Here is a 144,179-nt window from a genome sequence, read left to right as displayed (position 1 = left end):
ACCCATGTCTACCACCACCCCCACCCCCCCGCAGTCAGGGGCACCTTCCAACAGGCCCCCACCCATGTCTACCACCACCCCCCCAGCAGTCAGGGGCACCTTCCAGCAGGCCCCCACCCATGTCTACCACCACCCCCACCCCCCCAGCAGTCAGGGGCACCTTCCAGCAGGCCCCCACCCATGTCTACCACCACCCCCACCCCCTCAGCAGTCAGGGGCACCTGCCAGAAGGCCCCCACCCATGTCTACCACCACCCCCACCCCCCCGCAGTCAGGGGCACCTGCCAGAAGGCCCCCACCCATGTCTACCACCACCCCCACCCCCCCAGCAGTCAGGGGCACCTTCCAGCAGGCCCCCACACATGTCTACCACCACCCCCACCCCCCCAGCAGTCAGGGGCACCTTCCAGCAGGCCCCCACCCATGTCTACCACCACCCCCACCCCCCCAGCAGTCAGGGGCACCTTCCAGCAGGCCCCCACCCATGTCTACCACCACCCCCACCCCCCCCCACAGTCAGGGGCACCTTCCAGCAGGCCCCCACCCATGTCTACCACCACCCCCACCCCCCCAGCAGTCAGGGGCACCTTCCAGCAGGCCCCCACCCATGTCTACCACCACCCCACCCCCCCCAGCAGTCAGGGGCACCTTCCAGCAGGCCCCCACCCATGTCTACCACCACCCCACCCCCCCAGCAGTCAGGGGCACCTGCCAGAAGGCCACCACCCATGTCTACCACCACCCCCACCCCCCCGCAGTCAGGGGCACCTGCCAGAAGGCCCCCACCCATGTCTACCACCCCCCCACCCCCCCAGCAGTCAGGGGCACCTTCCAGCAGGCCCCCACCCATGTCTACCACCACCCCCACCCCCCCAGCAGTCAGGGGCACCTTCCAGCAGGCCCCCACCCATGTCTACCACCACCCCCACCCCCCCAGCAGTCAGGGGCACCTTCCAGCAGGCCCCCACCCATGTCTACCACCACCCCCACCCCCCCCGCAGTCAGGGGCACCTGCCAGAAGGCCCCCACCCATGTCTACCACCACCACCCCCCCCCCGCAGTCAGGGGCACCTACCAGAAGGCCCCCACCCATGTACCATCCATGCCCACCTTCACCTGGGTCACAACCCCACACACAAGAATTCCCAAACAACTATCCCATCCACCCACATATCAAACACAATGACATGTGACACACCCAATGTAAATCATATGAATGAACACATGTCTGTCACACACAGATGTTGCAAGTGAATGTCCAAACACCCCACATGTCATGCATGAAAGCAATGAGATGATACAACACATTGAAGGATCAAATGAAAATGTATTAAAAATAAACAAGGATGGTAAAAATAAAAAATAACAATAAACATGCAATGCAAACTAAATAATAAAAAAGTACAACCAAAAAAATCAGGAACACTAATTAACAAAAATAAAGTAAAATAGGGGTCCAAAATCAAAGTCCAAAATTAAATCCAAGTACAAATTAAAGAAGAAACACATTGCCTCATGTGAAAAATTAAAACAAATATTAACATCCCTCAAACTATCAACATGATGATCCGGGTCCATGAGCCCTAATAAATGAAACCTAACTATTTACACTAAGTAAGAAAATGTCTATATACAAAAATGTGGTGCATTGTCCTTTGGCAACCAAATAATAACATTAAAACAAAGGAAACCTAACTACAACTAAACTACAGAACTATATACAAAGGCGGCGGGCAAGTCCTGCGGCTCACTGATTGTTGTTCCGGGCCAGGGCATCATCGAACTCCCGCTCGATGTCCCGGAGGCGGCCCCGTTCCACAGCCCCGAGGGTCCGCAGGGACGCCGATGTACCCACCTCCAACTCCCTGCGGATGGCCTCGAGGCACTCGGCCCGCCTCAGGGCCCTCCGCATGGAGTTCTCCGCCCTGACCATAGCGAGCCGCGCCTCTTCCGCCCGCCGCCGCTCCGCATCTATGGCATGGCCCAACCGCTGCCACACGGAAGCCACTTGACGTCCAGGGTCCTCCTGCCCTCCGGCTGATGCCTGCCCCTCTGATGGTGATGGCCCCGAGCCATCAAGGCTCCCACCTTCTTCCTCCTGCTGCTGACGTACTGGTGCCGGTGCCCTGACACCTGCTGCCTGCACATCCTCCATTGTTTGGGGTGCTGTTGTTGTGGTGGTCACCCCTGCTGGACTCACGACTCCCGACTGGGGCAGGGATGTGTCCTCCACCAGCCTGGCCCCATCGTCAGAGGCAGCTCCACAGGGCACCCAGGTGACAGGTGGGTAGGAAGATGGCACGGAGGACGACTGGCGCATAGGGGGTTCAGGTGAGGAGGGGGTCGGAACAAGGCCCAGTGTATGGAGGAACACAGCCTGGTCTCCCTGAGAATGGGTCCGGACGTGGGCAACCCTGCTGGTGCAAGATGATGCAGACACAGGACCGGGGACAGGATTACACACAGGCACCTCCGCGGCGGCCTGTGCTGCCTCCTGTCCCTGCCCCTGTGCTGCACCACTAGCACCAGTGGAATGCCCACCTCCAGACCCCATCTCAGTCCCTTGCACGGCCTCCTCCTCCACCAAACCCACCACCAACCTGGATGACTCCCTGCCATCTTCCGCCGCGGAACCCTGTGGGGTCTCAGCTGCCCCTTCTGCTGCCGAGGAGTCCAACTTCCTCCTGCGCCTCCTGGACCTCCCCTCGGCAGCTGCGACCTGGGACACAGCACCGGACTCCTCACTCCCCGATGAGATGACAACAGGGGAGGGGAGCCGGGCCTTGCGTCTCCGGCTGGCGGTGGCATCCCTGCTGCTGTGCTCCACAGCACCTTCTCCGCCCTCCACATCAGATGATGCTGCAGGCAGGGAGAGACAGGAGACAGGCATCAGGACACTGTACAATTGACTCACACACATAACAGTTGTACAAGAGTGGCATTGTCATGCTCCAGACCTGGCATCACAATCCCCAACACACTTGTCTCCTCAACGCACACACATGAGTCATTCAACAGCCATATTGCTACAGCCCGCTACATACATTCACATACAGCAGCATGAGCAGACAAAGGTGAGCCACACATCACATGATACACATGGACTCAAATACACATGCACACATGCAAAGCACACATCCAAGCATGTGTACCACTCCGCAAACTGTCAGTCATGAGATGAACATCCATGTCACATTTGCAATTCACTCTCCAACATGACAGTGTCACCTGCATCCATGTTGCAACACTGTTGCACCCTTCACAACTACACACACGCACACGCTGCAGACTAATGCACCTGGAATCAACATCCATGTGTCACACCACAAGCATGCCAACTCACATCCACAGTCAAACACATGTGCCCACACACAAGCATTTGCACTGCAAGCACACACACACACACATGCACCATCCTTGTCTCACACATCACAGGCACACATGTGCTTGTCTCACAGCCCTGCACACACACATTTATACATGGCCACACAAAGACATGTGCAACATGCACACTCCTGGCACACCACCACACACACAGCTTACAATCAGTATGCATGTACACTCACCGCTCGACTCCAGACGGGTCTGCCTCCCAAGGACCTGGACATGGAGCGCTGGGGATATGCGTTCCAGGACCCGAAGTTCATCTTGCGACAAGTGGCCCCGCCGCCCCTTGGCATCCACTGCCTTCACGAGGCGCCGGGCCTTGTTCAGGGTCCTGGACCTGTAGTCACAGCAACTGCACCCCTGGCTGATGTGCAGGCAGCAAACAGCAGGGCACGTGGGCAGCAGGCAGTCAGGCAGCAGCAGATGGCAGGTGGGAGCGTGCTCGGGGCTCTGGGGGGCAGGATTCCGGCCTTCGGGGCAGGAGCGTGGTCTTCCGTGTGTGAACGCGTGGCCAGCTTGATACGGAGTGAATTGGCACGTGAAAATCATGCACGTCTGCGTGGAATCCGAGGAAAGGCCGCGTAAGCACGTCAGCACGCGTACGCGATTTCATTGGTCCAAAGAGCCAGGCGCGTAAGCGCGTATATAACGCACGGCCGTTTGCCAACCCGCGTGATTGGTCCAAAGGGCCAGGCGCGTAAGCGCGCCTATGACGCACGGGTGTTTCCCAACCCACGTGAAAAAAATACACGTGCCGCGCGAGCGCGTCAGCACACGTACCCGATTTCATTGGTCCAAAGGGCCAGGCGCGTAAGCGCGCCTATGACGCACGGGTGTTTCCCAACCCACGTGAAAAAAATGCACGTGCCGCGCGAGCGCGTCAGCACGCGTACCCGATTTCATTGGTCCAAAAGGGCCAGGCGCGTAAGCGCGCCTATGACGCACGGGTGTTTCCCAACCCACGTGAAAAAAATACACGTGCCGCGCGAGCGCGTCAGCACGCGTACCCGATTTCATTGGTCCAAAGGGCCAGGCGCGTAAGCGCGCCTATGACGCACGGGTGTTTCCCAACCCACATGAAAAAAATACACGTGCCGCGCGAGCGCGTCAGCACGCGTACCCGATTTCATTGGTCCAAAGGCACACAGCGAGTAATCGCATATTCAACAGCGCGCGTGAAAAACGCCCGGTTACCATTTACATCTGAATACAATTACAATATTAATAACGTACATTTAACCTGGTAAACCTCGAGCATGTAGTCACACACGCTCGGCCATGACACGTGCAAAATTACAACAGGCAATACGGAAAGACGTACGCCTGCAGGAAGCAGGCGTACGTGACCCGGCACGTCTAAATATTCACGTGAAAACATCCTACAAGCTCAGTGCAAAGATGAACATACCGTTCCTAGCAGCAGTGGCTGTGGGTTACCAAAGGAGGAGGAGGAGGAGAGTCAGGGCCAGAATTCTCTCACCCAGAACCAGCCTATTCGGGATGCCTGATGACCAGGTGTATGGGAGGTACAGGTTTCCAGCACACATCATACTGGACCTGGTCAGTGAGTGGGAGGATGACCTCACATCACCCACCCTGTGCTCCCAAGCACTCAGCCCCCTGCAGAAGGTCCTGAATGTACTGCACTTCTTGGGCACTGGATCTTTTCAGCGGACAAGTGCCATAGTGGGTGGTGTGTCACAGGCCACGCAGTCACGCTGTCTACACCAGGTCTTGAACATCATCACTGCACGGCCATCAGTCCGCAGGCACATATATCTCCCCAGGACTCCTGCAGAAAGGCGGGCGTGCATCCAGGAATTCTATGGTGTGGCTCAATTCCCCAAAGTGCTTGGTGCAATTGACTGCACCCATGTGGCTCTACGTCCCCCCAGGGCAACAGAGCACATCTATAGAAACCGCAAGCACTGGCATTCCATCAACATGCAAGTTGTATGCAATGCCAAGGGAATCATCACATCAGTATATGCCAACTATCCCGGGTCCACCCACGACAGCTTCATCTACAGAATGTCTACCCTAAGCCGGGACCTAGAGGCTGGCCGGCATGGAGATACATGGCTGCTTGGTGAGCATGAATGCCACTGCACATGCATGCATGTCAGATACAGGGTCATGTCACAACACCACTAATGATACCCATCACCACCTCCGCAGGGGACAGTGCCTACCCTATCAGCCCCCACATGATGACCCCAATCCGGAACCCCACCACGCCACCCGAGGTAAGGTACAACACAGCCCACATTGCAACACGGGGCATAGTGGAGCGCACATTCGGAGTGCTGAAGTCACGCTTTCGCTCCCTTGACCGTTCTGGCGGGCAGCTGTTATATGCTCCCCCACTAGTGTGCAGGATCATAGTGGCAGCATGTGTCCTGCACAACGTTGCAACACGCCGGGGCCTGCCCGTGGACATGGTGGTGCCCCCACATCCACAACCACATGCACGCCCGCTGCGCATGGGAGGGGAAAGGGCACGGGGGGAGGCAGCCCGTACGCAACTGGTGGCCAACTTCTTCACCTAGGAATCACAGTGCTGGCTAGTGCACACTGCTCTGGCACATACCATCTGACGATCAATGATGACAATACCTGACAATGTCACAAAATTTCTTGACAATAAACTGTCAGAAACACATCAACCTGAGATTGTTAACATGGAAGTGTCACTATGTGTGCACCCCTACCTACACATACACCAGCAATGCATAACTATGAAAAGACACAACTCCATTCATCAAATATGCATTGGCACAGGCGAATTGCTACATGACAACATTGCCATGTCACCCAATCCCTTCACAGTCCCGCCACAGAGGACACCATGTCATGGTATGTGAGAGCAAACAAACTGACCCTCACAACATGACACCGGTGTCACAAATTGCAGTGCCCCAAATGGAACATAGCCGCACTTGAACAGCTAACCATGATGGAGGCACTACTACACACCTGTGTAAGAGTCATTTCAATCAAATTACACACCAACCCACCCTGAAGCCCACCAAAACAAGACACAATGCATGTAATCAATGGTAGTCTCAATACCTGATTGTGCTGGTATGTCCTCATCGTCCAGATGTACAGTGATGGCGCCACGCAAAAGTGTCACTGCACATCTACCGACATGTAGTCTGACTCCAGAGAGTATGCCCGTGTGAAGAACTGTGTGAAATACCTGCAAAACATGAGTAACATATGTAAGTTGAGGCACATATCAAACCATCATGCATAGTTAGGTGCAACAACAATGTACACTATGAATGTCTACACAGTATTGACTATGGACTGCCCAACAGCTCATGGGAGTCCAATGTCACCGTGTAATTTGCTGTCACTTGGGCACACCCTTTGCAAGCCCATGGAAACGGAAGCAGGAGGGGTGTGGATGCCAGGTACCCAAGCATCGAAACCAAACTCAGGACAAGCCTGCATGTGCCCAGCCACAATACAGTGTATGCCCAGGTACCCACACAAGGCAACACACTTGAAAAAGAAAAATATGATAAGAAAAAATGGCCATGAAAGGGCCGGCGGGGAGGGGGGGGCCACCTATGAGGTTCGAGGACAGGATGCACGCCACAATCCACCTGTGTGGATCATGGGAAGTAAAAACACCCCATAGGCTCGTGGCCCACACGGCTACTCTGTTGTGGGAGATGAGTCGCTATCGCTCTGGCCAGACCCTGCAGCTGACTCAGGAGGTGGGGGAGCTGCCTCAGAAGATGGTGTGACAATGGGAGGCAGCCCACGCAAAGCCCGAGTTTGCTCCTCCATGGCTGCAAGCAGGCGGGTCTGGAAGGTCTGGTTCTGGATTATAATCATGCGGAGGTCCCCATGCAGTAACTTCCGGGATGACCTGACCTCCGCACGAGTTGCCTGCATCTCGGCCGAGAGCGTCCGTGTCAGACGCTCCAGCTGCTCCTCTGTCCTTCTATGGGATGAAGCCTCAAGCTCTGACAGGGTCGACCTGAGGTGATGGAATTCTTCCCTCAGGCCTTCCCTGTGGCGCTGGGACTCCATGGAAAGTGATTCCCGCAGAGTCGCCAGTCCTGCCCGCCTGTCCATGTTGGACGCCAACATGTCCTCCCTGTGTGCCTGGCAGATGGACTCTGTAGCCTGCTCCAGTCGCTCCATCAGCCTTTCTGGGGGGACAATGGAAGTGGCCACCCTATCCATGGCCTGTGCAATCATCTCGGATGATGCTGCCTGTTGGGTGGCCATACCGTAGATGGATTGCTCCCAAGCGGTATTGCCAGGTGGCATACGGCCACCACGTTGGCGGGCACCACACCTGCCTGGGGCAAGGCGGACTGCGCCTTGCTGTGCCGGCAAAGCCTCAGGCTGCAGGACTGCATTCCCTCTCTGATCTGCAGCCCCAGGAACAGGATCAGAGATTGTGTGGTGTGGCCCTGCATCCGTAACCACCGGAGGCTGAGCTGCCGACACTGACATCCCCATTGAGGGCAATAACCCGGCTGCAGGTGGGTCGGACAGAGGAGATTCTCTCCCAAGAACACTCACCTGCGACTGCACATAGGTGTCATCCTCCGAGTCTACACCTGAATACTGCTCGGGGGAGGAACCCCCAGAGACACCCCTCGACAGCACGACCTGCAGCACTTGTGGGTTTTCACCCACAAACACACCACGTCCCTCACTTGTGGAAGGTCGGCCCGGGTTGCCCTCCTGGGACGGCTCCACCACCACATCCCCAGCATCAACAAGTGCGTCGTCCCCTGCAAAGACATGAAAGAGAGAAATGGAAACAGGCATTAGCACCATGGCATACAACAAGGGCTGATGAACAACAGAGCCAGTAGTTCAATGACACATGTCCCACATGACTGGGAAACCTCCTATGCATTCACCATCACTGGGTCTGGAGGGGAGGCTCAGGGCACACAATGATGACACAGAGAATGGAGAGCAACGCCTGCTCCCCATGCTGCCTAGCACTGGCATCACACATTGGCCGGTGATTGCCATGTCAAATGCACATGCCATCACACACATGGCATGTGACATAGCCACCAAGTGAAGAGGGAGAGGAGGGCAACTAATTTGGATTTTGGCCACTCTGGTCCTGACATTGCTTCATCACATCAAGAAGTTAACATGTTGGACATGGTTCTGCTAGTCCCAATTGGCCACGATGCACAGTGCCTTGTCAACGTTAACAAAATGCAGTAAACAATGAGATTCCACCTCCCCATCACCTGTAATGGATTCATATAGCATTCGTGAAGCACCTGTACAGAAATGTATGAAGGTACAGCGGAGCACGGAGGGGTGGTGGGGCAGAAGGGGATGCCATTCAACAATCCTACTGGTGCTGGTGTCATTCATGTAACGCAAGTGCAGAGGTGGGTGGCACAATGAAGTGCAAGGGGAAGTTGCGGCTGAAAGTGCTGTACAAGGTAAGTAGGACTTAACGTCGAGGGCAGATGGTGGTAGGCGCAGACAAGTGCTGGGGGGGTGGCCTATAGGGGTACAGAGACAGTCATGCAGTGCTGTGGGCTCGGAGGGGACAGGGGAGGTACACACTGCATCTGGCTCGGCAAGGTCCTTGCAGATTTCAATGTGTCCTGCAGAGTTGTCAGATGCCGCAGATATGTGCCCTTGGATTGGGGCTCTCATCTTGGTGAGAAGGGTGAGACGCTATTGCCTTTGGAGCAGGCGGCAGGCCAGTTTGCCAGAGGATGAGCATGATGCAGGCCATTTCCTCTCTGCCACCCGGCACCTGTGTTTTGGGTTCACAAGATCCGAGTCATGCCAGGAGTCAGCATTGGCATGGGGCTTCAGGCGGATTGTCATGACCGTGGCAAAGACATCCAGTGTACCTGACATAGAGTGGAGCATGGAGTGGGCCCTGTCAGGATGGGAGTGAGCCTAAGGGGGAGCTGGATGGGGGGGAGATTTTGGCAGCATAAGCCTCGACTGACACACACTTCATGGGTTGGAATACCAAGAAGGTGTGTGACAGTGGTGAGGGTGGCTTTGCCTGTGGGGTGGTGAGGGTGAGGTGGGAGGAGAGGAGAAAGTGATCACTCCAGGAGAGAGGAGTGCAGAGAGGGATGGAGAGGGGAAGGTCAGATGAGATCAGAGCATCAAGAGTGTGCCCTGCAGAATGAGTAGGGACAGACGGGAGTTTAGAGGGTGATAGGGAGTTGCTGAGGTCACGGAAAAGTCACGTGGGGGGGACAACAAGCATGCAGGTGGATGCGTACATCACCAAGGAAGAGGATTTCAGTGTCTGGGGACATGAGTGAGGAGGAGAGGTGAGGCCACTCAGAAAGGAAGTAGTACATTGGACAAGTTTTCCGATACACAGTACGCACAGTTTGTGAATGTCGAGGTGAGATGGAGAGAGACGTCACACAAGCCATTCCAGAGGGGAGTAGGTCTACGTAGGAGTGACAGTGGCAGGAATACCCTCAGGGAAGGCAAGGGCACACCCCCCCCTGCACAGTAGTGCCGGGCCAAGGAGAGGATCTCCTGAACGTCAGGTAGGAGTGTGTCAAAGATGCAGACAGAGCTGGCCGTCAGACATGTTTCCATGAGACCAAGGATGTCAAGGTGCATTACCTCATGTAAGTGACATATATTGGAGGAATGCCTGATGCAGCGGCAGAGTAAGGAGTGTAAATGTGGAGGAGGTTGACAGCCTTGTAGGACTTACGGGGAGTGCTAAAGATCAGAGGTGCAGCATGTGTAGGAGTTGGAGTGGGAGGCGGAGAAGGATCATGGGAGGGTGCAGGGAGGCAGTGCAGGATAGATGAGGAGAGAGGAGGGGGGACAGCAGGAGAGGAAAGGAAGTTGATGAGATGTGGGTAGCATTTGTCAAGGAGAATAAGGTTGGCCTGAGGGCCTTGGACTGAGATGCTCCCATTACCATACACATCAATTGTGGCCTCTGAGGATTGGAAGGAGGCCAAGAGTACACCCCAACGGGTCACACCATTGATGGTGGAAGAGGAGCAAGGAGAGAGGACTGGGACCATGTGAAGGGTCCATGGGACAGGCAAAGGCATGTATGAGCAGATGTCAGTGAGAGTTAACCTTGAGTAGGCTCAGATGTACTTGTCAGCAATAGGGTCGGTCGCATTGGAGGGCAGGGTGCCCTCATTTGACTGTTTGCAAGCAGGTGTCGTGAGTAGGGCACGATGGTCTGAACAGTAGAAGTCATGGAAGATAGACCATGAAGAGCAGCATGGAGTGTGAGGGAATGGGGCTTGAAACCAGACGGAACAAGAGCACACAGGTAGGAGGTGGGTGTCAAGGCAAATTCCAGAGTATGACAGCATGTTGAGTGCCATGTATATACAGAGGACGCATTAGCATGTGGTATCATTGCATGTCAGGCATGTGACGATGGAACTTGAATGGCTGGGGGAAAGTGTAGGAATGGTATGTAAGACATAAGATGAATAGACAGGGGAGAATGAGCAACAATGTCGTGACAAAATGACAATTCAAGGGGAACTTCCATGGTGTAGGGCCATATGTGCACTGTTGGCAGTAGGGATAGTGGTGTGGGCACATGGTGTTGCACTGAACATACTGGATGAGGCACATGGGTGACACTATCAACTCTGCCACACACCCCCTTGACAGGCACCCAACATGAAGGCTTCGCACACACACCATGCACATGGATATAACACACATGCATGTGCACTCACCGGATGATGCCTCGTAATCAGGGAGATCTCCCACACCTTGGAGTTGTCCCTCGGTGACGTAGGATCCAGCTACGGACTCGTGTGGTGTGAGTTCTATTTCCTGTGCTGGGGACCCACCTCCAGTCACCAAGGTTGCGGCATGACTTGAGGCCAGCTTATCCTTTGCCCTGCGCTTAAGGTCATTCCAGCGCTTCTGGCAATCACTAGCTGTGCGCCTCACTACTCCAAGGGCACTTATTTTGTCAGCAATGGTCTGCCAGTGTGCCTGGCGTCTGGCATGTGTGGTCTTGGACCCTGCAACGATGACCATTTCCCTATCATGGTCTGACACATACTGAACAAGTGCATTCAGTTCGGCGTCTGTGAAGCTGGGCTTCCTTGATGGCCCGGACTGTGCAGCCGTGCCTGGGGCATCAGCCTGTGCCGGACGTGCACTCTTCCTCTTCCGCTTGGAAGGGGGTGGGGATCCAGAGTGTCCTACGCCGCTGTGGACACTGGGGGCAGGAGCCGTGGTGGACTCAGTACTGGGTGTGTGGGATTGCACACTCAGCATGGGAGTAGGTGCAGGCATTGGGGGTAGAGGGATAGGGTCAGGCCTGATCTGAGGTGCATGAACTAGGACCGACACAGTCTTGGCAGGGTGTATGAGAGGTGGGGTGGATGGAGCCACACCCTGCCCATGGGGGGCAGCAGATGACCTATCTGGCATAGATGCGCGTGTCCTGATGACACCAATGTGCACCGGTGCACGTGCAGTGGACCTGCTGACCTGGATGTCAGCGATGGAGTCACCCTCGGACAGGTCTGGTGCCACAATGGGCTGGTCCAACAAGGGCTGATCAGGGTTGGTATCAGCCACATGACCCTCAACCTGGGGGGGGGGGGAGGGCATGGGTGTCCCTGACTGGTCCTCCAGACTGGGGGGGACAGGGGCACCCTGCAAGTCACAACCACGTCCCCTAGTGGATCCTCCACGGCCACCACGTGTGGCTCGGCCACCTTTGCCACCCTTACGGCTTGCACGCCTCCCAACCATGGCACTGATGTTATTGTGCGTATGGGAGTGGGTGTGCACAATTGTCCTGGGCAATTGGGTGTCAAAGGGGTTGGGTACCAGATGGTATTCGTACCCTAGTGCAGTGGCAAGGCTATATGACACCCCTGGGGAAAGATGACGGGTCACGCAACGCACAGGCACCCCAAAGAAGTTAAGGAACGTGCACGATACCCCTCCTAGACCACTTGTGCGTATAAAAAACCCTGCACTATGCTGTGGCATCCAGTAACACAAGAATGAACGTATGCGTGTCACACGCAGCCTAGATTGACCTCTGAAGAGGTACGTGACACACGGGGCAAGCACAGATGATAGATGCGTGCGCAACTCACCGTCTGCCAGGGAGAAATGCGTCAAAAAGACGCGCGTGTGCGCGTTGGCAACACCCCCGCCAAAAGAAGAATGGGACGCTGTCTGAGGAGACAGGACAACAGTAGAAGGGAACGCTGTGTGAGGAAACAGGCCCAGGAAAAAGAGCAAAAGAGAAAAAGCTGTCAGAGGTAACAGGGAGTACGACCTTTGAACGCCGTGAAGTAAATCGCGTGTCAACTGACAAGAAGTACAGAATACACCAACTCGCTCTCCACGAAAAGCACGTACAAGGAAATGGCGTTCTACATGTACCTTTTATGCAAGCCCACAGGTCCTGCGTCACTTCCGCGTGTAGGCGCTGAAGGGCCAGCCTCCAATCACACGCATTGACACTGGCTTGTGTTTCTTTCACGCGGGTTGGGAAATGGCCGTGCGTTATAGACGCGCTTACGCGCCTGGCCCTTTGGACCAATCACGCGGGTTGGGAAACACCCGTGCGTCATAGGCGCACTTACGCGCCTGGCCCTTTGGACCAATGAAATCGGGTACGCGTGCTGACGCGCTCGTGCGGCACGTGTATTTTTTTCACGTGGGTTGGGAAACACCCGTGCGTCATAGGCGCGCTTACGCGCCTGGCCCTTTGGACCAATGAAATCGTGTACGCGTGCTGACGTGCTTACGCGCTGAGGGCCTTTCCTCGGATTCCACGCAGACGTGCATGATTTTCACGTGCCAATTCACTCCGTATCAAGCTGGCCACGCGTTCACACACGGAAGACCACGCTCCTGCCCAGAAGGCCGAGTTACTGCCCCCCAGTGCCCCGAGCAGCCTCCCACATGCCATCTGCTGCTGCCTGCCTGCCTGCCTGCTGCCACCGTGCCCTGCCATTTGGTGCCTGCACATCAGCCATCTGCAGGCGTACAGTTGCTGTGTCCACCCCTGCTGGAACTGAAGACTCCCGACTGGAAGAACACCACTCCACAGCCCAGCCCCAGGACCAAGTTGCCCACCCACTCCTGCCTCTGGGGTTGCCATGTCGGGCACTGAAACATCTGGCACCACTGGCAACCCCCAGCCAGAGAGGCAGAGGGGCCCCAGCTTCAGTGTCACCGAGGTTGGGGTCCTTGTGGAGCGAGTCCTGGGGCAGTATGATGCCCTCTTCGGAAGTAGCCGCGCCAACTATGAAGGACGGACTCGGATCTGGGACGACATCGTGACTGCCATCAACGCGGAGGGGGTGGCAGTCTGCGACAACCCACATGTCAGGAAGCGTTGGGAGGACTGCAGGTCCAGGACCCTCTCAAAGGCCCGGCGCCTCGTGGAGGGGGGCCGGGGCCACATGAGTTCGATCCAAATGAGGGTCCTGGCACGCATACACCCAGCGCTCCACTCCCAGGTCCTTGAGAGGGAGACCCGTCTGGAGTTGAGCGGTAAGTGTGCAGGCATTGCTGTGTGAGACAGTGCATGTTGCAGTGTGCTGGTTGTGTGATGCTGCATGTGTGGAATGGGCCTTGTAGGCATGTATGTGTGCAGTGTTGTCATGGCGATGCATGTGCGACCAGTAATTTGTGGATCACATGGTTGTTGTATGTGTTGCTATGCAACCTGAGGAGGCCTATGCAGATTGGACACATGTGAGCATGCAAGTGTATGTTCGTAGACATGGGTGTGGGTGAGGGATGGATGCTGATGCCAGGTACATGTATGGTGTCGAGGTCGGTGTGCTTGACCTGCATGTCTGTGACTTTTGAATGGCATGGATGCATGACACATGTCTGTGACACTGTACAGATTCACTGATGCTGCCTAATCATCCTTGTATCCACTGTGTTTGTGATGTACGAGGCCACATGGATGTGACAGAGGTGAAGTGTGTGCGTGTGATTTGCATGACCAATGATGCATGTGAGTTCCATGACATCGTACTTTAGAAGAGTGCAGTGGACATGTATGTTGATGTGCATGCCATGGACCATGGGTGTTGCGTGTGTGTATTGCCTGACCCATGTGTTGTGGAGGGACATGATAGAAGTGTACTTTACCATTGCCAGTCATCTGATATTGCTTCCTGTGTAGGGGACCATTGTACAGTGCCCTGATGCTTGTGTTCTATGTCTCCCTCTATGCAGCGGCTAGTGATGGAGAGGGCGGAGACGGCGCTGTGGAGGTAGACGGCGGGGATGCCCCCACGGCTGCGGCGGAAGGGGTGGGTGAGCCCCCACAGGGGCCAGCTACAGCGGAAGAGGGCAAGGAGCCATCCAGGTTGGTGGTTTCTACAGAGGAGGAGGCGGCCGAGACTGAGGCACACCTGAGGCCTGGTGGGGGCATCCCTGCTGGTGCAAGTGGTGCAGTCCAGGGCCAGGGGCAGGAGGCAGCACAGGTCGCCGTGGAGGTGCCTGTGCATGTCGCTGTCCCTGACCCTGTGAGTGCACCACCATGCACCAGCATGGATGCCCCGTCCCAGGCCCGTCCGCAGGTGGAGGGGGTGTCTATGTCATCTGACTCCCCTCCACCTGCGGACGAGGGGACCCGTGGGCGCATGGAAAAGGTCCTGATTGGGGTCGCGTTGCGCACGGGGGTCATTCGTGATGACGTGCGTGCTTCCCGGGAGGAGCACGCACATCATCACGAAGAGCACCGTGCCGACGTGGCCCAGTTGGGATCTGCCATTGGCGCGGGTTTTCTGCAGGTGATGGCCAATGTGTCGGCCATCTCCTCCTCTGTGGAAAGTATGCGCCGGTCGTTCTCCTTGCCGTCTTCCGGCCCAGTTGACACCAGGGCCCCCTGTGGACCTGCCCCGACCAATGCAGCCGGCTCAGTGGGGATCCCATCCCTGCCACAGTCGGGAGTCGGTGGTCCAGCTGGTGTGGACACCATGGCAACTGGACCCCTGCAGGTGGAGGATGTGCCGGCATCATCAGGCAGGGCACGTGCACGACGGCGTCGGTGGATACCATCAGCCTGGATGCCGTCGTGCTAGCAGAGGCAGTGGCTGCAGAGGCAGCGGCAGCGACGTGGGAGGCGTCATGGCTCGGGGCCATCAACATCGGAGGGGCAGCCATCGGCTGGAGGGCAGGAGGACCCTGGACAGAATGTGTCTTCCGTGTGGCAGCGGTTAGGCCACGCAATAGATGCGGAGAGGCGGCGGGCAGAAGAGGGGCGGCTCGCTATGGTCAGGGCGGTGGACTCCATGCAGAGGGCCCTGAGGCATGCCGAGTGCCTCGAGGAGATCCGCAGGGGCTTGGAGGTGGACACTGCGTCAGCCCTGCGGGCCCTCGGGGCCATTGAGGATGAACGCCTCGGGGAGATAGAAAGGGAGTTCGATGATGCCCTGGCCCATAACATCTCTCAGTGAGCCGCAGGACTGGCCCGCCGCCTTTGTATATAGTTATGTAGATAGTAGGTTTCCTTTATTTTTATTTATTATTTGGGTTGATTGGACAATGGCCCACGTTTTTTGTATATAGTTAGCATTAGTTAGGTTTTGGGTAGGTTTCATTTTATGGTTTTTAGGGATATTGGACCCGGACAATCATCTTTGTACATAGTTTGTGGATATTTTCGATGTTATTATTTGGACCATGGGGCAATGTGTTTGTTTTTGATTTCCATTTTGATTGACTTTGCACCCGTTCTTTTGGATTTCACCTTTCATTAGATTTTTTTTGTTTTTTACCTGTTACTTTGTGTATTCATTTAGGTGTTTCTTTTTTTTCCTTCTTACATTTTAATACATTGTTCTTTTGATTCTATTGTGTGGACTTCTCTCATTGGTTTGTTGACTGTCACAATCTGGGTTTTCACAGTCATGTGTTGCCATTGTGTGAGTCTGACAGACTTGGACTCATGCGCATACTGCTCATTGGTTATGTATCATGTAATGGGTATTTGATTTTTGAATGGATGTGTACCTTGGATGTGTGTATGGACTGGGGTGACATGGGGTGGGATGTGGTTGCCCATGGGATCCTGGGATCTGTATTGTGATTTCCTATTGGCAGGGGAACATCTGTGTGGGCCTGGTGGAGGGTGCCCCATGACTGCTGGGGGGTGGGGTTGGTGGGAGACATGACTGGGACATAAGTGGGGGCCTGCTGGCAGGTGCCCCACAGTGCTGGGGGGTGGGGGTGGTGGGAGGCATGAGTGGGACATGGGTGGGGGCCTGGTGGAGGGTGCCCCATGACTGCTGGGGGGTGGGGTTGGTGGGAGACATGAGTGGGACATAAGTGGGGGCCTGCTGGCAGGTGCCCCACAGTGCTGGGGGGTGGGTGTGGTGGGAGGCATGAGTGGGACATAAGTGGGGGCCTGCTGGCATGTGCCCCACAGTGCTGGGGGGTGGGTGTGGTGGGAGGCATGAGTGGGGCATAAGTGGGGGCCTGCTGGCAGGTGCCCCACAGTGCTGGGGGGTGGGTGTGGTGGGAGGCATGAGTGGGACATAAGTGGGGGCCTGCTGGCAGGTGCCCCACAGTGCTGGGGGGTGGGTGTGGTGGGAGGCATGAGTGGGACAGAAGTGGGGGCCTGCTGGCAGGTGCCCCACAGTGCTGGGGGGTGGGGGTGGTGGGAGGCATGAGTGGGACATAAGTGGGGGCCTGCTGGCAGGTGCCCCACAGTGCTGGGGGGTGGGTGTGGTGGGAGACATGAGTGGGACATAAGTGGGGGCCTGCTGGCAGGTGCCCCACAGTGCTGGGGGGTGGGGGTGGTGGGAGGCATGAGTGGGACATGGGTGGGGGCCTGGTGGAGGGTGCCCCATGACTGCTGGGGGGTGGGGTTGGTGGGAGACATGAGTGGGACATAAGTGGGGGCCTGCTGGCAGGTGCCCCACAGTGCTGGGGGGTGGGTGTGGTGGGAGGCATGAGTGGGACATAAGTGGGGGCCTGCTGGCAGGTGCCCCACAGTGCTGGGGGGTGGGGGTGGTGGGAGGCATGAGTGGGACATGGGTGGGGGCCTGGTGGAGGGTGCCCCATGACTGCTGGGGGGTGGGGGTGGTGGGAGACATGGGTGGGGGCCTGGTGGAGGGTGCCCCATGACTGCTGGGGGGTGGGAGTCATGAGCAGGTGTGCAGGGTAATCCCCTGTGGTGTGGACTGCATGCAGGGGACGTGGAGGCTGTACAGGGAAGACCTGTGAAGACCCAACGATCGGAGTAGCGTGTTCAACTATCCACGCCCCCCTGAAATGGACGTAGCCTGGGATTTCGCGTGTGAAACGTTCCTGCGCACCCCTGAAATGGAAGTAGCCTGGGATTTCGCGTGTGAAACTTCCCCGCGCACCCCTGTAATGGACGTACCCTGGCTTTTCGCGTGTGGGACTTCCCGCGCACCCCTGCAATTCCCGTAGCCTAGCTTTTCGCGTGTGAAACTTCACGCGCACCCCTGTAATGGACATACCCTGGCTTTTCGCGTGTGGGACTTCCCGCGCACCCCTGGAATTCCCGTAGCCTAGCTTTTCGCGTGTGAAACTTCCCGCGCACCCCTGAAATGGAAGTAGCCTGGGATTTCGCGTGTGAAACGTTCCCGCGCACCCCTGAAATGGAAGTAGCCTGGGATTTCGCGTGTGAAACTTCCCCGCACACCCCTGTAATGGACGTACCCTGGCTTTTCGCGTGTGGGACTTCCCGCGCACCCCTGGAATTCCCGTAGCCTAGCTTTTCGCGTGTGAAACTTCCCGCGAACCCCTGTAATGGACGTACCCTGGCTTTTCGCGTGTGGGACTTCCCGCGCACCCCTGGAATTCCCGTAGCCTAGCTTTTCGCGTGTGAAACTTCCCGCGCACCCCTGTAATGGACGTACCCTGGCTTTTCGCGTGTGAAACTTCCCGCGCACCCCTGAAATGGACGTAGCCTGGGATTTGACGTGTGAAACTTCCCGCGCACCCTTGAAAATCGCATGGGCCGCTTGCCGTGATGGTCCAGGGTTAGCGCAGCCCCTTGCGCTGGTTTGTGATTTTTATGAGATTTCCCAGCGCAAGGGGCGTTTCTGGGGGCGTAACTGGCGCTGCAGCGAGTCGCTGCGCCACTGTGCGTCACGGCTGCCTGGGGAAGCTAAAATCCATGAATACGCTGTGCGCCGGATTCGGTTTTGGCGCACGCGGCTGGCGCAGACTATCGCACGCGCACGCTGTGCGCCAGCCGCGTGCGCTACTTGTGCGCTGAATTCTATGAATTACCCTGTAAGTGTCCTGGTCCAGTGTGTGACGCCCAATTGGAATCCTTAACAACTTTGTTGTGACCATTTTTATATTAAGTAATCACAGCTGCGTAAAGTGCTACCTTTCCATCAGGTGTGACTCAAGGAAGTCCAAATTGTATGTAGCACTACATACATCTTCCTTTTATTAAGTTCAGTGGTAAATCAACTTCTGCTTTATATTCCATATCACCTAGACCTCCATTAACTGGAGCTATCTCATGCTGGAAAACCTTTTTATAGGTGGCTCAGGGATGCAAGCCATACATACGCTGTACCAAGAGTTTGCTGGAGGTTTCGGACAGTATTGTTTGAGCCACAGCAAACCTAAAGGAACAAAATGTTTACATATGTGCCTTAACTTTACTGATGTCAAGGCAATATATAAGGTTTCCATTTCTGTTAGACACTCACGCATAAGAGAGGGTGACAAAGCAACAGACTTCTGGTTCAAATGTGCGTTTGCAACCCACACGCTATAGAACTATCTTGTCCCACATGTACACCATTTGAAAATGCACAGCACTTCTTATGGCACTGCCTTTGTAACGTTAGAGTCGTGTTGGAGTCTGTAAGCGCCAAATTCTCTTATGCAAGTGTGGTTTTTCATAATAATTAGGCAGCCTTATATTGCACTTTCATACTTCAATTCACATGTCAATGCATAACATTGTTATGTTATTTCAAAGAAATATAGTGTGATTGGTTCTTGGTGAAAAGATTGGTGAATATTATGTCCATGTCTCTCTCACACCTTTTGATTAACAGATTTCCTGGCAGTGTGACTCATCTTCTGCTACTGTGACAACCTTACCTTCCAAAAGGGCCTCTGATAAACAGTCAATGAAATCTATCTGGCTTGCATATTCTGCCATATTCAGTAGTGTTTTAGGATGTATTTCTGCGTTTTGCCAGACATTATGTACATTTCTTGCCTAGCATTCTTTGTGCTATACTATGTCATATGCGTGAGCATCTTTTGGCTTGATGCTTCCACTCATCTTCATTTTCACTAGGCTATTTTCACTGAACTGAACAGAATCATGCCTCACCTGAGCTGCATCTTCAGTGCAAGCAGTGTGCACTGCATAGACGGACCAAGATTCAGTTCCATCACAAAAGAAGTAGGCACTATTTTTTAAATTCCGTACCAGTACTTTGCGATCTTGAACAGCGAAGCCACTTCCTTCTCACTGGGCTCGCATCAGCATCATGAGCTGACCTTTGTTTTTGTATTTTGTATCGGGCCAGTATTCTGTCAGGATTACCTTCCGGGGCCAGATTACAGAAACTTTGCACCGGTGCAAGGGCAAAGTTGCACGGTATTAGCACTAGGGCAAAGTGTGCCCTATTTTTCAAAACACTAGGACATATTAGAAAACTATTGCACCATGACAACTGCACCTTAGCATTGTATAAGCACCTGGGAAAAAAATTGCTCTAGTGCAAGAAAGATACATTTTGGATGTGTTTTTTCACCAGGGCAAAGTTTGCCCTAGTGCTAATACCATTCCGTATTAGCAATAGGGCAAACTTTGCCCTGTTGCAATAATGTCGGGAAAATCTATCTTTTTTGCACAAGAGTAATTTTTGCCCTGATGCCTACACCATGCCAAATTGCACTTGTCATGGTGCAATAGTTTTCTAATATGTCCCAGTGTTTTAAAAAATAGGGCAAACCTTTCCCTAGTGCTAAAACCGTGCAACTTTGCACTTGCACCAGTGCAAAGTTTCTGTAATCTGGCCCCAGGTGTGCAATTCTTACAAGATGACAGATACCACCTTGCATTTCACGTGTTGCTCTTTCCTCCACTTATATCTTTAAAGTTTTCAGCAAAGTGTCTTATGATCACCGTCTTTCAAATTTAACATTTTAAGTTAAAACCTCTTTTTTGGCACTGCCACAATAAACAGTAATGAAAGTCTATAGCCGTCCAGCGTTTGCATTTTGATAATGTTTGATTTAACTTCATTACACTTTCTATAACTTGAACCTGAAAACGATAATACAAATGAATCATTGAAAGAATGAAGAACTGAACGTGCAACATACGTGCTGCAATTGTACATCTGTACTTTAAATATGGATATCTTTGTTGTAACAGTGACTTCAGAATAAATTTTAGGCACACATTTTTTTAGGATTGAAAATATCATTTCATTTCATTTCAGCCTTATTTTGGCCAACCTGCCATAACAGCACATAAAAATACATTATTAAACAAGGCAATATACAAGATTTAAAAATAATATCCATTTTCATAGATAACAATAATTCCCATAAAACCAATCTTGAAACAGCCATTCCCACATTTCAAAACTTTAAAACAAACAAGCATTCCAATTAGACAATAGAGAAAAAGTGCAGTGGGCATGGTTGAATACCTAAGCCATGCTAAGAATTAAATCCCATACAAGAGGGTATACATCCAATAAAAAAAATGACACACATGAAAGTGTGAAAAATGTCCCACTCCCAACAATCTCCATTTAAGACAGGCATTCATCATAACCTCACTAAGCAGCGATCGTTATTAGTGCCATTCTCCGTCTCCATGCTCTATTTATATAATTGCACATGGAATGCAGCGCTAGATTGTCACCCAAATTGTGGCACAATGACATTGCCTGATCTGTTGTGTTAATTAACTTTGCCAAAAATAGAGGCTTTAAATAAATTGTTCTAATGTGCAAGTATCTTCGACAAATTAGCATGAAATGAATTATGCTTTCTGATAGAGTTCTGCATAATGGGCATTCTTCCCCACCACCATTTCTCTCTTTATTTATTTATTTATTTATTTATTTATTTATTTATTTATTTATGCATTGAACATTTGTATGGCGCGTATTCACAAGTGTTTCCAGGCACCACAAAAAAGAGGTGGGAGCAGAGGAAAAAACAACAATAACGGTCAAACTAGACCTTGTGACATTCTGCAAGTGCAGTGACAAAAGTACAATGGGAGGGTTAAAGGTCAGGGTGGAAGGGCTGGGTTGAGGGAAGGGTTGAGAGGGGATGGGGAAGTGCAGGAGGTGGGGGCTCAATGGCCTGAGCAAGTACTAAGGGGATCCACAGAGGGCAAGTGCCAGAGGAAACAAGGGGAAAGTTCAAAGTTAGTGCGATGGATGGGGTGGACCAGATTCAAGCTAGTCCGGGAAGGTCGCCTGAGGGCAGGTGCTGGTTAGTGGTGCTGTGGTAGACTGGTTGAGGAAGGCCTGGCCTGTGGAAGGCTCATAAGGGACCAGGCATAATTCGCAGTGGCAGGGGGACATTAGCACAGGAGGGGGAGAGGGAAGGAGGAGGAGGAGAAAAGGAAAGTCTTCAGAAGTTTCCGGAACTTAAGGAGATCTGGCTCAAATCTGAGGGAGGCAGGAAGGCCATTCCAGAGGGAGGCTCGAGCCGAAGGAAGAGATCTACCTTCCACTCTCTGCTTGGAGAAACGTCTAATCTGCAGAGAGTTGGACTTAGAAGACAGAGCAACTCTAGCAGGGAGGTATTTAGGGAGAGAAAGGCTAGAAAGATGTGGTTCCTGGGTTTGAGGCCAAGAATAAATCTCACAGCCATAATCTGGATTAGTTGAAGAGGGTAGAGGGAAGAAGGAGGCAGATTGAGGAAGATGCTGTTGCAGGAGTTCAGCCTAGAGAGTTGCAGTGCTCTGAAGACATTGAGCTTCTGGCGAAAGGTGAGGAAAGGATGAATGCCTCTGATGAGGTGGAGCTGAAAGTTGGACTTCTTGGCAAGGTCTGTAATGTGCAGAGAGAAGGAGAGAGAGGAGTCGAAGATGACCCAAAGGTTTTTTGCCTCACAAGCGAGTGAAGGGAGGGTATACAAGGGGGTGGGGGCAGAGAGTGGGAGGGAAAACGGGAGCAGGCATCCCAATGAGAAGGATCTTTGTCTTACTGGCATTAAGGATGAAATTGTTAGCAAAGGACCACACCTGAATAGCAGTCTCGCAGTCAGGTATGAGAGAGGCAGAAGAAGAGGAAAAGGATGGAAGCTTAAAGGAGAGCTGTGTGTCATCAGCATAACACTCAAAGTCAGGAGAGAAGGTGGAGATCAAGTGGGCCAGAGGGGCAAGGTAGATATTAAATAGCCATGGCGATTGGATAGAGCCCAGAGGGATGCTGAAGGTAGAGGTATAGAGTAGATCTCTAGTCATGATTTGATATACAATGTTCTTAGCCTTCTGGTATGTACACCATCTAGATATTCCTCATAATCAGTAGTTTGTTTGCTGTCCCAGTATGCTTTTAGCCTGGGTTTCTGATTAACCAAACTCGCAAATTCTGATTCTTCTTTTGCTTTGAAGGCTATTTTCATCACAAGCTTAGATAATGTGCACAACAGCTCGGGCAGGGTGCAACATACACCAAGCCCAATGAAAATATCTTTCAAATGAGACTTTAGAAATTATAATCAGCATATAAATAACAGTGATGTTGAAGATTTTATGTACTTCATGGTGGTCATCTTGATGGCATCATTAATACTACATGTCAATCACCATAGAGTGATTTAGTTTTTATTCACACGTTCAGCTCATTTAGCCTTTCGTAACAGCATAAATAAATACAGTAACAGTGATTAAAAAAAGACTGTAAGAAGCAATACACTACCACAATACACTAAAAACAAGTACACTGAGTAAAGACACCACACCATTCTTAAAACTATTAAATAAGAACATAATGGACACCCTCCCCATAAAGTCCTTAGTAAAATATTAAATTACATCAAAATAGGTTAGACACTCTTAGAACTAAAACGAAACCCAAAGATCACTCTTGGCAAGTGGGGAAAGTGAGGGAAGGCCACCGTAAAACTGAGTTAAACATCCTCGCTCACATCCCCCAAAATGCCTATATCTCAGAGACTAAGAACTCAGGGGCTACCAGGCTTCTTTGCCCTATGACACCAAGGCCCATGAAAAAAACGTGTAGTTGATTTGGTAATGTTGGTATCAAAGACCCCCAAATTAAAGGACATAGCAGCATTAGGGTTATCCTGGATGCGTTGTGCCCTGAATAGATAAGAGGCGGGACATATGAGAAGAAAATGAGGCAGGTCTTCCCTCTCTGCCATACGCATTTTACAATTTCAACTTGACTGACTCTGCAATTTGTTAGTGATAGAGGATAGAGGTAGAATATAATGGAATATCAGTTTGAGCAAGGCTGAAGAGGTTTCTGATATGTGGATTGGCAAACGTCGACAAATATGGGGGATGCCCCCCTGCCCCAAATATGTCAGCCCAACCTATGTGGACCAAGCTTGCCAACTCCTCCTCCCTCACACTCCTTCACCTTACAACTTGTCTTCTTTAAAACTTTGCAATAGGGGCCCAAACTGACTGTCAGATGATGATCAGGATCCAGATTATATCTAAAACCCAATTCGGTGAGGTCCTCCGACAATTTTTCCCCATAAGAGGAGATGGAGGATTGAGGAAAAGTGGTTGTGCCAAGCCAAACTGCTATCTTAACAGCATATCTAGCTGCACTATCCATTACCCTTCTCTCATGTTTCATAAAATCAACATCTGCATTCAAAAAAGCCCATTGAAAGCTTTTTTGTAAACGCTAAAGTTTCTTCTAAAAATAACATTCACAGATACCTACTTTACTAACAGACTTGTCAAGACCCCATCACTCTGCATCTAAGCAACAGTGCCTCTGAACTTCCCAAAGTAGTCAGTCCTTTAGTCTCTGTTTCAGCAGGAAAAAGGATCCCTGTTTGCTCACCAGGTTTATGACTGCTCGGCCTGTGATATTTGTTTTCTAGAAAGATTTGGAGAGAATAATACACCCAAGCATGAGAAGCTGTCCACCTTAACTATGGTTTCCCCATCTAACTTGAAGCTGGTCTTTCATCTGCCCCTAATCAAATGGTTGAGGACCATTAACTTTGGACTTTGACTTGTTCAGGACTAGATAGTTAGGGAGCCATAAGATGAGAAAACGTGTAATTGAGCTCTAAGGGAATGAGGTGTCCTAGCAAAAAGAACTGAGTCATCCATGTATAGGAGCATAGAAACAGGCATCCCTTCGATAATAGAGATGTCTCTTGCAGCTTCTTGAACACATTTGGGTATATCATTTATGTATAGGCAGAAGAGATCTGGGGTGCGCAGGCAGCCTTGTTGCCACCTCCACCATAGAGTGACACCATGGAAATGATTAATCTACAGCTAGTTTCTGATGACACACAACCAGTCTCACCTTTTCCCAATAAAAATGCCATGGAGAATGTTTTTTTCAAACATATGTTTCTGTATTATATGTTTTGAAGGTAGTTTCAAGAGGGTGTGTTTAGAAATGGATTGTAACTGCTCTGAAATGGCTCACAGATTAGTCCTGGCTTAGACTTGCTTTGTATACCTTGTTTTTGTAGATAAGCTATTGTGAACACACCTATATATTATCAATGTAAATGTTACAGGGTCAATCAATAACCTTGATCACTTACCCTGTTGGACATCTTAAAAGCCATATTTAATCCTCACCCCAAGATCCAGAAATAGTGGAGCAAAGCTATGAACGAGGGCGTTGATGACACTCGCGAACATCGTTTAAGAAATTATAAGCTCATTAAAACTCCAGACAATATTATAGTGTCTTCCACTAACTTAAACAGTTACACTGATTGAAAGTGTGTCATAGAATCGGAATGCATCTTTTCTCGGGCTCTAGTGATTGATCAGAATAAACGTTTGATTTAAAAACAGTGTGTTTTATAACATATTCTAGACTGTGAAAGATAGCTCTGTGCAGTGGTGGCATGTATATTTTTGAGCTGTAGAGACATTCAAGTATGTTCCTAATATGTGGCAGAGACTAAGCGCAGTGAGGGAGTCTGGATCAAACAAGGAGAATGGGGTGATCTCACCACGAGAACATTAGCACATGAAAAAACCCAATTGATGCAAGTCACCAACAGTGCACAGGACCATTTTCCAATTCATTTTCCTGATGCCTTTGTCCACAACATATGCCAGTATATAAAACGTTTTGGCATGCCAGTTGTGCCCATATACTTCCACACTGCACCAATGTGTGCCAGTATTACAATATGAGGACTCAAGACTGTTTAAAATGCTATGCCACAGACAGAAAATGAATTTGAGACTGGCTATACCAAGATAGGCTAGTGTACCACATAATCACACTTATGTTTAATTTTATCATGGAAGCAAAGTACAGAAATGCCTTGACATACAAAGAATATATGGCTAGACTGGGGCCACAAATGTAAGCCAGTCTAGCCACGCAATAACACTCATCATATCTGTTTTGCCCTTGATGCCATGTAAAAAGTAACACATACCATGCAACAGTAAGAAAGTAAACGCACACTAACTCCATAGGCCAAGCAAGCCACATGATAACACTTATCATGTTTGCTTTATCCTCGATGCCAAGTCAGACATGTCGTGCCAGATTAAGAAAGTAAATGCATACTGGCACTACTAATGTAGTTCAGTCTAGCCACATGATAACAGGTATGTTTGCATTACCCTTGATGCCAATTAAAGCATTAAGAAATGTTATGCAGACTTACACTATGCTCCTTACATACATGCATTAATAAAAGCAAACACACCAGCATATATACCCACATACATACAGGCATACAGTCCATGCATGCATACATACATACACATTACATTAGAAAATACATACGTAGCATACCTGCATGCACCTTCCACATGGGCCGCGCCATCTTGGAGTACCGAATGGCCCTCGCCTGAAGACACACTGCCTGATCACGACCTCGGCGGTAACCCCTAAATCCGGCAGTAGCGCTATTACCGCCGGATTTAAGGGTCCGCCGAATCAGGGCTTCAGCAGATTTCGCCCCAGCTCTTGGCTGGGGGGAAATCCGCTGAAAATTTGCGCTATTACCGCCGGCGGGAAATCCGCCGTCGGAAAGAGCGCAAATTTTCCCCATTGAGCCCAACGGGGAATGGGGCATTCCCGAATGGCTCAATGGGGAATGGGGACTTCCAAGTACGCCCAACTCGTGTTCCCGCGCTATTAGCGCCGGGGGCTATGGCGGTCGCGCTAATAGCCCCCGCGCTAATAGCGTTAGCGTTACCGCCGAGGCCGTGATCAGGCCCACTGACTGACAAGAGAGGAATCCTCTTCTGCCAGTCAGTTTGTTCACATTGCGCATCGCCATATCTCTGCAATGTAAACAAACTGACTGAAAAAAACAGTTTTTCCTGTTAGTCACTGTGCCTACATAGATAATAATGAGAGGTGGCAGGGTTCGGCTTCCAAAGAGCTCCGCATACAAAAACGAAAAAATAAACTGCATAGCGGGGCGCGCAGCCTGCTCAGATGCAGGGAGCCCAGTTCGCTGTGCAAATAACGTAAATGTGGTTGTCCTGCCTGCCACTCAGGTGAGGGCACAGCTCCCTCCACCAGTTAAAGTGGCGGGCCGCCACTGGCTGAGCGAGCATGCCAGGACGAGCTAATGTATGATGCTGTAGTTTGATTTTCGTTTGGCTCAGTAGATTGTGCAAGTTTGTAATGTGTGGTCTGGGTTTATAGTATGTGACAATGAAGCAATATGTAATAGGTAATTAACTAAATCATATTTCGTGGATCAAAACCATGTTCTGCCATCATCCCTTTTTTCTACGGTCACTTTCATGACAGCCAACACTTGCTTCACCATTTAAAAGCAGCAGATTCAGAAAACACTGAATATTTTTTCAAGCTCATTGTTTACTTTTTGAGACATTTGTTTTCCTCCATGTCCCATTTGCACGTCCTGGTATTTGTCCTAGTCACTGGCCACCAGCTGTCAGACAGGAAACCTTAAATATGTATCGTTGTATTTTTACCCCAGCCCTTCCTCCTTTGCAGGTGGTTTTAAGGATTGCCATTAATCAGAGTCCTCTCAATCGTTCCTGTCTTCCCTGACTGTGGAAATTGCTGGACAGTTTATCTAAATTTATGTTAAAGTAAGATAACCCTCTACCCAGAGGTCGGCCTCAAGCTAAGGAATAACACAGTGTATTCCGGATTGTCTGCATTGGTAAAAGGCAATTTTTTGTTACAGTGTGGTCCTTTTCTCAGGAACGAGGTTTCTGCCCTTCATGAACCATGGTTCCCAATGTATGTGTGATTTTAAATATTGTCCTATATGTAAGTTAGGGCGCAGTGGCATGCTCCAACGTTCACAAGACTCCCAAACTCTCCCATCATCCTTGCTATGAAAGGATTGCATTGTGTGTGTGAAGACACACAGAGAGACCCAAGCTTGGTGGTCCAAGGTCTTCTCCATTGGCACGTTTATTTCACTGAAAAACAATGGGCGTCAGAAGCTGGGCTCCAACAGCAGCATCCCCCCACACTCCCCCCTTCCCTCCAAAGACTGGTTTCGTGTCAAATAAATGACCACTGGGGAACAGCACCATAGCCTACTAACCTTATTAGAGCATTGCTTTACTTACTTCCAAAACGGATGATCGGCATGACCGCAAGTAGGCGGGAAGGAAGTCACCAGCCCCACAGTTCTTGTGCTTCCTATCCCTATCTGTCACATAAATGGGCATAAGAAACCCACAGGCACTTCTGGCTCCCAGCACAGGTGTCCACGCAGGAATTATTGACTTGGATCCTGAAGAAAGCAACGGCTGCAAAAGCCTTTAATTCGATGCGCCCTGGTGTCTGAAGAAAACACTTTTTTAAACAACATTTACGTTTTTGTTTTATTAGCAGGAATTTGAGAAAGCAGCAAATGTACTTTTTAGATCGTGTGGAGTTTTGAACGGGTATTTTTGGTGTGTTCTGTTGTTTGACCGACATGCTATTGTCTAACATGTTCTCCAAGTCTTTAGCTGAATTTGTTGGGAGAGTAGTGGGGCCCAGGGTGGGTTTTAATTTGAAAGAAATCTCCAGGTAGGGGTAACTGCGTTTAGTATGATTTTTTTTTTTTATTTGCCTTGATACACAGCTTGTTAGGTATCAGCCATTTCTGGTTTGAGGAAAGCTAGTCTGCATGTTTTAGTTTTTCCACTTTTCGCGTTTAGTATAAAAACACCAGCTGTAAATCATCATTTAGAGTTGAGCGGCGTCCCTGTAGATTATTTCTGCCACAGGATGCATGCATGTAAAAATCCAGGGGGAGATTGTAGCGCCTCTGCATTCAAGTACTGTAGTGGGTTTCATACACTGCCATATTTGTACCTTTGAATGCCTATTGCTCAATAAAAATGCAGGGTTTTGACTTCTACCAACCTTCTTTCCTTGTCCCATTTATTGACTTCACATATGTGACACTTCTTAGACTTCTTCTTATACTTCTTCTGTCATTGTCCCTAGTTCATGCTTTTACCTCCCCTGCATCATCTGGGCTTACTTCTACATACTCTCACCCATTGTTAAGGACACTGGTCACCTGCTCTGTAAATTAATGTTAAAATGTTTTAATTTATTTATTTAATGTGTTACAGTTTATAAATAAACTTTTCACATCATTTATTTATTTTGTTTTGCTGTGATATATTTTTATGAACAAATAAAACTTTACACATTAAGCAAAATACAATCGACTAAAATTCGCTAAAATTAACCTTTCATAGATAGATAAATATAATTAATATTAGCATAAAACAATGAAATAAGATAACAAGATAGATAATGAAAAGCAGAAAAGCAGAAGAGAATGAGTACTCAATACTAATCATAATCATATTTGCATTTCATTTCTAATCACATTGACATTGACATTTCATTGTAATTACTCATACACATTGTTTTGCTCATGAACCTTCACATGTTTACTTTGTTTACAGTCCTTATATAGGTTCGGGCAAGTGACAATTCCAAATTCATAGCTTTATCTGCATCATTCCAAACTCTAAAGAGGGCCATTTGTAATCTCGGGTTAAGGGTATTGATAAACTGGTGCCAAGATTCTATGTCCAAAGTGTGATCCATACTGTGTACATAGTTACCATAGTTTCTTACATGGTTGGTAGTCAAAATTGGACAGCCCGTAAGTATGTGTCTCGCTGTTTCTGGCTCAGCGCGGTTTTTACACAACCTACAATATCTGTCTAACTTAGGTATTAACCTCTGCAGCCCCAGGGCCTCTAGAGGAGGTAAATGGTTAATACGTAGTAAAAGTAGGAATCGCCGGAGGACCTCAGACGGACATAAATTAATATATTTTAGACCTTTTTTAAAAGTGAACAGAACCTCTGACACAAACCCATAACATTTTAAGCTTTCTAGATGTGAGAAATTGTTCTGCCAGTCCCACAGATTTAATCGTTTGTGCATATGGTATTTCATGTACTCGTAATCGTTGCCCCAGGGCAGTCGGTGACCAATTTATTGTCTCAAACAACCTGTCCATGTCTGCTGCCAACTTAGATTGTGTCCTATTACCCATGTCCTCCTTAAGGGATTGTAGTAATGCATGTGTGGGGCTGTTCCGGATTTTGATGTACAATTCAGCCCTTTTCCCCAATACAATCGCTTTTAGAGAAGAGATCCCCAGTACCAGCCTGAGGACAGCCATGGTTATGTATTGTGGGAGGCCCAATAGCTTCCTCCAAAATTTCCCTTTGATGATCTGTAGCCACACAAGATTCATAGTGATCAGCGACTCCAGGCCATACATTATCATGGGCACAAGGCACTGTACATATAGGTGACGTGCTCCCTATATGCACATGTTTTATACACATTTTTGTGCTATAAATGCATTGTTTTCCCCGTTGCTTTCATTACATAGATACATAAACTCCTATTCCTATGGCTTGGAATTATTCTGGTGTCAACCTCCTGAAGTTATTTCAACTTAAAGCATTTATATTTTGTATGTGTATTAATTTAGAGAACAAGGATGCCAATGTTGATCAGAGAAGAGTTACAATAACACATTTATAGACTTTATTTTATGTTATCAAATATTTATACTGTGCCCATCACAACTGTAATGGTCTTACAGCGTCTGCCCTTGTCTGTGAATCATCGCATTGTAACCCCGCTAGGATGTCATAAGACCTTGGTCTGTGGATATAAAAGAAAAAACGGTGGGCGGGAGGTGGTGATAGGAAGGGAGGTTAACAAGTAGGCAAACTACTTTGTGGTAGAAAACACAAACACATGAGGTGATGACTAGAGATCATGCTTGTCTTCGCTGGGGTGCATGTTTTGTAACTGTGAATAGTTCTCGGTATGAATGAACGTTTCAGGAATGTGCAGATCATTTTACAATGAAAACTGATGGCAATACCTAGATCAGACGATACCTGGTGAAAGTGGTCCCTAGTAATGTGGAGGCTTTCAACAACTTAGTTTGTAAGGAACACTCCCTGTAACCAGGGAGAGAACTGGGATTGCAGAACCATCTGACAGAAGTGTCTGTGCCAAGAGCTGGATGCGTGGGAAAAAGCAAAGAGAAGAATTATGGAGGGGAAGAATGAGAAACAATTAACCAATAAGAGTAGGTTTCTTAGCTCTGAGCTAGGTATTCACCACAATGTTAGGGTGACCAATCTCTATACGTAAGGATTATGTCTTGATAATGTTGGAATGCAGAGATTTTTTGGTTCCTGAGCAATTGCAAAGTCCGACCTTTGGTGAAGGTATGGTAAAATGGGAATTGTTGCAGCAGTTCATAATTGACATGCTGTTGAATTCCCAGATGGGGTAATCTCCCCTCCATACTTTCTGCAGTAACATGACCCATTATTCCCATTTTAAGTTACTATTTTTAAGTGAAGAAATACACAACTGTGGGCTGCTTGGTGGATGTCCTGTTCTTTGAGGAAGTCAGGCTATGTAAACGTTTACTCCCATCTTTTCCAAACGTCTGAAGGTAAGCTAATGACAGGATTCAGTGGCAAAATCCCAAGGTGTGGGTGCAGATCCTTTTGATGTTGAAGTCTTTAGTGCAGAAACGACAAGCAAGAGGGATTATATTAATACATTGCAAGAAGTGCTCTTTTGCCAGCCATTCCTCCATCTTTGAAGGTTGCTTGCCGCTAGTCTAGCACCCAAATATGCTTGCCTTAAGCACAATGCACTGCTAAGGTATGAGAGTTGTCTGCCCTACTGCAAATGTGTACAGACCACAGTCGAGATGGAGGGATGGATTCCAAAAAAAGCAATTTCTCTTTGTATCTATCCTCCTTTTTGTGGGAATGATGAAGCAGAAAACTCCAAGATCTTTAATACATTTGGCTGTATTGGAATTCCTGTCATGTGAACCGAACAGAACAGCTGCCAACAAAAAAACGCAAAGTAAATCCGCTCCCACCCCTCCAGAAGGAGTGAATAGATTTATAGGTACTGAAATATTTTTGATTATAACCCAGTAAGTGAGGATGCACAGCATATTTCTAAAAATATATTCCAATAGCATTTTGGATAGGGATGAACTAGAACATATGCAGGTAAGTACACAGTAAAAACATTTCAAAATATGGATACAAGCACTGAAAACTCCAGAACATAACCTAAAACACCAACACACAAACCTTTGTAGGCATTTTCCTGGGCAAACACAGGGGATGTGGCTTCCAGAGGAACCCTAGACAGCCTGTCCCTAAAATTACTCCCAAGTAAGCTCATACATTCCTTTATGAGTTCCAGCCCAGAGCTCGCATGAATGCAGTGTACCTATATAGTCATTCCCAGTCTACATTCAATCCTACTAGAGGACAGCAAAGCACGGTTTCCATCCCATTCTAGTTAACTACACCAGACGCTTCATTTACGAAGTCACCAGGAACAAATCCTCATGTAGCCACTGTATTAAAATACAATGCCACCAATTAGAACCATTACACTGTAAGAGTCACCCAGGGAGGGTAAGAGGCACTACTGAGGCCAACAGAGGAGGGCACATCTCAGTTCTGAATGGCCTAACTTACAGGGATCCCAATAGCCATGGACACAAGGAACAAGGTGAGTCAGAGGAGAACCCCCAACAGAATATCTAGATGAAGAAATAAAGTCTGAGATGTTTTGGTGACAAGCCTGGAAAGTGGAGCTCTTTCAGCTGTCCCTTGGACAGTTGCAGTAGAATGCTCTGAAGGAGTGGGTCAAGAGGCTCAACTGAGGTCATAAATGCAGGAAGCGGAGTGAAATGATGGCTCAGGCTGGCAATCAGAGACCCAGCAATGGTAACGCTGTCCAGGGATCATTAGTCACAGTTCAGAAGAGCTATTGCAGGACATGCCACTGGAGGTCTCCACCCCAGAAGGATGGTACTAATAGATGCTGCTTCACATGAATCATCAAGTACAGCATCCGTCAGAGGGAAAAGCTAGTGAAATTAAAAAGAAATTCCATTCTCAGTTTCAGAGGACACGCAGCAAAGGTGAGTCCTGAGAGTGGATCTAGATCACTTGGCCTAAGTCGCGTCCATCTGTCAGTCACTGCTAAAGTGTTGGTGCTTTCTTGTTTTGCTGCCCTTTTTCCCTACTTAAGCAGCCCTCCAGCCTCTTCCCCTTTGCAGTTGGTGAGCAGGTTCAAGTGGATCTAGGTCGCATGGCCTAAGCCCCACCCACTTTCTTAGCCCTGCCTCTTCTTTTCTACTCTTCACTCTTAGGTCAAGGTTGTCTCTCGCCCGGGCTTCCGAAGCGAAGAGCAGATGAAGAGAAGGACAATAACTGTTTGGGTCTGTTTGTACTAGGAGGACCCAGGAACCAAACCCCTGCTCAGATAACAGGTAAGCATGCACTGACATGAGTTTTCTCCCTCCGTCCCCACAGGCCATCCCCACCACCACAGGCAATGCCAACATCATCCCCCTCCTCTAAGGCATGGACTCGGCAGTACAACAACCTCACTCACATCACCCTCAAGCCCATCAGCACCCCCTCACAGTCCACAACACAGAAGGTGATGCTCAGCAATGTCCGCTCAGCTATCACTCATGCAGCAGACATCACTGACCTCATCACTACACATGACCTTGACACCATATTCATCACCGAGAACTGGCTGACACCCACCTCCACCCACATCCTAGATGTCCTAATCCCCAATGGCTACAGCATCCAACACAGAGACTGGCCAAACAAGACAGGTGGAGGCCTTGCAGTCATCCACAAGACCCTGTGGCCCTGCACCAGGCTTGATGTCAACATTGGCAACTTTAAAGTCCTCTCCTGCCACTTACTACTCTCCCCAACAGAAACAGTCACCTTACATCTCATCTACAGACCAGCCAAACCCAGCACCGCTTTCATCAGAGACTTAACTGACCCGGTCCCCACCATGTCCCTCATGCACACCAACATCCTCATAGGCGACTTCAACCTCCTGGGCAACAAGGTCATCAAACCAATGAAGGAAGCTTTCTTCAGCCGTCTCGACACCCTCAGCCTCACACAGCACACGAAAGACCCAACACACGAGAAAGGTAACATACTCAACCTAATCATCCCTGCACTGTCTTTCCTCCACTACAGGTCTTCTCTCCCGCTTGACTGGTCTGACCACCTGGCTGTGCCTTTCAATATGCTGCACACCACCTCACACCAGCACTCCTAGCAGAAACACATTGGATCTCCAATGAGGCAACCTAGAGGGGTGCACACTAGCTCCCCCTATATGATACCTCTCCAAGTTTGTGGGGCCAGATACACTAACCAGGAAGCCATATTGCAGTGGAGTGATATTAGCATTGCTGAAAGAAGGACAATAAAGAATTGTTCCTACCCTTAAAGTCCATGACAGAGGGGGAAACCAAGGGTGAAGAAACCTGAGAATCAATGAAAAGAGGCTCAATAGGCCTAGGGAAAGAGGGTTATTTTTAATTATATTGATGCTCTGTATGTCAACCTAAATCTTTGTCCATATAACATAGAAACTTTGAAACCTGCAGACCAACACTATAATCATTGTCTGGTAGCACTGAGTGGCGTAATTACATATATTTAAGGTATAATTCCTTCACTCAAGCAGAAACATGGAGATTGCTTAGTTGCCTTAGAGGTTTATATAATGTGAAATCACTAAGGTCCTGAAATTGAACTTTCAATTGAAGGTTCTTGTTAACCAGAGGCAGATATCTCTTCTCAGAGTTCTATGGGTACATTCTGTCATGTTGTTAAACGATCTGCAAGTTAAGCTGGAGGAGGTGTGTTCCCCCTTTTGATCTCACTTGGAGGCTGTTCCCCCACTGATGACCTCATATGCAGGCTGTTCCCTCACTGGTAAGTAGGCTCAGACTTCCAGCAAAATAGTTGATAGCCATTACTGTGGCTGCCATTATGGTCATTCCCTGTTCACCACATAAGGGATAATCCACGTTTGGCAGTTACTGAAGCTAAATGAAGTGCTCTTTAGAGGGCATTCATCTATTACAATTCCCTAATACTCTCAGATTCTTGCCCGGAAGAGAGATCTCATTCATATTAAGCTGTACGTGACTTCAAGGGAAAGCTGTACAAAGTCATCCAGGAGAATGCATCCATATCTTTTCTCAATTGTCTCAATGGAGAATGTTTTTGAGAGTTCATCAAGTTCTCTCATTGTTGGAATAGTGTAATTACCTACTCGGGAGATGCCTTTGGCATCATGGGATTAATCTTGTGTTTAATGTTTTTTTCTGTCAGGGTAGAGGTTTCTTCTGATGACATAACTGACAGTGTGTTATGCTATGAAGGTATCCACTGCTTATCTTTTATCAACCCCCTCTCCAACATCCAGGTCCAATAGACTGGTGAGTGTTTCTTATTTGAGTGATTTATTTTAAGATTATACCGTCCCCAACTTTAGGGTTAGGTTTTGAGCTCACATTAATAGCAGCTGAACAGATTTTGTGATTATGCTTTTTTTGTGCTGTGTGCAAACTATGTGGGTTTGCCCTTTTAATTGTAAACCCGTTGGCCCTTTAAGCTAGGTAACACTATATGGGATGGATGTGGATGCAAAATTTACTCTTACATTAATAATAAGATTTACTCAGGAAGTTGACAAAACTTAGCTGTTTTATTTGCAATTGTCTAAAACAGGGAGTACAACGGACACCAACGGACGTTCACTCAATTCTCTCAACGTTTTACATGAAAAAACACACATTTATAGTAAAAACTCCTCCTCATTGATGTCACATTGTGTGTCAAAATAAGAAAACCTAAGTTGGATTGTGGTTGGTCAACGGGGAACATCTATCTTTATTTTTTCTATGGGGGATAGGATTGGGATTGGGTCTTTCTAGTAAGGTGGATAACTTTGCCCACCCCTAGTGCAAGTCATCTTCATTGTCATAAAATACATTGGCTTGATACACTGGTACCCTTCTGGAATATTCCACTCGCTACCAGCACGCAATCTTTTACCCCAGGAGCTTGTGGGTGGACTTGACATGCCTTCCCACCCAATTAGCCCATCATCAATCATCACTCCTGCTGTCTGCCATTCGAATTGTCTTTGAACTGGGTCTTGCAAAGTATCACTGCGCCTTAGAATAGAAGAGAGTGTTAGCACGTTCTTATCTTCAGTCTCAATGTAGTTTGCCCAAAGTCTATTTTCATCTGCGCCATGTGACAGGAGACCGTGTTGTAGCTCCTTTTTTTTTCTCGTATTTAATACTATTAAAAGAAAAAAAACTTGTCACTCATAGTGTTTTTCCATTGCATCTCTATAGGTGCTTGCCTCAGTTCTCACATTCATTGTATCTTCTCGAATAGATAACTAGTTTCTTGGCTGCTCCATCCCTTGACACTGGGCCAGACAATCCTCCTTGAATCTTCCTTCATCGTCAGCTATCTTTCTCTACTGCGGCACACTTTCAGCCCTTTTTTCTCACAGTGTCCTAGTTTGCTAAAATGCAACGTGGAACATCCTGATTCTATATACATATGTATAATGGAGGAGCTGCCTGCCATCTATTCACTACATATAGCCAGCCTTCATGGTTACTTAGTCTACTTGCGTTTCAGCATCTCTACAATAATTAAGTGATTTGCATTTTTCTTCAGTGCTCTTTGCAATTGCACTCTTCATTCCACACATGAAATGTTACTCAATTCTTTACGTCATCATTAGATTCTATAATGCTTATATACTTTCTTCTTTGGCATCTTTTCTGGGTGTGCCACCTATACGTCATGTGACGTTACCAGTCTCTTGTCTTTACCACTTTACACTTCTTCAGGAACCTCCTTTCTACGCGGTTAAATCATATAGAGCTTTCTCAATGGATACCTTGGTTTGAGAATTCTTCGCGGGACAGGTAACATTATTGGCGTTGGGCATGTCGCAACTTCCTGATTCCAACACATAGGCAAATTAGCGGCGGGACGTCTGGGAGATGCATTTGGCTCCTCCGCTACACACCCCCGTCTGTTTGATTCATAGACCACTCTCCCATCAGTCTTCAAATTTAAACATCCTCGTCTGAAAAGGTACTTCTTTGGAGTCCATATCTTCATTACTCCTTTCAGAGGTCCTGCTGATTTTACATGGTCATCAACACTCCAGGTCATGTGACTACATTGTCCGTTCAGGCTACAGTAGATCCATCTTCCCACATACTTCTTGTGGTTTCTTAGGTGCTAGAATACACACTTCTATATATTTTCTGATTTCTTCCTCTGTCAAGTCTTTGGGTCCAAACCCAGACTCAACATCAATCATGATCTTCATTCCTACTGCTTTCTTTGCTGTCTTCTTGCACTGTGTGATTATTATTCTGATCACACAGAATCCGAACATGATCATCACCAATCGTTCTCCAAGAATCTTGAAAATATTCGCCACCCATTGTGGATCCCATCGATGTCCATGGGCTGCAAGTGCGCTATACAAATGTGAATAAATAAATAAATAAATAAGATCGATGGAAACTGCCGTCATTTGCAAAATCTTCTGTTTCATCTTCCATCTTTATGTGCAAGTTAATTAGCAATGTTATGGCCTCTGTCAAGGTACCATTTTTGTCATTGTGAGAAGGTATGAATGTGCAACATGATTCTCTGATTTTGTCACAAACACCTCCATCAATAGGTGTAATCATGTTAAGGAAATATCTATTCTGTAGAGTCATTAGACTTATGTCCCTCAATTTTTCCTTGATATTGTTGAATCCCTTTATGGTAGTATTAATCGCTTGCAGAAGTTCCCATCTGGTAATTTGTAACCATTAGGCATTCGCCATCGTCTGGATCCCTGTCATGAAGATAGTCGTGAATACTCAGCAGTCTGACTGAACAACCTGTGTTCATACAATTGAATCAAAGGCTTCAATGACCTTGGCTGAAAAGTAGTTCTCCCTTTTTATTCGATTAAGAAATCCAACTCTCCTCTTCCTCATGTGGGCATCAGCTTTCAGAAACTCTCAAATATTTAAGTCACTCTCCCGAATCACCAATTCTGGAACTTGAATGAGTACTATGGAACACAGCCCTGCCCAGTCTTTGGGCAACTTCATATACGCTCTAGATCCACAGGCCCATTAGTAGTCCATTATCACTACTATTCCATCTTTCATGCCTGGGACATCAAAATCCAGCTGTACTGCTGATTCATTCCAACCTTTCTTGTGCTATGGTTTCTGAAGCACAAGGATGCATTTGCTAGAGGTACTATCTGTAACAGGCCTCCTTTATAAATGACCAAAGTTCGCAACTTTGGAATCTTCAACCAATGATGCTTGAATTCATTCTCTGCGTGCACACAATCTAGCCTTCCGCCCATCTTTCTGGGGTCAGCATTGTCCCCTTGATTTGCAGCTGACCTCTCTCCTTGCATCTTTGTATTTCTTCAGGGTCCTTTCCTTGAAATTGAGCTTTTTGTTAACTTCCCATTTGATTCCTGCTCCATTCATTCCAGGCTGTTCATATCTTATCACGTGATCTCTGGTATGGGGTCTCTCTCTTGCCTTTAAATCTTTCACATAGATATCTTCTTCCAGGGCTGTCTTCTCGGTCACTCATACCAAGGATACTGTTCGACCCTGCAACTGGCCTCTTGTATGGCAGAGTGCAAGGTGCGTCAGGGTGTGAGCTTCTGGACTGCTACTTCTATATGAAAATCTTGGAATTCCCCAGGGCATATGGTATGAGAGCACACACATAGCAACTCTCTTTGGACCTTCTCTCTCCCACCTTTTTCATGCGCTGATACCGCATGTTATTACCCAAGTGCACTGTACTGTCTAGATAATTGTTTAACTCATAATCTTCTTCCCTTGTACTTCTCCTGTGTCTCCCTCTCATATGGAGGTTGCATGCATAATGCTCATGAATTATATCAATAAGGGTTCTTCCTATGGGGGAATCATAGGAACACTTGTCATAGAAATGGGTGGCCTCACAAGCGCCACTGGTGTAGGGATAATCACAAAAGGTCTTGGCCTTTCAGTGACAGACAATCCTTTGAGAGTCACCAGAGTTGGAAGAATTAAAGGGACTCCTACTTTGCTTGGACCAATGCAGTAAACAGTATGGCTCAACAAAATTGGGAAAACAATGATACATGCTTAGCACGCATGTGTTGTGCACCAATACATCAATCCTCACCATCAACGATTTTCCACACATCGTTGAGTTTGCTCACTTGCCAAAACTGTACCATTCTCACCATTCCTCATTGTGCCTGTGTACTGCTTTAAGGAAGGAAAAAACATTTTTAATCAGACAATTCTGTTAAATGGTCAGGTAACTTCAGGATCTGTTCAACTATTGCCACAAGTAGCATCCTGATCGCAGGGCCATTTTTAGGATCATGCAAGAAAGTGCAGATATTAGTACTGCACCCAGCGAGAGCAGGATAAGCTCTAAGTATAACAATGAAAAAAGCCAGAAGTAGCCTATGAGCATCGCCATCTGTTAAGACTATTGATTTATCTGAAAAGAAACTCAGTGAGGAACAAGTCTGGAAATTCCTCACGTTTCCAGCCGTCAAATTCGAACTCCAGGCTTGGTATGTTTAGTATGTTAATACTTTCTAAAGTCCAATTCAAAAGAATACTGTGACTCAAGAACTGGGCTTGCACTCCTGCTATAATATCTATAAAGAGTGTCTGGGGTGAGCCACAGTCCAAATTCACACTTGCATTTATTTAATCAGCAACCTTAGCATTCTTCTTCCTCGTCATCGATTGGCCTGCACATGCTGAACATCTTCTTCTTGTCTTGCTACCAAATTGATAGTTGAGGGTGCATCAATCTCACCAGCGTTTTGCTTTACGTCACTCAAGTGGAACCAGACACATCTCTCTTGGACTTTTACTGCTGAGGGAGAAATGTTTTCTACTACGTAGGGAGCACTAAAGCGTGGCTTGTGTCACATCCGGGTGAAGTTACGCACTAGGACTGGGTCTCCAATAAAATGTCTAGGTACTGAAATTAGTTCTTGAATTCGGGTTGCTGAATGGTCTTCATCTGTGTCCTGAGACCGACCCCCCCCTTGTGTTTCAGTTGATCTGAAATAACAGAGATTCTAGGGGTCATACATGTTAAATAAGCATGTAACACATTTCCTAACATTTCTGCCATCTTATGGGCATCACTTCTGCTCCTTGATGGATGAGACAAAGGCGTTCTTATTCACCTCCCTGTCACTAGATCATGGGATTTGAGGTGGTGGTCCAGCCCAAGCTTATTCATTAATGCATATAATGCAAGGGGAAGGCAGTACAGCCATCCCATCTTGAGTGTCAATTTCAATTTCGAAATTTGCCCTTTAAGGAGACCGTTGAGTCTCTGACATTTCCTGTTCGCTTGCGGGTGACAAGCAGAAGAAAACGTGTGTTTTATACTTAGTAATAGAATAATATGTTCAAATACTTCATTAACAAAATGGGGCCCATTGTTGGATGTCAACACCTCGCACACTCCCTATCTGGGAAAGACTTCTCGGACTAAAAACTTCACTGTGCAAGTGGCATCAGGGTGTGTACAAGGACCTGCTTCAATCCATCTGGAAAAGGGACACAACACCACTATCATATACCTGTTACCGCTGCATACTTGCAGCATATCAGCATAATGAATATGCAAATGCTGAAATGGACTGTTCGGCCGAGGAATCACTCTTCCAATCGTTCGCAGTGTATGCTCAGCAGTAAACTTTTGACATACAATGCAATTTACTACATGAAATGTGACGTGTTCTAAAAGGTTCGGTACGAAACAGTCCTCTGCAATAGCTGCTGCAAGGCTTTCCCTAGTTACATGCGCAGGGTAGTGTAGCTGTTCAAGTGCTACCTTTAACAATGCTACTGGCATCATCGGCTTTCCGGTGCTGTCCTGTTGCCATAATGCTTCAGTGGGGATAGAGAACACACCCTTTGTTTCCACAATTCCTGCTCTCCCTGTGTTGCACTGCCTAGAACCTCCATCAACTGTGTTCTTGATAAATGATTAAACACTTCATTTACGGTCATAATCATGACTACTTTTTCCTTTACAGCTGTAGTATCAAAACCTGGAATATCTGGTGAATATGCAACCCTTTTGGCCTCTTTGTCTGCTGCTTCGTTCCTGCAAGAGATAAAGTCAGTTTGCTTAGTGTGTGATGTGAATTTAACTATTGCAATGGCTACTGGGAGTTGTAATGCCTTAATAAGCCTGTCCAATAATGATGCGTGTTGCACTCAAGTGCCATCCGCTCATAGGTAACCCCTCCTTTTCTAACATGATAGCCCTGCATATATAGTTGACATCACATAGGCAGAGTCACTGTTCACTGTTACTTCCTAAGCACCACTAATTCTGCTGCTTGTGCTGAAAACTGAGATGGTAGTCTTGCACTAGCTACCACCTCAAATTCACCATTTGCTCTATATCTTTCCACAGCTGAACCTGTATGACTTTCCTCACTAGTTTGATTGATTTTCGAAGAACCATCAATAAAAAGAATCCCCTCCAGCTAATGCATTTTCCTTTCGGCGCAGGATGTCATCATAGAATTCCTCATAGTTAGCACAATCATGCACATATTCACCCTCTACTATAGGCACAGCTACAAATGTGGCAGGGTTCACTATTTTACACCTGACTGTTTTGATTGCTGGATTCAATATAACCACCTCATATACAGAAGCACTCTGAGATTTTAATGTACCCTTAGGTTTTTCCAAAATGGCAAACAAAGCATGCTCGACAAACAATGTCACAGAACACCCCATCATAATACTGGTAGACTCCTCAATTGTGAATGCGGTTGTTGCAAGCGACTGTTTGCAAGGAAAGTGCCCTTTCATAAATGGATCCAGAATCCCACTATAATATGCCAGAGGTTTATACCCTAACGTAGTCTTCTGTGTAAGGACTGCTGTCATGACTGTCCCACTCATGTGTGAAAATAAAAATAACTCCTTGTCATAATTGGGAATTGCTAAAACTGGAGCTGTACAATTGCCTTCTTCATTTCTTCCATTCCTCCCTTCATTTCCTCAGTCCATTTTATTTTTTTCCTTATTCACTTGGGCTTTCTTCAGAGCCTGGAAAAGGGGTCTGATGTATGAACTTAAATCAAAAGCCCACACTCTAACATAGTTGCATAATCCCAAAAACTGTTGCATGTGTTTTACAGTGTGCGGTTTTGCTGTTTTCATAATCACCTCAGCTCTTTCAGGTGTGACTGTTTTTCCCTCATGTGAGATCAACTGGCCTGTATACAACACTTCTTCTTGACAATATTGCAACTTATCTTTGTCAACTTATATCCCTTGGCTGCTAGGATAATCATTAACCAAATCGAATCGTATCTACACTCATCTTCTGCTGTGCTACAAACCATGATATCATCTATGTACTGTATCACAACACTTTTCAAATCAATATTGCCTAAGTTCATCTGGCGGACCCTATTAAAGATTGATGGAGACTCACAGTATCCTTCGGGCAAACAAGTGCTTTTCAGTCTAGTTTGGTGAAACACAAATGATGTAAGGTCTTGGGAGTCCTTATGCAACAGGATTGAGTGAAACACATTTTTGAAGTCAACCACCATCAAATATTGTGCTTCTGCTGGGATACTACACAATATTGTTGCCGGATTAGGAACTAAAGGAAACTATGCTTCTACAATCAGGTTAATCGGTCTCATATCTTGAATAAATCTCAACGACACTTCCTTCAATTTATTTTTTGGATACACCACAGTATTACATGGTGATTCTGACATCTCTAAGATACCTGAAATAGTCTTAAAAATACTCTCATCCACCTCTCGAGACATGGGGCACTGTCTTACTCATGGTAGAATTGCTCCTGGCTTCAGCTTAATCTTAACCTCCCCTAACCCCTTCAATAGGCTTATGTCACAAGGGGCCTGTAGTCCATAAAGAGATTAGTACTTTTCTAAGTCTTTATCAAAAAACGTTGGACCCTGCTGAATTATCACCATTCACTCTCTTTTTTCTATTGTGATCCAATATGTAATGCTCATCTTGAATATTACTTCAGCATCTGATGGTTCATATCTGAACATATCTTCGTCAGTGACATTAGTCAGTCTATACCCATCCCCAATGGCAATCTCTGTTCTCCATGGCCTGCCCTCGTCATTGGTTCCTTCAAGCATGGCCATCTCCCCTCGCACTATGGCTGCATTTAACTTTAGGGGAATAATCTGTCCCCCCTCTTTGTCCATAGGTATCTGTGGCCTGAACAAAAATTCATCAGGTATTCTCATTATCTTTCACACTAATCCGGGTTGCCATGTCAGCAGAATGCGTACCCCATAAAGAAAAACTTCTGACTCTAGCGGCATTGCTTGCAGAGCCATTTGCATGGTAAATACCAATATAAATTGGGCCACATTCATATAGTGTATCCCTGGAATAGAACACACGGTGCCTTCATTAGTAAAAGAAATCATCATATTAAGCTTTGTCATTGAATCTCATCCTAGAATGTTAACTGGTGTCTGCCTTGAATGAAATAATGGAACAGACATGTCACACTCTCTTATGGGGACTGATAATTCTTCAGTAAAAGGAACTTGACTCATAGTTTCAGAGAAGCCTTGCACATTCATGGCATTTCCCGACATATGGTATTTTCCCTCTTGTATACATAAAGGAGTAGCCCCAGTGTCTACTAAAAAAGAAAAAGATTTGCCTCCTATTGTCACATCAACCCTTGGTTCCTCTTGGGGGTCTGGTGTCACTGATAGTACTGAGCACATCAAGTCGTCATGTGAGCTGGCCTATTGTGGGTACATGTATATTCCTGTACCTGTGAATGGACTTCCTCCCACCACAGTGACACCCCCGACTCTGGATGTCAGCAACTGTCCTGTGTTTGCATTGTGCTGTAGCTGCATGGGTGCCCTTATGGTGGATTCAATGGTGCTTGTTGTGGCTGCAATGCCTGTTGCATTTGAGGTACTTGTGCTAGATACACTGTCTGATCTTGTGCAAACCCATCCCTAGCTTGTGAGCTATATGCTGAAGGATAAGCTGTCTCCCTCTTGAGAATTGCTGATTCTGTACATACCCTTGGCTTCCACATGTGCGCGCAAAGTGCCCTTTCATCCCACTTGTCCAACATGCAGGAGGAGCTCTTCTGATTTGTCCCCCTTGATTATATCCTCCTTGCACATTCTCCATATCATTCTGCATATTCTGAAAACTGCCTTGATTGTTCTGAAAACCAACCCTTCCTCTATAGATCATTCCTCTGCCTCGTGGCATAAGCCCATTTCCACCTTCATCCATTTGGTGCTAATTATTCACCTGTGATAAACCCACTGCTTGTTGCATTCCCAATCCTTCTCCGCTTCTCAACACTGCCCCTTCTATGACATATTTTGACAATTTCTTCTGATCTAACTTGGCTTCCTCAAGTTTTCTAGCATCTTCCTTCTTCAAATTTTTCTCTTGCAACAATCTACAGAGGTGCACTATGGTAAACTGTTTTCTGTCCATGGCTTCACTTCCATCCCCACTAGTTTCTTGAGCTTTCTTTGTACCTGTTCTGGCAATCCTTGACATAAAATGTGGTAGAATACTCCCACTGTCTTCCCCCATGGTTCTCGCATTTCAAGAGTTCACTGTTCCTGAATACTTTGAATGTAAACAAGCAAATGTTCATCTTCTCTCATCTGACGTGCCATAATTGCGCCCTTATCTGATGTATCAGGATACTGTACCCTAAGTGCTCTCCAGACATCTGCTTTACAGTTATTAAATGGTGCTCCATTGTGCACTGTGTTCTGTGCTGTGACACTTGCGTATCCTGCTCCCGTCCAAATGTCATCAGCCCTTTCCCCAAGAATGATTGGTAGGAGAGCCCCAATGCCCTCTATTGCTAATGTTATTAACTCCTGTAAGTTTCTCTTGCTCATAAATCTATTTTCATGCACCCAACGTTAAATTGAGAAGTTCAGACCTTAAATTATCCTTATCCATTTGTGGCCAAGGAATATACTGTGTTCTGGCCCCTCCTTTCTCCAATAAAGGGAACTGCGTGAACCAAAATCCACAATCGGCTATCATTGTCTGCCTATCCATAGCAGGGACAATGGTTTCTGATTGCCTTCAACCTGGCAATGACCTCAGCCTGCTCACATATGATGATGACTCTCTCTTATCGCTATGCGATTGTCATTTAGGTCGCTGTGGATATGCTATGGGATCTGGCATCCTATCTTTAGGTTGCTCTAGATAAGACCATCTTACTTCCTTGTCTGTCTGCAGAAATCCCTCAGGGCCGCATGCACATCCTCCCTCTTCCCCACGTAAGGTTTCTCTCTCTTCGTCTGACATATCTAGCCCCCAACTAGTGTGGCTTTCATCCCCTTCACCCTTATCTAAAGTCGTCAGCCTGTCTAAGGACAAGGCTCTGTGCTTGAGACTAAACAGGTCTCTTTCTTCACTTCACTATTGGAAGACCAGAGACTGTTCTCACTTCCCCCGGTCTTGATAGGCTTTGTCGCTCCTAACCTCAATACTTTCTATGTCAAAATTCTCCTCTAGGGCTACCCTAGATGGCCGTGATGTTGCTCCCTGTGACGTGAGGAACTCCTCTATATTGTCCCATGATATTACTGGACTCTGTTCCATCAATTCTTTCTGAATGCAATCAATATTGCGCTCCCACTGTCTCCTTTTCACTCCACTTCTTCATCTAATTCTCTTTGCCTTCTCTCTTCCCATCTAACTCTTTCCTCTTCATGTCTTTTCTCTTCTCTTCTTTTGTTTGCTCTACGCTTCTCTTCTTCCACTTGTCCCTGTGTTCTTTTATCCATCAATTTATGTTCTTCCTCCTTTTCTCTCTTCCTTTCTTGGCTATCTTCTTCTTCGATTGTTCTCTGCCTGTTGTCATACTTCCTTTGCTCCTCCTCCCTTTCATCTTTCTTTTGCTGTTCTTCCTGATACATCTGTTCTCGTCTCTGCCTACTCTTTCTCTTATGCTCATCCTCTTTCAGTCACTTTTCTCGTTCTTTACCTTTTCTGTCCTGCTCGTCTTGATCTTCCCTTTGCCTAACTTCCTCAATACTTTTCCCATCAAGCTTGAGCAACATCCGTCCTCCCATCCATTTATTCTGTCTGAGTATTACCTCGTCAGCTTTATCGTTTTCTCCTTTCCATCTCTTAATCTCTCGTTCTGTGTATGTGGTTATATTTGATTTGATTGTTTGCTTTTCGGGAACCCACCCCCAAGTTGTGACATTCCAAATAGGGAATTGAAAGAAAGATTCATACTTTGGGATTTTAAATTGCATTGCATGATGAGAAAACCTGGGGAAGGGATTCATTTCCCCAGGAGTAAATTATGATGACAAGAGTAGTGAGTAAACCTATTTGGCTGCAGGAACTTGGTTATTCTTTTGTTTGAAATGTTTACTTTGGCAAAGAGAAACTTGGGCAAGGGAGACACTGTGAACACTGTCCTTTGGAGATTTCTGTTGAATTTACATCTTTTGTTGAACGTGAACATTTGTGCACTTTTTCAAACCAAAGACTATATACGTAGCACTGTATTGTTATTTTTAAGTGTAAGAGCGCTGGGATTGGATTTCAGACAAGGGGCATTAGTGCTTTGGAAATCTTGACAACAGACAGAACCTTAGTTTTTGGTTGCGGTTGGGAAATACCTCCTAGATGAGAGAAAGTGAGGCCTTTCCCAAACTCTACTAATATTTCAAACATGAGTCCCCTGTGTCTACGCCTCATTCCTGCTCTTCACATATGGTGTCACAAGTGGGATCAGGCTCAGTTGAAAAAAACTGGTGTACCCTCAGATTAGAAAAACATAGTCATTGAGCTTCTGATCCATCAGTAGCTACAGAAAAGTCTATTGGATTCAACCTATGTAGTAGCAGGGGAGATTTGGTGCAACCTGGAGACAGAATGTTAATACCCACTGACCTGGTTCTAGTACCTCAACCAGGCAGGTACATCAGGTTGGCCTCTAAGTCTGGTCTTGCTTGGTGACATGCTCTAGACGCTCTAGTTACTGATTATAGAGATGATGTGAAAACAAAACAATGGGAAGTAGATAAAATAGCTCAGAGATGTTGCAGAGAGCTTTGTTTCCCAAAACAGAGGACATTAGAAAGGTTGATAAAACTGCAAGAGGAGTAAAAGGCTTTGGGAATGCAGATGAAGTTTCCCCAATAACATCTGAGGCAGTACATCCAAAGCCTCTTGATGAGGAAGCTGAGATTATTCCTCATTTAGCATTTGCTCAGCGGAATGACGCCCCTTGCTAGCAAAAGCTTTTTTATGTGTTGTATATGATGAAGAGGGAACACAACGAAAGGGGGAACATTCTTCTTTCTCAGGTATTTGCTACTGTATTGAGGTGATCTTAGCCCCGATGAAACGCCTATGTTTCAGATTGTGTTGCCTAAAAGTCATAAGAGGATGGTGCTGAAAATTGCCCACTCCCACTTAACAGGTAGTCACTGAGGGGCAGCTATGTGTGATGAATCCGACAATGTCATCACTCTTTTCACAGAGGTAGCCTCTCCCATCTGGCCAGTGAATTGCAGCCACTACCTGATCCTGACCCTGGGGTCGGCTATGTGAGGGAAGACCACGTGGTGGAGATAAACCCTAAGGGTCATGACATGGCATTGTCAGGTGAGAGCATTTACCCCCTCTTTCCCTTTTGGGGAAGGCCCCTCCATATCTCAAGCCCATATGGTTTACTGTGATTGTTCTCTTCAAACCTCCACCAAATCTACTAATGACATTTTTTAATACTCCATGAGTAAGCTACCAATAACTGCCTATCAATCGTATATGCATAGAATTACTGTGAGGAGGAGACTGAATTAAGTAATGCATATCAATGAGTCCAAGATTCATATCATGCACTTTGGTGTTTGGAAACCTGTGATAGGTGCCGGGTGTGAGAAACCTGAGGGTCTCTCACATCTACTCCCCTGGGATCCTCTTTTCAGGTGGCTAGGGAAGGGATATCATTTTTGGATGCTGACCTTAGGGGTGGACAATTGAGGGAGGACTACCTGAATAGAGGGTCATTGGGAAGTGGCAAGAGGGTACCTGATGGCGAGACATATGGTATCCCTCCTTTCCTGACCCCCCCTCCTTTAGCCTTTATGGGCTATTGACAGTTTTATTCCATTGACTCTTACAAAAAACACTTTATTACTAAGAAGAAGAAGAGGCAACTAGGACTAATGCAGATTACCCACTGCAAACCCACTTTGGTACTGTGAGGAAGAAGAGAGGATCAGAGGCCTCTAGCTATCAGAGTCAGGCAGGTCACTGTAGGTGCAGGCAAAGTCAGGCAATTGAGGGTGATGCAAATCACCTGCAGCCCATTGATAATCAAGGAGTGCATACAAGGTGGGAGCAGAAGAAAAGGAAGAAGCATGGGCAGGCCTGTGAGCATCAGGAGCCTCATAAGGAGAGTCAGTTGTGGTGGTTTAGGAGGAGCCAAGACGCCGGCAATGGACCCGGAGGACTCGTGGGACCCAGAGGTGCTGCGTGCTTCATTTTCCCTGAGTCCGGGAACCTCTCAGGTGTAGATTGGTAGTAGAAGCTGCTAGTAAATGCAGAGCGCCTAGGACGACATCTGCATGCGCATGCCAGAGATGGAGGTGCTGGCAAAAGCAAGAGCGAGAACGAGGGAGAGAGAAGCCATGCAGTGAGCAAATGAGACTCGCTTCTGTGAGCATCCCCACTTCCCGAGAGAGAGAGAGAGAGAGAGACCAAGGAGGAAGCCGCTAGAGTAGTGGTCTTCAAACCTTTTTGGCCTGGGCTCACCTGAGCATAATTTGAGCCAGGCTGGGCCCCCGCAAAAATGCCAAATGGACAGTATGTATTGCGTGCCGACACAGCACCATACTCCCAGTATAGTCCCTGGGCTCCCCCACCTGCTCCCATCACACACAGTCGCTGGGCTCCCACATCCCACTCCTACCCAGTCGATGGGCTCTCCCCACCCTATCACACACCATGGGCTCTCCCCACCCTGCTCCCACCACTATCCCATAGCATAGTTCCACCCATCCTGCTCCCACCACATTCCCTGGGCTCCCCCATCCCGTTCCCAACACAGTCTGAGGGCCAGTGACCGGTTGTGAATTTTTTAAGTGGAGGTGCATAACTACTTCCCCCAAAAATTCCATTGTGCCCGAGCACAGCGAGGGAGCCCGAACCAATGAAGTGGGGTTTGGCGGGGGGGTCCCCCCACGATTTCTTTTAAAAATAATGGGTTAAAATGTTGCATTGTAGAGCATACTCGAAACAAAAAAAAAGGGTAAATAGCCAAACAGTTTGCAATTTGTGATGGGGGGCCAAGGGGGCACGAATTACATGTTTTACTGGACATCTATGATAAATGTCCAGTAAAAAGATACCATCCCTGTCCCCTGGGTCCCACTGGGCCTAACACAATCAACATGATTATGTGTGTATGCAAGACGCTGGGGTGCAAAGGAGGAAAGCTTGGTATTTTTGACTGGACATCTATGATAGAAATCCAGTAAAGAAATACCATCCCTGCCCTCTGGCTGCACAGCGCCTAAGAAGGAGAGCTGATTTTGGCAGTTGCGCAGGGGGATTGTGCAACAAAGATATTTAGGCATTTTTAAAATGCCTTTGTTGTACAACCATCCTCCTCCCCTCTATCCACCACTTGCCAAAATCAACTCAATGGAGCAAAACAAACTAACACACACACACACATTCATACAGCAATCACTCTATCATTCACTCGAGCATCCATCACCATACACTCACTCATAACACAGGTACGCACGCATCCATACACATGTTTACATAAAAAAAATGAACATTAACGTACCTTCTCCATTGGCCTGTGTGCAGGTGCTGAAACGCCCTGCTCCAGGCTGTTCTGTCTATATGAGCAAGGAGGTGCAAGAGTTTCCCCTTGCACATACAGACATGCAGTGCCAGCATTGCATAGCATTTCCAATGAGCTATGCAATGCTGGCGAAGCAAAAAGCCCCAGCCTTGTATGGCTCAGTGAGCATGTGGGGATGGGGAACTGAACTGACCTCTCAAAGGGAAATAGTGTTTCCTTTTGACAGTTTAGCCAGCTCAGGAGCACTCCCTCAGCTGGAAAAAGCAGCTGAGGGAGTGTTCATTGTTTCACTCTCCATTATGGATGAGCCACCAGGCTCCGGCTGGCCTAAAGGGCAATAAGACAATGCATGTAACAAAAAATGCAAAATGCTAGTGTGGGCCAGTCAAAATGGTCCACCTTTCGGCCAATGTGGCTCTATGCAGTTAGTAATTTTGACCATTGTTGCTGAATAGATACTCTTTAAATATAACAATTTACTTACATTGGGTGCTATTCAAACAGTCTGTGACTAAAGGAATGAATATCCATTTACAACTGCGGGCCACTTTTTCATTGGTGCCTGAGACAGTTTCATGCTTAAGCCCAACCATGTGAGCCATCCCTGCCCATTTGTTCCAATCTTAAAAAAAATATATATTTTTTTTACATTTCATACTGGGCTCTCAGAGCCCCCCAGGGATGCAAGCGCAGCCCTCTGAGGGGGAGCACCCCACGGTTGGAATTCTGCTGCGCTAGAGTGACAAGAATCCGCTGCAAGGTAATGGGAGGGTCGGAAAAACACTTCAACGGTTCAGAAGCTGCTGACAAACTCCAGTGAGTAACTGTAATGCAACACCTAAAAAGCACATATCGAATGCCAAAGTGAATGGAAACAATCTATTGAACGCACTAACAATGAACGAACATTTATTGAATAACGAACTAAATAGAAGCAATACATTGAAGGTAATACACAACTTTTGGATAACTTTGGAAAGAAGGGCTGACATAGCCCACCCAATTGAATTTGAAGCCTGTTATTTTCTTGCCAAATGAACACCTCAAGAAACATTTGAACTTGTAAACCATTGAACATCAGCTGGGGGAAAGCCATGGTTGCATGACCTTTGATGGTTGGACCGTGTGGTCTGTCAACTGTGCCAAGACCATTGGGTTTATATGTGTCAACTTTATTAACATCAAGATTCAAGCTACAATTAATGCAATTGGCTTCTGGTTGTGTGACCTGTGATTGGTGGACCATGCCGGTCTGACAAATGCACCTAGACCAGCCCCAAAAGGGGGTGACAAGTGGTGAGAGGTGTGAAGTTTTGGTGATACTAACCAAAGAAGGGGTAAACAGACCCTAGGTTTTTTCTGAGAACTTGTGAAGCCACTATTGTGAGAGTGACTCTTGGTGAAGGTAACCCTGAGATGTAAAGTCTGGAGAATCTTCATTTTGGGGAAAGGGGTCCTGAGACAACAGCGTTTCATAAACCTTTCTATTGCATTTGAACTTGGGGATGGGAGACCCCTAAATCTTCGTGCTGATGTGAACTGTGATATTTATGGGTCTACAAAAAGGTAACTTCAGAGTTGGTGCAGTCCTGGTTGAAAAGAGGCCCGATTGGAACTGTGTTAAACTTTAATTGGAGAACTTTGATTTCATGGAAATCCGAATTGACATTCTTTAAACATTTTGGTTTTGGGTCACTGATTTTGGTTGAGAGCATTTCCCCACTAGTTTTGTTATAGTTGTGAGGACAGCATAGTTTCTGATAGAGACAGAGTTTTACTTTGGACTTCCTGACATAGACTTTCCTCAGTTCAATTAGACAGGAAAATCCTGCCTTAACATAGGGTTAGTTAGGCATTACACCATCCTAAATCTTAATACATTTGTTGAAACTACAGATACGTTGTCTGTGTCATCTATCTTGGTACCATGTCTGTCAGACACAGTACATTTAAAAATCCCAACCAGCATGGAGAGTAGAGATTCTGCCTGGGAAAGCTTCAACCTCTCGGTGCAGACCGAGGGATAACCAAGCCACAAAGCAGAGCATGGAGCCAGCCGACTCAGGCGGACAGTGAAGGAAGGAAGACTGCAGATGCTGGTTCACTGCCTCAGAGCCATGACAGGAAGAGGTGGGAAGTCTCCCTAATGACCACAGGTGCTGAGCACCAGTACTAAAGCCATGCGAACATGGAGAATGGCTCTACAGCAAGGCAGGAGCCACTAGGGAGATAGGAGCAGCTGAGCAGGAGCCAAAGAGCCTGTGAAAGGAAACCGGGACCCTGGAACACTGCAACCCATTTACAGCTGAAGAATGCCAAAAAAGATGGTGAGTCCAGAGAAGGTAAAATGAGACACTGATGTGCACCAGAAATGTTATCAAGGAAAGACAAAAGCAAGTGAAGTGAATGAAAGGGAATTTGACACCCAGTGTCTTTAAAAAAATGAAAATAAAATGTGAGAAATATACAACAATGTCAATGCAAGGCAAAGTCAAGTTTGCAAGTGTGAAGGGTGAATCACATGAGAAAAACCCTGGCAGGAGAGTATACCAGGCGAAGTCATGTTTGCAAGTGTGTAAGGTGAATCACATGAGGAAAGCCCGGGCTAGGGGGTATACCCCAGCCATATAGCAAAGTTAAATAGTGTCAATTATTTTAAATGCTCACATGCTTCATTCCGATCCAAGGCAATCAATCTAGACTTTATATTAGACCTAACCATATTCCCATCTGAAGCTATTTCATTGAGGTACAGTTCACATTCTTCATAGAAGACAGGCAGTAGGACATTTGATTTAGCGCACGTTGCTTCCCTCAACCTGGTAAAAAGATCAGCTGTGTCTTTATTCTGAAACTTAAAATCCAAGCACATTTTAAACCATTAATATTAAAACCACCATGATTTTAGACCCAATTCGAGTCTAATGGCTTCTATAGCAATATACAGAGAGAGATTGAAAACCTTCCTCCACAACATCCCTTCTTTTCAACTTTAGCCATTTTTCAGTGATTTCAGAAGCAATTCACTGCTATACAAAATCACCAGTGTTACCTTGGCTTTAAAAAACGGAATAATTGGAAGTCATGAATACAAACATAGGGCCTTATTATGAATATGGAGGCACCCATGCCCTCAATAAGGGCATGGCTGCCTCCATAACGGGTTCCAGCTCCGGGTTCCTTCAATGGGGAATTACCGGGCCATTCCAACATTGGAGGACCCGGTAATTCCTCATTGAAAACACCCATCCCCATTCCCATTTGAGCCCCCATATGGAGCTGGGCTCTGCAGAAGTGGCTATGGATAGGCTGCCATATGCATCAGGACTCAAGCTTCGACATGCAGAAGTTGGACAGTGCTCGGACCAGTCAGAAGCAAGTTCTGCAGAGGTAGTACTGGGGGAAGAGCAGCCCCTGTGAGAGATCTGGGGGCCTGCATTCCCCCATCCACTCACAACAGACAGATTGGCACATGCACAGGCAGCATAATCCAGCCGCATGCAAAGCTTCACCACACCCTGTGCAATCGGGAAGGCATGCACTCAGATATTAGTTTCAAAGGAAGTAGCTTCTCAGGGTAGAGACACTAGGATGGCCCAGATGCTAAATTCAAACCTGCATTTTAACCGTCAGGATCTCTGGCATGGAAAACCCATCCAGCCACTTACATGTAGCACATTTTATCTGCATTCATGCTTACCGCTCCACTCTGAATTCCCCTCACTACGGCTGTCCCTCCAGGACCACGCACGGAATGCTCTCTGATCTATGAAGTCTCCTGATTCATGAGGGATTTTTAGTTAGAAAGTAAAGATCTTGTGGTTCAATGAAGATGACGCCACTCAGAAAATGTGCCTCATTAATAGGCAGTAAATCCCCTGGTTCTTGACGAAGTGAAGCAGGAAATTGTCTATAGCCAGCAGATAAATCTCTTCAGCGGCTTTGTGACAGTCAGCCTGGATCCTGGTTAACTCCTGTGCATGTCAGCCATGGCCAGAGTGCAGCGCATTGGATGATGTCACTCACTAACACAGGTTTCACCAGGTGCCAATGGAGATGGGAGGAATGTGTTGTTAATTTCTGTGATGAACTGTGCGGAAGTGACATGACAGGCACTGAGAAGACAAGGTTATTGGAAGTATGGTTGTAACTTCGGCTTTGAGTAAGGATACTAGTAAGTATTCAGCTGAAGCTGAATAGCTGGTTTTCAGCTGAAATCCGGCTGAATACTTACTCGAAGCTGAACTTTGGTACACCCCTAAGAACAATACATATAATTTGTTTAATCTCTGAGGAAGAAACAGATTGGTGCACAGTCTTCCATTATGTTCCACAATCAATAAGTACAAAAGGCAATGGGCCTCATTACACGGTAGGCGGTAACCATGGCGTTATTAGCGCCATGGTTGCCGCCGGTATTTTACCGTGTCCGCCTTGGTGGATGGCGGAATTACCGCCCTACTCCAAGGTGAGCTGGGGCGGTATTTCCCCATTCACCAGGGCCCTTCCCTATTCCAATTTTTGCTCCCATAGGGCATAATGGGAATGGGGAAGGTGCTAATTACGGTACTGCAAATTGCGGTACCGTAATTAGCACCAAGGTCCCTTTGCGGCACCCTACTTTAACGGCGGGTAAAACCAGCCGTTAAAGTCGGGTCCCGCAAAGGGAACTCGTAGTAAGGCGGTAAGGGTTAACGGTCACCGGTAGCACTACCGGTGACCGTTAACCCTTACTGCCTTCCGTGTAATGAGGCCCAATGTCCTTTCTTTCTTGGCTGTTGGAAATAGTAATTTTGTATCTCTCCCATTTAGACATTCATTACACACAGACAGTTCTTCTATAATGCCCTTCGAAATTACAAAAATATATTGTTGATTTTTCTTCAACGTATATGTACACTGGATCTGAAATGATTGTTGTTGTACATACACAGATCTACAAATGCGCCATATTCAAATTAGCAAGACTGATGGCAGTTTCTCTAATCTGCAACTATAATATACTGTTAAGTAGAAAATATTTATTTTTCAGAGCAATGATTATACATTTTATGAGGATCACAATGGGCACTTTTTAGTTTTCAGAATTAGATAAATTAGTTCTTCTCTGTGATCTCTATGGTTTTATAGTATTGTTGCAGCAATAACACACTAAAGAATAATAGCATTGTTATTATGACAGTATAATATTGTTTCTTTAATTTGAACATAAGGGTAATGTGGCTAGCAACGATGGTAATATAGGTAGCCTTTTTAGCATTTCATATTGTGCACAAATTTGCCATGGTAATGTGAAAGCTTCTTCATGAAGTTAACCATTGTAATCAGGATTTGGGTCACAGGTTCATAATCAAAGCAGTAATGTAATAAAGGGGGTTCATTATGTATGCAATAATCAGAATCCTCTCATAATGCCCTTGCGTAAAAGGTTCACCATTTAATTTTCAGTTATATGTAATTTTCTCTTGCAGATGTACGTCATTCCTCTCAGTTGACTTCGGTGACTAATATTTCAGCAGTAAATACAATATGTTCTAATTCTTCTTTTGAGATGCACTCTCTTTGCCAGGGGCCAAAATGCTACCAGGCACAACATGTGAGAACCAATGTGTATTTTTAGTAGGCAACCAATTCCCTTATTTAATTTAGGGAACAATCCCAATTACGATCAAGTTCATATGTATATTCCAACATAAATTCTAATCAAAGCCCCACTTCCACTTTCCAGCAGCTAACTACCTTTCCACAGATGTTGCTTGGGACCTTCTCTCCTTCCCAAATTTTCATCTCCTGGCTTCCTTATGGTACTTAACCTGAATGTCTTTTACGACCTTGATAGGAGATATGCCACCTTCTCCCACAGGCAAAGATCCTGGTTGTTTGGGTCTCCCTAAGGGTGGTTTGATAAGTGTCTTATGATCTTGAACCTGGCAGCACACGGATTCAATCAATTCCCTGAGCATGGGGTACCTACTGCCTAGTTTTAGATCATCTGGAAAGTTCAAGATTATGAAGACTTTGGTGTTTCAAATCATATTTCCAACTTAGATTGTAACCCTAATTGTGTTGTACGTCACCCAACTCCGATGGATACAACATGGGCCTTGGTGTTTCCAAGCCAAGAGGTGTGTGGTGATACATGTTCTGGGTTTTTGACTCCTGGTACCTGGGAAGCAGGCATAGATCTTCAATGGGCTCCCTCTTCCCACAGAATAGTCAGAGCATTTCCACTGCCCTGCCTTCACTGTTCCCCAGGGGATCCTCTTCTTCGGGCCATTGCTGTAAGAGAACTGCTCTAAGTTGTTGTATGTCCTTCGGGGAGGGCACTTCCTCCTCAGAGAGAGACATCAACATGTGGCAGGGGGAATGGTCAGGTCTCTATCTGTGTGTTTCCCATGAAGTGGTATTTCTCTGAGGGTGTTGTGTCCATCACCAATTGCCTGTCCAAAAATGAGAGGCTTATATCCAACTAAAGCCACCTTTGCAATGGTGCATCTGATTGCAAACACAGTAGCCCCTACAATACCAAGGCACCAGTGACACATCAAACCTTTTGGGCAGAGGGAGTGACCTTGAATGGAATAAATAGTGGGACATGACATAAGCATTTTAAGTGAAATAGGTAATGGGCGCAAATCTATGACAAAAGGCGTACTGGAAAGCAGGAATACAATGGTATGCCATTCTAGTTGCAAGATCACATTTGGGTATAATCCAAGAGCAAACTTAAAATGAGGAGACAAAACACTTTCAGACACAGCATAAGATAATGAGAAAGATCAAGATCAGAAATAGAGCAGAAGATAAAAATGGGGAGAGGCTAATTTCCAGAACGCACTTGGACACTTCACAGCAGTAAGATAACACTGGCCGAACATATATTCGGTGGGGTGCAGTCCTGGAAGTCAAAACATCCTGAGGCAACACTAAAGTTAAATTGCTGCAGAGAAAAAGAGGGGAGTAAGATCAAAATGAGACACTGCCTAAAATCTAAATAGTAATATGATATGGCATAAGGTCATGAAGAGATTTGCTACAGGGTACACCCATTTGCCATCTGCAGATATCCATGATGAAAACACAAAGGGCATTGAGTCGTGTCAGGTAATAACTGATTGGATCAAGAATATCCTTGATCAGAAAAGCTGAGGGGATGAGAATACCTGGACATATGCCCATGTAGATTAAAAACAAGTTATCCAAAGTGGATTAGTCCCGTAATTACAGATGCTGCCAAAACAAGGGAAGCATTTAGGGAAAGAGTAAAAACATCCGAATGAATAGATAGTGCTGGCATCAAATATTAACACAATACAATAAAGAGAGGATTTGGAATGACTTGGTTGTGATGGATCATCAAGTGGAAGCAAGGATAACAGAAAAGGGGAAATGTCTGACATAAGATACTGTCTAGGGAATAAGGTAGATTGCAGGAGGTGTTTAGGGAGTGAAGAACTATCACAAATATACTACTACTGCAGCCAATTAGTTGATAGCACATTCTAAAACTAAGACTATATTTAATCAATCATGTTGTCATGATTTACATTATACTCTGCATGCCAGAGCCTAACCTCAACCCAAAGGTTGTAGGAGGTTTTATCTTATTGGGGCAAATTCGGGATTTGGCAGTATTTTCTTACTGTGATATTTTGGTGGTAAACTGGCAGTAAACTGGCCTTACATTTAGAGATAATTTACTATTACCTCATTTTGGTGATAATATAGTGTTAGCTTGTGTTGGTGGTAATTTTATTGGTATCATACTTTGTGGTATTTTCAGGATTACCTTATTTTTGTGGTATAGTGGTGAGCATGGCTTGTTGTACTACAGCCCCATCATAAAACAAATCTTTCCTCTCTATTAGAATATCTCTTGGTCGCCTGTAGAGAACCCCCCAGACCTATCACACCCTTAGAGAACCCAGTGAGTTTATTCAGAATGCCACCTATTGTATCTGGCTGGTATTACTGGCTTATTTACATCCAGTAATCTATGTATCTCATCTGACACTGCCTTCTTTTCAGCATGCAAAGAAGGACTCACTCACAGCACCTACACACACCTTCCTACCTTGCAGGTATTTATTCAATTTTCCTTGCTTGCTATTTTAGCTACAGTGGTAAATTAGCAAATGCTTTACCGCTCTGGAATAAACTTCAAACCCTTGTGCTTCCCCTGTATAGAAATGATTCACAGACACATGAATGACACCAAAATCCCAGCGTTTGTTTTTTTTTTAACTCTGTATTATATAGTAATTATAAACAGAAATACATCTTACCACATGATATCACAGCATCGCCTACAAAATATAAAAGAGAACAGAAAACAACAGGCACATTGCAAAAAACCGAATTTGGTGTTCGGCACTTTTAAACATGGAGAAATATGAACATGCAGTATTTTTTTCTAACTCCCTGCACTGCCAAAAATTATGTCATCTCCCATTCATTCTTTTTCCTCACTTGACACTAACTCACCCAGGCCAGTGAAGTCTGAAACTCTCGTTGTCAGGATTGTATCTGCACGACCTTGCCACTTTCCAGACCCAGTGCTAAGAACTCCTTCGCATGTTTGGGAGTTCCCGGTTGTTTAAGTTTGTAGCCAGCGCTCACACCCACATGGAGTCCGGCAGCATTTCTTTTGAAACACTGTACCTCTGTCCCAGCTCGATCTGAATTCTTCCCCCTGGTTATTCCTTAAGAAAACTCCTCCTGCCTATCAGCCCTAGGTCAGCGCTCTATTGACGTGGCCCATCCACCTCCAATTTCTACCAATCAGAATAAAAGAATGTGTCCTGTAGCATTCCTAGTTTTTTAAGACAATGAAGATTTCAGCCCTGCAAAGCAACTGTTTCGATTTGGCTTCCTGCCAGTGACTCTCCAGGGCTCTTCATTGAAAATAAAGTGGATTTTAAACCGTGCATGTAAAAACATAGAATGCATTTCATTGTGCACTAAAACTGCATAATAATGTTAGAGGGGTTGAGGTTAATATATTAGTAAGACCGTTAGTATAATGGTTAATTAATTATGTATTTGTACTGCAGTTCGCTAACATGAAAACATCCAATTTGTAAAATGTGCACCTCTTCATTTTAAAATGACAGCACACTGTGCTAAATTATTTCATTAAATGCTCTGAAAAATTGCCTGCTGGCTGTTACTGAAAACGTTTTGCACCTATTTTGAAATGGCTACATTTAGATATTGGATGCTATCCATGAGATCCCCAAATATATCCTTACAGGTGATGTACATGCCCACCTGGGGCTTTGTCAGGTTTTGCAGCAGAGCAAAGTGCAGTACCTGATGCAAGGCTCTGGAGGGATTTGGATCTCTGCACATTTGCAAGAGAAACCACTGTCACTAAGCATCCAACAGGATCAATATTGGAAAGTAATATTGTCATGGTTTTCGAACTCTAGAATTTCTAGGAACCTATTGTATTAGACGTTTTGTTTATGATGAACATTCAACGTTCTCTTCATAGTTTTATCAATAAACCAACAAATATTTGCACTTTGTTTATACTCAAACAGAAACACATAAAGAGTGGTCTCACTCTCTTCTCATTCTCTTGTTTATTATTTGTGTATATGCATTCTCTTGAAGAGACACTATATGAGCAACAATAGTATAGTCTAACAATATGCAGTTCCTAATATTAGCAATAAAGTAGTTGAGCAGATACTGTGCATCTTCACTTCTGTTCATTTCTTAAAACGTGAAACTAGCTACAACCAATCAGCAAGGTGGAGAGGAGCGCCTGCTTCCTTTTTTAAAATATTCGCAAGGAACTTGGGGTTGGTCACCCTGAGATACCTGGGGGCAACCAGACGTGGACTCCCTGCTCACTGTGCTCAGAGAGGCACAGCTTCACCTCACTGATGAGGCACAACAAGGCTGAAACACGTGTATGGGGTTGCTGTTGGTACTCTTGTTCAGATAGGAATTGCCATAGCATTTCGCTGCTGTACTGCCCATGTGGGCGGGACAAAGACTGATATGAAAATTGATATTTCCTATCTGTGAAAGGTACAGTGAGCAAAAAGTGTGTGCTGCAAACTCTCATCTCAGAACAGGTTATCATGCCATGTTCTTTCTGGAGAGGAGCGGCTGCTACCTTTTTTGAAACTATCAGAAAGGTGTGCGTGTGGCTTTTGTGGCACTGTAAAACTTAAAATCATACTCACTGGGGAGTCAGGGGACAGGTGAGGTTGTAAAGACCAAGGGCCTCATTACGAGGAAGGCAGTAGAGGGTTAACGGCACTGATAGAGCTGCTGGCCCCGTTAACCCTCTACCGCCTCATTACGAGGTCTGCTCGTGGGACCCGCTAAGGACGCCTGGTAAAACCAGGCATCCTTAGCGGCACACGCGAGCAGACCAGGATGCTAACAATGGGCCTGTCATTAACGGGCCCGTTGTTAGCATCCTCCCCATTCCCATTGAGCCCTATGGGGGCTTAGGTGGGAATGGGGATGTACCGGGTACGGGTTCCTTGAATGGTGAAATACAGGGCCCTCCAAGATCGGAATGGCCTGGTATTTCCCCATTCAAGGAACCCGGATCCGGCACCCGGTATGGGGTAGCCATTTCGCTAAAGACAGCATGGCTACCTCCATACTTGTAATGAGGCCCCAAGCCTTTAATAACTCATTAGGTGGAAAGCATTACAGCACTCCCAAATGGCCATGGCTTCTTTTGGAGAAAAATCTAAAAGCAATTTAGTGCCATGCATACTAAATTAGAGGTAAAGCATTTTCAATCCCTTGCAAGGATTCCTCTCATCCTTAACGTTTGCTTTGATCAATCAACTTGGCCAAAGAAGTATGAAGGAGGCATGGGCTATCTTAACGTGTGTAACCATAAAATATATGTTGCAAAAATGGCATATTTCAACCACCAGGATATTGAAAAAAATCAAACAAGTAGGATTTGGGAAAATTGGCAAAGTGACAAGCTGTAGCCCTATGAGCAGCTTATGGTTTTAGGGTGAAGGCATCTGAAAGCTGTTTGCTTCATGATTCCAAACCAATTCTAATATGTAATTTTGTTGTACTCCAAATTAATGAAATAAGCATTACAAATCACAATTTGGAAAATAGGGAAAGCCCAATTGTAGGCTCATAGACTAGAACTAAAGCTATGGTCTCCCCTTTAAATGAGCAGCTTACTGCTTACCAAGGCACTAAATTCCTTTGGAACAGCTGGGTCTTCCAGGTCCTTTGGAACAGCTGGGTTTTCCAGGTTTTGTTCTCATCTGGATGTGGAGTGATGTGGCTTCCAGCTGCTTCTGTGAAGTGGTCCCCTTGCTGTCTTGTACCGCTGGTTTGCTAAGGATTAGGATCTCCCTTTCCAGCTAATCTGGTCCACCTCTTTGTACTTTGTACTAGCTTTTCTCAAAGAGTGTGCAGTTTGGTTTCATTTCTTGCCATGTATATCACCAAGTACATATTTAAGCATATTCAGATTAGGACATTTACACCCCTAATTATAATTGGGGCCTATTAGCATCTGTGTTTTATGAATGACATTGAATGAGTGAGCATGTACTCTTTGCATGATGTCACATTTCAGTATGGTGGATTTCTCAGATATAGTCTAACAGTTGTCGTTCCAAATATTTGTTTTTACACCAACCATTGTATTATTTTTTTTTAAAAAACATGGTATGTACATAGCAAAGTACACTAATGTAAATACGTTTCTACAAGTGTGTAGTGAAGCCTTTCAAAATGCATTTGCCATGTGTTTAAAATATTGCATGTTTGTGTTGTCATAATAAAGCAATACAATAACAGATAAGTGCAAGTTTGGCAGAGCACGAAGCAGTGCTGTGACAAAATGGTTTATATGAAATTACAAGCTAACAATTATTAATTTTTGTAGTTCTTCAAGGTATGTGTTTTGCTGAGGAATAGATGTATTTTAAATGTACTTGTTTTTTTATAAATGCATTTCATATTGTGATTTGGTTACATTGTAGAAACCTTACATAAATACACTACTCAACAGATAAAATAATAAAGCAATAAAAAAAGTCAGTGTCTTGATATATAAAGTGTTGCATGATATAGACATTAAAACATGCAGTTAAAAAACAAAAGTGTCTATTAATTCATTCAATGATCATCATCACAAATATCAAACAACCTCATAGCACATCTCAATTGGTAATGCTCAACAAGTCCTTACTTAAAAGAACAAGATCACCTATGCAGATCCAGACCTGGCCAAGTAATCCAAAAGGGCTACTGAACAAGCAATAGGAACAGTACTCATTAGGATTGTTCATAATCTTTCCAGAATACTTGAGTAGGATGAGGTAAAAAAATAATTAAAATAGTTAATACTTTGAGGTAATATTGTCGGGCACATTACAGCTAAATGATATAATGACTCAAAGTCAGTTTAACAAACATGACAAGTAAAATCCAGAAGACCTATTTGCGGTCCCACCACCTCCAAGGTTGGAAGGAAATTCAGTCTAAATCACTGTAGCTTATTCCTAAATGCTCAAGAAGGGGACTTTACAATATATGACTGAGGAAAGGTAGGCAGAGTGATGAAGGCCATACTGGAAACATAGTTTTTAAATAGTGTACATTATTTGAAATGCTCAGACGCTTCATTTTGATCCAAGACAATTAGTCTGGAATTTACATTAGAAAGAACTATATCCCCATCTCAAGCTATTTCATTTAAGCGCTGTTCACATTCTTTAGAGAAGACAACCTCAACCTGGTAAAAAGATCAGCTTTGTCTATATTTTGAAACTTACAAAGTATAAACCAATTATAATAAAAAAACAACATGATTTTAGACCCAATTCGATTCTAATCTCTTCTATAGGAATATGAGGAGGGAGGTCCAAAACCTTGCCTCACAAAATCCCTTCCTTGACCTTTAGCCATTTTTGGTGGATTGTGGAAGCAATATATAGCTGTACAAAACGGCCGGTGCTACCTTGGCTTTAAAAAAACAGAATAAATTGAAGTAAGGAATACAAAATAGCCTCCTTTGGATCACTATCATCTGTGAACAAAATGCTTCCATCTTCATCTCAAGTCTGTTTTCACTAAACACAGATTAATTTATGGTGCAAACAAATAAACCAAATAAATAATTAAAGTTGGCTGTGGTTTATTATTTCCAATAATTGTCCATGTAAGATTCTTAAACTTTAAGGGGGAACTAAAAGCTAAAGCACTTGGTTTACTTGGATTAATAATCATACTGTTTGCACCCAGTTACTGGGATGTTAGGTCTAACCTATGCTGCAATCCCATTGGTGTAACATCCATAAGGAGAAGGTCCTAACCATAGGCTAGCCATCCAACGTCTAAAGTACCAAGTCTAGGAGGGAAAATAGAAGCATGTGCATACACACACGCAAGATCTGTAATGTACGCATAGGGGCTAATTCATAGAATTCTGCGCACAAGTGGCGCACGCGGATGGCACACAGTGTGTGCGTGCGACTTTCTGCGCCAGCCGCGTGCGCTAAAATCCATTTCCGCGCACAGCGTATTCATGGATTTTAACATCCAAAACCAGCCGTGGTGCAAAGTGGTGCAGCGACCCTGCAGCAGCGCCAGTTATGCCCCCAAACCCTCCCCGTGCGGCATGTACAGCGCACAAATCCTGTACATGGCGCACAGGCTCACAACCACGAAAACGCCTGTAAAACTCCCTGCGCACCCTTCCGAATACACGTACCCCGCTGCGTGGGTAGTCTCAAATGCGATTAGGCCTGTTCAAGCGGGGTATGTGGATAACTGGGGTGCGCAGGATGTTTCACACGCAATTGGCCCTGTGCGTGTGCTACGTGGATTACTGGGGTGTGCGGGAAGTTTCACACGGGATTGGCCCTGTGCGAGTGGGGTACGTGGATTACTGGGGTGCGTGGGAAGCTTTACACATGATTGGCCCTGTGTGTGTGGGGTATGTGAATTTGTGGGGTGCGTGGGAAGTTTCTCAAGCGGCAGGCTCTGTGCGTGCGGGTTACGTGGATTACTGGGGTGCGCAGGAAGTTTCACACGCGATTGGGCCTGTGTGAGCGGGGTATGTGGATTACTGGGGTGCGTGGGAAGTTTCACACACGATTGGCCCTGTGCGTGCAGGGTACGTGGATTTGGGGGGTGCGCGCGAAGTATCACACGCGGCAGGCCCTCTGCGTGCAGGCTACGTGGATAACTGGGGTGTGCAGGAAGTTTCACACGCGATTGGCCCTGTGCGTGCGGGCTACGTGGAATACTGGGGTGCGCACAAAGTTTCACATGCGATTGACCCTGTGCGAGTTGGGTATGTGGATTACTGGGGTGCGCAGGAAGTTTCTCATGTGATTGGCCCTGTGCGTGCAGGGTACGTGGATTTGGGGGTGCGCGGAAAGTTCACACACAGCAGGCCCTGTGCGTGCGGGCTATGTGGATAACAGGGGTGCGCAGGAAGTTTCACATGCGATTGGCCCTGTGCGTGCAGGGTACGTGGATTACTGGGGTGCACGCGAAGTTACACACGCGATTGGCCCTGAGCGAGTGGGGTACGTGGATTACTGGGTTGCGCGGGAAGTTTCACACTTGATTGGCCCTGTGCGTGCAGGGTACGTGGATTTGGGGGGGGGCGCGGGAAGTTTCACACGCGCTTGGGCCTGTGCGAGCGGGGTACATGGATAACACGGTACGGGGAAGTTCCACACATGCTTTCGCTGTCAGAGCGGGGTACGTGTATCCAGGTGGGTGCGCGGGGAGTCCCACACGTCAATTGGCAGTGTGGGTTCTCACAGGGGTGCCCTCTACCCCCTCCACGGACCCTGCAGGCAACCCACACCACAGGGAACTACACAGCACCCCTGGTCATGACCCGCAGGCAGTCCATCCACCATGGGCATGCCCCCAGCCAGGCCACATGTCACCGTGCACTAGTGATCACCAACTCATGTCCCCCAGTACCCCCACCTCCCAGCAGTGAGGGTCACCTGCCAGCAGGCCCCCACTCATGTCCCACTCATGTCCCCCTGCACCCCCACCGCCCAGCAGTGAGGGGCACCTGCCAGCAGGCCCCCACTCATGTACCACTCATGTCTCCCTGCACCCCCACCCCCCAGCAGTGAGTGTCACCTGCCAGCAGGCCCCCACCCATGTCCCACTCATGTCCCCCTGCACCCCCACCCCCCAGCAGTGAGGGGCACCTGCCAGCAGGCCCCGACTCATGTCCCACTCATGTCCCCCTGCACCCCCACCCCCAGGCAGTGAGGGTCACCTGCCAGCAGGCCCCCACTCATGTCCACCTGCACCCCCACCCCAGCAGTGAGGGGCACCTGCCAGCAGGCCCCCACTCATGTCCCCCTGCACCCCCACCCCCCAGCAGTGAGGGTCACCTGCCAGCAGGCCCCCATTCATGTCCCACTCATGTCCCCCTGCACCCCCATCCCCCAGCAGTGAAGGTCACCTGCCAGCAGGCACCCACTCATGTCTCCCTGCACCCCCACCCCCCAGCAGTGAGGGTCACCTGCCAGCAGGCCCCCACTCATGTCCCACTCATGTCCCCTAGCACCACTACCCCCCAGCAGTGAGGGTCACCTGCCAGCAGGCCCCCACTCATGTCCCCCTGCACCCCCACCCCCCAGCAGTGAGGGTCACCTGCCAGCAGGCCCCCACACATGTCCCACTGCACCCCCACCCCCCAGCAGTGAGGATCACCTGGCAGAAGGCCCCCACTCATGTCCCCCTGGACCCCCACCCCCCAGATGTGAGGGGCACCTGCCAGCAGGCCCCCACTCATGTCCCACTCATGTCCCCCTGTACCCCCACCCCCCAGCAGTGAAGGTCGCCTGCCAGCAGGCCCCCACGCATGTCCCACTCATGTCCCCCTGCACCCCCACCCCCCAGAAGTGAGGGTCACCTGCCAGTAGGCCCCCACTCATGTCCCCCTGCACCCCCACCCCCAGCAGTGAGGGTCACCTGCCAGCAGGCCCCCACTCATGTCCCCCTGCACCCCCACCCCCCAGCAGTGAGGGTCACCTGCCAGCAGGCCCCCACTCAAGTCCCACTCATGTCCCCCTGCACCCCCATGCCCCAGCATTGAGGGTCACCTGCCAACAGGCCCCCACTCATGTCCCACTCATGTCCCCCAAAACCCCCACCCCCCAGCAGTGAGGGGCACCTGCCAGCAGGCCCCCACTCATGTCCCCCTGCACCCCCACCCCCCAGCAGAGGGTCACCTTCCAGCAGGCTCCCAATCATGTCCCCCTGCACCCCCACCCCCCAACAGTGAGGGGCACCTGCCAGCAGGCGCACACTCATGTCCCACTCATATCCCCCTACCCACTCACTCAGCCAGCATTGACATGCCCATCTCATGACACAAACCAAAAGTCCACTATGTACATCAACACATGTCCGTCACACACACACACACAGGTTGCTATTGATTGAGGTCACCCACATGTCGACATGCATGAAACCAATGAGCGAATCCCACACATTGAAGTAAAAGATCAAAATGTATTAACAAAGAAAACCAATTGAATGTACTTAAAGCATAAAATAATGGCAAACATGAAATGTCCAAATAAAAAAACCCAAGTAATCCAAAAGAAAAATGGCCAAAACTCTCTTTCCACCAAACCAAATCCGAATGAAACGCAAAAAGGTAAATCCATGGATCCATGGTGAAATGAAATTAAAATGTCCAAATAAATCCAACGTCCAACTATGTACAATCCAATTTTCAAGGGTCCATGAGCCCAACAAAATAAATGAAACCTATCTAATAACTTACCTAACAAAAAAACTATATACAAAAGTTTGGGGCATAGTCCAAAAGCCCCAAAATAAAAAAAAGGAAACCTAACACTATAAACTATTTACAATGGCGACGGGCAAGTCCTGCGGCTCACTCAGCGATGTTTTCTGCCAGGGCATCATCGAACTCCATGTCTATTTGCTGGAGGCGGGCCTCTGTCCTGGCCCCGAGGTCTCGCAGGGAGGCACTCATGGCCTGTTCCAACTCCCTGAGAGTCGCCTCGAGGCACTCTGACCGCCTCAATGCCCGACGCATGGAGAACTCCACCCTGACCATGGTGAGCCGCGCCTCTTCCGCCCGCCGCCGCTTTACACCTATACGCTGGCCCAACCGCAGCCACACGGAAGACACACCCATTCCAGGGTCCTCCTGTCCTCTGGTCGATGCCTGCCCCCCTGATGTCAATGGCCCTGAGCCATCATTGCTCCCACCTAGAGCCTGCTCCTGCTGCTGCTGTCCATGTGCCCTCTCAGATGATGCCTGCACATCCTCCATCAGCTGGTCTCCAGTTGTGGTGTCCACCCCTGCTGGACCGCCGACTCCCAACTGTGGCAGGGATGGAATCTCCACCAAGCTGGCTGTGTTGGTCAGGCCAGGTCCACAGGGGGCCCTGGTGGAATCTGGGCCGCAAGACGGCAGGGAGAACGACTGGCGCATAGTCTCCACAGTGGAGGAGAGGTCCGCCAGAGTGCACGTCACATGTAGGAACCCACCAACCAGGGCCCCTCCCAACAGTGCCACGTCGCAACACTGCTGTTTGTGATGGCGTGCATTCTCCGCCCAGGAAGAACGCACGTCATCACGAATGTCACGTGTGCGCAACGCGACACCAATCAGGACGGAGCCCATATGTTCATGGGACCCCTCGTCTGCAGGTAGTGGAGAGGCAGATGACATGGTACTCTCCCCTACCTGTGGACGGGCCTGGGATGGGGCATCCCTGCTGGTGCATGGTGGTGCAGTCACAGGGTCAAGGACAGCAACATGCACAGACCCCTCCGCGGTGACCTGTGCTGCCTCCTGACCCTGGCCCTGGACTGCACCACTTGCACCAGTGGTACTACCCCCACCAGGCCCCATGTGCGGCTCAGTAGCGGGCTCCTCCTCCTCTGTGGAGACCACCAACCTGGATGTCTCCACACCATCTTCCGCCATTGCAAGCCCCTGTGGGGGCTCACCTGGCCCTTCCACCACAGCCGTAGTGGCAGATGCGGCACCAGCCCCCTCGCTCCCGGATGCTGGCAAGTCCTGGGAGGGTGTCTGGGCCTTGCGTCGCCACCCGGTGGAGGCATCCCTGCCACTTGGCTCCAAAGCGCCGTCTCCGCCCTCTTCTTCACTTGCTGCTGCGTAGAGGGAGACATAGAACACAAGCATCAGGGTACAGTACAATATTCCCCTAGACAGGAAGCAATAACACATGAGTGGCAGTGTCAAACGTCACTTCCATCCTGTCCCTCCACAACACATGGGTGAATGCACGCAACACACATGCAGAAACAGGCACAGCGCCTGCAATCAACATCAGCATCCATGTACAAAGGCCTCTATTAACCAAAATGTTGCCTTCAAACTCACATGCATCATGGCTCACACTGATCCCATGCACACACATCACCGGAGGGTCATGCATCATGGCTTGTACACCACAGACACAGTGGATAGACACAGTGCATACAACGGTGACCGCACTGCATGAGTGAATGTACACATCATCACGGACATGTGTCATGCATCCATGGTGTTTCAAAGTCACACACACACATCTCAGAAACACACACATGTGCACCATACATGTACATGACAGCAGCACCCATCCCTCACACCCCCTCCATGTCCAAGAACAGAGACTAGCATGCTTTCACGTGTGCATTTGGCATACAGCTCCCCATGTTGCATTGTAACAATGCACCAACCATGTGGTTCACACATTACTGGTCTCACATGCATGACCATGATGTCCCTGCACACACACATCCATACATGGCCTATGTCACACATACAGGCAAGTATCAGACTACCAGTACATTGCAACATGCCCTGTCTCACACACCAATGCTTGGCCACTTACCGCTCAACTCCGGACGGGTCTTCCTCCGAAGGATCTGGGTGTGAAGCGATGGGCATACACGTTCCAGGACCCTTATCTGGATGTCACTCATGCAGACCCGTCCCCCCTCCACGAAGCGCCGGGCCTTTTAGAGGGTCCTGGACCTGAAGTCCTCCCAGCGCTTCTTGACGTGCTTGATGTCGCGGGTTGCCACCCCCTCCGTGTTGATGACAACCACTACATCGTCCCAGATCCTCTCCCGTCCTTCCTTGTTGGCGCGTGATGTTCCGCAGAGGGCATCAAAATAACCCAGGACATGCTCCACCAGGACACCAACTTCCTTCACACTGACCCTGGTGGCCCTCTGCCTCTCTGGCTGGGGGTGGACCCCCGAGGCAGGCGTGGGTGGGTAACTGGGTCCTGGGGCTGAGCTGTGGAGCGAAGGTATCCCAGTCAGGAGTCTTCTGTTCCAGCAGGGGTGGACACAGCAACTGGAACCCTGGCTGACCTGCAGGCACCAAATAGCAGGGCACGTGGGCAGCAGGCAGTCAGGCAGCAGCAGATGGCAGGTGGGAGCATGCTAGGGGCTCTGGGGGGCAGTAATTCGGCCTTCTGGGCAGGAGCGTGGTCTTCCGTGTGTTGTTGCGTGGCCAGCTTGATACGGAGTGATTTGGCACGTGAAAATCTTGCACGTCTGCATGTAATTCGAGGAAAGGCCCTTAGCGTGTAAGCGCGTCTGTGACGTTACGTGCGTGGGCGTTTCCCTCGTGACGTGGGCATGGTGGTTCATGAAAAAACTGCACGTCCGTGTGTGAATGCGTGTAATCTGAGGAAAGGGCCTACACGTCTGTGATGTGACACGCAAGGGCGTTTCCCTCAACACGGGTGCATGTTCATCGTACATGTGCAAAAACTGCATGTCCGAGTGTCAGCTCGTGTAATTGGAGCAAAGGGCCTTAGCGCGTACACGCGTAAGTGAAGTTGTACATGTGGGCTGATTTAAAAGGTACGTGTAGGACGCCATTTCCTTGTACGTGCTTTTCGTGGAGAGCAAGTGGGTGAATTCTGTACTTCTTGTCGGTTCACACGCAATTACTTCACAGCGTTTCAAGTTCGTACTCCCTGCTACCTCTGACAGCATTCAATTTTTTAGTTGGGCCTGTTTCCTCAAGCAGCGTTCACTTCTTCTTTTGTCCTGTCTCCTCAGACAGCGTACAATTCTTCTTTCGCCGGGGGTGTTGCCAACGCGAACACGCGTGTCTTTTTCACGTTCTTTTTCCAGGCAGACGGTGAGTCGTGCACGTCTTTACCAACTGTGCTTGCCCCGTGTGTCGCGTACCCCTTCAGAAGTCATTGTAGGCTGCGTGCATTATGCGTACGCTTAATTTTGTGTTTCTGGGTGCCACAGCGTAGTGTGGGTTCATTTTTCCACGCACATGGTCTACGAGGGGTTACGTGCACGTTATTTTTGTTTTCGGGGTGCCTGTGCATTGCGTGAGCTGTCATCTTCCCCCAAGGGTCACAGACAGCCTTGCTAGAGCACTTGGGTATGAATTCCATCTAGTACCCTACCCCTTTCACCCCCAATTGCCCAGGACAATCGTTTACTGCTACTCCCATACGCACAAGAACATCAGTGCCATGGTTGGGAGGCGACCAAGCAGTAAGGGAGGCAAACGTGGCCGACTTCCAAAAGGTGGCCGTGGTGGGCGCGGTAGGGGACGTGGCCAGGATTTGCAGGGTGCCCCTAGACCCCCATGTGTGGAGGAGCAATCAGGGACACCCATGCCCCCCCATGGTTGTGGGAAATGTAGCTGACACCATTCCAGCTCAGCCCTTGTTGGACCAGCCCATTGTGGCACTTGAACCGGCACAGGATGACTCCCAGGCTGACTTCCAGGTCAGCAAGTCTAAGCCACGTGTGGCGGTGCAAGTTGGTGTCACCAGGCCACGTGGATCTGGGGCAGCTATGTCATCTGCTGCCCCAAGTAGGCAGGGTGGGGAGGCTGCAGGGGCAGCTGCAGCTCGATCCACCCCAGCTCTGAGTCTCCCAGCCGGGACAGTGTCGGTCCCGGTCCATCATACCGACGTTTCCCCTGCCAACATCACCTTGCAGCCAACGCCTGCACCAAGACCTATGGTCATTGTGCATTCGCACACTCCTAGTACCCAGTCCACCATCGCTTCTGCCCCTACTGACCAGAGCGGCGTAAGCCACTCAGGATCCGCACCACCTTTGAAAAAGAGGAAGAAGGGTGCTCTGGCACTACAGGTTGAGACCCCAGACACGGCTACACACTCCGGCACGTCAAGGAAGCCTAGCATTAATGACGCCGAACTTCAAGCACTTGTGGGCTTTGTGTCGGCACATAGCCACAAAATGGTGGTGGCTGCAGAGTTCAAGACCACACCTGGTCAACGTAAGGCACACTGGCAGACCATCGCGGACATCATTAGTGCCCTTGGATTTGTGAGGCACACAGCTGATGATTGCTACAAGCGGTGGAATTACCTGAAACGCAGAGCAAAGAACAAGCTGGCCTCAAATCATGCTTGTACTCTGGTGACTGGCGGTGGGCCTCCACAAGAGGACAACCAACTCACTGAACATGAGTCTTTTGCTGGAACCTTCATCTCAGAGGAACATATCCAAGGCGTGGGAAACCTACCAGATTACGACGCATTGTCCGGTGAGTGCCCATGCATGTGTGTGTAATCCATGTGTATGTTGTGTGGGTGACGGGTTCTGGTTGAGTGCCAGGTGAGGGTGTGTGCACCTGAGTGGTATGGGTCACCCATGTGCTTCCTCCAAAACATTCACTGGCCTTGGATTTGGGTATGACAGTATCCCTTCTGCCCACAGTAGCCATTTAGCGCCACATTACTGCAGTTGCCCTTGAACTGTCATCTTGCAACAACATTGTTCAGAATTTTTCAGTGTTCATTCAGGATGATTGTTTCAATTCTCCCACTTTTGCAACACATTTTTCAGCCCTATTGTCACATATCTGGCATGCTTCTGTCATTCATTACACCCCACATTCACCCACATTTGTTACCTTATTATGTGAATGATTAGACTATTCAGGCTGATTGAGTATTGGCCTGCTCACATTGATTTTTGGTGCCTGTTTGTATGTGGTAAATGATAGTTGTTTCCTGTCAAGTTTAAGTGACCAACCATTGATGTGTACATCTGCCTGCAATCACCGTATTCTTGTACAATGGATGTGTTGCAGTGAGTGGCACATGCGTATTTTATCACACTATGTAGCATTTTTCATCTCATCATGTCCATCTCACATGGATGGGTGACAGTACTCATTCACTGACATATGGCTGTACTTGTGGAATGTACCATGGCTATGCTACATGATGACATGTGTCATGTATGTGTATTGGACATGCCGCTCACAGGCTAATGTGTGATGCCAATGTTTGCGCGCACTTTTATGCTGCGCGGGTCCACGTACGCCTGCTTCCTGCTGGCATACGTGTTTCCGGATTAGCGCGTCTTTTTTGACGCACGTGTTAGCACTGTTCGATTCCATGAATACGTGTTGTAGGCACGCGTGTGGGCGTTCCGCGCATTTGCCTCCTGTACGTCCCCCGTGACGGCCACATTTTCACACATTGTTCCCCATTCCGCGTTTTGCACCCCGTGTTACGCCTACTTTTGTTGTGTGCGCTGCGCACGCTGTTTGAAGACATGTGCCCCAGCGTGCGCCACACAGGATTTTAGCACACATCCATGGATTTACACGTGCACAGACTTCCATGAATCACTGTGCGCGGGTTTCGCTGCGATTTCCGCAGAATTTTTCAGCGCACATTAATTCCATGAATCGGCCTGTAATTACATTAGTCCCAAATACACATCCCTGGTAAAGGCCCATCACTACCGAAACATTTCTAGAAAGTAACCCCTCAGAATTCTATCTTTCAGGTTATTGTTAGTATGTACAACACTTTTAGATTCTAAGTCGGTACCCTCACATGTCACTTTGAATTAACAATCATCAATGGAGTCACTGTTACTCTCCTCCTTAATAATACTCACAGGCTCTAAAGCATCCCCCGTCTCATCCTTTGACTCAAACTCCTATATTGCACGGGAGCGGTCTACCCTTCTGGCTAGCCTACAGCCACAAACTTTATTCATACTATGAACCTACCTGCTGACGCTGCCTTTCTGTGTTCCTTATTGTGTGCTTTCAGATCGAATTTCGATAGCCACCGAGCCAAACGCCTATGTCGTTCTATATCCGGTACGAGCGTTATGCTGGGCATCATTATGTAATATCTCAACATATCACAGTCAAAACCAGCTGCGCTCTCCTACATGCTCCCAATTATGAGCTTACAAACTCAAATGGGGTCTCCCCTCAGCAATTTATTTAGGTCATACAGTTTTAATAATGTTAGTGATTCACATCTGCGCGCAATATTGTAGCACAGCACAGGCCCTGTATTGCATTTATATCTAGCTGTTTTTGCATTGTGTGCTTTACTGTGAGCGTTCTGCTCCATATGTGCCCATCATTGCACTATATACTCAGTACCTACACTGGTAACACTGTGTGATTTATATCTGCATATAATATTGTAGTATAACATAGGCCTTGGCTTACATGAATATCTATTTATGACCGTATACTATGTCCTCCACTGTGAGCTTACTATTTTTTATGTGGCCTTCATTGTGTTTTATACCTAGGATGTACACCCTTTACAATGTGACACGTACACCTGCATGTAATATTGTAGCTTAGCATAGGCACTGGACTGCTTTCAAATCTCGCTCTGCCTATACACTGCCTGCCCTACTGTGAGCTGTCTGCGCCACATGTGTCTCTCATTGTGCTATATACTTAGGACTCACACTGGTAACAATGTGTTAACCTCATTTGAATGTAAAGTTGTAGCTTATTATAGGCCTTGGAATGCATTCAAATCTAGCTATAGTCGTGCACTGGATGCTTTACTGCAAGCTCTCGAAAAATACCTTTCTCTGCGGTTTATAACCAGAACTTACACATTTACTATATGCTCCCTCTATCTATGTATCATTTCTGAGTAAGCACAGGCCTAGGCTTACACTCAAAACTAGGAGTGACTCTGTGTGTGTGAACAGACTTACCACAATGTACAGCACAGATCTCCCTATAACTCCTACACTGCATCCTCGTGAGTCGCAGATCACAATAGGCAGAAGGAAAAATCCCTCCCCTAGCCCACACAGATTGCAAATATCACACACACTCCCCAACCCAGATAATATTCCACCAACCTACTTCCTACCAAAGATACAGCCCTTGACATATTTGCACACCCTTGATGAGAACATTCCCAACCACCAAGAGTCTAGGTATAAATCTCACACCCCTCCCTGCTCAACCCCTTTCCCTACAAACCAAAGAAACAAACGCCTAGCTTCCTACATGCACTCCTCCACTAAAAACGTCTCCTCCCCTACCCTGTCCCTTGCCCAAAGAAACAAATCACTTTCCCATGGAAAGCAGATATGCTCCTCCACTGATCATCAATGCGCACCCAAGTGCAGTAGCACATCCAGGAATGTTGAAACCCCCTCGAACCATCCCTCACACTACAAAGAGAAGCCTAAAAAACGGAACTCCTTGAAAACTAATACTGAGGACACTGCCTATACAGACACCATTACATACATTAAGGTAGCCCTCATCAATGCCAGATCCCTCCCTGCACACCCTTTAGCTATCATAGACCTCATCAAGACCAATGACCTAGACAGCCTCGCAATTACTGAAACCTGGTTGCACTCAGCAGCTGTCCCAGCCCTCCTAATGGCTATCCCTGAAGGGTATACCATCTTCAGGAAAGATAGAATTACCTCCAAATGGGGTGGAGTGGCACTTATCGCTAAAAATAACATCAGTCTAAGAGAATATCCACTGACCACATATTGCCATCAGGAGAAATGATCTCACTTAAAATGTCACTCTCTGCCACCTGCAGCATCACCCTCCACCTTGACTACAGACCACAAGGCCCACTGTTTTCATTCGAAGACGATATTCCCTCCATCCTTGCAACCAATACAAAACCCTCGTCCAAAATAGTCATTCTGGGAGACTTCAATTTAGGACTGAATGACCCAGCAGACACCCAAGCATGCCTTCTTGCCAACACGAAAGAAGCTCAAGCCTTCACTCATTGCATCTCCCTCCCAACACAAGACAAAGGACGCATACTGGATTGGCTAGCTGACATCAGCTGTGTCACTAATAGGCTAGCCAATACCCCTTGCGCATGGTCTGACCACAATGTCATTCTAATCTCTATCGCTGTAATAACCAAGCCTGATAGACCGACCTAACTTACCTTGGCAATGCTATCAAGAAGCCAGCAGAACATCAACTCAGACAACATGCTCCCCCTACTACTACCAATAACTAGCCATCCACTTACCAATTCTGACCATACCTCCATTTTGACCTACTACAACCAAACGGTCCTAGCCACCATCAACAAAGTTGCTCCCATGGGCATCTGGAAAATGAAACCTATAGCTCATGCTAACTCTTGGTTCTCTGCAAACCTCAAAACCTTGCACTCTGCGAAAAGAACAGCCCTGTGCATTTGGAAAAAACATCCTCAAATGCAAACAAGGCACACTTAAACACCTTAGCCATCGAATACAAAGAAGCAACCATCAAAGCCAAGGGTAACTCATACAACCAGAGAATTGAAAATGCTCAATCGAGCACCAGGAAACTCTTCTCCATACTTTGGTAGATGGAATCTCCTGCCCCAATACCTGATTACTGTATCAAGGATCAGCCTTGTTGCTCAAACGTCCAAAATGCCCTCTCTGACATAATCACCCTCCTCCAAAACAAAGTCAAAGATAAGAAAGCTAAACTCACCTGAGACACCCTACTAGCCAACTCTCCCACTGTACAAAAGAGGTAGCAAGTGTTCCTCTCGCGAAAGAACACTGCATGATAACCTGTTCAGTGATTTTTAACCACTTTGAGACTTCGCAGCCATCGGCTTTTTTCTCACTGTACCTTTCACAGATGGGAAATATTCATTTGCATATCATTCTTTGTCCCGCCCACATGGGCAGTCCAGCACCGAAATGCTATGACAATTCCCTTCTGAACAAGAGTACCAATAGCAAACCCATACACGTGTTTCAGCCTTGTTAGGCCTCATCAGTGAGTTGAAGCTGTGCCTCTCTGAGCACAGTGAGCAGGGAGTCCACGTCTGGTTGCCCCCAGGTAACTTAGGGGGACCATCCCCAAGTACTTTCCAAAAATACAAAAAACTCTCCCACTGTGTCACAGCCTATCACCCACAAATTTGAATTCACACCTGTGTCCACCGTGGAATCATTCCTCTCCAACCGTACAGTGAGAGTCTTCTCCTCCTTGGCTGCAGTAGAACCAGCCCGGTCTCCTGTGGAGTGCCCCAAGGCTCATGTGTCTTGCCAACTTTGTATAACGTGTTTACCAATCACTGGAATTTAGGACACTGACTCCAACCTGTTAGACAAAATGTACCTCACCATCCAAGCTTGGATGGTTCAAAATGAGCTATGTCTCAACAATGAAAAAACTGAACTACTCATCATCGGTAGCCAATCTAAACTGAAGAATTTACCCCAACCGTACTAATCGTTCAATATTGACAGCAACATCATAACTGTAGCCAAGGAGGTAAAAACCTTAGGTGTCTACATTGACTCGTCACTCACCCTAACAGGGCAGGTCAACGCTATAGTCTCCTCCGGAGCCTACACTTACAAACTGATCAGAGTCAGCAGACCCTTCTTATCCACAGACAACTGCATCACCTTGGCCAGAGCCTTATCCTATCAATGGTCGATTACTGCAACTGCCTTTTCGCTAGTTCTTATGTCCAAAACATTAGCGAACTACAAAACAATGCTATTAGAGCAGCACTTCACATCCCCAAACATGAACACATATCCTCAGCCAGACAAACCAGCCATTGGCTTCCAGTACGAGATTGGCGCAAATTCAAAACCCTCTCACTTACACACAAATGCCTCTTCAAGAGCACCCCGGCTTACCTGAAAGTCAAGTTTCGAAATCCCAGTCCAATAGACCTACCCGCTCTACCTACATTGGCCTTGTCACTATCCCCAGGTTCAGACGACAAAAAACATGCAGCTCCAATTTCCCTGTGTTTGCGGTCAAACTGTTGAACTCCATGCCCCTAGCCTTGAGCACAGACCCATCACTATGGTCCTTCCATAAAGGCCTCAAAACTTGGCTTTTCACCCATGATCTCATCTACCTTAAGGCTGGTGGTATCACAGTTGCTACTTATGTAATCCTGTGTGTATCATTTGTACCCCACTCGATTCTGATGTTACCTGTAGCTAATGTAACTAATTACTGATTCATATGATCTGTAACTAATGTAGGACTAATGCTGTAATTTGTAATCTACTACCTATTTGACCTTTCTATTCAATGACTGTAACTTGCTGCTACAAACACCTAATTTAGCCGAATTCTTAAGCAAAGAGCTCCTAGATGCCACTGGGTTATGTGCTCTATATAAATGTCAAAATAAATAAATACATAAATAAATAAACACGTTGTATCATTATCCTGCAATTGAAAATGTGTAATAATTGTTTGAAAGTTATAACTTGTGCTTGAAGTAAAAGCTGCTCAAGCAATATTCATGCCCCATACATGTGTTACTTTGCTTTTATTAATAACTATAGAAATCACAGGTATATTTCTGCATGTGCTGACAATGTGGTCCACAGGTTGCACAAGTGGTCTGTGGTTGCACCTCTGTCAGGGTTGGCAGGCATTGCGTAATGAGTGGTAGAGTCATCCATGGACATAAAGTGGTCAGTGGATGTTCCGCCTGTCTGTGGAGATGTTCAACATCATTGGACCATAAACCATGGGGATGATCCACAAAAAGAATGTATGAAGGTCCTTGGGGGACATGCAGAAGTTCATGATACTCGTGTCCAAAGTCCCAAATACATACAAAAATGCAAAATAAAATGAAAGCAAACATAAAGAATTGGTTGCATAACATAAAATGTTTTATTATAGGGGTGTTATTGATAACATGTCTTTGGATAATACATGTAAATTCAGCAAATATGAGTTTGGCAAAGGGACATTATGCTTGCAGCACAAATCAACAAAACTTCAAAATGTGCAAGGTGCGGTTCCAAAAAAATTCAAGATGCTGCACTGCTCATGACACCAACCAATACCCTAACGATGACATCAGTAATGGTGGCATAAATGACATCACAATACATATAGTTTGTATTATCCCTGAGGAAGAAACTGATTGGTGTACAGTCTTCCATTATATTCGATAATCAATAAGTAGAAACAGGCAATCTCCTTTCTTTCTTGACTGTTGGAAGATAGTAATTTGGTATCTCTCATATTTAGTCATTCATTAAACACAGACAGTTCGTCTATAACGCCTCTCGAAATTACCAAAAATATTGTTGATTTATCTTCACGAGATATGTATACTGGGCGTGAAATGATAGATGTACATCCAGAAATTCTGATGGCAGTTTCTCTAATCTTCAGCTATAATACACTGTTATGTAGAAAACAATTATTTTTCATAAACAATGATAATACATTTCATGAGAATCACAGTGGGCACTTCATGTGGAATGGGTCTACTATTTAGTATTGTATCAATAAACGTGGTGCCTGCACATTGTGAGATGCTGGCATGCAGCATTTTCATGTGCAGAATGACCATTCATTCCATGTGTCAGGTTCCATGCCTACTGGGAGGTTGATGGCACCCTGTAACAACAAACTAATGAACATATAGATGCGCTGAAATATTGACCCAAATACCGATACAATGGGTCAACGTACTGGGTTAATTGAATCTGTCTTCAGTCCAGTAGGACCTCGTATGCTGGGCGCTTCCAGCTTCAAAGACAAGCACTTTGCATGAGTGCCTCCTCAGGGGCTTCTGACGTAGTTGTCAGAATCAGATAAATTAGTTCTGCTCTGTGATCTCTATGGTTTGATGGTATTGTTGCAGTATTAATGCACAAAAAAATAATAACATTCTTTTTGCGACAGTATAATATTTTTCCTATCATTTGAACATAAGATTAATGTGACTAGCAATGATTGTAATATAGATAGCCTTTTTCGCATTTCATATTGTGCAAGCATTTACTATTGTAAAGTGAAAGCTTCTTCACGAAGTTAACCATTGTAATGAGGGTTTGGGTCACAGGGACATAATCAAAGCAGTAATGTAATAAACGGGTTTCATTAAGTATGCACTAATCAGAATCCTCTCATAATGCCCTGGCATAAAAGCTTCAACATTTAATGTTCAGTTATATGTAATTAACTCTTTCAGATGTACGTCATTCCTCTCAGTTGCCTTTGGTGCACCTAAGTAACCCATGATCTAGTTGCTGTTCTAGTTTATTGTTTTTTTTATTTAAGACATATGGGTTCTCCAAAGTAAGCACAGGAACAGATATGTATTTGTAATGAATCCACGCCACATTTTAATCAGATCTAAAAAGGTAAAATTACTTTTTATATTTTATGATCGCATAACATGTTTGTGAATCAAACAATCATTGACAGCATATGTCCAGCTACTCATATCATTTGGCAGGTCAATAAACAGTACTGATCATTCCATAAAATTTCAAATGTAAAATAAATGCAATCAATGTGATAAATATAAACGTATAGAAACATCACTGAAAACACAATATGAAACAGTTAAAAAGTTAAAATTCCAACAGTTGTAAAACTCACAAATTCAGCAACTAGATATTTAAAACGTGTTGGTCTCTTAGGAAGTGCATTTCATATGAAGAGCATTAAAGGCCACTTTGAAAATGTATCAAAAGCATGTGAAGGGGACACAAGTCCAAATAAGCAATGTGTAATGACTGCGTTCTAGAGCAAAGACAATTACACGTGTTTGCATTCATTCAGTTTAGGCAAATAAGAGATAATGGGCCTCATTACGAGTCAGGCGTTAAGGGGTTAACGGCACCGTAAACGGCGCCGACCCTTAACGCCTGATTCTGAGGTCCCTTTGCGCCATGGTGAGTTTAACGCCTGCTTTTTGCAGGCGTTAAAATCCATGGCGCTAAGGGACCATGGTGCTAATTACACCACCGTAATTTACGGTGGCGTAATTAGCGCCTTCCCCACTCCCATTGTGCCCTATGAGGCAAAAATGGGAATGGGGAAGGGTAAAATGGGAAATGGGGATTTACCGCCCCACTCACCTTGGAATGGGGCGGTAAATCCGCCATCCACCATGGTGTAAACATAGTTTACACCATGGTGGTAAGTGTACGACCCAGGCGGTAATTTACCGCCTGGGTCGTAATGAGGCCCAATGTAACAACTATTCATCTGCAATGAAGGGGCATTACCTGAGTCGGTAATACCCCCGCTGCAAGGGTCACATTGCTTTTAGTAGCCCGGCCCGCAAGATTTGCGTGACCGGGGCACTAAAAGCATTTTTTTATGTCCCATGATAAAAAAAAGAAAAACGACCAAGAAAATGGGTGCTGGGAAAGGGAAAACGGAGTCTGTTTTCCCTTTCCGTGGCGGCCATCGGGAGCGGACGCGCTGGTAAGAGAAGTGTTTCCAGGGCGTCTGCTCTGAAAAAAAAGGAGAAGAAGTTAAATGGGGTTGGGAGGGCGGAAGGGAGGGGGAAAAAAAAAGAAAAAAAAAGTACCTGCGTCCCCGGTGGGGGACGATGGAAGCCTCCAGCCGAGTCTCTATACGGCTGGAGGCTGCCATCGTGCCCCACCGGGGACAAAGGAGCAAGAAGGTAAGTGTGTGGGGAGGGCAGGGAGGAGGGAGGAAAGGGGAGGGAAAACAAAAAAAAACTTACCTGAGTCCCCGGCGGGGTGCAAAGGCAGCCTCTCAGCCGTGGGGAGACTCGGAGTGGGGATGGCCCTGCTTTGAGCTTCCTCATTGGTTGAGGGGCTGCCACACCCCCCACCATGGACAAGGAGGCTGGAATCCCAGCCGAGAATCGAGGGATTCTCTGCCGGGTAACGACCTGGCGAGTGCCAATCAGAATGCGTGTCGCATTCTGCTTGACTCTCACCAGGTACTAAGTCTCAATATGAGCAGTTTGCTCAACTCATGGATTGGTAAACATATTGCGCAAGGCTGGAAAAAGGTGGTAAATACTATAATGTGCATCCCTCTCTCGTCCCGTGTGGGCTTTACACCTTTAGCCCAGCATCCTTAAATCCCATGTTCCCCCACTAGCGATCAGAAAAAACATACTATCGAATATGAGTGGGACTCCCTGTAGAAACAATTGATTAATATGCTTAATGCTTAAAATTGCTGCTAAATTCCATATTCCGATCTCATTTCTGCAGCAATATATGAAAATTATGGATGCAATTATATAGAACTATGATTTATTAATATATAAAGCCATTGCTCAGAATGCAGAAAGAATGCAACATATGTTATCATCTTTTAGTGCCTCCTTGTTGTATAAGAATCTCTTAGAGGTGCCTACCATAGAACATGTATGGAAATGTCAGGTCGCATGGCAGCGGGAATGTACTTTACCACATCACTAACTATACTGGCCGCTTGTGTGGAAGAACATCCCCAAAGTCACCATGTCAGCCAGCCTTCTTCAGACTTTATACTTCTTTCATCATAGAGCTTGTCTTACTTCGCTTTCTCTATTTAAATGTAGAATAGTTCAAAATGTTCATTTTTGCAGCCGTCTTCTGTGGACACCATTACACATATGATCTTTGAATGCAAATATTTCACATTATTTTGAAAAAACATTTGGGAAACCTTTAAGCTTATTTTTAACATAGAACAAGACTTTTGTTTTAGATTCCTTTTCTTAGGTAGTGCTATGATAGAACATGTAACAAACAAGAATGGATGTTATTTGTTTTATCTTCTTATTGTAGTAGCCGTAACATCTAACTAGAAGAATTTGAATCGCCTTTATTATAAAATATGGTGGAACTCCATTTGCAACATCCATAGGATGGTAAAATGCAATGCGTCCTCTCCCTTCTTACTACTAAACCACGAGTTGAAATAGTGACTATCCCTAAGAGTTTTAGATACAGTAAGGGTTCAACTAATAAATAAAGTAAATATTTGCTCACAATCTTTTCTGCAATTATCCCCTTCCCTTACTTTTGTACATGTCCGTCTTTTCTTTTCGTTGTTCTTGATTTATTATCTGTTATGTTGATATACTCACCTAAAACTTTAAGTTTTATATGCATTGTCCTTGTCTCCATACTCAGCTGTAATAGTTTATAACATATAACCCCATTAAGAAATGTGTCTTACTATATATATCTCAAAATATTTAGTCTATAAATTATATGTCTTGCATTCTTGCTGGTTTAAACAAACATCTTTCAAACATTAAAAAATAAACACATATTATCTACTACTACTACACGTCCTGTTCCGTGGCCCTGAGGGTCCGCAGGGACGACGCCGTGTCCTCCTCCAACCCCCTGCGGATTGCCTAGAGGCACTCGGCCCGCCTCAGGGCCCTCCGCATGGAGTTCTCCACCCTGACCATTGTGAGCCGCGCCTCTTCCGCCCGCCGCCGCTCCGCACCTATGGCGTGGCCCAACCGCTGCCACACGGAAGACACTCTCTGTCCTTGGTCCTCCTGCCCTCCGGCCGATGCCTGCCCCTCCGATGTCGAAGGCCCCAAGCCTTCATGTCTCCCACCATGTTGCTGCTGCTGCTCTGCCTCTGCCCGTGCACTGCCTCCTGCTGCCTGCACATCCTCCGCCGGCTGGGGTGCAGTTGTTGATGTGGCCACCCCTGCTGGACGTCCGACTCCCGACTGTGGCAGGGATGCCTCCTCCACCAGCCTGGCCGCACCGTCAGAGGCAGCTCCACAGGGCACCCAGGTGACTGATGGGTGGGAAGATGGCACAGAGGACGATTGGCGCGTAGGGGCGCCACACCAGCCAGGACAGGCTCAACCCGGACCTGGATGGCCACGTCCGCAGGCAGAGGAAGGCCAGTTGACGTCAGCTCATCCCCTGCCTGAAAACGGGTCTGGACACAATGAGGGCTGAGAAGCAGGAGAACCAGTACTTGTTTGACACATGTCCCACATGACTAAAACCCTCCCATGCATGCACCCTCACTGCGTATGAAGGGCAGGCAAATGGCACACACTGATGACACCAAGATGGAAGATGAACACATTTTCTGCATGCTGCCTGGCAGTGGCATCACACATTGGCCTGTGATTGGCAGGTGAAACACACATGCCATCACACAGATGGCATGTACCATTGCTATTGAGTGAAGATGGAGAGGAGGGCATCACCTATTCATTCTGTCCAGTTCCCGCATGTAATAGCTTTTCTAATTCAAACAGGTCAGATTCTTCACCTGGAGCTGCCAGTCCGAAATGGTCCAATTGCACAGGGACATGTTTGAACAAATGATATCCAGGTAACAAAGTCACTCCACTTTACCATAGCCATGTCAGACATGTGACTAGAGGACTGCGACATGCCTAGTAAAAGTGGTGGAATGTAAAAAATCTGACTAAATGAACAGTGGAAAATTTTGCAACAATGTTGTGACAAGGTGACACTTCAAGGGCAACTGGCGTGCAGTTGGGCTAGATGTCTACTGTTGGCAGAAGGGATACAGCTATGGGCAAATGCAGCTGCGCAGGATGTATTGCATGAAGCACATGGCTGACCCATACGACTCAGGCACACACACTCTCACCTGGCACACAAACAGAAGCCCTCACACACACCATGCACATGGATGACACACACATGCATGTGCACTCACTGGACAATGCCTCGTAATCAGCCAAATCTCCCACGCCTTGGATCTGTTCCTCCGTGACGTAGGTCCCAGCGACTGACTCATGTGGAGTGAGTTCCATGTCTACTACTGGAGACCCACCTCCAGTCACTAGAGTTGCGGCATGACTTGAGGCCAGCTTACTCTTTGCCCTGCGCTTTAGGTCATTCCAGCGCTTATAGCAATCATTGGCTGTGCGCCTCACGATTCCAAGGGCACTTACGATGTCCGCAATGGTCTGCCAGTGTGCCTGGCGTTGTGCAGGTGTGGTCTTGGATCCTGCAACAATGACCATCTCGTTGTCATGTGCGGACACATACTCGACAAGTGCATTCAGTTCGTCATCCGTGAAGCTGGGCTTCCTGGACGGGCCAGACTGTGTAGCCGTGTCTGGGGCATCAGCCTGTGCCGGACGAGCACTTTTCCTCTTCCGCTTGGAAGGTGGTGGTGATCCTGAGTGTCCTGCGCCGCTCTGGACACTAGGGGCAGGAGCCCTGGTGGACTCTGTATCAGGAGTGTGGGATTGCACACTCAGCATGGGAGTTGGTGTAGGCATTGGCTCTAGTGTGATGGTGTCAGGGGGTATATCAGCAGCATGGACTAGGACCGACACTGTCCGGGCTGGGTGTGTGAGGGCTGGGGTGGATGGAGCCACAGCTGCCCCTGCAGCCTCTCCTCCCTGCCTACTTGGTGCAGCAGATGACCTTGCTGCCCCAGATGCACGTGGCATGGTGACATCAACGTGCACCAGCGCACGTCTCATAGGCCTGCTGACCTGGAAGTCAGCTATGGAGTCAGCCAGGTCTGGTGCCACAATGGGCTGGTCCAACAAGGGCTGAGCATGGATGGTGTCAGCCACATCAGCCTCAACGGGAGGGGGGGGATTATGGGTGCCCTTGACTGGTCCTCCACACATGGGGAGACAGGCTCACCCTGCAAGTAACGACCACATCCCCTACCGGATCCACCACGGCCACCACTTGTGGCTCTTCCACCTTTGCCACCCTTACGGAATCCTCACCTCCCAGCCATGGCACTGATGTTAATGTGTGTATGGGAGTGGCAGTAAAATATTGTCCTGGGCAATTGGGGATCAAAGGGGTTGGGTACCAGATGGTAATTGTACCCTAGTGCTCTTGCAAGGCTGATTGTAACCCCTGGGGAAAGATGACGGGTCACGCTACGCACAGGAGCCCCAAAAAAGGGAGATGACGTGCATGCAACCCCTCCTAGACCACGTGTGCAGAAAGAAAAACCTGCACTACGCTGTGGCACCCAGTAACACAAGAATGAACGTATGCGTGTCACACGCAGCCTAGAATGACCTCTGAAGGGGTAGGCTACACACGGGGCAAGCACAGATGTTAGATACGTGCGTGACTCACCGTCTGCCAGGTAAAAGAGCGTGAAAAAGGAGCGCGTTTGGTTGGCAACACCCCTGCCAAAAGAAGATATGTACGCTGTCTGAGGAGACAGGACAACAGTAGAAGGGAACACTGTTTGAGGGAACAGGCCCAAGTAAACCAGTAAAAGAGAAAAAGGAGAAAAATCTGTCAGAGGTAACAGGGAATACGAACTTGAAACGCCGTGAAGTAAATCGCGTGTGAACCGACAAGAAGTACAGAATTCACCCACTCGCTTTCCATGAAAAGCACGTACAAGGAAATGGTGTTCTACGCGTACCCTTTATACAGGCCCACACGTCCAGCGTCACTTACGCGGCGTCTACGCGCTAGGGCCATTTCCACCAATTACACGGTTTGTGACTTATGCGTGTACGGCCATTTCCACCAATTACACGCTTTGTCACTTCTGCGTGTACGGCCATTTCCACCAATTACACGCTTTGTCACTTCTGCGTGTACGGCCATTTACACCAATCACACACGATGACACTCTGACGTGCAGTCTTTCCACGTGTGCTCTGTCATCACATGCTGCGTGGGAAACACCCGTGCGGCTCACGTCACAGACGCGCTTACACGCTGAGGGCCTTTGGTCCAATAGAATCGCGTATGTGTGCTGACGCGCTTACGCGCTAAGGGCCTTTCCTCGGTTTTCACGCTGACGTGCAGGATTTTCACGTGCCAAATCACTCCGTACCAAGCTGGCCACGCGTAAGCACACGGAAGACCACGCTCCTGCCCAGAAGGCCGAACTACTGCCCCCCAGAGCCCCGAGCACGCTCCCACCTGCGATCTGCTGCTGCCTGACTGCCTGCTGCCCATGTGCACTGCCATTTGCTGCCTGCACATCAGCCAGGGGTGCTGTTGCTGTGAACACCCCTGCTGGAACCGAAGACTCCCGACTGGAATTCCATCGCTCCACAGCCCAGCCCCAGGACCCAGTTGCCCACCCACTCCTGCCTCTGGGGTTGTCATGTCGGGGCAAACACCATATGTGACCACTGACAACCCCCGGCCAGAGAGGCAGAGGGGCACCAGCTTCAGTGCCACCGAAGTTGGTGTCCTGGTGGAGCAAGTCCTGGGGCAGTATGATGCCCTCTTCGGAAGTTCACGCACCGACAAGGAAGGACGGACTCGGATCTGGACTGACATCGTGACTGCCATCAACGCGGAGGGGGTGGCCGTCCGGGACTTACAACATGTCAGGAAGCGCTGGGAGGACTTCAGGTCCAGGACCCTGAACAAGGCCCGGCGCCTCTTGAAGGCAGCGGATGCCAAGGGGCACCGGGGCCACTTGTCGGAAGAACAGATGGGGGTCCTGGAACGCATATCCCCAGCGCTCCACGTCCAGGTCCTAGAGAAGCAGACCCGTCTGGAGTCGAGCGGTGAGTGTACATGCAGTGCGTGTGGTGATCATTCGCCATTGTGCCGGTTGTACATCTGTTTGTATGGGGTCGAGTATGGGTGGGGGTGTACAGGGCCGTGGGGCTGACACATGCGAGGGCTGTAATGTGTGAGACATGGATGGTGCTTGTGTGTGTGGGCTTGCATGGCAAATGCAGTTGTGCGTGCACACATGTTTGGATGAATGTGTATGTAAGTAGACATGTCTGTGATGTCAGGCATGTATTTTGTTTTCGGCTGCATGTATGAGCACTGTGTACATGTGCATGTGTGTGTATTTGTCAAGGGTGCAACAGTGATGCAACATGGATGCATGTGACAGCGGTATGTGGAAGCCTGATTGGCAGATGTGACATGGATGCCCGTCTGAACAGTGCGACACTTGGCAGAGGTGTAGACATGCATGCAAGTGTGGTGGTGTGTGTACATGCGTGGTGCACTTCCTGTGTTGCATGTGATGTCTGGCTCCCCTTTGGCTGCTGATGCTGTTGTATGTGTAGCGATGGTGGTGGCAGTTGCGATATGGCTGTGGTATGGCTCATGTGTGCCAGTTGCAATGACATGTGTGTTGGGGATTGTGATGACATGTCTGAGGTTTGCCAATGACACTCATGTGCAACTGTCATGCGTGTATGTGTCCATTGTACAGTGCCCTGATGCCTGTGTTTTGTTTCTCCCTGTCTGCAGCATCAACTGATGAAGAGGGCGGAGAAGGTGCTGTGGAGCACAGCGGCGGGGATCCGACCGCCAGCCGGAGACGCGAGGCCCGGCTCCCCTCCCGTGTTGTCATCTTGTCGGGGAGTGAGGAGTCCGGTGCCGCGTCCCAGGCCGCAGCTGCCGGGGGGAGGTCCAAGAGGCGGAGGTTGCAGTTGGACTCCTCGGCAGCAGAAGGGGCAGCTGGGACCCCACAGGGCCCAACAGGGGAAGATGGCACGGAGTCATCCAGGTTGGTGGGGGTTTGGTGGAGGAGGGGGCCGCGCAAGCACCAGAGACGGGGTCTGGAGGTGGGGATCCCATTGGTGCTAGTGGTGCAGTGCAGGACCAGGGACAGGAGGCAGCACAGGCGGCCGCGGAGGTGCCTGTGTGCAATCCTGTCCCCGATCCTGTCCCTGCATCATCTTGCACCAGCAGGGATGCCTACGTCCAGACCCGTTTTCAGGCAGGGGATGAGCTGACGTCAACTGGCCTTCCTCTGCCTGCGGACGTGGCCATCCAGGTCCGGGTTGAGCCTGTCCTGGCTGGTGTGGCGTTGACATGAGTGGGGGCCTGGTGGAGGATGCCCCTGCACTGCTGGGGGGTGGGGGTGCAGGGGGACATGAGTGGGGGCCTGGTGGAGGCTGCCCATGGTGGCAGGGGGGTGGGGGTGGTGGGAGACATGAGTGGGGGCCTGGTGGAGGCTGCCCCTGCACTGCTGGGGCGTGGGGGTGGTGGGAGACATGAGTGGGGGCCTGGTGGAGGGTGACCCTGGATGCTGGGGTGTGGGGGTGCAGGGGGACATGAGTGGGGGCCTGGTGGAGGCTGCCCATGGTGGCAGGGGGGTGGGGGTGGTGGGAGACATGAGTGGGGGCCTGGTGGAGGGTGACCCTGGATGCTGGGGGTTGTGGGTGCAGGGGGACATGAGTGGGGGCCTGGTGGAGGCTGCCCCTGCACTGCCGGGGGTGGGGGTGGTGGGAGACATGAGTGGGGGCCTGGTGGAGGGTGACCCTGGATGCTGGGGGGTGGGGGTGGTGGGAGACATGAGTGGGGGCCTGGTGGAGGATGCCCATGGTGGCAGGGGGGTGGGGGTGGTGGGAGACATGAGTGGGGACCTGGTGGAGGGTAACCCTGGATGCTGGGGGGTGGGGGTGCAGGGGGACATGAGTGGGGGCCTGGTGGAGACTTCCCATGGTGGCAGGGGGGTGGGGGCGGTGGGAGACATGAGTGGGGGCCTGGTGGAGGATGCCCATGGTGGCAGTGGGGTGGGGGTGGTGGGAGACATGAGTGGGGGCCTGGTGGAGGATGCCCCTGCACTGCTGGGGGTTGGGGGTGCAGGGGGACATGAGTGGGGGCCTGGTGGAGGCTGCCCATGGTGGCAGGGGGGTGGGGGTGGTGGGAGACATGAGTGGGGGCCTGGTGGAGGGTGACCCTGGATGCTGGGGGGTGGGGGTGGTGGGAGACATGAGTGGGGGCCTGGTGGAGGATGCCCATGGTGGCAGGGGGGTGGGGGTGGTGGGAGACATGAGTGGGGGCCTGGTGGAGGGTGACCCTGGATGCTGGGGGGTGGGGGTGCAGGGGGACATGAGTGGGGGCCTGGTGGAGGATGCCCATGGTGGCAGGGGGGTGGGGGGGTGGGAGACATGAGTGGGGGCCTGGTGGAGGCTGCCCATGGTGGCAGGGGGGTGGGGGTGGTGGGAGACATGAATGGGAGCCTGGTGGAGGGTGACCCTGGATGCTTGGGGTTGGCAGGGGGGTGGGAGTGGTGGGAGACATGAGTGGGGGCCTGGTGGAGGCTGCCCATGGTGGCAGGGGGGTGGGGTGGTGGGAGACATGAGTGGGGGCCTGGTGGAGGGTGACCCTGGATGCTGGGGGGTGGGGGTGCAGGGGGACATGAGTGGATGGCAGGGGGGAGGCTGCCCCTGCACTGCCGGGGGGGTGGGGGTGGTGGGAGACATGAGTGGGGGCCTGGTGGAGGCTGCCCATGGTGGCAGGGGGGTGGGGGTGGTGGGAGACATGAGTGGGGGCCTGGTGGAGGGTGACCCTGGATGCTGGGGGGTGGGAGTGGTGGGAGACATGAGTGGGGGCATGGTGGAGGAAGCCCATGGTGGCAGGGGGGTGGGGGTGGTGGGAGACATGAGTGGGGGCCTGGTGGAGGGTGACCCTGGTTGCTGGGGGGTGGGGGTGCAGGGGGACATGAGTGGGGGCCTGGTGGAGGCTGCCCATGGTGGCCCATGGTGGCAGGGGGTTGGGGGTGGTGGGAGACATGAGTGGGGGCCTGGTGGAGGATGCCCATGGTGGCAGGGGGGTGGGGGTGGTGGGAGACATGAGTGGGGGCCTGGTGGAGGATGCCCCTGCACTGCCGGGGGGTGGGTGTGGTGGGAGACATGAGTGGGGGCCTGGTGGAGGCTGCCCCTGCACTGCTGGGGGGTCGGGGTGGTGGGAGAAATGAGTGGGGGCCTGGTGGAGGCTGCCCCTGCACTGCTGGGCGGTGGGGGTGCAGGGGGACATGAGTGGGGGCCTGGTGGAGGCTGCCCCTGCACTGCTGGGGGGTGGGGGTGGTGGGAGACATGAGTGGGGGCCTGGTGTAGGGTGGCCCTGGATGCTGGGGGGTGGAGGTGCAGGGGGACATGAGTGGGGGCCTGGTGGAGGCTGCCCCTGCACTGCTGGGGGGTGGGGGTGGTGGGAGACATGAGTGGGGGCCTGGTGGAGGCTGCCCCTGCACTGCTGGGCGGTGGGGGTGCAGGGGGACATGAGTGGGGGCCTGGTGGAGGCTGCCCCTGCACTGCTGGGGGGTGGGGGGGGGGGTGGGAGACATGAGTGGGGGCCTGGTGTAGGGTGGCCCTGGATGCTGGGGGGTGGAGGTGCAGGGGGACATAAGTGGGGGCCTGGTGGAGGCTGCCCCTGCACTGCTGGGGGGTGGGGGTGGTGGGAGACATGCATTGTTGATCAGTAGTGCAAGGTGACATGTGGGTTGGCTGGGGGGCATGCCCATGGTGAATGGGCTGCCTGCGGGACATGGGCAGGGGTGCAGGGTAGTCCCCCGTGGTGTGGGCTGCCTGCAGGGGCCGTGGAGGTTGTGGAGCGTACACCTGGGAGGACCCACACGGCCAATTCACGTGTAGTACTCCCCAGAACCCCTGAAATGCACATTCCCTGCTGGTATCGCGTGTGCAACTTCCCGCGCACCCCTGAAATACATGTACCCTGCTCGCACTGGCCCAATCGCGTGTGTAACTTCCCGCGCACCCCTGAAATACACGTACCCTGCTCGCACTGGGACAATCGCGTGTGCAACTTCCCGCGCACCCCTGAAATACACGTACCCTGCTCGCACTGGGACAATCGCGTGTGGAACTTCCCGCGCACCCCTGAAATACACGTTCCCTGCTTGGCGTTTGCTGTTTGGCAGCCCGGTGAACTGGTCCAGGGTTCGCGCAGCCCTTTGCGATGATTTAGCGATTTTGATGTCTTTTCCTTGCGCGAGGGCGTTCTTGGGGGCGTTACTGGCGCTGCTGCAGGGTCGCTGTGATTCTCTGCGCCACGGCTGGTTTGGAAGCCTGGAATCCATGAATACGCTGTGCGCGGAAATCGGTTTTAGCGCACGTGCCTGGCGCAGTCAATCGCACGCGGACACTCTGCGCCAGCCGCTTGCGACACTTTTCTGCGAAATTCTATGAATTACCCAGTGTGTTTTTTGTATTGAATTCCTTCTCTTTTCAACTGCCCGGAGCTTCAAGGGAATACTGGCTCTGTCTTACTTATTGTGGCTCTCCCCCCTGCTCTTCAGCGACCTTGTGTTGTTGGGTGTCAGGTCCTTATCGACATTGTGGATATTTTGCACAGGATCTGTCCATGACTAGAGCAATGGACAGTCTCCTGGTCTAAGGACACAATAAACCAGTTCTTCCCTGGAAGATCAGAGTATGGAGGAAGAGAAGACCAGGTATGTGTTGCCTGTGTGGATTTATGGACTACTTGTGGAGAAAGTGGTACTACTGCGTGTTTCTTTTTCCCTTGTATCCATGGGAGAGAATTGTGTATGTGTGCTGGAGACTATATAGAAGTGACCTGATCCTTCATGGTCCTACCCACCTGCCAGTGGGGAAGTTGGGGGACCAGTGCCAGAAATGTCATTATACTGAATTAGTAAGACATGGGAACAAGGCCAGGTTCTCTGTGGCTATCGAAGTTCAAAGACAACATGAGCAGAACTAATAAACTTTTTTACAAAACAGTTTTGCATTCCCTGCAAAATCTATCCATTGTTGTTAACACCTGTTAAAAGCCTCAAACCCAAGTTCAATAATGGGGCACTGTACATACTTTCACCTCAAAATCTTTAAGCATCATATTTACTGGGTGAAAATTGAATATACCCCAATAGCTTCTATGATTCAATATCATTGTTTTGAGCCATGCGTCACTTCAGGGAGGGTGGAAGAAAACATGGTTCCTAAATAGTCATACACTTTGACTATGGCATCCTCTCTCCCTGGTGAAAGGGGAATGATTGCAAAAAAACATGTTTCATTGAAAAAATCATGATAGCAGACATGCTAGCATTGTCATCTACTTTCCCTCTCCCGCAAACATTTAGTTAGTAAAATAACCTAACCATTCTAGGGGTCTAACTTGCAGTGCATGGGGGTACTGGACAACAAAAAACTGTCACTGGTTTAGGCTAGGAGTGGACTCTAATTATTTCCAGGATAAAGGAAGTCTGTATGAATTTGATGAAGTGTAGCAGAGAGGGAGTTTGTGAAGACATTTTAAATGGAGAGCAATGACGTCCCCGACTATACCCCGTGGGTAATTGGGAAGGATGTTGTCATTCTTCCCTGATTAGAATAACACATTATGGCAACACTATTCTGCTGCACAGATAAAATGTTCATTAGAATACCTGGTACTTGTAAATAAGACCATACTGTTGTGATCAACGAAATCGAAGGCCATGCCAAGACCACAATTATTTGACTGCTAATTGATATAAATTCAGTCCTTGATAGAATATACCTACACCTTCATGAAAAAAAACTAGAACGGGAGATAAAACATTAGATCTTGCTTCCCAATTGCCAAGTTCAATCAAGACAGCTTCCTAAAGATGTTTAGAGAAGCGTCCAACAACGAAATTGGGAGATAATTAGGCGGAACATCCTATTGCTTTTTAAAAAAAATGTGAATTATAATTTATAATGGCCTTACATCAAGATTTGGATGCCATATCGCAGGGTGTGTTTGCTCAGTCAAATCGGAGGGTAGGTGCTTTGTTAATTGTTGGAAAAAAAACTGGAAGGGAATCTAGTTGTCTGCTCCAAAACAAGTTAAAATGGATGTACAATGGGGCGGGAATGTACGGGACCTGAGGAAACCATATCCCAGACATGTTTACTATTTAGATGAGTACCAGAATCTAGTGCATCCACCCAATGAGAGAATATTGTGGCTTTGTCCCTGCTAGATAAGCATTTCTGAAATGTATGTCTAGACCCGTGCACTGCTTATTATTTTATACAGAGTGGATTTTTGCCGGGTGTTTCCATCTTATTGGAGGGGAGTACCATTATGACAGTGTCTTGTACATGCCTATCCCATACCTACTAAAATAATCTAAACTATTGTCTTTGGCAATCCTTGTTTAGTTTTGGAAGAGAGGTGGAAAAATAGATCTGTAGTTGACTTGCCTGCATTTCTGGGAGAGTATTGCGTTTTTTCTTGTGGTTTCCTTGCTTATTTTTGTATGTGTGAAGCATTTTAGGCACATGTCAGTTCATGGGAGGAGGAGCGCGTGGTAAAGCATTCTTAGTCACACATCATTTGTGTAGGTGCGGAGAGAGCACACAGAATAATTCTCAGTCACACACTTATTTTGGACAGTGAGGATAGCATGTCTAAGCATGCTACGTCACATGTTCATTTATTTTTTGGGTGGAGGAGAGAGCATTGCAACATATTCTTGGGCACATATCATTTTTTTGGATGGAAAGTGAACTTGCCAAAGCATTCTTAGTCACATATCATTTTAAATGTAGATGCCAATACATTCTTAGGAGCATTTCATATTTGTAGATGGGATGAAAGCACACCAAATCACTTTTAGTCACGTGTTAATTTATATGCTAAGCAAAGAGCATGATAAAGCTCATGCTTCGTGACACACATACTTTTATTGTTTTAGGAGGAGGCACACAGTTGCAGGAGCAATGCAAATGGCCATGAAACTGCTATTAACCTTTCAACATGATCCAAACATTGTTGGCATGAAGTGGAATGTGGAGTAGCTCTTCGGATCTTAACTTGAACCACCTTTTGAAGTCACGGTAAAATAATTAATAAAAAATGCATGTAAGACAAAAAATTACGAAGGTAGTGTGGGTTGCCATTTGCAAACGAATGTATTAACCATGTTTATGTATGCACTAAAGGGACTTCTGAAGGTCTGCATGCAACAAAAAGAGATCAGAGAACAACAGCCCAATGTGGTGTTCTTCTACTGCAGAGTAACTCCGCACACTCAGAAGCCTGCACGTCTGACACTACTTCAGTGGGCAGTACAATGGACCTTCAAGCAGCTGAAAAGCATAAGAGACTGGTAGACACACTCCTTCGGCAGTCAGGCTTCTTGCATGCAGTAGGGTTACAAGAATGTAGCTGGCTTTCTGCAGACCAGATAGCTAATGTATATTTTCTCAACATATGTGAACTGAGTTCTGATGATGATTCTCTGATACTCTGGCATGGGAAGTGGTCATTGTGTCCATCTGTGCTTGTACATTTGGCTGTGGAAACCCTAAAGTGCCCCTAGTTACTGTGCAATGTGAACATATATTTAGTGTGCAGCTACTGCGCAATGTGAATGGGCATTTATTTATTTTATTTATTTATTGCATATCTATAATGGGCCTATTCAGCAAATGTTGTTTCTACGCGAAATTGCGTGGCTAGGGCTTTTGTCTCAGACCAAAGGAGATGCCTAAAGGACACACATGTGAGAGTGTTTGCTTTCATACAAATGAACATGTATCTTATCTCTGAAGACTGCGGCGAGAAGTAACACTAGGACCAGGACTTGGTAGACCAATCATCAGAATCTTCAGATGAAGTAAATTTGAGTTCCTTAAGTTAACCTTGAAGTTTTCCTTTCTCCTCAAGTAAACGTTATTCCTTAAGTTAAAGTTTAGCTAAGTTTTCTTTTTGCATCCAATTGTTGGCTTCATCTTTATTCAGCTCAGTTCACACTGACAGAGCCCTAAGTGGAGGATCTGCCTCAATCAAGGCACAGCCCGCATCCAGAATTCTGTGGTCCAATTCACACCAACACTCCATGTCTCATCCATCCCAAAGATCATATGTCCCTAGTGGAATGCCTCAGTCTATTAGACTATACCTAAAAGCAGTGTCCAATTTCAGGCTTCATCTTTGTTCAGCCTGGTTAACACTGTGACGAAATGACATCTGCTCTGTAGAAGTACAAGGATAGGTAGTGGCTAAACCGCCTAGTCATCCCACAAACGTCCACAGACTAACAGTGAATCCAATCATAAAGGGTGTGAACCTGAGACACTAGCAACACAAACAACAAGAGTACAACCATTCCAAAATAAAAGAATGTCCAATCAATGTTCTATAGCAATATATACTTTAAAAAAAATCAAGTCTACCACTACCATAAAAACAATATCAAGATGTCACCCGAGTAGAAAAACAGAAGATGCAGAACAGAAATGTATAAGCACTCTGGAAACTTTGTCAGGGAGGAAAACAGGCAATAAAATGCAACCATAATGTTCAAAAGGAAGGAAAAGGGTGAAAATGTGCCTTAAACAATCTCTAGAGCCCCAAAAGGTGGGCCAAAGCGATAGGGTCTGAAAGTAAGCACCCCCCAGAAAGGCAGTAACCCCCCTTTAATGAGAGCAGTAAAGGACACATCCCAGGAGGGAATGAGACCGGGACCAAGTGCGGGTGAATTTAAAAGGCTATTTATAAAGCAATATAGGGCATGCAAAGGACTCTGCAAACTCCGAGAGCTCTCTGTCTGACAATAGCAAAGACAGTCATATTCATTACAAAAATACGTCACGCGTCCTGTAAGCTATATGGGGCACATAGTCTCAGGGATTGGGTGGCGTTGACTACGCTATAACAATATGTAGAAGAGCTGCTCCAGGATTGGTGAACGTCTGCGTGGTGTCAACGTGGGGAGGACAGGTCAGCTGGGCTCGTCGGGGTGGGGCTGCCAGGCCGGACTCGGTCTGTATCGATGATTTGATGGCTGCACTAACACTTTTCCCTTGTTGCCACACACACACACACACTCATCATGTTATAGAATTCCAGTTGTCCTGAAAATCCTACAATACATTAATCTAAGGCCAAGTGGGAGACAGGAAAAGACAGTATGCGCTGTGAAGCTTCACCAATACATCAGTATACATTTACTCTTGACCTAAGAGCCTGGTTTCATGAGTCCAGATTTCTTGTCAGGGAGCACGAAGTGAGCTATATTGTCACTCTTTTCTGTTAGATGTGGTGAGGGATTGTTTTATGATATGTTAGTACAGGGGTGAATAACTATCTCTATTGCCCGTTAAACTTGGGGTGAACTGGAATACCATTGGATCAGTAAGGGCACATAACTTGCCCTTCAAAAGGCAGCAGGATTTAGGACCAGGTAGCACGTAATTCACTTGGCCAGGCCATGGCGGCCCCTGACATGGGGGAGGTAAATACTTGAAGCGGGCCCAGCAGAAATGTGGGGAGGTGAGGCTGTGCTGTTCGAGCACCAGCAAGCCCTGGTGGTCCTTGGCGGGAGGAGGGGGAAATGGACTTGTAACTTCGAGCGATTCTCTATCCACTTGGTCTGTACAATATACCATTAGAGGGGACAGATACTAAAGCTAGTAGCATCAGAATGATTACAAATTTCTGTCGCTTACTTATGTTGCATATATTTCTACGTTCATAACAATGGAGGTTTCCAGTAGCACATGCAATATATAACGTTAGTCGAACACATACTTGTAATTCATGAGACAGGCAGACGAATAACAAACGTGAGGTAGTGTCAGGTTGGGTCATGTACTCGGGAGCGTGGAAGCAATATGTTCATTTAATATTTTCGTTTACAGCACAAACTAGCTTAATACCCTAGAGGACCTACATACTATTCAAAACCATGTTTCACTACATCATACACAAGCATATTATGTATTGCTTTTCGCTCTATCCCTTGTACACTAGCAGCAAACATTGGTTGGCACACGGTAGATTTTTTGGAAATCTTACATTAAATATTATAACACATAGTCTTGAGGAACAATGGAGGTCATCTTGCTTTAATGACATTTGTATGTTTTAACCTTTTCCAGAATACGACTGCAAAATGTGGGGATTTAGTAAGTATGGTTACTGCATCTTGAATGCTGGGGATTAGGCACGGGATTAGGCATGGGATCCGGGCATACTTGATTGAGATGGTTCTTGTTATTTTCCAGACTACGGCTACGAGTCAGGTCACTTCTAGGGCAGTGATGTACTGTGGAAGGTAAACTATACTGGGCCTCATTCCGAGTACGGCGCTAACCAATGGCGCTATTAACGCCTTGGTTGACGCCGTACCCGGACCGGCAGCGCCTTGGTGGATGGCGGAATTACCGCCCCATTCCAAGGTTGGCGGGGCGGTAATTCCCCATTCACCAAGGCTCTTCCCCATTCCCAAATGAGCCTCCATAGGGCTCAATGGGAATGGGGAAGATGCAAATAACGGTGACCGTTCATTACGGTCACCGTTATTGGCTTGGAGGCCCCTTTGCGCCCTCGACTTTAACACCTGCTCAAAGCAGGCGTTAAGGGCGAGGGCGCAAAGGGAACTCGGAGTATGGCGGTAAGGGATCACCGCCACCGGTCTCGTTACCGGTGGCCGCTATCCCTTACCGCCATACTCGGAATGAGGCCCACTGTGTGTGTTCTGTTACTTGTTCGTGTCTAGTTGCTTGTGAGAACGGACCTTCAGCGGATCTGCCATGGGGTGTAGGCGAGGGGGGAGTGCGCGGTCCGCGGGGGCCAAGTTGCAGCTTTTGTATGCAGGCTATTTCACATGGGCACAAGTCAGCATACTTAAAATGGAGTCTTGGCGTTTACAAAATGGTGTCTATGTTGTGTTATACTACAGATTGTGTGGCCCGACACGTCGGTCAGCAGCCATCCTGCCTCCCGGGCCCAGGTGCACGGGGGCTACCGACGAGTCATGAGCCTCATGAGAGGTGGGAAATGTGGGGCAGGGGGTCCTACAGATGTATTCTCCCATACATTTCCCCCCTTTTGTTACTTAAGTAACGAATACTGTAACTCACCTAACCTCTGGCGTTCTTTCTCATTGACAACCGCCTCATCCCAGGCCGGTGTTCCTTTTATTGGCATCCAAGCTCTAGACACCCCTCGGAAACTTTCCCCGCTCCTCGCGTATTCATCCGGTGTGCATGTCATGTATACACATCCCCCATCTCCTTCAATATCTACCCATACCTCTTTGTACCATTCTCGTTCCTGGGGCTCTTTTATCATGGTATGATATAACCTGTCCACTATGTCTCCATCATAATATAATGGCACCATTCTATACTTGGGTTCAGGATCCTAACCTGTTTGTACTTGTGCCTCCTACATGATCTGTGCTGCTCCTCTAGCGTTGCCCATTGTGACCAGCATCATTGCACCATTAGGTACTGCATTTGCGCAGCATCGAAGACCCAACTGGCACACACAAAAAACCAGGAGTAAAAATACCACGATGGGCATCAACATTTTGATTGTCAGCCCCAGCCAGGATGGTACCCAAGAAAAAATGTTGTCAAACCAAGTGCTTATGTCCGCTCCACCTTCGTTCTTCATTCGTTCCCCCAGATTGTGCACTGCTGCAATACTGTGTGATAGTGTCCCATTATCCGGGTCTTCAGAAGGCACAAATGTGCAGCACGTGCTCCCGATTTTTCGGCAAACACCTTCATCCATCGCTGTTAACAGGTCTAGGACATACCTGTTCTGCATGGTCATTAGCCTTAGGGCCCTTAACTCCACCTTGAGCACCTTGAACCCTTCTTCAGTGTCGTTGGCCAGTTGGATCAACTCCCAGCGTGTGATCTGGAGCCATTTTGCATTGGCTCGTGCTTGTATACTCGGGACGAGGGAGGCAAAGAACGTTTCCATGGAATTAATCAGCCGGTACTTATCAGGAATCTGTGCCAACAGGTCTGAGGAGGCTTTGGATATGTAGTTGGATGATCTCCACTTCCTTGATATCCCGTTTTGCGTGTTGCCCAAGGACAGGGCATACAGAGATGGCTCTTCCGTTGGTTGTGATTTTTCGGGACGATGGGCGACCGGCACTCCTTTCCTTCCGTCGATATGGCTCTCCAGGATCACCATCAGGGCTGAGTGCAGCGTTGCCAGGGAACATGTGCCCCTCCAGGATTGTGGGAGGTGCAAGTATGCCTGTTTGCCACAGACCCAGTAAGTGTCCATAAGTGCTGTTGTCCCTTTCTTCATATCTGGGATTGTGATCGTTCGATTACAGTTCTTGTTTACACCCATGTTGTTTTTTCCTTCACCATGGAAGCACAGTTCGTGTGGTATTTCTTTCTGCAGCTTGATTGGTTTTTCTATTGCTGTAACCCAAGTTAGCTTTGTGATATGTTCCTCCCAAACTGATGCACAGGTTTTTTTTCGATCCATTGCAGTTTCTCTTCCGGCAACCCTCGCAGCGCTTCAGCTTTGCATGTTATTACTTCATCCTTCCATTTGTTGTCTGAAAACAATGTCCCTTTAATCACGAAAAAAGGTTCTTTTAAACATATTACTCCTTTGGTTCTTGAATAGCATGTTTTCTCGTTCTGCAGCATTTCAAAAGATACTGTGTGTGCCTGGAAGGTGTTCTTAATTCTGCATAGAGTGAGATGAAGGAGACACTGGGCGTCTGTAAGAGGCAATTCTTTAGGCAGCAAGATCTTGGGGAATTAAGGAACATACGTAACAGCTCTCATTATTTGTCTGTTTCACACTGGAGCTCATATCCGCATACCATTTATTTGACTGATGTGGGTGTCTAGGGTCTTCTATTGTGTCTAGGCCAAGGCCAGAGTACTTGTCATATGTATTCCTCCCCACCTCCCTTCTCCTTCTGCTACTTCTAAGGTATCTTCTCGCATCTCTTGATACTTATGATATTGTGTCCTCCTTCCCCGCCCCCCCCTTTTCCCACTCATTGTACAAGGCCAAAAACCTTTCAGCCATCTCTGCATTTTCTTCCTTCCTCTTTGCAGGGGGTTCAGATTTTACAGATGGGTTAACTGCTGGTATAGGTAGGGTGGCAGTTGTGTCATATAACCAGGATATAACAGAAGGGTTACGATCATTTAAATCATGGATACAGTATTCAGAGGCAATATAGGAGAGAGTTGAGCGTGTGGTTGGCCTGTTGTTGGTGTCATTTGGAGGCAGTGAATGATTAGCGGCTGTATCATAGTCCCATATGAGTTGGAAGCCGTCCCAAATTAAATAGGCCCCCACTTTAACCATTCTTGTTCCATTCCCCATGTTGGTCCCATTCCCCCCCCTCATTCATCTCAATAAAGATGAATGCAACAGCCCAGTAAACAACAAGGTCGAACAACATTGTAAAGAATAATACAGCACACACAACCAACCCACACTCATACGAATATCTACGTAGATCAAAGTTCTCCTTAGAATTTCCAACTGCCCTAACACTATTTGTTGCGGGCTGCCCGTTCGTTGCCATGGTTAATCCATGCATCAAAACATAAAAGCATATTAAGCATACTTAAACAGTTGTTCATGTCATTTTTCATCACAAACTGGGATACAGAGAGAGAGAGAGAGAGAGAGAGAGAGAGCGAGAGAGAGAGAGAGAGAAAGAGAGAGAGAGAAAGAGAGTTTTTCAATCATTATATTGCAATAATTATTTATAGTTATATTTTCCTTAAAATATTTCATCTTTTCACTTTTTCTTTAACATGTGTTATTGTGTATCCATTTGACAAAGGTATCTCTCTTCTTTTCTTCTATTGTGACACATCTGCTGTGTTTTGTGCTTTTTCATCTTGTTCTTGTGTGACGCTATCATAGGCTTTTCGTACGTCTGTTCAATGCATCCAATATATCAGGCCCTTCACCTTTACCGCCGTCGGTGTGCAATACACTACCTCGTAGGGGCCATGAAATCTTGGGGCATTCCACCTACGTACGAAACTCCTTACATACACCATTTCACCTGGCAATAACTGACCTGCTGGGTTTTCTTCTGTTATTTGTATGTTTACATTTTCTTCCTCATGAGTAAATGGCGGTGCAAGCTGTCTTGCGATCATGCGGGCTGCTCTGGTGAGTTTTGTTAGATATTCATTGAATTCCTCACCTAATACAGTGGCGCTTCTGAGGGCGTCTGAATGTCTGCGGAGCAGGGAATGTGCTGTGTGCATGCGCCTCCCTGTCACTATTTCATGCGGTGACAGATGGTGGTCGTTGCTGGGCTGATTTTTCAACTCAAACAAGGCGAGCGGCAGACCGTGCACCCAATTCTTCTTCAATGAGAAACACAATTTTGACAACCTCCCTTTCAGGAGGCCGTTGATTTTCTCAACCACGCCGTTGCTTTGCAGATGATACATCGAACATGGTTTGTGCTTTATACCTAACAATGCTGTTACTTCCTTGAAGAGATCATTGATGAAATGTGTGCCATTATCAGAGCGAACCACATCGCAAATTCCCCAGCGTGGAAACACTTCTCTCACCAGGAATTTTGCAGTGCACTTGGCATCTGGGTTTGCACATGGTCCTGCCTCGACTCACCTTGAAAATGGACACACTACCACTATCATATATCGTGCACCATTGCATCTCTCTCCCATATCTGCATAATCAATATGCAGTTCTCGGAAGGGACCTATTGGTTTTGGAATTGTCCCCTGCAGTGTTCTCAATGTCATTCCTGAATTGTATATCTGACAAGTTGTACACTCCATCGCTAACTTCGACAGCTGCTCCTGTAACCCTGGAACGGACCAGTCTTCTTGTATTTCTGCGGCGATATGTTGCTTTGAATTGTGTGCTGGAAAGTGTAATTGCTGGAAGGCCATTCCCAGTAACTTGACTGGCATCACCACCTTTCCTGTGTTGTTTTGACGCCATAAGAGATCTGTTACTGACTGGCTACATCCCCTTTTCTCCCACAACTCTTTTCCTTCTTTTGCTGCTTTGTCTTGTAACTCTAGTATTTGTGACACGGGCATGGCATTATAGCCATCCAGAAGATCTTCTTCTACCTGTTTGTGTGACAAGTACTCACCTGTTCTTTCTTTCACTAAGTAAGAAGCTTCCTTGGCAGCAGCATCCGCTGCCTTGTTTCCCAAGGAGATAACATCTGTGTTGGTCGTGTGGGCCTGGCATTTCACTATAGCTACCATGGTAGGGTCTTTCAGTTCCTCAATAAGTTCCTTCAAGAGCTCTGCGTGTTGTACATGCAATCCATCAGCTCTGCGTGTTGTACATGCAATCCATGAACCCCCTTCATCCCCACCTTGCCAATCCACCATGCACAGTAGTGGTCATATAAGCTGATTCTGTGTATATTGTAACTGCGCACCCTTTTGCTGTGTGCAATGCTTCAATGAGTGCTATATGTTCTGCTGCTTGAGATGAGTAATGGGCGGGCAGGCACTGCTGTATTATCACTTCGTACTCACCTTCTTCTAACCTTACAACAGCTATCCCTACATGCTTTTCACCTGTGTGTGGGTTTAGGGATTCTGACCCATCTATAAAAAATACCTCTCCTTCAGTTAGTGCATTTTCACTCACCACAGTGCTTTCTCCCTCCTCACCCTTGTACGTTGCACAATCGTGTGCCTGCATGTCTTCCAATGTGCATGGTTCTGTGATGAATCTCGCAGGGTTTACTGTTTTGCAGCTTAGTACGTGTATGTTTGCACTAGACAGAATTATTTTATATGCAGTGGCCCTTTGTGTTGTTAGTGTGCTTTTTGATCTTTCCAGGATTGTGAATAGGGAGTGCTCCACGAACAGAGTCTTGGAGCACCCCATCACTATTGTTGCACTTTTTTCAATGGCGAGCGCTGCGGCTGCGAGAGTTTGCTCGCACGCAAAGTGTCCTTGCATTACTGCGTCCAGTGTGCCACTGTAGTATGCCAGGGGCTTTTGTCCCAGGGATGTCTTTTGTGTGAATACTGCTGTCATGAGGGACCCTTTACAATTTGAGAACAGGTAAAATTTGTGCTCGTAATCAGGGTTTGCGAGTACTGGCGCAGTAGAGATCAGTTCTTTGAGTGATGTGAAATCATCCTCTAGTTCTACGGTCCATTCTATCTCTGTATTTTCTCATTGGGCTTCTTTGAGTCCCTGCAATAATGGTCTCGTATATGCTGCGTAGTCCAATATCCATGCTCAACAGTAATTACACATGCCGAGAAATGTTTGCATCTCCTTCACTGTCCTTAGTCTTCCCACTGCTGTAATGGCAGCTGCTCTATCCGGTATTATTTTCTTACCGTCTTGTGATATTAGTTGTCCCAGGTACAACACCTCTCTTTGGAAGTATTGCAATTTCCCTCTGTCAAACTTGTAGCCTGTGTGGGCCAACAATGTTAAGAGAGTGATTGAGTCTTTCCTACATTCCTCCTCATTCTTTGCGTAGATGAGCAAATCATCTACATATTGAATGATTGTACTATCTGCTGTCATGTTCCCTAGATCTTCATGTAGTATTCAGTTGAATATGCTGGGACTTTCGCAGTACCCCTGGGGTAGTCTGCAGTGCTCTTATCTTTTTCCTTCTAAGGTAAATGCCATTAAATATCTGCACTCTTCTGCCAATGGTATTGAAAAGAAAGTGTTTTTTAAATCCACTACAGTGAAATGTGACACATTTTTTGGGATGCTACACAGGATGTATGCTGGATTAGGGACCAGAGGGAATTCCTTTTGGATGACATCATTGAGGGGGCCGTAGATCTTGGATCATCCTCCATGCCCCTCCTTTCGCTTTTTTAATTGGGTAAATGCAAGTATTACATGGCGAGTTTAAGGGCACTATTATTCCTTGAGCTAATAATGCACTAATTGTCTCTTTTATCCCTTCTTCTGCTTCTCGGGACAGGGGGTACTCTTTCACCCTGCGTAGTATAACTCCTGGTTTGAGTTTTATTTTAACTGGTGTGACCCCATGCAGCAGTCCCACATCGTGGGGGCCTGTGGTCCACAGGTTGCTGGGCACTGATTTCATGTCATCGTCAAAGAAGGATGGGGGGCTCCTACTACCGCCATTAGCTGTACTGGCACTTGTATTTCCTGTATCATAATATCACAGGGTATGGCTATTTCCATTATTATTTCCCCCTCACTCTCTGAATCTGTGAAAAGGTCTTCGTCTGGTAAATCTCGCAATGCAATGTCGGCATTGATGCACAATACTGTGCGCCATTCGATGCCGTGTATGTCCATTGCAATGACTGCTATTCTTTTGGCTGAGATCTGAACGGCATGCAAATCCAATGACATTACTGTCCCGGGCACTATCTCTGGGCGAGCTATGGGTCGGAATATAAACTCTGCAGGCACTCTCCATTCTAAATTTTTCAATTCTGGGACCACCCGTGCTAATGTTTTAGCCCTTGAATGAACATGTCAGGGTCCACCGGTATGCCACGCACTTCTGGTACTGTTGCTTGTGAATGCACTACCATCATTACATGCATAGGGCAGATCCCCGGTGTCGAACAAACTATACCTCTTTCCGTGAAGGATATGGTCATATTAAGTTTACTGAGAAGGTCCCTTCCCAATAAGTTAATCAGGGACTCTTCATAGTACAATAAGGGTGCCCTTACTGTCTTCCTCCCTATGGTGAGATCTAAATCTTCTGTGTAAGGAACTTCGACAACCGCCCCAGAGAACCTCTGCATCTCCAATTTACAATTAGATAGCGGAAACCGTCCTTCATGCAAACATGATGTCTCAGCTCCCGAATCAACCATAAAAATACATTGTTTGCTCCCTATGTGCGCCCCTATCAATGGTTCCTCAGCTGCATTTAAGGTCGTAGATAGTACTGAACACGCAAGTGCTCTCTGTGGGCTGTCCTATGCAGGGTGTCTCGTGGTCCCCCCCTTGACTAAAAACATTACCCAATGTCACTGCCACTCCTCCGTACGGTGCAGGTGCACCGTTTGCAGTTGTGGCGAAAGGGTTGCCCTGTATGTATGGCAGATGTTCGCGGCTTTGTGGGTGCTGTTGTACATTATGTGGTTGGTCCCTTTGTTGTTATGGGTATCTTTGCTCTTGTTGCCCTTGTGCCCCTCCCATGGGTACCCCGTATGGACTCCCTGGGTGTGGGTGACCATAAGGTTGATCATCTTGGTAATTATTGCTCGGCCTGCTTCTGCATTCTCACGAGAAGTGTCCACACCTACCACAGTTCCAACAGTTCCCTTGTCCTAGGTCCTTGTCCCCCATAGCCGCCATTTCCCCCATACCCTTGACCACCCCCTCTGCGTCCTCTGTACCCACCTCATCCTCTACAGGGAGCCCACACTTGCCACTGTGGTCCTCCGTACTGCTCCTGTCCATTCCACTGTGTCTGCCCATTGCCTGCCCAATTCACTGCCATCCTCCCTTGTATCGCTAACAGTCCCTCCTCCTCCTCTGCATCCCTATCTAGGGGAAGTGCTGCTACAGCTGCGGCGACTTTCACCAGTTTCGTTTGCACTAGCTTTGCCTCGTCTGCCAACCTATTTTGTGTAATTTCCTTCTCTCTTTCCTTTATTCTTTTGCAGTGGTGAACTATTATGCTTTGAATTTCTGGCCACCACTTCGCTTCAATCCCTTCTATTTTGTCGAGTGTTTTCTGCACTTCTTTGGGAGCCCTCTCTTTATTATAAAGTAGAATAGGGACGTTGATTGGTCCCAGGCCGTACCTCTCTCCGCTCTCCACATCTCCGACACTCGAAAAATGAAATCCATGCATCTCGCCCATCATTCATGGTACATTGCATCACTGACTGTAAATCTGGTGTGTCTGGGAATATTTCTCTCAAAGCATCCCATACTCTCGCACGTACTGTATTGAAAGAGACTCCATTATGACGGTCACAATCCAGTGTTACTCCCGGAAACCCAGCCTTTGGCCAAACCCTATCTGCTTGGTTACCCACTGCCAATACCAATACATTTTTGACATCACCCACTGCTAATGGCACCCCTGCGGTATACTTCTTGAATGCATATATCCACTTACTGGCTCCTCCCGATAGCGGGGGCAATGATTTTAATAGGTTTGCCTTGTCCATCTGCGCCCAGGGTATGTAGTTAGGCCTCCCACCTCCTCTATGTATTAAGGGGAGCTGTAGTTTACTTTTACCTCCTTTTCCACTACTCACCTTCGACCCTTTCCTCCCTAATGTGGACATTCTTCCCATCCTGTTCCTTAACCTCCCTGTCCACTCCTCTTCCATGGCTCTCCCCAGTGGGGTGGCATCCACCCTTTCTAACCTCCCCCCTACTGCTGCCCCTAGTCTTCTATTTTCTTGCTCCTCATCCTCTATATCTGTAACGCTCACCTGGTATCCACGGGGACGTCACTCAGCCTATTCTGACCTCTTACGACCTCAAACCCTTCCATGGAAGCTATTCGACTGGAGACTGGGCATGAAACACAGGATTGGTAGAGTTTAACTCCCTATTGTCTCTGTGTGCTTGAACCCCTTCTTCCCGGGATCCAACCCTTCCCTTTGATCCACAGCTCACCTTGTTTTCTTGGATAGTTTGTTCTCCTTTCTGCTTTCAGCGCAGGGGCGCATTGATTGATGCGGGCTCGTTGCTGCCTAGTTACTTCACTGGCAAGAGTCCGACAGGTAAGTATAATGAGTCTTTTGAACAGTTCTCTAACTTTGTTGTTTTCCTTCCTTAGATGATGGCTGGCGTCCAGGGATGGCGGCGTGCTGCTGAGATGAGTAGCGCTGAAGGTGAGTGAGAGCGCGATGCGCAATGCACCCCTTTCGTATTTGTATTGAACTGAGTTCTTTTCCTGTGTCTTTTAGGTGCGGCAATGTTTTCAGCGTGGATGCCGGTTATGAAGAACAAATGCGGTGAGTAAGCGCGGTATGTGGCGCCTGTAGATGTTTCCACGCTAACCTGGAGTGTCTTTTCCCTCTTGCAGATGGATGAGAAGTTCCAGAGACAGAGTTCCCCCTGAGCGGCTGGGATTCAGGTAAGCATTTGAAGCTCGTACAGTATTTAAAAATAAGCGAAGATTTGCAGGATGCTTACTAATGCCTTTTTTCTGTTCTTTTGCCTTTTCCTTAGGAAGCGGCGTGCCGGGATGGGAATGACACCGCCGAAGATGCCCGCAGAACAGAAGGAGCGATGAATGATGGGCAGAAGCGCCACAAGGTAAGACTGTTCCTAACAGTGTTCTTGTTCTTGCAGGAGCTGAGCGCAGGAGAAAGATGCAGGCCTACTGGAGACCGATCCGAACACGGTGAGTGTCACGCTGTAGGTGCAGAAAACACAAAGCATGTTTCTCAGCCTGGGCGTGGCTTAAATATTCTCTGGGTATCCCAGGTGTCTCTGGGCTGAACCACACCCAAAAGACTAGACTGCACATGCAGTTCTGGGAACCGAAATATGTGGGGGCATCCATCTTGTCCCCATCAATGCACTACAAGTCCAATCCCCAATGTTATCCTATGGGAGTGAGTGAGTCTGGTGCCACAAGCGCCAAGTCTGACTCCAAGTGGGTCTTTGGAGAGATGTAGAGGCCCTTGAGAGCCATGTAGGTGATCGTGGCCTGGCTCCAGCCTGACATCTTGGAGGGCTGGGGATATGAGGGGCAGGAATCATGATAATATCACACCACAGATCTTCCATTCCCCCAGTGGCCATCCCTTCTTCTCCTGTGTTTTCTCCGAGATCATGTGATTCCAACTCTATTATCCTAGTTGGTCCCTCCTGTATTCTGAATAGTATTTCTCCCTTCTTCCACCCTTCCTCTGAGGACCTGTCGAGTGTTGGTGCCCTAGGCGTTTGTTCTATTCTTGACATGCATGTTCCACTCTGTTCACATATGTTTCGTTTTCTAGATAGCTCATCTCTGGCCATTGAGAGCCTGGAATCTAAGTCTTCTGTTAATTTTTGAATGTCTACTACAGGGGTACTTACTTGTCCACTAGATCTGGGGCACTCATAGGGTGGTGGTGCAGTTGGTCATGGGGCAGCTGTGGGGGCTGTGGTGTCATGATGCCTACCCCCGGCCATCCGGACCAAGCCCATCAGCCCCAGGAGCAGGCCTCCAGGTGCTTACTAAAAGCCCAGCAGCCCTGGCTAGGGGCTGTCTGGGTACAGTCCTGGTGCCATTGGCACCAGGCTCATAGAGGAAATCAGTCCTGGAGCCATAGGCGCCAGGCTGATGTATATTACTTACCTCATGCAGACCATGCTGCAATGAAGTCAAGCCAACGTGAGGCCTGAATGGGACTACTTTACTTCAGGGAGTATTTTTTACTTGGGTGTGGTTCTGGAGGAACTTCTTACTTGGGACTACTTTCAAGGCTATTTAAACCACGCCCGAACAGCAGCACATGCTTTGTGTTATTCTGCATCCAGCAGCGTAACGCTCACCGTGCCTGCAGTCAGTTTCCAGTCTTCTGCCACGCCCGCCACGAATCCAGAGCTCCTAGAAAACGAGGAAAGAAGAAGGAAAGGTTAGAACACGGACATTATTTTAATTCCTTACCTGATTCCGGATCCATCACGTCTTCGAACTTGGAAAGGACATTATTTCTGCACGCGTCGCATCGCCAGCTGCAGCGCTGCGCCATACTCACCAGTCCTCACATCATTTTTCGATTTGGCGCTGCCTCCATCATTTTCTTCGTCGAACTCCAGCATCTAGGGGACAAAAGAAATATAAGGTGAGCCGAGAGAGCCAACAAATACAATCTCTTTTTACCACCATAGACTTACCTGATTTACCACCGGAGGCATTATTCTTTAACATCCCGCAACTTCTTATGCCGCACCTGTAAGGAGAGAGAAAACAACAAGTTAAATACACGCATCTTTTACCGGACAGTGTTGGGTAATACAGACTCTTACCTGAACGCCATCAGCTGCCACAAGACAATCTTCCCTTGGACCCAGCTGCAACACAAGAAGGGAATGGGACAAGAATGAACATAGGACATATTGAACTCTTTGGACTTTATACTTACGGGTTCTCGCCAGGAACCTCGGAGTCAATATTCATCTGGAACTCTTCCAACACCTTCGAACCAGTGAAGTAACTGGTATCTATGCGCCCCTGCATTCCACGCAGGATTGAGAGCTCATCATTCAAAAACATAAGGTGAGATTACTGAAAGGGAATATCAGAGGTGTTTAGTGGGGAGAACAGTGGTGTGCCATTACCAGAAACCACGGGCGCCTAGATCCCTTTCTCCACTTGCAGGAGAATACTTCTACGGGTCAAGCAGACGAGATTAGGCGGGCCAGTCCAGTCTGTCATTTCTGCACTAAACTTCACGTTTAAGGAGACAGCAGCTGTCCGGGTCAGATCGATGCCCCTGTGGGAGCGAGGTGAGTGTAACATTGGTGGGCACATATGCAGGATCACTATACCCTTCAGCAGGCACTGGTTTGTTTAGGAGGGGGTAAATACGTGTTACCTCTACGGGCCCTTCTGTTCCCCCCCCTCACCTTCACTGTCATTCGCGATCATGGGGGTGGTGGTGGTGGTGGGCTGGTCGAGCACTATATCTTTCCTTTTGATTGGGGGCACCTCTTCAAACAGTCTCCACAGATCCAATATTTCTTTTCTATTATGAAACTGTTTTCCCTTGTATTTTATGAATATACATGTGGCTACCAAGTCCAAGACACTTTTATCAAATGACCCTCCTTGTGGCCATACCTTGGGCAGCCCCTCTCCTTTTAGTTGCGTGACCCACTGGTCATGGTACTTGTTCATACGTTCTGCATAACCCGGTAGATTTTTACAGCTATGAGCCAGGGGTGTTTCCGCGCCCATGTTATACTTTTGTCGCCCCCTTCCTGCATTGCCTGTGACTATTACTATGACTCACGTGTATATTTCTTATCACTATCAAGTCTAGAATGTAAAAAATGCTTGTTTACAATATTAATGCCTTAACTGTTACTGGGTCACACTTACAATGACCATATCACAAAAACCCTCTAGTACCATTAATTCAACATCATTTCTTTACAATCCAATTTTGGAACACAAATAGCATAGCATATGCGACACAAGACAGACATTCAACAAACCTTTGACATACAACACATAACAATTACCCTCCCTTTTCGTGTCCTGTAATTTTTCTATAGAAGGCTTTTTGACCCTCCCCAATTCTCCCCCTTAGCCCTTAGAGGTTATATTGTTTCCCCGAGTATTTATTCACCCAGAATAGAGCAGAAAAAAAGCAGTTTCTAATGTATACACTGTGTCTCCCTTTTTGCAGACACCCTCGCTTTTAATTTCAAGTATTCAACTTCTTCCCAATACTAGTCAAGATAGCACTATGCAGCACCGCCTTCTACCCCCTTGCAGTGCTAGGTTCCCGTCTTATCTCACTTTTTTTCACCTTGTTATCCTAATGGCCATATGCAGAAAAAGAGCATATCATTGATATTTGACAGTACCCGTTAATTTACCTCTACCCGACCTCGTATAATCTGCCCCCCCTTCTCCTTTTATTGTCACTCGCACTTAATGCTCACGTGCCCACCTTGATCCGTGAGTCTCCGGACTGGGTCCCTCCAGGCGGCGCTGCCTCACACTCAATGGCCGCCCCCGTGGAGCGGTACTAAAGGGTTTTTTGGAGCGGGACCCGTACCCTTTCGGCCTACTGCGTGCACACGTCTCAGCATACCAGTTGCCGTAGGCGGGCAGCTCTCTTGAGCGGGCGCACTGTGCGTCTCCACTGCGGCCCGGAACGTCTCGTGCCAAAAGGGGACAATAATATCAAATCACGTTGGGGTCACCACTGAAAGTAAGCGCCCCCCAGAAAGGCAGTAACCCACCTTTAATGAGAGGCAGTAAAGGACACACCCCAGGAGGGAATGAGACCAGGACCAAGTGCGGGTGAAGTTAAAAGGGTATTTATAAAGCAATATAGGGCATGCAAAGGACTCTGCAAACTCAGAGAGCGCTCTGTCTGACAATAGCAAAGACAGTCATATTTATTACAAAAATGCGTCACACGTCCTGTAAGCTGTAGGGGGCACATAGTCTCAGGGATTGGGTGGCGTTAACTACACTATAACGATATATAGAAGAGCTGCTCCAGGATTGGTGAACGTCTGCGTCGTGCCAACGTGGGGTGGACGCGTCAGCTGGGCACGTCGGGGTGGAGCTGCCAGGCTGGACGCGGTCTGTATTGATGATTTGATGGCTGCACTAACACTTTGCCCTTGTGGGCACACACACACACACACTCATCATGTTATAGAATTCCAGTTGTCCTGCAAATCCTACAATATATTAATCTAAGGCCAAGTGGGGGACGGGAAAAGACAGTATGCCTTGGCGGAAGGAGGGGGAGATGGCCTTGTAACTTCGAGCAATTCTCTGTCCACTTGGGCTGTACAATATACCATTAGAGGGGACAGATACTAAAGCTAGTAGCATCAGGATGATTATACATTTCTGTCACTTACATACGCGTATATTTCTACGTTCATAACAATGGAGGTTTCCAGTAGCACATGCAATATATCACGTTAGTCGAACACATACTTGTAATTCATGAGACAGGCAGACGAATAACAAACGTGAGGTAGTGTCAGGTTGGGTCGTGTACTCGGGTGCGTGGAAGCAATATGTTCATTTAATATTTTCGTTTACAGCACAAACTAGCTTAATACCCTAGAGGACCTACATACTATTCCAAACCATGTTTCACTGCATCATACACAAGCATTTTATGTATTGCTTTTCGCTCTATCCCTTGTACACTAGCAGCAAACATTGGTTGGCACATGGTAGATTTCTCAGAAATCTTACATTAAACATTATACCTCATAGTCTTGAGGAACAATGGAGGTCATCTTGCTTTAATGACATTCGTATGTTTTAACCTTTTCCAGAATACAACTGCAAAATGTGGGGATTTATTAAGTATGGTTAATGCTTCATCTGGGGGATCTGAGCGGGGGGTCATGGGCACCGTATATCTTGAATGCTGGGGATTAGGCGCGGGATCCGGACATACTTGATTGAGATGGTTCTTATTATTTTCCAGACTCCAGCTATGAGTCAGGTCACTTCTAGGGCAGTGATGTACTGCAGAAGGTAAATGATACTGGGCCTCATTACGACCCTGGTGGAAATCGCGGTGCTAAATGCACCGCGGAGCACGGCGGAAAGCTGCCGATAGCGCCATGGAGGTTGGCGGATTTTCCGCCCCATGCCGACCTTGGCGGGGCGGTAAATCCCCATCCCCCATTTTACCCTTCCCCATTCCCATTTTTGCCCCATAGGGTATAATGGGAGTGGGGAAGGCGTTAATTGCGCCACCGCAAAATACGGTGGCGTAATTAACATCAAGGTCCCGTAGCGCCATGGATTTCTCCGCCCGGAAAAACCAGGCGGAAAACGTTCCATGGCGCTACGGGAACTCGTAGTAGGGCGGACGGGTCCGCCGCGAATAACGCTGGCGTAAACCCACTCCGCCAGGGTCGTAATGAGGCCCACTGTGTTTGTTCTGTTACTTGTTCGTGTCTAGTTGCTCGTGAGAATGGGCCTTCAGCGGATCTGCCATGGGGTGGAGCGAGGGGGAAGTGTGTGGTCCGTGGGGGCCACCAAGCTGCAGCTTTTGCACGCAGGCTATTTCACATGGGCACATGTCAGCATACTTAAAATGGAGTCTTGGCGTTTACAACCTGGCGTCTATGTTGTGTTATACTACGGATTGTGTGGCCCCGCGCGTCGGTCAGCAGCCATCCTGCCTCCCGGGCCCAGGTGCACGGGGGCTGCCCATGAGTCATGAGCCTCACGAGAGGTGGGCAATGTGGGGGAGGGGGTCATACAGACCTATCCTCCCATACAGGTCCCTTGGAATTGCCTGTTTCTAATGTTAGGTACTTCAATGTTGTTGAAGCAGGCTTGGACTATGGTGCTTGTGGGTCAACCTGAGTTTGAAGGTGTCGAGGTATGTTGGTCCCAGCCAACTATTTGGAACTGAGTTGGATTTGAGCAGGTGCTACCTGCATTTCGAAGGTGGCATAAATTAATGCAGGTTGAATGGATCACCAGGAGTAGTTTGACGATTGAGCGTGGTTCGAAAGGATGAGTACAGCTGGTTCAAGTCAGCGAGTGACATGATGGTCCAGCAGTTGAAGCCAATATTCAATGCAAAGTTCTGGTGGTTCGATGCTTGGTCTGATGCAGCGGTTTGAAGTCACCTTCACAATGTGCTGGTGTTCAAGCTGGTCAGGTGATGGGGCTATGTTAAGGAGCAGAGCCTGCCTCTGCCTTTGTGCATTCCTTCTTCCCCACATTGGCTTCGGAAAGATCAGCTTTCTCAAAAGAGACTCCCAAGACCATTCACCATTGAACATTAACAACACACCACATCCTCCCTCCAGAACTTTACCGGCTGCGTTACTGCACTATGGATCTCTGGCACCCGCACCAGCCACAATGTTATGATTTGCTACATATTGTTTCACCCTACTGCCAGTAGTGTAACCTGTTGCGCACTACTGCCCGCACCCGTACTAGCCACGGTGTGGTGTCTTGTATAGTATTGCTCACCTTCTGCTAGCACCTAACATGCCTGGTCCACCACTGCCAGCATCCATACCAGCCACAATGGTATGATTTGCAATATATTGTTGTGCCCTACTGCCAGTATTGTAACCTGTTGTGCAATACTGCCCACACCTGTGTTGGGTGTCCTGACCCACGTTTAAACTATTATGCTGCAACATTTGGTGCTGTGGGCTTAGAAAATCCAAGATGGCTGAAAAAGCCCACATTGCGCCAGAATCCAGGAAAACCGTGCAGTTTTGGCGCACACCAAAATGTTCCCCTGACCTGCCACCCACCAGTGCGAGCATGATGGGCCAGGAGTGCCATGAGTGAAATGTGTGCCAAAGGAAAAACAGCAGTGCCGGTGGCTCAAAAAGTGCTTTGAAATCACGTTTGTTTCTCTGAAATGCAAGCTAAAAATGCCTATTTTAAACATTGCAAGATATTCAAAAATCTCAACGAACTCCAGCAGACAGTTGGCAGAATGTAGTCTTGTGTGCATACAAAATCTGGGAAAAGAAAGAGCCTAAAATAATGTTCATAATGAAACTGGCTGAGCTGTGTATGTCAGCAGCCTAAGTTAAATTGGACTGAAAGACACTAAAATCTAAATGTTTAAAATAAATGAGTGTCACATAGTTTGCAACTGTTAAATGTCATAGTTTTGAACTTAGAATCAGCGTTCTAGCTACATGTGTAAAAACTGTAAGTTTGATTTGGATGAAGAAAAACTGGGAACAAAAGTGACATTTAGCTGAAGCCTGGCTTAAAGAGATGGAATTCTGCCTGGCAACTACCCCGACAGGATTTGAAACTTTCTCAGCCACTCTTCCCAGGCCTGGCCTGCATTCACCTGCCCTCACCAAAGGGAGATGACACCTCTCTGATTGGATTAGGGGATGAGCAGCTGGGGACTGCAGGAAACTGAACAATGAGCCTTCCTTGGCTCAGGCAAATGTTAAATTAGGGGGTGGTCGTAAATGGCTTCCTCTTGAGAGAAACTGGGAGGAGCAGTGCCTTTGTGAGCAAGCTGAGCTGGAGGAAAAGGACAAACCAGAAATTCCACCATGTGCTTTGGGAAACCACACCCCTCTGGGCCAGAGCATAATTTTAAAAAGATGGATAATTCATAGTACGGACTTGTCAAAATTATATAATTAATATCATTATTCTTGTGATTTTTCTGTGCACATTTTAAGAGGTGTTAGAACTCTGTACCATGTTCTGAGGCAAAACCCCATGAATTATGGAGATTGCCGACATGGGGTTCACGCAAGAAAAATGAAAATTTACTGGAATATGTGTAGAAAGGCGGTGTACATCTGTGTCATTTTTGGTAAAAATCCAATATTGGAAAACCAACCAAAAAGCGCAAGATGTTGTCATTTCTTAATACAAGCTCTTAGAAACATCAGAGTTGGAACAGAAACTACCTTATGTGATATATGATGTGTATATGTAATGTCAACCACTTGTGTATCTGGGAAATGTGTTTAGTTATGAAAATGATTTTCTAAGGTAAAAGCAAAGGGGAGTGTTCTTTCTGTATGCCATAAATATGACACCTGATGACTCACTATTCCCTTCTCAAATCAGGTCAAAGAGAAATCCTTGACCTATCAAATCGTGAGTGGGTTGGGCATAGAAAGATAGCCTTCACACCAACTTCCCAAAAGACATAAAAAGAGCCACTGGAAGCCAGACAGGGACATTAATTTTCCAACCTTCAACTGAATTCCTGCGCAGCACGCTGACCGAGAACTGCAGAATCCAGAACTTCAGAATCCAGCAATCCAACCAAACTATTCTACAGCCGGGCGAGTTGTTGGATTCTTGCCAAGAACTTTTTCCAGAACCGGTAGCAGACCCAGAAAGCAGTGCTGTATCCAGAGAGACCAGACCATATTGCTGTGAGCAGAACCAGAGATCCAGACCAGCAGAGCAGAGCTGACCCAGATAGCTGTGACTTCAGAACCAACCGCCTGGAGTCCAGTCCAACCTGACCAGACCCTGACGGCCTATTTCAAATTCATAGTGTGAGTACTCAGCCACAACTGTGCAAAACCAATCTCTTAGCTTTAAATAATCTGATTCAAAACATTTGAACCTGTCCAGAACTGCATCATAGGAATCGTGTGTCCTTTCTCCGATTTTAAACCTGTAAAAGTGTCATTTTGCCATTTTGAATCATTATTTCATTTCTGAAAATCTACCTTCACGAAATCGTCCGTATCTCTTGAACCGTTTGTGATAGAAGCGAGTTTTCCGTAATCGCGCTCGACGCACTCGGAAAAAGTGCTGCGATTTGCGATTTGGCTCAAATTTCTTCACTTGTCAAAATAGCAGCGTCTTGCTTTCCTTTGCTGAAATTCGTTTGCAACCTGACAATCATTCATAGAGCATTGCTAAAGTGATCCTGAACTAATTTAAAGTAGCTATCACCCACCCTGAATCTCTTATAGGGAACTAAAATCATTTTTAGCATATTTTTCCCTTCTTTGCATACCACATTTAAAGTACTTTGCCTGCATTTACAATCATCCCTGTTTCTCTAAGCTTGCTGGGGGGGGAATTGGAACTTTGTATTGCATTTATGTTGGTATTCTTGAAGACTGTGTGCTCTCCTTCCATTTCCTTATGTTGCATAAAGGGGGGGAGTGAATTGTCAAAAGGAAAAGTGATCACATTATCTCTTGTTGAAATCATATCAAATTATTTCTGTGTTGCATTCTGTCCCACCTTGCATTTCCTTGAACCATATAAAGCATTCTCTGCTACCTTAGTCCTCTGTTCTTATTCATAAGTAACCAAGAACTGTGCTACTGTAGGATTACCTATCGCTGATTACTGCTCATATTCACAAGTGTGCTATCAATTATCAATTTATTTATAAAAGTGTGATATATATCTATTGTTTAATTTTTTAAATAAACCTTTTTAATGTGCAAAACAAACCTACTTCTTGGCTCACTGGGGTCAGGGGGATTCTAAGAAAGGGGGGTTATATAAGGGTTTATCATCCAGAGTATAACTTGTCATATAAATATATAAATAAGGGCTTCCCTTGGGCGTCCCGGACGAGGCACTGACTTAGTGGGATTGCTGAATTGAAGTCATTTAACACCTGATATTATATACTTGCTTACTGTACTCATGCTAATGCGCTCGCGCCATCTATACATTGACTTTCTCATGGTATATGTGCTTAGTTAGTATCATTCGCTTACAGCATCTCCTGTTAGCTATCACAGCTGATACACATGCCCATTCTCCAGCATCTGCTAACCTAGTAATTGTCAAATGGGCCACACTATTTTCCAGTGCCCTTATCTGCCTTGATTTAGCGCATCACACCTGATGTATTATGTACGGTGCAGCCTATGTATTATCACCTTTAACTTCACCTCACTTTGACTAAGTGGAAACTGCCCATTGTATCGTTTGCATTTCAGTGTACTTAAATGCATTTTTAGTGATTTCAAATAACCTACCTTACTGTTTTGGAAGCAAAGCTACCTTTACTAGCCCACTGTAATCCCAGTGCATCTGTGTTTACTCTAGCATTAGCATCCTATTGGCTCAGCATTTCTTTTGTCTACTATTGGCATTTACACCCTTTTGGTCTTGTATTACTATCGCCCATTATATTGCAACAACGCCCCACTTGTACCACCCTTGCCTAAACATGCTGATACCTGTACCTAAACTACCTTAGCCCAACTTTCCCGATAGTATTGTTAATATCCATCTAGCATATGCAACTTACTTAGAAGTGTTAGTCACTTCAGTGAATGACTCCTACCTACCCCAGCATGCTGACTACTAGTCATCTCATTTGCGCCCCTTGGTCTCCTACTCTCATTCGTAAACCTAATAGGCCTCACTTGACTCTGCCCCCTTCGAGGCCAACCAAATCCAACACATATAGATGCAGGAAACTCACCCACTATGATATACGCAAGTATTCCTACCTCAGGACTTATCCCAAAGTACCCGTGCAATTTAGCTATTAGGAATACCAGACTACGGTGTAGACTAATGAGTCTCTATGAACCTAACAATAGATCTCTACACCAAGTCAATCAGAAAATTAACCACCAATTGGACCACAAAACTTCTAGCACTGAACCTGCATTTAATAGACCCAGTACTCATACTACTACAACTAAGATCAAGTACACAGGTACACTGAGCCCAAACCCTAACATGATCCCCAACTTCATAGGCGCCTTAATAAATGCCAGATCACTGGTCGCACACGCTACCGAGAGTTCAGGCCTTATACAATCGGAAAGCTACGACTTCCTGGCCATCATCGAATCTTGTCTTCAGGCTGCCGCAGGTCCTGCCCTCATGATGGCAATCCCCAATGGATACACAATCTTAAGAGCCGATAGAAATGAAGCACGTGGAGGAGGCATAGCCCTCATTGCCAAAACGAATCTTGAGATAAGGTTAGCACCTTCCATTGGTCTTAAATCATGTGAAAATCTCACAGCCAAACTATCCATCAACAAAACCCAGACCCTCACTATCCACCTAATTTACAGACCCCCAGGCCCTCCTGGAACATTTGAGGAGGATATCTACAACATCCTCTCCAATGTCTTAAGACATTCTTCCCAAGTTATCTTACTAGGGGACCTCAACATGAGCTTCAATGACCCTAAAGACCCACACACGTCAAGCATTGCTAATATCCTAACAGACCTCAGCCTTACTCACAGAGTGCTCCAACCCACTCATATCAAAGGGAGAACACTGGATTGGGTAGCTGACTATAACTGCAACATTTCCATCTCGTCAATCTCACCTCAAATCTGGACTGACAACCACCTTGTGACATTTTCACTAGCAACCAAACGTCAAACTCCTTCCAAACCTCAGCTTGCCGCACCTATACCAACTAGGAACAAAAAGAACATTACCCCAGTCAACCTACTCCCTCTAAATGTTCCCACTCTTAACTCTTTACCTGAAATCATAGGCCCTGAGGCCTTGGTGAATGAGTACAATAAAATGATGTCTAGCTCTCTAGATACTATTGCACCTCTCAAAATGCGACTAAGCAAACGTAAAGCACACCTCAACACTTGGTACACACCACACCTGAAAACATTACGAGCCAAAAGAAGATAATGCGAGGTAGCCTGGAGACTACTACCCTCCGAGGAAAATAAAACTAACCTCCACAAGATATCAGCTTTATACAAAAATGAAATAATCACAGCTAAACGGGAAACCTTTAACTCTAGAATTGCACAAGCCAACTCGAGTACAAAGGAACTCTTCGCTATTGTGAAGGAATTAGAAGCCCCAATCCCATCAGCGGACAATTGTGTGAAAGATAAACTCTGGTGTTCGAATATTCAGAGAGCATTATCGGACAAGGTTGCAACCTTAAAAAGCTAACATTGCCATTAAAAAAGCCTCACTAAATACAAACACTTCACCCTTAACGACCACCACACCACCCACAGACACAGTCTGCCCCCCTGCTTTAAATTCTCTAAAGTCTCCATCATCAAGACCGAACAAATTATTCTCTCGCTCAAACCCTCTAATTGTCAGGGAGATCAATGCCTTGCCCAACTGATAAAGGATGCTGCCAGAGATCTGGCACACTTCATCACAAAACTCATCAATGCCTCATTCTCCTCTTGCACCATACCAAGTATCCTTAAAGAATCTTGGGTGCTCCCTTTACTCAAAAAACAGACATTAGACCCCGCCATCCCTACCAACTACTGCCCAATCACAACAGTGCCCTTTCTTTTAAAAATTATAGATAGAATGGCCAATATACAAATTCAGCAACACCTGGAACCCAACCACTTGCTGGGCGACCGTCAGTCAGGCTTCTGGTCCCAGCACAAGACCGAAACAGCCTTAATAGACCTAAAAGCACAAATCGATGAGCTTAGAAATAAAGGAAAGTCAGCCCTCCTCCTGCTCCTAGACCTATCACCTGCATTTGACCTTGTGGATCACGGGGTCCTTTGCAGACATCTGGACTCGGCAGCAGACTTCTCTAATGAAGCCATAGTTTGGATTGAATCATTTCTCAACAACAGGAGTATGAGAGTCTTCTCCCCCACATCGGCTGCTGACCCCATCCCCATCTCTTGCGGAGTGCCTCAGGGTTCTTGTGTCTCTGCTACCTTGTATAATATCTTCACTAAGCCCCTGTTTGATAATGTGAACCTTCTTGGTATCACCTACACTAATTCTCCTACCTCTTACTGGTGATTATGACAAGGATTTGGCCTTGGTGAACAGGGTATATCTCATCATCCAGGCATGGATGGCCACTCATGGACTATGCCGAAATGATGACAAAACTGAGATCATTATTCTGTGCACCTCCTCAACCCTCAGAAAATTGGGACCCAAATACTCTATGTTCTTCATTGGCAGTAATCCCATCATGGTCGCTACTGAGGTTTAAACTCTGGGTTCTACCTAGATCCGACCCTCTCCTTTAAGAAACAGATCAATTCAATGGCCTCTGCCACAGCATATACTTGTAAATTAATTAGAGCAGGTAAACCCTTCCTGTCCAACAATAGCTGCATCACTTTGGCAAGAGCTCTTGCTCTGTCAAAGCTCGATTACTGCAACGCCCTTTAATGCGGGGCCAATAAGGATGCTATCAAGAAAATCCAGCTCCTCCAGAACAACGCATTAAGAGCTGCCCTCGGAATCTCAAGGAGAGTTCCTATCTCTGAAATAAGAACATCAAACAACTGCCTATCTACGCAGTACAAGATCCAGTTGAAAGTGGCATCTCTCACATACAAATGCCTCAATAATGCAGCTCCACTCCACTGTACTGAGAGATTCAATAGAAAAACAGCTATAAGACCACCCAGATCTTCGTACACCAATTGTCTCTTGGTCCCAAGATTCAAACTCTCTAGAGTTGGAGGACGTTGCTTCCCGGTAAAGGCAGCCCAAATATGGAACTCCTTACCCCCACCTATGCAAGAAGCTCAGCCTTACCTAAAATTTCGGCAAAACGTCATAAACTGGATCAAAGAATCAGATAAGCAATCTGGCCTATGCGCCTAGGCCTACTCCCGCTCTCCCTCTGCACATACGTTACCTAAACGTATATAGCACTCTACTCTGCTTCGTGATTAGGCAACAGCTCTCACTTTGGATTGCACTCTATGTAATATCTGATTGCACCCTTGTATGATAATATGCCACTTTAAATGTATATAGTATTCTATTTTTTGATTAGGCATCATCTTCTTACTCCAGACTGTACTTTATGTAATATTTGATTGTACCTATGTATGAATATGTACCTTATTTAACCAAGCAAGCTGCTTATGCAATGTGCCCTAAACTAAACACGTATTGTTCATGCATGTAGAGCAGACATATCTTTCTACAATAATATTCCCCTATATGTACTTTCTTCTACATCTGCTGTTTTCTTTGAATTCATATACACATCGTTTCTAATGCCAGTAGTGTGATTATTTATTTATTTGTGTAAAAGTATCCATTAGGCCGCCAAGGTGAATAGTCTACTTTAAATGTTGATAAGTATCCAGTAAGAAACACACATTTTTAAGAGATTGCGCCAGGGTATGCAGTTTATTTTTCATCGCTCGCTCTTAAGATCGCCCAATAAAATGCACGAAGCAAAATGTCTTACAATGCAAAAATGGACGGCATGGCAATAGCTTTGGGTCCACCGAATCCATTATTTTTCATACTCTATTCAACTTGGAAATAAATCCCCCAGATAGAAATGAATAATTCAAGTAATTGGAAAAAAAGACAGTGAGATTGGTCTTTTCTCAGCCAAACTGTGCAGTTTCTTTTATGGCATATTGTGTTAATGCTTTTCCAATTCTTTTGCTGTTAGAAAGGTTGTTAAACAAAATGCAGCTGTCATCTGTTTTGGTAGATCATTTAGTTTTGCTTACACACACATATACGCAGGCACTCGCACAAACCGCGCCATTCATAACATAGGGATTTGGTCGCATTATAATAGCAAGGTACTATATTAGTCAATCCTGACAATAATAACCTTGACAAAAAATAAAGCTGTTAAAATGAAGAGTTAAACATAAATCATTTTACATTTAAAGGGTTGGAAACAGTGTAACTAAAGATATTTTAAATGAGGATATGAATAATAACTAAAGGTAATATTTAAGTAAATCATGTATTCATTTACAATGTGTATATGTATGTGTTTCTTTTTGTATTGATACGGAAGCACAACTGAAAAGCCATTGCACCCTACCCTCAGCTCAGGTCAGCAAGGCTTCATTTGGATTTACCATGTCTACCTAGGAAGGCATGTGTAGGCAGGCTTTTAGAAACCTGATGGAAGCCCTAATCTTCTATTAGCAAGCAGCCTTGCAGTCCTGCTTCAGACCGCCCACCTACTCTGAACCATACTGCCCCAATCAGAACCGCTTTCTGGCTCTGGCCTATTTGATTATTTTGTTTGACTATTATAGTCGCGTAGCTGTTGCTTTCTTCATTTTTAGGTTAGTTATTTTCAAGAAAAAGTTCTCTCTCATTAAAAACCCATTTTCATAGAAAATTACAAAATTTCTGATTTTAAACCTTGGGTTTGTTGGGATGCCACTGCACCCCACTTTCACTTTTTATATGATTCCCTCATTAGGAGCTGAAAATACTTGTGAATAGAATAACTGCTTGCACAAAGTACCTCTACCACATGTGGTAATTCCAGAAATCTGCCCCATTCTGAGTAATAACTAACTGTGTTGGCATGAACGTGGCTGTACATATATAATCCATGCAGTTGTTCTGTAACTCTACCTGAATTATGTTTAACCTTTTAAGTATAGCACGCCGCTACTGCACAAATTATTTAAGCACACAAAACGTTATTACTCACCCTTTTAGAACATTAGTGATGCCCGAAGAGTTTTTAAAATCTTTACCTACACATTGATGGTCGCGAAAAAAAATTGCGGAACAATGATGGTGAATTTGGTGGTATTGCTGCATTGCATGCACTATTCCATCGGAAATACCCATGCATCAATATCGCCCAAACCCTTCCCTGGCAGCAAAGAACAGGTCGTTTTTGCGAGTACCCCTTATTTTTTCATTAATCTCACATTCAAATTAAGGGTCAATAGTCTTGTTGGGAGACACAGGACTGCAGTAATTTCTTTTGACTGTCCTGATCGAGTCAAAGGGTCAAAGGTCAGAAAAAGAAGGACCATAAAAATCCGAAATAGGTTTTAGATCATAATGATCTTGTCATCTTCAGAGGTTGACCCTTAGCAGAAAAGTCAACATTATAGGGGATGGGGAGAAAATGACACAATATTAAGGGTAAAAAGTGAATGTAAACTAAGTTGCTGCTGGCTCATTTGAATGAACTTGCAATCGCATCGAACAAGACACCCACAAACTCGTGTGTGCACAAACCCCTGCGTCATATTAACAGAGTGAGGGACACATTATGACTTTATAAGGGTCAAAGTATGAGGTATTTAGATTGACTGACTGATTTCAATTGCGAACAGATTACGGTGCAGTGGGCACAGAGCACATGCTGAATTACTGGGCACATTGCATGCATTAAATACCACCTAATTACAAGGGGATTTGTTGTGCTTCCCCTAGCATGCAGGAAAATAAAACTATCAAATGAAAGAAAAAGTAGGCTTCTGTTATGGCCGCATTCAAATTCCTTTCCAATATATTCTAAAAATGGGTATGCATGAATTGTTCTACACTATTACAAAATGTTAGGGTATTAGTATGCTGAGCCAAAGTTCGCACTCCATTAGAATACACAAAACCATGGTGGGAATGGATTAAAAAATAAATAAATACATGCACGCAGACTCTGTGATGTAGTGAATGATATATTTCTAGATTGATTGATTGATTGATTGATATTTTATTTCTATCGCGCTCGTACACAAGTGTTTCAGAGCGCGACAAGGCAAGGGAGAGGAACAGGGGAGAACAAAACAGCGATCTTACTAGGCCCAGTGACATTGAGAACGCGCAAGTGCATGGGAGAGGGGGGAGGGGAAAAGTGCATGGAAGGGGGGAGAGGTGGAAAGTGCGAAGCAGAGGAGAAACAGATAAATAACAATAAATAAATAATAAAGGCAACAAACAGTGGTAATGCAGCCAGCAATTTGCAAGTGCTAGGTTTAAGGCAGCAGACAGGGTAGGTCTGATAAGTGCAGGAAGAAAAAGGGGGGGCTGTATGGGTACAGATACAGACCCCAGTGCAAGGGGTGGCCTGGAGGCAGTGCGAGAGGGTGGCAGGATGAGCAGGTACCTGGGCCCAAAAGACAGAGGGTGGGCAGGTGCACGGTGTCAAGAGAGAACAGATCAGCAGGGGAGAGGGGGAGTGAAGGCAAAAGAAAAGAGGAAGGTCTTGAGGTGCTTCCGGATCCGGAGATGGTTCTCCTCAAGTTTTAGAGGGAGGTCCCAGCTGAAGACAGAGATCTACCCCCAGCTCGTTTCTTAGAAAAACGACTGACCCTGAGTGAGTTGGAGGTAGAGGAGCAAAGAGCTCGAGAGGGGAGGTATTTGCAGAGGGATAGCTGAAGGTATTTTGGACCCAGGCCCAGAAAGCCTTGTGGACAATGCAGAGGGTTTTGAATTTTATTCGTGCATCCACTGGGAGCCAGTGGAGAGATTTCAGAGCTGGAGAGATACAATCCCAGGGCTTGAGGCCAAGGACAAGTCTCGCAGTCCTGTTCTGGATTAGTTGCAGAGGGCAGAGAGTAGAGGCAGGTAGATTTAGAAAGAGGCTGTTATAATAGTCCAAGCTAGAGAGAACCAGAGCTTGAGATACCATGAGCTTCTGGGGGAAGGAGAGGAAAGGCAGAGTACTTCTGAGGAGTTGCAGTCGGAAATTTGACTTTTTAGAGACCTCAGAGATGTGGGCGGAGAAGGAAAGGGTGGAGTCAAAGATGACCCTGAGGTTCTTAGCCTCGCAGGTGGGGGTAGGAGGAGGGCCAAGGGAGGCCGGCCAGAGAGTGAGGGGAAAGGATGGTGAAGGTGTGCCGATGAGGAGGATATCCGTCTTGCTGGCATTCAGACAAAGATCATTGGTGGCACACCAATCTTGAATAGCAGTTAGGCAATCAGAGATGAGAGAGGGAGAGGAGGTGGCAGAGGGCAGCTTGAAAATGAGTTGAGTGTCGTCAGCATAGCACTGGAAATTTGAGCAGAAAATGCCAATGCAGTGGACGAGAGTTGCAAGGTATTGGTTGAAAAGCCAGGGCGCGAGGTTAGACCCCTGGGGAACACCACAGGTAGAGAGGAAGATAGATGAAAGGAAGGACCCACGTTAGACCTGGGAGGGTCCATCTGAGAGGAGAGAGGTCAGCCAGGTCAGAGCCTGATCAGTGATACCCAGGTTTTCACGGAGACGGTTGAGCAGGATGGTATGGTTGATCGTGTTGAAGGCAGAAGAGAGATCGAGGAGGATGAGGACAGATGGAATGTTAGAGTCAAGGTTGGTGAGCAAATCTTCACGGATGTTTAGGAGAGCAGTTTCCGTGCTTCTGGCAGATCTGAAGCCAGACTGGTGGTCATGGAGACAGCCAACAGAATTGGAATGAAGGTTAAGCTGAGAGATGGCCAACTTTTCCAGGAGTTTGTCAAGAAAGGGAGTAATGGAAATAGGGCGATAGTTAGCTGGACAAGAAGGATCAGCTGTGGGTTTCTTGAGAAGAGGATGCACAAAGGAGTGCTTCAGAGGGGAGGGGAAGGATCCAGAGGCAAAGGAGTGGTTGCAAAAATCAGCAAGGTCCGGAGCAAGGGTGTCAATGTGGTCCTTGATGGTTTTAGAGGAACAGGGATGAACCTGTTTTGAAGAGTCTTTCATAGATCGGACTTGTCTAGCAACCTCGTCAGGGGTGAAAAGAGGAAAGGACGAGAAGGATGGTGGGAGGGTGGTTAAAGGAGGGTCAGCAAGCACAGATGGAGAGGGAAGAGGAGGAGTGTCGGTGGAGAGGGTGGACAGGATGTCCTGAGTTTTTTAAATGAAGTGAGAGGCAAGGGCATTGCAAAGAGCCTGGGAGGCAACAGGAGGGGTAGAGACTGCAGCAGGGTTGGCCAGCTCCTTGCAGATTTTAAAGAGTTCGGCCGAGTTGTTAGATGCCGCAGAGACACGAGCTTGAATGTGGACTCTCTTCTTGGTGAGGACAGAGAGTCGGTATTGCCTTTGTAGCGGGTCACAGGCCAGTTTGTCAGAGGATGAACAGGAAGTCCTCCATTTCCTCTTAGCTGCCCTACACTTACGTTTAAGTGTAGCTAGGTCAGAGTCATACCAGGAATTGCACTTGGCTTTGGACTTCAAACGGATCCTCATGACAGGGGCAAGAGCATCAGGTGTATCAGAAATTGAAGAGTAGAGCAGAGACAGGGCTGTATCAGGATGAGAGACAGCCAAAGGTGGAGGGTGGGGGGAGAAAGTGGAGGCAAAAGCCTCAACTGACACACGCTTCATGGGACGGATGTCCGAGAAGGTAGGTGGCAGTGTTGCGGTAGGCTTGGCTTGGGGGGAAGAGAGGGAGAGATGAGATGAGAGGAGGGAGTGATCGCTCCAGGAGAGAGGAGTGGTCAGAGGGATGGAGAGGGGGAGGTCAGAGGAGATCAAGACATCGAGTGTGTGCCCTGCAGAGTGAGTCGGGCCAGAGGGGAGGATGGAGAGTGAGAGTGAGTCGCAGAGGTCACGGAAGAGTACAGAGGAGGAGCAAGGAGAGTCTAAATGTATATTTAGGTCACCGAGGAGGAGGAGTTGAGTGTTACAGGCCAGGAGGGAGGAGGATAGGTCTGCCCACTCAGAGAGAAATGAGGTGATTTGACCGGGATGCATATAGATATAAAATATATCTATATATCTGTATATCTGTAAAAGCCAACTCAGCGTGTGTCTCTTATAATGCGGCAGACTTCAAGGATTATAAAATACAGTAACAATAATTATGAATGAGGCATTTAAATGATTTCTGCCAACCTGCTAAAGAGAGCGTAAAAATACATGGTGAGGCAATTAACACGTGTTGTCCAGCGCTCACTGCAACAAGCAACTCACATAGGTGTATCTGCTCTTGCATGGAAACCCATGTGGACCATTTGTCAGTACAGCTAATTGTGTTTCACACAGAAAATGAGTCATTTTTCACATTTGACATGCAAAACAACTAATTGAATAATGACAGCCATTTACACCCACTTCAGCACCAGCCCCAACTCTGGAAACGGATACCCACGTTGATCAACTGCACACATTGATGAGAGTCTTCTCCCCTTCAGCATCTGCAGACCCAACCCAAATCACCCGTGGTGTTCCACAGGGATCATGTGTATCACTGACTATGTATAACATCTTTACCAAGCCTCTCTTCGACATATTGGACAGACAGAGTGTCACCTACACTAACTATGCAGATGACACCCAGATCCTGATACCCTTTTCGAGCAATTTTGACATGGACACGGCCTTGGTCAACAAGATATACCTCCTCATTCAGGCATGGATGGCCTCACATGGCCTATGTCTGAATGATGGCAAAACAGAGATCCTGTTTCTGGGCTTGGACACCAATTTAAAAAAAACTCAGCACTAGCTATGCCTCATTCAACATTGATTTGCAACATAATCAAAGCAGTAACCAAGCTAAAAACACTAGGATTCTACCTCGATTCCACCCTATCACTAAAAAAACAAGTTAGCGCCATGGCATCTTCGACTGCCTGCATGTGCAAACCTATTCGTGCCTGCAGACACTTACTCTCCATAGCAAGCTGCATCACACTTGCCAATGCACTAATAATGTCCAAACTGGACTATTGCAACGCGCTATATGTAGGAGCCACTAAATACATCTTAGACAAAATGCAAACACTACAAAATAATGCCCTCCGAGCAGCTTTGAACATTCCTAGCAGAGAGCACATCTCTAACATTAGAAGAAACCATCATTGGCTAAAAATCAGCAACAGGATCCATCTTAGAACTGCCTCCCTCACCTTTAAATGCCTGAACAATCCAGCACCCTCCTATCTCTCAAACAGAATGACCAGAAGAGTGTCTGCCCACTGCACCACAATGACATGACAATTAATATTTGCCTGTTTTTGAAGTACCCCCACATGAGCATGTGATTTCCGAAACACCCTCTTTTCTCCTCAGCTATCTATGACAACAGCTATCTGTACCGAAAACACTTGTATATTACATCATTCCCTTGGAAATTCTATATGCCATTTCTGTACATTTACTTTTGGTGTAACTAAGCCTGATGTATACTTGTAAACTGCTGCACCCAGCTACCTAAGGGTTTGGTGTGCATTACCAAATAAACAAACAAACAAACATAGAGTCACCAAGCAGGCCCACAACCTCAAAACCATCCTCAACAGAGATAATAATAGCCAACACATGCAACCATAACCAATTAAGTGGTGGAGGGAGCCCAAAATTCCCAAATTGTCCACTGTCTGTAAAATGGAACACCATGGATGGAGCTGTACACCTTGTGCTTGCTGTGATGCTTGCTGTGATGCAAATCCCTTCAATTCCAGCATCTACAAACAATATGGAAGAATCAATCAGCACACCTGATTTTTGTATGAGTATAATTCGTAGGTTTTTTTTAACTGGGAAATAGTTGTTCTTAAGGTGCGGAGGAGAATAGAAACAACCCTGGCATATGGGTTGCAAAGAAATACAGAAATAGATAAAGTTCCCAAATGTGGGAACTCCCGTCCTCTGCACTCTATAGGTGGCTCGATAACGAGTCCTGTAATTAGTTTTGTATCAAAGTGGATAATTAGATGATTTTCTTTTTTAATAGAATTCACCAAAATAAATGATTACTTGGTCACACATACATCAATACACATTGACAATGATTCATAAATTCAAATCAAATGATTTATTGAAAGCCCAACGAGTTTCGTAAAAACAATTCACTTCTTCAGGGACAGTTTTTCACAATCTTTACAAGACATCTTGAAAACATAATATTCAAAAAAATACATATTAGTCCCAATTAACTCAATACAAAGTATGCTTTACAAAATACATCGGATATTATCTGTCATCTTTGTGGCAAACATATGAGTCTTTTCCAAAAGATTCAACCACTTAATTTGTGGACATAAGTCAAACAGATAGTTAAATACTGATTAAATTAACATCAGAATGGATTCCTCAAACATCCTCAAAAACCATTATCTAATTTGTAAATATGAGACCATCGATATCGTACTGAACATCTCAATATCAATCGTTTTATTTTGTAATGACCCATGTTGTTAATTTGGTCAATATAATCAATATAAGGACTTTTCTGTATCACGATGTCAAGTCAAGGTCATTGTAGAAAATTGCAGTGATCAACAAAGTACAAACACATGATAACAGGTAAAATAGGTAAAACTCCATCAGGTTTAACGCTCCCTTTCCTCAGCTGGCTCCCTCCTCTGGAACAGCCTCCCCATTTCTCTCCATCTTGAGCCGGATCTCGTCAAGTTCCACAAGCACCTCAAGACTTTCATCTTCTCCTCCTCCTCCCCTCACTCCCTCCCATGCTAAACCCCACAGTCACTGTGAATGGTGGCCTGGCCCTTATATGTCCCGGCCGTTTGTCCGATCACCTGCAGCATTCACCCTCCCACTGCACTTGCCTTCAGGCACGACCTGGCCCGTGTTTCCACACAGGCCTGCACTTATTGTATGGGCTGGTAACCCCTCTTCATCTGGTGGTTACTGCCTGACACTTACCTGTTGCCTCTGAAAATGGCTCTATGGCACTTCTCCCCTCTGTGGAACCTCTAGAACTTACCCCCCATCGTATTTCCCTTCTCGCTCTCTCTCTCTCTCTCTCTGCACTGGCATGATCCATATGCTCACAAGGCCTAGTAGGACTGCTTCTATATTTGCTCATCTTGTTATTATATCCCATTGTCTTACTGTTCCTTGTTCCCTTCCCTTTGCCCTGTGTGTGTGCTTTGAAACACAATTTCTTGATGTATAAGTGCTTTACAAATGACCAATACAATAAAAATAAAATAAATACCTACTAATTCTGCAATCTTTCCACACAGCACTCTCTGCACACATTATGATTATAGCACACAAAGCTGATCGACTTTGTCCTGCATAACCAATAATAGGCAGTTTGGCACATCTGGTCATATGAAAATACATTGATAGACTACCAATCATATCACATGAGCATGCAAAGAAGCATACAAGACGTGTTATTAATGGGTTCTAATAAACACCTGTGCACAGCCATGTGGCCAGAATAGTAATAGCAATGTTTGCACCCTGATGAGCTCACAAGTCTAAACTATTGTCCAAGCACTCCAGAAAGACATTTGTCCTCTCATAAATTATGCACAGAACAGGTAATATGTAGGACTTTGTAGACACTCATAAAATTGTGTCATACACTTCAGCTGTCTCCCAAGTAAGGCAATGATACCCTCCTCTCTGGGTACCTTGGCGTATGACCTCCCTAACGTAGCAAGTGACCCCCCCCCACAGCAGTAGTATATCCACAACTGTAGCTCGAGTGAGCAGACATGTGTTGTGCTGAAGAAATGTTTCTGGTACCTACACAGAACAAGTGGGGCTTTCATTTACAGACATATAATGGTGTGCATCATATTGGCTATGTGTTGCATGCTCCTTAATATGGCCATCGGGCACACTGTGCCCATGCCTGATAAGGATAAGGAAGATGATGGCCCAGATGATGCTTTAAAGGGACATGTTGTGCAAGGACGAGGTCCTTAGACAGTGGGCCTCATTCCAAGTCCGGCGGTAACTCTTCCGCCGGACTCGGAATGAATTATCGGCGCCTAACTTCCTGGTAACATCGGGGGATTACAACCTCAGCAATCTGGGAAGTCAGGCACCAGCAATTTGTAAGTCCCCATTCCCATAGAGTCTTATGGGGCTCTATGGGAATGGGGACCACGGAAGAACCAGCACCATTGTTAATGGTGCTGGTGTTTCTGTGATGGCTTGCCTACCATGGCCGCTGCGCCCGACAGGGTCAGCCCTATCAGGCACAGCAGCTCCGGAAGGCAAACCCATAGTGTGCCAGTCAGAAGCAACGGTGCCGGTAAGCTTACCGGCACTGTTGTTTCTGGACCAGAACACTTGTAATGAGGCCCAGTGAAAATATAGACCTGCTCTGTAGTATGAATACATATTTGACAATGCATAGCAATAAAGGTCAGTTCAACATAATTTAACTTCACAAAGCAATCCAACCCTGATCCTGCACCAAACACCAGTGAAAACACAGTAATCAAAATTACATAAGTTATACTACACATGGAGAATCAAGGTATTGATGTTGGAGACAAAATAGAGGTATCTGAATGCATAACATGTACATAAAATGAACACACATTAGAAAAGCATGTATTGTGCTTCAAAATCAGTCCAGGTCTCCAATGAAAGATCCCAAAACAATCAAGGGTCAAACAGATTGAAAGTAGTATGAGAAAAATTAAAAACAAATGTGTTCCATATTTAATTAGCATATAAAGAAAAACAATTTTCCAAATAGAAGACATCCTGAGGGAAAGTCATGGTACCGCTTGTGGCTGATTGACTCTTATGGGGCTTGATGGCATGTGAACTAGACTGATATGCTAAATATGTGGAGATAGTGATGGAAGGGATATTGGAGATAGGGGGACTTCATTCCCAGCAGACAAATTAATTAATGTGGGGCAGTGCCTGCTTTTGGTCGGCCTGGCAATGTGGCATCTGAAACGGTGTGACACAAGCTGGCATCCACCATCTGGCAGCAGAAGAAGATGTTTTATTATTGTATTTTATTTATTTGCATTTGTAAAGGACCCAAGGGCATCAGGGCGCTGTTTCGTACATGTTACATTCATCTTAACAAAAAGGGCCAGTAAAGCCAGGAGAGAAAAGAAACAAAGGAAGAACACGCATTAAGGGTGGGAGCAGCCGGCTGAGGGGCAAGGGCCTTGCTGCTAGACAAAGAGGGGGAAAGGAGGAAGTCTCGTGGGAGGCTTGAAGGGTCCTGGTTGAAGGTGGTGTGAATGGCTGGAAGTTCTTATGCTTGTTGACGTTGGACAAATAACAGTAGATGTTTTGAGAGAGACATTGATGGGGAACGTATGTGCCTATATGCTTGCCCAAGAATTCTAGGCATGCTCCAGCATTCACAGGCACCCGAGACAACCAAAGGAATTCAGTGCATGATTTAGTCAGTGCTGCCGTGGCCGCAGGATTATTTTGCTGCCTCCCATTATGCTTTCTGTACCTCCAGCAACAATTCCTCCTTCAGCAGGGTGTTGGATTTCAAGTCCTGTTCCTTCATTTTAAGGCACCTACACTTGGAGCAAGGTAGAGGTATCCACCAAATCCTCTCAATTCACATCTGCACAGGCCAGCCCCACTTCCATGGCTGATTGTCTGTCCAACATCATAGGTAAAATGCTATCTGCCTGGAGAACAGGAAGATGGAGTATTGTAGGTGGGAGTTAGTCTTGGTATGCCTGTGGTTTGGGAGTGATAGATCCCTGTTTCCCTGGAGAACCATCAACCTCTCAACCTGGGTTTCTATTCTGCCTAGTTCTTGTAGCCAATCGATAATGGCATGTGTTTTGCACAATTTGTACGAACCACAGAGTTTACACACAAATCAAATCTGTGGAATTATTTCAATCAGGACAGAGAACAACAACATGCTGCCACCTCCATACTGTGAATGGAAACTGCTGTGGCTATTCTCTGATCAACTTGGGTACCATATCGTGTGCTCTCATATGCTGTGACACCATGTTCAAGATGTGGATGGGGATTTTTAGGTGAGAGGTAGTCTTGGTATGGCTTGGGAGTGACAGATCCCTGATTCCATTGAGCACCATAAACCTCCAACCTGGGATTCTCGTCTTCCCAGTTTGTGTAGCCACGAGATAATGTCATGCGTTTTACACTATTGGTAAGAGCCACAAAGTTGACACAAAAGTCAAAGCTGTTCTTTTTTTTTTATTCGGGACAAAAAACAACAAAATGTTGCCACCTGCAAAATGTGAATGAAAACTGCTGTGGCTATTCTGGGACCAACATGGGTACTTCATCGTTGTGCTCCCTATATGTCCCATATGGTGTGACATCATTTTCAAGATGTGGATGAATTCACAAAACATCAAATTTAGCCCTTCCATCAGCAGCCAATCAACATATACCCCCAGACGATCCTCTCACACCAGAAAACATTGCTGCTGTGTCAACATTGTTTCGGATGCAGTGGCTTACCTGTGCTTCCTGCAATGACACTCGTTTGCACCAGTTGATTAAGATGAGGCGTTTGAGCAGCATGAGCACATGCATGAAAGACGCATAGCATAGTGTGTTTGCTTAATGCTAACCAGGAAAACACTGTGTATAGGGATCAGTTTGTGTAAAGATTGATCCTTGCTGGTAAATTCACAGACAATGTTAGTTTTTGTGCAAAACCATACAAGAGTTGCACAACAAGTGTGGCAGGCATCAAACCAGTCGAGGGGCGAGAAAGTCAATTGTATCAAGTGAATGTGGATCAGGGGACATAGCATTGCCTACATGGGTGTGGCTGCTCACTAGATGAGCTTGCCTTCGCACACCAGATCGGAAGGGTGCCTATCCAGAAGGTTTCCATGGGGGCAGCAGGTACAAACAGTTAACCAGCAGACCACTTTGTGCATGGAAGGATCTGATGGACGTGGCCACGATGGCTATGTCCTGTGATGAATCAGTATGACTCAGTCACAGGGTCATTGTGATGGTTGCTATAGACTTTTATTAAAGTGAAATGAGGGTTGGAAAAACACCTATCTCACCATATCACTACAAGGGGGTTCCCTGCAGCAACAAAACTAAAGGATGTCAGTGTCAGAATGTCCAAAAATAAATATTTCTCCATCCTATTTCCAAAATTCTAACCTGACCCTTACATGCTAAACGCAATATATTGTTCAAAGGGATACAGTATTTCAACTGGCCATCTGTAGATTTTTCCAATGTTCCAACACATAGTTCCAAAGGTGCAAACAAAATAATCAAATGATCAAAGTTCCCCAAAGTTCCACAACTCTCAGAAGGGTTGTTTGTCCACTTCTCCTGATTTCTCCGCTTCCTCAAAAATCACAATCACAAGTATTTCCCTCTGGAAATGCAACTTATCCAATCCTGGGGGTATGACTCCCTTCCCCTGGATTTCACACACTCAAGGAGTTCTTTTTCTTTCTCCTTGATTTATACACTTTGTTCACCTTCTCAGCCCAGAGGATGTGGTTCCCTTCCCCTGGGATTCACACTTTCAAGAGGCTCTCTTGCACTTCTTGAATTTCACAGTCTATTTGTAATTGGGTGCACGTCCCAGACTCACAATCATATTGCCTGGTATACTCACTTGCCAGGAATTTCAGAGTGTTCAATTTATGTTTGCGTGCAGGTCCGACACTGACAACAGATTGCCTGGTATAATCTCCTGCCATGGTTTTCTCCATATGCAACAATTCAATTCACTCAGGTATTGGGTCTCCAAACCCTTTTATTGTATTTCCTTCTCATATATAATCGGCATGTCAGCCCCCTTGCCCAGGTACCCGCTGTGAATGTTTATGCGCTTCCTTGGCATGTGGCACACGCTGCAAAGTGTTTCAGTGCCCCAACTCCCCGCTCTTGGCTCTCTGGTGTTGTCTGGCTGCTTCGGCTGCATTCTCCATGGCCTTTGGTCTCTCTAGCGGGATACCTCCTCCTTCTGCCGGTTTCGTGTCTGCACTCCGTTAATCCGTGCGTGGGCCTCCTCTTTACAGCGTCTCCTGATGTAGGCCCTCATGCAGTGCATCTTCTTCCCTTCTGCTTCTCATGACAGTGCTGGGAGGAGCTTCTTTGTGTCCTGCTGTTGCTGACTTACTTCTCGCTTCCCACCCCATGTTGGGGAAAGTGGACTTCCCTCTCCTTCGCAGGGCCGGGGTTTTAAATGTCCTGGCACCTATTGGATCCTCCCAACCACTAGAGCATGACTCTTGTTCTGCAACCTTAGTGCTCTGCATTATTCTTGTGCTCTTCCTCATATTAGTGCTTTTGTAAAAGAGTTACAGCCCTACTGTCATTGTAAAGTGGTTGGACTGGATCTATGCCACAGTATACCATACAGGTTTGGGGATTTGGGGTGATGTCATATCATGAGTGGAAAGGGGGAAACCATGGTCCTGCCAGTGAAACTGCTTCCCTCCCACAAGGGCTGCTCTGGAGAGGGAGTGATGACATAGCTAGATTCATGATATGATATGATATGATATGATATGGTATGATAGTTTATTTGAATAGCGCCTATACACAGGTGTTTCAAAGCACTTCAAGGCAGGGGAGGAAGCAAGGGAAAATACATTAACATTCTTACAAGTCCTTGAGACATTAAAAATGGGTAAAATACTATCATACTAGGCCTGACAACATTTCTGATAGTGCAAGAGCAATGACAATGATTGAGGGAAGGAGGGGGGGGAGCAAGGAGAGGAACATACAATGACTATCATACTAGGCCTGACAACATTTATGATGGTGCAAGGACATTGACAATAGGTGGGGGAAGGAGGGAGGGAGCAGAAGAAGAAGAAATAGAAACTATCACACTAGGCCTGATGACATTTCTGATAGTGCAAGGACACTGACAATAAGTGGGGAAAGGAGGGAGGGTGGAAAGGAGAGGAACAAGCAGTGACTATCGTACTAGGCCTGATGACATTTCTGATAGTGCAAGGACATTGACAGTAGCTGAGGGAAAGGAGGGAGTGGGGAGCAAACAGTGGCTATCGTACTAGGCCTGACGACATTTTAGATAGTGCAAGTGCAAAGATTATGGTGTGGGGAGGGGGAGAGAAGAGAGTGTAAAGGCAAGGTTGAGGAAGAATGGCTGAGAAACAGTGAGTAAGTTGAACAGAAATAAAGCAGTCGAAATTTAGTGTTAAGCAGCCATCAAACAGATGGAATGAACACTGCCATGATACAAGAGGCACACAGAACACATTATGATGCAGGATTCCAGCAGAGGGGAACAGCTAACTACGATATAGTGGGAGTCATGTGGAGGGGAAGAGGAACAAAGGAACAAAGGAGTACGTTGAGGGAACTGACCTTGGGAAAATAGCCTCCATGAGAATGAGGGGGTAGGAGCTGACCCCCTGAGCAGGCCTGGTAGTGAACAGACAGCAGACAGGGGCCTTACACATGGGTCCTGGAGGCGGGTCGGCATTCGCCTGCCGGATCGCCTGATTTGTTTAGATGTATCAGAAGAGGACCAATAAACAGGCGGGCATGCGAGGAGCAGAAAGGCCAACTCAGCACAGCAAAGAAGGGATCGGCCATGTTGGAAGGCCTAATCAAGTGGACAAAACATGGTAAAGTGTACAACAGCTGCACTATGAGGTCGGTCTCTGAGAAGTGAATCATGGCAGCAATACTTCTTGATGTAGATGAACATCACTCCATACAACATGAAAGTTTTCTGTGCATACACTCACTGCGCAACGTGCAATAGCCCCACAAAAGCCCTGAGGGCTTCCCTTCTTGGAAGTGCAGCAGGAGAAGTATCCTTGGGCCTCCATGCCTAAGGATGCAGAGGAGAGCTTTCGAAGTCAGAGTAGAAATGAAAGTGAGCGGAAAGGCGGGCACAAGGGCTTTACACATGGGCCTGGGAGGCGGGCATGCATTCATCACAGACCCCAGAACATACATCTGGGCTGTGTTGTTGCTGAAGATGAATCTACTATCCTAGCTGACGTACCAATTGGTATGCATGTGCCTTGCATGCCCTTCACCTAGTGTTTGTAAATTTCATCAGCAGTTGACAGCCTGTGAAGGAAATGATTACCTTGGCTCGGAAGATTACATAAAAAACACATGTTATTCTCTCACCAGTAATGGTTTCTCTAAACTTAGCATGCTTATTTTAAAAGAGATATATTTACTGCAACCTACCTCCTAATCAACCTATTTTTAGAGGAGACTGGAAGTGATGCACAAGAGAAATACATTTCAAGGCAAATAATAACAAAAAGCAGTATTATTACAGCCTTGAATTAGGGGCAGACCCAGGGCATGGTAGATGGGGTTGGTCACACCACTTGCCCCCCCCCCCCGGTTCCCAGTGTGCCCCCAATTGCTGCCCTGAAGGATGGTGCTCAGTCGGAACTGGAACCGACTGAGCAGCAGCCCTGATAATTTTTTTTAAAAAAACCTGTGAGTGCTTTTTCCTTTTTTTCATATCAGTAACCTGGCTGAGCGCGAGTCCCGATGCTAAAAAAGAAAATACCTGTGAGTGGCAAGCTGACATGTGAGATGCAGCACGCCACTCACAGGGATGCCGTGGCAACAACGTTAGTATTGTCCTAGGGATTCAATTCCATCTGAGGAGTGCCAACACTGAGTTCTGCCTTTGTCCAGTGTGATGCCTCAATACTCAGATGTGGCTTATACCCTCCTCCTCCTACATCTTCAAAATCCTCCTACTCCACAGCCAAGGTGGCTTAACACCTTGACAGCACATGCCGCAGGTCAGAATTCATTCAGCATTTCAGACCTTGAAGACAATAAACAATTGTTGTTTTTCTACGTAGGCAGACCTGTCAACTAACACAAATTGTGACATGCAACATAACTTAACTTTTCACAGTATTCCAATTTTAGCCTGTGACATCTTAGCTCAGGCTATGTTATAAATTGATTTCTAACTTTGTCAAGCTTGTGACGTTTTCTGCACAGGTTGCATTCAGAAATCTATGTATGATTTTGTCTTATTATCTATTTTTAATTTTTTGCTTATTATCTGTACATGCATTTTCTGAATTCAAGAGTGCCTGACTTTATTCTTTTTACTATTTGTATTGTTTGAAACTTAAGTTTTTTTTCATTGTCAATAACCAACATTGGGTTTCCAAAGTTGTTCTTACCACTGCATTTTATATTGATAAATAGAATAAACTGGAAAACATAAAGGTTTTTCTTCCTTTTATCTGCTTCCTTTGATTGTATTTCAATTTTCGAGGGACATTTAACATGGACATCTACGATACCGAATGTGAATATGAATTTGATTAAATTCACAATCTAGGTCAGAATCATTTTCTTACAGCTTTCTGGATTTTTATGTATTTATACTTTAGACCCTCACCAGAGCTGTACCACTATTGGGGGAAACCCTTTTTTGTTATTAGCAGCCTTTAACAAGAGAAAAAAAAATGCACACCTGTTCCCAAGGTGCCAGCTTCACAAGAGAACTGCAATGGGGTAAATTCCTTCTTCATTAACAAAATCGATTAGATCAGAGTTCTCAACGATGCCCCAAAATCAAAATCAAACAGTACCCCTTACACTCCACAACCACGCCACTTGCCGCCTGAACTGATTTCACCCTCCTCTCTCCTAAGGATCTTTCAGACCCACTTGTTTACCTTAAACCTAATACATATAGGCCCACATTTCTCCTGGCCTCGCTCTATTTAAGCAACTCAACAGCCCAGCACTCGACGCAATCCTCAGTATTGTGAATGCCTCCCTCAGCAAAGGTGCTTTCCCAGACAATTTGAAGACAGGTCTCATATGCCCCTTGCTCAAAAAACCTTCAATTAAGCCAACAATAGATCCATCACAAGCCACAACATTTAATAAGGAAGCTTAACAACAAAGTACTTGCAAACAATAAATTGCCAAAATCGACCAGCTTGCCCTCTTGCATAATTACCAGTCCAGGTTCTGCCCCACACGGCGCACATAGAATCAACCATCCAATTGGACGATGTGCTGGCGCACATAGAATCAACCATCCAATTGGACGATGTGCTGCATATCACCAACATGGGGGACTGGTGCCTCCTAATCCTCTTGCAACTCCTAACACTTGTTTCCCTCCTCAATGTCAGGATGGGCTTCTCTGGACCAATCCTAAAATGGCTTGTATTCTACCAATCCAGAAGACCACAAGCAATACAGATAGGCTCATTCAGATCCAGCCGAATCCTACTCTTGTGTTGTTTCCCCACAAAGTTCCATCCTCTCATCAGTCATCTTCAGTCTACTCACGGAACCCTTGGGAACTCTCCTAAACAGCTTCAGCAGAGCCATTCATTAAGGCAGCACACCATGCCAAAGACTGCCTCTTTACAGGCACCTGCAAATTTGACTGTATCTCTCCTACACTCTGTAAGCTTCACTGGCTTCCCTTCACCATCAGGATCACATTCTAAACTACATGTATTACCTACAAAGTAGTCTTGAACCGAACATTCTTGGTGGCTAAAGTGCACACCTCCTGAGGCTCTCTCTACTCACGCTGGAAAACTATCAAAGGTTTGGAGTTTAAGCTAGTGCATAAAGGAAAGACTTGCAAGCAGTCCTTCTCCTGCCACAACCTGACTATCTGGAACTCTGTCTCAGTAGAGGCTTGAAATGCCCCTACCATCCCCCAGTTCTGCAAAGCACAAACAATATGTATCATTCAACAGTACCTACATAACAAAAACAAATCCCACCCCTCTCCACCAAGAGTACTGCACTACTGTATAAAATGCCTAGCCCAGTGCTGGCACCCTCCGGATGTAAAATGCAAGCTAGGTTTGCACTACAAGCAATACAATCAAATAAAAATGACACATGGAATATCTGTAGTTGGAGGGAAAAACATGTGCTGAAATCATTACCCTCCTTTGGTTTTGCAACAATACTATATTTATTTATTATGTCCCTAGAATGAATGTGAATGCAGCCAGAAATTCTCACTACTTGGTTAAAAAAGCCTGGGACTCAGATATAGGTAATGACAGCCAGTGTGCTGAGGTCAGGTTGCTGTCTATTTTTTTGAGTAATATGGAAGTCCAGTAGGCAGTCATAATAGGCACGGTGAACCAGTGAATCATACAAAGGGAATCTTGGGAATTGCCGTTTTGTGAGAGTTATGAGTCTGCACTCGTGCAAAAGGCATGCCACAATCTTATAGTCGATGTATACCCATGGTTTTTAGAAGGGTCAATTAATGTTTCAGGAAGGAACCCTAGTGCGAACATTCTGCATTTAATAATTAACCAGCATACATGTTCATATCTAAGGTGCATTTTAAAAGCATGGGGAGAAGAAGTGAATGCACAATTGTAAAATGATTATTATATTTTGAATGTGTGCATGATTGTATGCAAAGACTAGTAACACACAAATACACAAATATCCTAACAGTCATTTGGGGCCTCACAGATTTAATTGGCAATATTTATCCTATATTTCTGAGGATTCTCAGTCATGTCTCCCATTTTCTTTGGGATCTGTAATTTCTCAATAATAGTCAGTGTCATGTTGCTGACTTCGTGTTCATGTTAGACATAGTGTTGAACAAGTTCTATTGACCCTCTACATGTCAGATCCATGATATGTCCTCCCTGAGTTGGCTATATATTTTACTTGGTCTTAGTCGAATATAAATGAAGTTGCAAGGACAACAGTACAGTAACAGTTACAGTGTGAATCAAATCTTCTCTCCCATCTGACATATGTATGCTAACATTTCAGATTTAATTGTCGAACGACATGCTGTACAATTACCACATAGGTAATGACCTTGGATCAAGTCCCCACATTTGTGTTAGTGTGTACTCTTTTGGTGGTACTTTTTAAGTACTTTCGAGACTTTCTTGAAAGTAGTTCCCTCTTTTGAATGAAAACATAAGAGCACTTTTTATCTGGCTTGTGTCACAGAGATCTTGCCAATTACAACATATGATATGACTGACCTTGTTTCTCCAATGACTGAATGTTGTGGCAAATCTAGCAAGTTCATTATTACTTCACCGGTGGAAATCTCCCCTGATGTGGCCAGGAAAAAGGCAGAAGCTACCTGACTCTGACCCTGGGGAGGCTATATGTGGGTGGACCACATGACCGAAGACATCCCTCGTGGCTGCGGAGTAAACTCGCTCGGTCAAGACAGGCATTTCCCTGTTTCCTTAGCCTCTGGTAATACCCACTTCCCCCCCACCCCATTCCTGTATGGTATGCTGTAGTGTGGGTATAGAACCCCCAGTCATGACCAGTCACAAACGTATTTATATCCCCCTTTTCTTGATAACACTGAGACGAAGAAGAGGGCTGGAGTAATGAAGATCGCTAGAAATGGAAAGCAACAACTGTGTTCTATTTGTTGGAAAAGGTTGACAGGTGCTGGGACATTTAAATGCAGCACACCAGGAGAGAAGGAGAGACTCAGACTCACTTCTCCCAATGTCAGTCGGGACACCGAAAGAGAGAAGGTTACAGTGGGGCGCAGAGAAGCTACTGGAAGTGCTGGCTGTGCCACAGACAGCAGGAGCTGTCAGGTGAAGAAGGGAGCAAAGGAGAAACTTGAAAACAGATGGGATGCTCACCCAGCCAGAGAAGAAGCAGCAGTGACAACAGTAGGACACAAAGCATGCTGAAGTCACAGACGGAGACCGTTGAGACCAGAGAGTAAGGTTGGGATGCTGGGGCGCTTCATGGCAGATGCTGCGTACCGTTGATGAACTTGAATAGCCCAAACAGGGAAGCTCAGGCACATGGGGGATTGAGCAAAGTGACTAAGACAACTGTAAAGGGGTTGCTGACTCGATATATGAAAAGTATAATTAAAGAATCTAGAAACTATATAAAACAGAAGGTGATTACTGATGAGAAGTGTGAGTCCGGGAACCACACCCAAATACTGAAACAAATAAGAAAGTCCTGGCAAGAGAGTAAACCAAGCATACCGTGAGTCTGGGACCCGCACCCACGTAACGAAATAAGAAAGCCCTGGCAGTAAAGTAAACCAGCCATAGAGCGATCTGGGACCCCCACAAAAGTGACCAAATAAGAGAGTACTGGAAGGATAGTAAACCAGGCATGCACTGAGTCCGGTAACCGCACCCAATCAAAATTGTTGAATTTGGGAAAAGAGGAAAGCAGTCCTCCAAAGGTGTGGAATCTAGGGCAAATGGGTCTCCCTTTGCTTTTGCTGTGAAGTCAGTAAACTGTGAAAAGGTCCAAGAACTCAGGTGAAGGATCATATCCCTTGAGCACAGAATTTGTGAGTTATAAAACTGTGAAACCTGTAAACTGTGGAGAACCTAAGGAGCTTCAGGGAAGAAAGCATAACCCTGGAAACTGTGTATTGCAGAACTGTCAAATCTGTGAATAGTGAAAAAAATAAGGAAGCTCCGAAGCAGCGGCACACTCCTTGAGCCTGTGAATTGTGGAACAGTGAAAACCTCAAAGGGATGGGTCATACCCCTTTAGATTGTGGAATGGTATAACCCAAAAGAAGCTCAAGAGAGAGAACGTATATCTTGAATTGATGAACTGTGTAAACCAAAGGGAACCTCAGTTGAAGAGTCATCCCCCACACCTTTTAGATTGTGGAATATGTTCATGTGAAAGTGAAGAGCATTGAAAAGCCAGAGAAATCCAAGGGAATGGAAGATCCCATTTTACGGGTAGAGTATTGTTGATTTTTTTTGCACATTGGAACATTGGACAGAAGCTGCAGGTGATCAGCTAAAATATATTCCCCCGTTCATGTTATATTAAATTTAGTCTGTGAGGCCCAGGTTAGGATTTTGGGCGCAGGACAGAACATTTTTTTTGGACAATTTTGACACAGGCGTTTCTTAGTTTTGTTGAGGCAGGGAAACCCCTACTAGGGATGGGGATAGGTCAGATTTCCCCAAACCTCTCTTTTATTTTATCAATAGAAGTCTTTAACAACCATCCAAAATGCCACTATGTTCAAGTTTTGCCCCTGATCCCTTACAATGTGCTGATACATGTGAAAGGATAGGTCGTGTTGCAGTTGTTTTTTATCACAAGTTTCCATTTATGCGCTTATGCATTTAGATGGTATTCTGGATTTATTTAGTTTGGCAACCCCTATCTGAGAGTTTCTCCTTGAGACTCTAGGTTTCATGTGTGAAATCCTAATTTATACCGTTTCGTCTTTGTTTGAGAATTTGCGCATGAGGCAAAGGTTATTTAAGATTCAATGGTCAAAACCTTCCCAATGAAATATTTATCCACACCACAAAATCAAGCAATTCATTCTTACATCCTGTCCATATGATTAAGACATCATCAATATATATTTTCAAGAATTTGATTTCGCCAACAAAAGGGTTTTTTTCTGCAAGGAAATATGCTGGCTCGTATGTTGATGTTGTTGCAATATAAAGGTTTACAATGTTAGGTGGAAATGTTGAAACCATGCTTGACACTTTGATCGCTGTAAATGGGATATTCTTGTAAAGAATTTGCACATCTATGTTAACTAGCCCAGCCCATTTTCAAAATCCATATTCTGAACCAGGGTAAGGACATGTATAGTGCCTCATCACGAGTTGGGTACCAGCCAACTTTATTTGCATTACGTCCACCCGTCCAGCGGTAAAAAGTTATTCCCCATTGGGTCCACTGGACCCTAAGGGGAATTGTGGATGCAATTACCTCTGGCGGTAATTGCGCTGAAAATCAGCATTTTCTGGCATGTTTACCCCCAGCTCTGAGCCATACTCATGATTGGGCAGACCCTTAAATGCGGCATTAACCCTGTTACCACCGCAAATATGGGCTACCTCCCAACTCATGATTAGGCCAATAGTATGCTTTTTCTACAAAGATTTATCTTGTACAAAGTGTTTTAAGAAGAAGTCAACAAATACTGAAAGCTGTTCCAGTATCAAGTACATTCCACAAACTACCGGGTTTCCCAGAGGGTCCCTATTCTTGTGTATTTTTGTGGGCTAATGAATGACTTGTATATTAGAGTTTGTCTTAGTAAAAATACCTTAGGAATAAATCTTCACGTAGATTCAGTTTACAGTGCAGGATACGGGCTCGATCAATTACAAGTGTGCAATAGGTTGCCTCACCCCAACCAGAAGACTAATCTCCTCCCGCTGCAATTTCACTGTGCACATGTAAGACTGGGTAGTGAACGATTAGATAGATAATCAAAAGACACAGTTGTGCATTAGAATGGACATTATTTATGCCAGGTCAGTGGCAGCTGCTGTCTGATATTTTAGGTGTGTAGCAACATTTCAAACAGGCCCCTAAGCATTTTAGCTGGCAGAGTGCACCACTTAGTGAGGTACTAACACTGCTGGATCTGGTAGAACTGAGCCTGACCAACATGATAAGGCCTATAATTTGGCTGGAGAGGATGATACAGTGCAGGTGGTGAGAAATGGTCTTTGAACCTTGTGGGTGGATCAACATGTAGCCCCAATGAAAAGGAATATAAAATACCTCCTTGCACAATTTCTACACCCACAATTCAAGATCAAAGAAGCTGCCATTCAGCTGAATGTCGCAGATGAGAACTCTGAAAACTAAGCACTAGGAGATGCCCTAAAAATGTTCAAAGATGCAATCTTTCAGCTAAAGGAAATTAAATTGACTGAAGAACAGATACAGGAAGGAACTGAAACAACCCAATAAGGGTAAAGGTGCTGCTGTTTTGCAGATTTTTGGAGGACCTAATATCGAGAAGGAAGACTCTTCCCCTGTGCCTAGATGGTACAGAAACAACTCAGGGTGGTATTCTTTGAGGAGAACATGCATGATCAACACATACTTATCATCAAGTCTATTGCCCTCTCACTGTCTTTTAGCCTTCATTTGGTCATAGTAGTGGCCATCTATGACTGATTCTACGTTGGGTGAAATAGTCACACTACGACTTCAATTGCCCTCTAAAGCTCAAATTGGTCCTCTTTTAGAATAATTTCCTCCCAAGGAGAGAAGGTGGGGGTGGGTCAGACTATGGTCACCCATTAAGCTTTCTGGTTTTCCTTCACATTGTCATCTGTCTTTACTATGCTTTCGTGCCCTCGTGCAGTTTTATCAAATATTAATAACCATGTCTGTATTTTATTAATGATTGTGATGATTATAATTGTTTTTTTTATAACATGCTTAATACCAAAGATGTTTCCAAGCACAGACCCAGGATTTGAACTTGTGTTGCTCTGCATGGTCTTGCTTCCAAGACAAGCGCATTGCCACTGAGCTACACTACCCATGCCAATAACTGACTTCAAATAGAGAACAAATGTAGAGATAACTTGCATTTTAACTCATAAATCCTTGCAAGA

Source organism: Ambystoma mexicanum, chromosome 8 (assembly GCF_040938575.1).
Source record: "Ambystoma mexicanum isolate Mex_15411 chromosome 8, UKY_AmexF1_1, whole genome shotgun sequence".
Classification (NCBI taxonomy): domain Eukaryota; kingdom Metazoa; phylum Chordata; class Amphibia; order Caudata; family Ambystomatidae; genus Ambystoma; species Ambystoma mexicanum.
Note: the sequence above shows the minus strand (reverse complement) of the source record.